The 144,179-nt window shown below is 34.1% G+C and overlaps 1 protein-coding gene and 1 pseudogene across 4 annotated transcripts; one reads left to right on the top strand and one right to left on the bottom strand.

Moving 5' to 3' along the window:
- The first annotated feature begins 46,505 nt into the window (after nt 1–46,505).
- Nucleotides 46,506–128,979, top strand: POT1 (protection of telomeres 1). 3 transcript variants are annotated; one of them, XM_082472305.1, is made up of 20 exons: nt 46,506–46,819; nt 47,595–47,779; nt 49,414–49,486; nt 52,633–52,724; nt 65,190–65,303; nt 66,113–66,160; nt 68,137–68,251; nt 91,923–92,053; nt 95,511–95,801; nt 100,522–100,677; nt 105,375–105,544; nt 106,651–106,739; nt 111,152–111,208; nt 113,052–113,208; nt 114,974–115,179; nt 118,276–118,411; nt 121,790–121,878; nt 123,702–123,793; nt 125,355–125,460; nt 127,039–128,979. In XM_082472305.1, the coding sequence occupies exons 2-20, from the start codon at nt 47,657–47,659 to the stop codon at nt 127,149–127,151; spliced, it is 2,358 nt and encodes a 785-aa protein (XP_082328431.1). In that variant the 5' UTR covers nt 46,506–46,819; nt 47,595–47,656; the 3' UTR covers nt 127,152–128,979. The 3 variants fall into 3 exon arrangements, with proteins under 3 accessions (XP_082328431.1, XP_082328430.1, XP_082328432.1); XM_082472304.1 differs by having other exon boundaries at nt 47,492–47,779; XM_082472306.1 differs by lacking the exon at nt 47,595–47,779 and having other exon boundaries at nt 46,509–46,819.
- An 11,869-nt stretch (nt 128,980–140,848) lies between these two features.
- LOC309665721 (large ribosomal subunit protein uL22 pseudogene) lies at nt 140,849–141,480 on the bottom strand (annotated as a pseudogene). Its single transcript has one exon. The product of its transcript is annotated as a large ribosomal subunit protein uL22 pseudogene (transcript).
- Between the last annotated feature and the right edge of the window lie 2,699 nt (nt 141,481–144,179).

Here is a 144,179-nt window from a genome sequence, read left to right as displayed (position 1 = left end):
GGTGGTACTGAAATTCTCACAGAAATTAGGGAGTCCTTTTCATCTGCAGTGTCTCTCGGGGAGACAAAAATCTGCCGTTTTGCTGATTTTTGCTTCACTCTTTTGTCCAGAGCTAACCTATGGTAGCTTTGATATTTAGCTGGTTGATTTTTTTTTTTTAACATCTTTATTGGAGTATAATTGCTTTACAATGGTGTGTTAGTTTCTGCTTTATAACAAAGTGAATCAGTTATACATATACATATGTCCCCATATCTCTTCCCTCTTGCATCTCCCTCCCTCCCACCCTCCCTATCCCACCCCTCTAGGTGGTCACAAAGCACAGAGCTGATCTCCCTGTGCTATGCGGCTGCTTCCCACTAGATAGATTGTAAAATAGCTATCTATTTTACATTTGGTAGTGTATATATGTCCATGCCACTCTCACTTCGTCCCAGCTTACCCTTCCCCCATGCCTTGTCCTCAAGTCCATTCTCTAGTAGGTCTGTGTCTTTATTCCTGTCTTGCCCCTAGGTTCTCCATGAACTTTTTTTTTTCTTTTTTTAGATTCCACATATATGTGTTAGCATACGGTATTTGTTTTTCTCTTTCTGACTTACTTCACTCTGTGTGACACACTCTATGTCTATCCACCTCACTACAAATAACTCAATTTCGTTTCTTTTTATGGCTGGGTAATATTCCATTGTATATATGTGCCACATCTTCTTTATCCATTCATCTGTTTTGTTTTTTGGTTTTTTTTTTCATTCATCTGTTGATGGACACTTAGGTTGCTTCCATGTCCTGGCTATTGTAAATAGAGCTGCAGTGAATATTTTGGTACATGACTCTTTTTGAATTATGATTTTCTCAGAGTATATGCCCAGTAGTGGGATTGCTGGTTCATATGGTAGTTCTATTTTTAGTTTTTTAAGGAACCTCCATACTGTTCTCCATAGTGGCTGTATCAATTTACATTCCCACCAACAGTGCAAGAGGGTTCCATTTTCTCCACACCTTCTCCAACATTTATTGTTTGTAGATTTTTTTTGATGATGGCCATTCTGACCAGTGTGAGATGATATCTCATTGTAGTTTTGATTTGCATTTCTCTAATGATTAATGATGTTGAGCATTGTTTCATGTGTTTGTTGGCAATCTGTATATCTTCTTTGGGGAAATGTCTATTTAGGTCTTCTGCCCATTTTTGTATTGGGTTGTTTGTTTTTTTGATATTGAGCTGCATGAGCTGCTTGTAAATTTTGGAGATTAATCCTTTGTCAGTTGCTTCATTTGCAAATATTTTCTCCCATTCTGAGGGTTGCCTTTTCATCTTGTTTATGGTTTCCTTTGCTGTGAAAAGCTTTTAAGTTTCATTAGGTCCCATTTGTTTATTTTTGTTTTTGTTTCCATTTCTCTAGGAGGTGGGTCAAAAAGGATCTTGCTGTGATTTATGCCATAGAGTGTTCTGCCTATGTTTTCCTCTAATAGTTTGATAGTGTCTGGTCTTACATTTAGGTATTTAATCCATTTTGAGTTTACGTTTGTATATGGTGTTAAGGAGTGTTCTAATTTCATTCTTTTACATGTAGCTGTCCAGTTTTCCTAGGACCACTTATTGAAGAGGCTGTCTTTTCTGCACTGTATATTCTTGCCTCCTTTATCAAAGATGAGGTGACCATATGGGCGTGGGTTTATCTCTGGGCTTTCTATCCTGTTCCATTGATCTATATTTCTATTTTTGTGCCAGTACCATACTGTCTTGATTACTGTAGCTTTGTAGTATAGTCTGGAGTCAGGGAGCCTGATTCCTCCAGCTCCATTTTTCTTTCTCAAGATTGCTTTCACTATTTGGGGTCTTTTGTGTTTCCATCCAAATTATGAAATTTTTTGTTCTAGTTCTGTGAAAAATGCCAGTGGTAGTTTGATAGGGATTGCATTGAATCTGTAGATTGCTTTGGGTAGTATAGTCATTTTGACAATGTTGATTTTTCCAATCCAAGAACATGGTATATCTCTCCATCTATTTGTGTCATCTTTAATGTCTTTCATCAGTGTCTTATAATTTTCTGCATACAGGTCTTTTGTCTCCTTAGGTAGGTTTATTCCTAGATATTTTATTCTTTTTGATGCAATGGTAAATGGGAGTGTTTTCTTAATTTCACTTTCAGATTTTTCATCATTAGTGTATAGGAATGCAAGAGATTTCTGTGCATTAATTTTGTATTCTGCAGCATTACCAAATTCATTGATTAGCTCTAGTAGTTTTCTTGTAGCATCTTTAGGATTCTCTATGTAAAGTATCATGTCATCTGCAAACAGTCACAGCTTTACTTCTTCTTTTCCGATTTAGATTCCTTTTATTTCTTTTTCTTCTCTGATTGCTGTGGCTAAAACTTCCAAAACTGTGTTGAATAATATTGGTGAGAGTGGGCAAGCTTGTCTTGTTCCTGATCTTAGTGGAAATGGTTTCAGTTTTTCACCATTGAGGACGATGTTAGCTGTAGGTTTGTCATATATGGCCTTTATTATGTTGAGGTAAGTTCCCTCTATGCCTACTTTCTGGAGGGTTTTTATCATAAATGGGTGTTGAATTTTATCAAAAACTTTCTCTGCATCTATTGAGATGATCATATGGTTTTTCTCCTTCAATTTGTTAATATGGTGTATCACATTGATTGATTTGCGTATATTGAAGAATCCTTGCATTCCTGGGGTAAACCCCACTTGATCATGGTGTATGATCCTTTTAATGTGCTGTTGGATTCTGTTTGCTAGTATTTTGTTGAGGATTTTTGCATCTATGTTCATCAGTGATATTGGCCTGTAGTTTTCTTTCTTTGTGACATCCTTGTCTGGTTTTGGTGTCAGGGTGATGGTGGCCTCGTAGAATGAGTTTGGGAGTTTTCCTCCCTCTGCTATATTTTGGAAGAGTTTGAGAAGGATAGGTGTAGCTCTTCTCTAAATGTTTGATAGAATTCGCCTGTGAAGCCATCTGGTCCTGGGCTATTGTTTGTTGGAAGATTTTTAATCACAGTTTCAATTTCAGTGCTTGTGATTGGTCTGTTCATATTTTCTATTCTTCCTGGTTCAGTCTTGGAAGGTTGTGCATTTCTAAGAATTTGACCATTTCTTCCAGGTTACCCATTTTATTGGCATATAGTTACTTGTAGTAATCGCTCATGATCCTTTGTATTTCTGCAGTGTCCGTCGTTACTTCTCCTTTTTCATTTCTAATTCTATTGATTTGAGTCTTCTCCCTTTTTTTCTTGATGAGTCTGGCTAATGGTTTATCAATTTTGTTTATCTTCTCAAAGAACCAGCTTTTAGTTTTACTGATCTTGGCTATCGTTTCCTTCATTTCTTTTTCATTTATTTCTGATCTGATCTTTATGATTTCTCTCCTTCTGCTAACTTTGGGATTTTTTTGCTCTTCTTTCTCTAATTGCTTTAGGTGTAAGGTTAGGTTGTTTATTTGAGATGTTTCTTTTTTCTTAAGGTAGGATTTTATTGCTATAAACTTCCCTCTTAGAACTGCTTTAACTGCATCCCATAGGTTTTGGGTTGTCGTGTTTTCATTGTCATTTGTTTCTAGGTAGTTTTTGATTTCCTCTTTGATTTCTTCAGTGATTTCTTGGTTATTAATTAGTGTATTGTTTAGCCTCTATGTGTTTGTTTTTTTTACAGATTTTTTCCTGTAATTGATATCTAGTCTCATAGCGTTATGGTCAGAAAAGATACTTGATACGATTTCAATTTTCTTAAATTTACCAAGGCTTGATTTGTGACCCAAGATATGATCTATCCTGGAGAATGTTCCATGAGCACTTGAGAAGAAAGTGTATTCTGTTGTTTTTGGATGGAATGTCCTATAAATATCAATTAAGTCCATCCTGTTTAATGTATCATTTAAAGCTTGTGTTTCCTTATTTATTTTCATTTTGGATGATCTGTCCATTGGTGAAAGTGGGGTGTTAAAGTCCCCTACTCTGATTGTGTTACTGTCGATTTCCCCTTTTATGGCTGTTAGTATTTGCCTTATGTATTGAGGTGCTCCTATGTTGGGTGCATAAATATTTACGATTGTTACATCTTCTTCTTGGATTCATCCCTTGATCATTATGTAGTGTCCTTCTTTGGCTCTGATATAAGAATTGCTATTCTAGCTTTTGATTTCCATTTGCATGGAATATCTTTTTCCATCCCCTCATTTTCAGTCTGTATGTGTCCCTAGGTCTGAAGTGGGTCTCTTGTAGACAGCATATATACGGATCTTGTTTTTGTATCCATTCAGCCAGTCTATGTCTTTTGGTTAGAGAATTTAAGCCATTTACATTTAAGGCAATTATCAAAATGTATGTTACTATTACCATGTTCTTAATTGTTTTGGGTTTGTTATTGTAGGTCTTTTCTTTCTCTTATGTTTCTTGCCTAGAAAAGTTCCTTTAGCATTTGTTGTAAAGCTGGTTCGGTAGTGCTGAATTCTCTTAGTTTTTGCTTGTCTGTAAAGGTTTTAATTTCTCCATCAAATCTGAATGAGATCCTTGCTGGGTAGAGTAATCTTGGTTGTAGGTTTTTCCCTTTCATCACTTTAAATATGTCCTGCCACTCCCTTCTGGCTTGCAGAGTTTCTGCTGAAAGATCAGCTGTTAACCTTATGGGGATTCCCTTGTGTGTTATTTGTTGTTTTTCCCTAGATGCTTTTAATATTTTTTCTTTGTATTTAATTTTGATAGTTTGATTAATATGTGTCTTAGCATGTTTCTCCTTGGATTTATCCTGTATGGGACTCTGTGTGCTTCCTGTACTTGATTGACTATTTCCTTTCCTATATTAAGGAAGTTTTCAAGTATAATCTCTTCAAATATTTTCTCAGTACCTTTCTTTTTCTCTTCGTCTTCTGGGACCCTTATAATTCGAATGTTGGTGCATTTAATGTTGTCCCAGAGGTCTCTGAGACTGTCCTCAATTCTTTTCATTCTTTTCTATTTATTCTGCTCTGCAGTAGTTATTTCCACTATTTTATCTTCCAGGTCACTTATCCGTTCTTCTGCCTCAGTTATTCTGCTATTGATCCCTTCTAGAGAATTTTTAATTTCATTTATTGTGTTGTTCATTATTCTTTGTTTGCTCTTTGGTTCTTCTAGGTCCTTGTTAGACGTTTCTTATATTTTCTCCATTCTATTTCCAAGGTTTTGGATCATCTTTACTATCATTATTCTGAACTCTTTTTCAGGTAGACTGCCTATTTCCTCTTCATTTGTTAGGTCTGGTGGGTTTTTACCTTGCTCCTTCATCTGCTGTGTGTTTCTCTGTCTTCTCATTTTGCTTAACTTACTGTGTTTGGGGTCTCCTTTTTGCAAGCTGCAGGTTCGTAGTTCCCGTTGTTTTTGGTGTCTGCCGACAGTGGCTAAGGTTGGTTCAGTGGGTTGTGTAGGCTTCCTGGTTGAGGGGACTAGTGCCTGTGTTTGGGTTGATGAGGCTGGATCTTGTGTTTCTGGTGGGCAGGACTGCTTCTGGTGGTTTGTTTTGGGGTGTCTGTGACCTTATTATGATTTTAGGCAGTAGCCTCTCTGCTAATGGGTGGGGTTGTGTTCCTGTCTTGCTAGTTGTTTGGCGTAGGGTGTCCAGCAGTGTAGCTTGCTGGTCGTTGAGTGGAGCTGGGTCTTGGCGTTGAGATGGAGCTCTCTGGGAGATTTTCGCCGTTTGATATTACATGGAGCTGTGAGGTCTCTGGTGGACAATGTCCTGAACTTGGCTCTCCCACCTCAGAGGCACAGCCCTGATGCCAGGCTAGAGCACCAAGAGCCTGTCATCCACACGGCTCAGAATAAAAGGGAGTAAAAAAGAAAGAATGAAAAAGATAAAATAAAATAAAGTTGTTAGACTAAAAAAATAAAAAATAATTATTAAAAAAATTTTTTTAAGTAATAAAAAAAAAAAGGATAGAAGAGAGCAACCAAACCAAAAAGCAAATCCACCAATGATAACAAGCGCTAAAACCTATGCCAAAAAAAGAGAAAAACAAAAAACAAAAAAAACGGACAGACAGAACCCTAGGACAAATGGTAAAAGCAAAGCTATACAGGCAAAATCACACACAGAAGCATACACATACACACTCACAAAAAGAGAAAAAGGGGAAAATATATATATATATCGTTGCTCCCAAAGGCCATCTCCTCAATTTGGGATGATTCGTTGTCTATTCAGGTATTCCACAGATGCAGGGTACATCAAGTTGATTGTGGAGATTTAATCCACTGCTCCTGAGGCTGCTGGGAGAGATTTCCCTTTCTCTTGTTTGTTCGCACAGCTCCTGGGGTTCAGCTTTGGATTTGGACCCGCCTCTGCGTGTACGTCACCTGAGGGCATCTGTTCTTTGCTCAGACAGGACGGGGTTAAAGGAGCAGCTGCTTCGGGGGCTCTGGCTCACTCAGGCCGCAGGGAGGGAGGGGTACAGAGGAGGCGGGGCGAGCCTGCGGCGTCAGAGGCCAGTGTGATGTTGCACCAGCCTGAGGCGCGCCGTACGTTCTCCCAGGGAAGTTGTCCCTGGATCACGGGACCCTGGCAGTGACGGGCTGCGCAGGCTCCTGGGAGGGGAGGTGTGGAGAGTGCCCTGTGCTCGCACACAGGCTTCTTGGTAGAGGCAGCAGCAGCGTTAGCGTCTCATGCCCATCTCTGGGGTCCGCGCTGATCGCCGCAGCTCGCGCCCGTCTCTGGAGCTCGTTTAAGCGGCTCTCTGAATCCCCTCTCCTCGCGCACCAGGAAACAAAGAGGGAAGAAAAAGTCTCTTGCATCTTCGGCAGCTCCAGACTTTTTCCCGGACTCCCTCCCGGCTAGCTGTGGCGCACTAGCCCCTTCAGGCTGTGTTCACGCCGCCAACCCCAATCCTCTCCCTGCGATCCGACCGAAGCCCCAGCCTCAGCTCCCAGCCCCCGCCCGCCCCGGCGGGTGAGCAGACAAGCCTCTCAGGCTGGTGAGTGCTGCTCGGCGCCGAGCCTCTGTGTGGGAATCTCTCCGCTTTGCCCTCCGCACCCCTGTGGTTGCGCTCTCCTCCATGGCTCCGAAGCTCCCCCCTCCGCCACCTGCCGTCTCCGCCCGCAAAGGGGCTTCCTGGTGTGTGGAAACCTTTCCTCCTTCACAGCTCCCTCCCACTGGTGCAGGCCCCATCCCTATTCTTTTGTCTCTGTTTTTTGTTTTTTCTTTGGCCCTACCCAAGTACGTGGGGAGTTTCTTGCCTTTTGGGAGGTCTGAGGTCTCTGCCAGTGTTCAGTAGGTGTTCTGTAGGAGTTGTTCCACATGTAGATGTATTTCTGATGTATTTGTGGGGAGGAAGGTGATCTCCACGTCTTACTCCTCCACCATCTTGAAGCTCCTGGTTGATATTTTTATTTCTTCATCAAGACCATGAGTATCCATGCCTTAGAGAAAACAATTACTAAATCATTTCTGAAAGATGTTGGCACTCCACTCACCATTTATTTCTCGTGGCCTAGAGGAAGAAAAAGTCATGTGTTTCTTCTTTGAAGATACACTTAGAGGATAATTTATACGTAGTAAATCTGCTACAATTTTGGATTAGTTAATAATGTTAATAACTATGTTTTACTGATGAACTTTCATATGGAATTCAAGGGAAAATAAAGAATTCAAAGATTGCCGCTGTGTTTGTGGCTTGAGGAAGTTTGCAATGTGGGGGAAAGGATTGTGGGAACCAACTCTTTTGTTTTATATATGTAAATTTTCAGATGCCTAAATAGTAGACAAACCATATGATCTGGAGTTCGGGGATGTTCAGGGGTAAAGACACATGTTTGAGGGTCAACTGAATGTAGATGGTATGTAGAGCCATAGAACTGGATGAAATTATCTACGGAGAAAGAATAAGGAGAAAAGAGGAAAAGGGCTAATGTCTGATCCCTGGCGCACACAGATTCTCAGAAATCAGGGATAAGAGAAGGAACCAGAAATGAAAGATGAGAGGAGTGACCATTGAAAAAGTATAGTAGCGGGGAAGTGAAGAAAACAAAGTGGTCCGGGAAAGCAATAATGTTTAATTGTGTCTAATGCTGCTGAGAAATGGAGTAAGATAAAGATAGAAGAGTTACCAAGAGGCTAGCAACATTCAAGGCCTGTTTCACTGGAAAGATCAGATGATAGTCCATCTGGAGTCTATGAAGTGAGAATGGAAAGTGAGACTGTGCAGACAGCAAAGATAGCTTTCTTTCATAAGTCTTGCTGTCAGAAGAAACCAAAAAGTATTGTGAAAAAAAAAATAGGACTTGCAGTCCAGAAAAGAGGCAATTTTGTTTTGGCTTTCATTTTAAGGTTGCAAATTTTTTTTTTTTTTAAAGCTCTTTTATTTATTTATTTATTTATTTTTGGCTGTGTTGGGTCTTCGCCTCTGTGCGAGGGCTTTCTCCAGTTGCGACAAGTGGGGGCCACTCCTCATCGCGGTGCGTGGGCCTCTCACCATCGCGACCTCTCCCGTTGCGGAGCACAGGCTCCAGACGCGCAGGCTCAGCAGCTGTGGCCCACGGGCCCAGCCGCTCCGCAGCATGTGGGATCCCCCCAGACCAGGGCCCAAACCCGTGTCCCCCGCATCGGCAGGCAGACCCTCAACCACTGCGCCACCAGGGAAGCCCAAGGTTGCAAATTTTTTATGCTGATGAAAGCTGATACTTTAAGGATGAGAAATGTCTGCCAGAGGTGGAGGAGTGAAGAGACTTTCTTCTGGGGGAACAATGTGTGCGAAAGCCCAAGGAGACAATAAGCTTAATACTTTTAAGAAGAGATAACTGACTAATTTGCCTAGAGTTTGGTGAGGGAAATAGGAGACAGGAGCTAAGTGTTGGTAAGGGCAATGATGTGCTCTTATAACCTGATTTTTTTATGCCTGATTTCTGAATTGACTCTCGGGGAAATTTACAAATTTGCACACCATTTACAAATAACATATAAAATACTCTTTCCTATAAATTCCATACAGCCAGTTGTTTCTCACAGAATGATTTTGGTGATTTTTGTTGAACTTTTATGTCCATAGCTAACCTATGGTTGCAACTGAACAAGTATAGCTTCATCATTAATATTGGTTGATATTTTTATTTCTATTAACAAGTAAGATGAAAGTGAAACAATGAAGGTCTATATCTGACTCTTACTTGGTCAGTGACATGAGGGACTTCTTTGTTGAATCATATAATAGTTTTTTAAAATTGGAAGAATATTTACTTAATTTTTTTTTTTGATATTTACAATGTAACAGCTACATACATGACACTATTTAAATTTCATCTGTATTATTAACATTTTTCTATCATTTTCTTAAGTTTAGGCAGTCAATAAAACAGTAAGTCAAGTTCTGATTAGTCCTGATTTCTAGCATGTTCCAATTTCTATAGAGTAAATACTCCCAATTTCAAGCTACCAACATTACATCACTAAATACTGAGTTGACAAGAGTGTACACTAGCACTCCATTATATGGTATTTTCCATGATACAGACACAATAGGTGTAAATAACCTCAAGATACAGTAAACTATAGTTAGGAAGTGATGAGTTTTGAGTATTTACTACCGTTGTTTCAAACCTAATGCATTTAATTGTAAGTTTATATAATAATGTCTGTAAGTTTTAAAATAATGTCTGGATTTAACAACCAGCTCACAAAATTCCTGAAAGTTTAGCTCTTACAAGCTGGTTCAAGCCAGCTCTTTCACACCATTGTGTAGGGGCCATATGTTACAGTGTTTCACAGGCCATGTTAAGAATGTTACCAAACTAAACTAAGTGCAAAGGAAAGCCATTGTGTGTTTTAAACATTTAAATGTGGAGTAGTAGGAAGAATTAGACCCACAGGAATATAACTAGTTTATTCAATAAATTCTTGTTGGTTGCTTAATACTTCAACAAAATTGGGGAATTTAGAACCATGGTTTGATGGCAGTTGGGAAGAGTTACATTGGATGTGCCACAAAGGTTGGAACTAAATGATTTTTTAAAATCCCTCCCAATTTAGTTATTCTGTGATTCTCCATGACTACACCAACTGTTGGGAATATGAAAATATAGGGCCCACAGCTGATGCTTCACAAGAGAGATCTTGTATAACTGATGCTTCAAGCCCAGTGGGTTTCAGTAGAAAGCATGCTGATCTCAACTATAACAAGTTGTTTAGCTAGTTCCAAAATCTTCTGATAAATCTGGTACAACTAAAAAATAGGTAATGTGGAAAATAAGATGTTCCCCTTGGTTTTCTAGAACTAAATAAAAAATGTGTGAATGGTGCGTATAATAAAAGGAGAAAATAAAATTTGTTTTTATTGCTATAAAGCTAATGAAAAAAATACTTTAGGGAAAGAAATGACGCCATCATAACATTTACTGGTACATGCCATTCCTAGCAGGAAAATTTAAAATAGGGAGAAGGAAAGATGAAATCACTCTACAGTGAAAAGATAACCTGACCAAATCTGAAATTTTGCTAAATCCTTAGGAAAACCAAAATTAAACTGCAGAATTTAATTTAAAGATGTGATTTAATTTAATTTAAAGATGTGATTTCTACACCTGTGACATCAGCAAACTGTTTGTTTTTCAATGTAGCTCTCAAAAGCGGTTTCACGGGAGCCAAAGTGTCCTTTGGCTTGCGAGCCTAAGTGATAAATTGCTGCGCCAGCGTGATCTCCCACCCTAAGCCATAGAAGCCTTTCATTACACTCTCAGTGATAGCTGGTTAACAAGTCTAGATAATCAAACCAAAAACTACTCTTAGTAAAAGTTTAACGTTTATTGAAAGTGCTGAAAATAACTCGAAAAATGTTCTTTGTAGTGAAATAATATTGTAAATGGTTAACCACAAATAAAACTGTGGGCCTAAGAGGTAGAAATCTTTCTTTTTTAAGTTAGAGAAGCATGATTAATGGTGAACTATCAAGAGAATTGACTGAAAATTTATTTAGCTCTGTTTCAAATTATTATTCTCAAAAGTGATAATTTTCTTGCAGTTAAGATTAAATTATAATCTTGAGAAAGTAGAGTTAAATTAACTTAGCTATTTTTCATAGTTTAGCTATATATTTAAGAACTTCATTTATTGCATCTGTTTCACATTCTTTACTGATCCAGGTATAGAAAGGGCAGAATAATTAAGTTGTTCTTGTTAAAATATTATTATTGGTTAAAAAAAAAAAGCCACTAATAAATATTCATTACTGGGCTTCCCTGGTGGCACAGTGGTTAAGAATCTGCCCACCAATGCAGGGGACACGGGTTCAAGCCCTGGTCTGGGAAGATCCCACGTGCCGCGGAGCAACTAAGCCCGTGAGCCACAACTACTGAGCCTGAGCGTCTGGAGCCTGTGCTCCGCAACGGGAGATGCCGCGACAGTGAGAGGCCCGCGCACCGCGATGAAGAGTGGCCCCTGCTCGCCGCAACTAGAGAAAGCCCTCGCACAGAAATGAAGACCCAACACAGCCAATAAATAAATAAATAAATAAATAAATAAATAAATAAATTTATTTATTTTAAAAAATATTCATTACTATCCATTGACAAGCATGACAGCTAACGTAACCTACTAACTCAAAGGAATAAAAGACCTAACTAGAAGCATAAAAACTAAAAATAGAATGAACTGATTGGCATAAAATGATTTAATACTGAAAAACAATATTCCCAGAACTCCTTTTATGCCTAATCCTGTATCATTAGTTAAAAAAGAATTACCAGCTATTGTGATGTAAGTCATTACCAAAAAAAGTTTGTTGTTACATAGTCTTGAATGTGTGATGCATCACATTATGCCACCCCCATGTAATGTAATATGTAGAATGACTAGTTTTCGCTATAGGCACTTCTTAACCATCCCTTAAATTCTCTTCCATAGTATCTCTTTATTTGATAGCAGAATTAATTCTCATCAATTTTCATTAGAAGGCAGTTCTGTTTTTCAAGTGTCTGATTCAGAGAGGCAATGACTCCATGCACAGGTTCTTAATGAGCATATGGCTATGAATTATCCATATGGATTATAGATAATAGCCAGAGAGGAAGGGAATGATGGGGAGAATGGTAGCAAGTAGTTGCATCCACAGTTTGATTTGAAAGAAGGCCCTTGTCATGAGTGCATGAGTGAGTTGGCAGAGTCATTGTCTAGTTAGTGACTGTTAGAATATTAAGATCCTTAAGGCATAAGGAAATAGTAACTGTATTAAGTTAAGGCTTACAATACAAGCTTACATGAAAGATAAGGATACATACCGCGGACATGATCAATTATGTTTTAAAAAGTGAGAAATTATTAAAATCTGAGTTATACTCTTCCAAATCATTAAGTTGTGCATAATAATAGTAAACACCAAGGATTTTGTTGTACCAACTACATAAGAAATCCGCGCCATGTGAGCACATGGTAAATGTTTAAGAACGGGGAGTCTGATGAGAGAGAGGATAATGAAGTCAACTCAGATGTCTTTCCATACATGAATTATCTTATTTTTTTGTTTGTTTGTTTATATATGTATACTTTATTGAAGTATAGTTGATTTACAAGGTTGTGTTAGTTTCTCATGTACAGCAAATTGATTCAGTTATACATATATATGTATTATTTTTCGTATTTTCTATTATGGTTTATTACAGGATATTGAATATAGTTCCCTGTTCTATACAGTAGGACCTAATTGTTTATTTTACATCCAGCAGTTTGTATCTGCTAATACCAAACTCCTAATTTATCCCTTCCCCACCCCCTTTCCCCTTTGATAACCGTAAGTTTGTTTTCTATATCTGTGGGTCTGTTTCTGTTTTGTAAATGAGTTCATTTGTATCATATTTTAGATTCCACATAGAAGTGATATCATATAGTATTTGTCTTTGTCTGACATACTTCACTTAGTAGGATAATCTCTAGGTCCATCCATGTTGCTGCAAATGGCATTATTTCATTCTTTTGATGGTTGAGTAATATTCCATTATATATATGTACCACATCTTCTTTATCCATTCCTCTGTCGATGGGCATTTAGGTTGCTTCCATGTCTTAACTATTGTAAATAGTGCTGCTATGAACATTGGGGTGCATGTATCTTTTCAAATTAAAATCAGATCTTGTTTTTAAATCCATGGTAGAACCCAGCAAAGTGATCTGCACATAGTAAGGACTCAACAAATATTTGTTGAATTTAATTAGACTTTCAAAAAGACCTGTCTTCATTAAACTTAGCACAGAAAACTACACATATTTGTTTCATTTCAGGAAATCCAGGAGGGTCCAGTCACCCCAAATCATTTTCAGAAGGAAACCAATAATATCTGAAATGCCACTTTAGAAAATCACTTCTTTACTCATCACATCTAGATGAAATATTTAGTGTGTACCAGCCACACTGCTACGTGCTGAGAACACTAGGCCACAGTCTGGTGCAGAGAGTCAGGCATGCAAATAACATCACCTATTTTGTTGTCTTTACTTTTTTTTTTTTTTTAACATCTTTATTGGAGTATAATTGCTTTACAATAGTGTGTTAGTTTCTGCTTTATTACAAAGTGAATCAGCTATACATATACATATACCCCCATATCTCCTTCCTCTTGTGTCTCCCTCCCACCCTCCCTATCCCACCCCTCTAGGTGGTCACAAAGCACCTAGCTGATTTCCCTGTGCTATATGGCTGCTTCCCACTAGCTAGCTATTTTACATTTGGTAGTGTACATATGTTATTACCATTCTCTCACTTCATCCCAGCTTACCCTTCCCCCTCCCCGTGTCCTCAAGTCCATTCTCTACGTCTGCATCTTTATTCCTGTCCTGCCCCTAGGTTCTTCAGAACCATTATTTTTTTTAAGATTCCATATATATGTGTTAGCATACAATATTTGTTTTTCTCTTTCTGACTTACTTCACTCTGTATGACAGACTCTAGGTCCATCCCCCTCACTACAAATAACTCAATTTCATTTCTTTTTATGGCTGAGTAATATTCCATTGTATATATGTGCCACATCTTCTTTATCCATTCATCTGTTGATGGACACTTAGGTTGCTTCCATGTCCTGACTATTGTAAATAGTGCTGCAGTGAACATTGTGGTACATGACTCTTTTTGAAGTATGGTTTTCTCAGGGTATATGCCCAGTAGTGGGATTGCTGGGTCATATGGTAGTTCTATTTTTAGTTTTTTAAGGAACCTCCATACTGTTCTCCATAGTGGCTGTATCAATTTACATTCCCACCAACAGGGCAAGAGGGTTCCCTTTTCTCCACACCCTCTCCAGCATTTATTGTTTGTAGATTTTTTGATGATGGCCATTCTGACTGGTGTGAGGTGATACCTTATTGTAGTTTTGATTTGCATTTCTCTAATGATTAATGATGTTGAGCAATCTTTCATGTGTTTGTTGGCAATCTGTATATCTTCTTTGAGAAATGTCTATTTAGGTCTTCTACCCATTTTTGGATTGGGTTGTTTGTTTTTTTGATATTGAGCTGCATGAGCTGCTTGTACACTTTGGAGATTAATCCTCTGTCAGTTTCTAAATTTGCAAATATTTTCTCCCATTCTGAGGGTTGTCTTTCCTTCTTGGTTATGTTTTCCTTTGCTGTGCAAAAGCTTTTAAGTTTCATTAGGTCCCATTTGTTTCTTTTTGTTTTTATTTCCATTTTTCTAGGAGGTGGGTCAAAAAGGATCTTGCTGTGATTTATGTCGTAGTGTTGTTAGTTGTGCCTATGTTTTCCTCTAAGAGTTTTATAGTGTCTGGCCTTACATTTAGGTCTTCAATCCATTTTGAGTTTATTTTTGTTTATGGTGTTAGGGAGTATTCTAATTTCATTCTTTTACATGTAGCTGTCTATTTTCCCAGCACAACTTATTGAAGAGGCTGTCTTTTCTCCATTGTATATTTTTGCCTCCTTTATCAAAAATAAGGTGACCATATGTGTATGGGTTTATCTCTGCGCTTTCTATCCTGTTCCATTGATCTGTATTACATGAATTATCCTTTTTTTTTTACATGAATTATCTTTTATGAGTAAGTTTTATGCTCTGACCCAGCAATTTCCACTTTGAGAAGCTTTTCCTAAAGAAATAATTAGATGTATATGCCAAGATTTATATGTAATGATTTTCACAGAAGTTAATTAGAACAAAGATATTGTTAGTAACCTAAATATTAAACAAATAGGAAATGGTTAAATCAATCATGATTTATGTATAAAATGAAACACCATGCAGTTATTTTAAATGATGTTGAAGAATAATATTGGAAAACAGGGTACTTTTTTTAATAATGTATTGTTAAATGGTAAATTTGCACAATGGGATTATTTAGCTATGTTTTAAATATATATATATAAATATTTACCTCATCTCATTTATATTTTAAAATTTATATACAACTTATATACATGCATATATAATGAAAAATATATACCTAAAATTAACAACTGTATCTGGGTGGTGATTATTTGTGTCTTTTATTCTTTTATTTTTATTTTTTTCTGTATATTTCCAATTTTCCTTGTGACTGCTTTATTTTTATAATGTTAATATCCATTGAATAATCAGTCCTAGACACTGATAGAACCAAAAAAGGTATTTAGTGAGTACATTGATTCGATTTGATTTGAAAATTAAGGTTCTAAAGGATCCCAAGAGTCATAAATCAAAGTTCTAGCCAATGCTGGAATGAATGCTAGAATGAATGACTCTGGGAATCCATAGGGTCAACTTTAAGTGTTTGTGTAAGCTGCAATCTAAGAATAACCTGGAGTCCTCAAGTAGCTTAAGATACTAGTACACTAGATCAAGCAGGCACTTCTTTGACAAGTTCATTATGAGGTGATCACAGTGATTGCTAATGCCTGAAAATCCATAATTAGAGAATGTGGCCCTTCCTTCACATCCTGAATGACAGAGGGAAAAGCTAAGAGGTGAGTGAGTGGATATGAGAATCCAACCAGCAGATGGCTCTGGTGGTGTTCAGCAGGTGCTCATTTACATATTTTGGCCATAACCTCCCTCGTCTTTCCTCCAGCATGGCAAGATGCTCTGCCTTGAATGCACATTTAGACCAAAAGCTGTGTGATCTAGTGAAATGTACTAAATATAGAGTCTTAGGTTTGACTTGTGATCCTGGCGCTTATGCTAAGTATATGCACAGTCTTAAACATGTCCCTTAAACTTTGGGAGTGACTTTTATCTCAACCAAATTTCCTGCTTTTAATATTCATACAGAGATTGAAGGGAACTAATGGAAAATTGTGCTTGTGAGGGCTTGAGTTTCACCATAAATCACTGATATTTTAAGAGTCCAAATTTGGGGAAGAAACAGAATGGTGCAGTGGGCAAAGCCACAAAAATTGAAGGTCAGGAGATTTTGGTCCTCTCCCTGTCAATAGTCATGGTATGACCTTCAACACATATAATTTCATCCCTCCTCAGTTTATCAATGTGCAAAATGTGGATAAGAAAAATGGGAAAAAGAAGATAGGCGTTAAGCTACACTGTCTTTAAGATCTTATTAAAGTATAAAAGGCTTTGATCATGTTCTATGCAGTGAGTGATCTGGTAGCTTGTTTTTTGAGAAAAGTAAAGTTATTCTGAAATTTTAAATGACTACCATATGTTATTTGGAATATATAACGTCATTGAAATAAAGGGTATGGATAAAAGAACATCACTGAAACAAAATGATATATAATGAGACATAGTATTGAACAAATACTTTGCCAATACATTTTATCTGTGAATAGAAAATAATTGATATATCCCTTAGGTATATGTTATTTTTCTTTTCTAATACTAGTTAAATATTAGAGTTCCTTCTTACATATAATATTTTTCTAAATTATTAGTATCATATTATATACATAAATATCATAATATTATATTAGTATCATACATAGTCTATTATTAGTACCATAAACTTCTGTCATTAGGATCCTTTCAGATAGCAGAAATATTGCCTAATTCAATTCAGTCTTTAGAGTACCAATAAAACTTTTGAAATAGTAGATTTAAATAAATATTAAAATTTAAAGAAACTGTTTAGACTAGTTTAAAACATGCTTTGTGGAAAGTGACTAGCTTTTTTTCTATTCATTGCTATTTATTTAATACCTTCCTAGTATAGTCATGTCATAAGCTGTATATTATAAAATCAAATTAATTATGAAAAAATTCTCCTCGGCAAAGTACTAAAATCTTCTAGACACTTGATAATGTAGTAAAATGTGTTAATATCACATTAAATAAACTAAAGTTTAAAAAAATTAAATGCAAAGTTTTATGCAAAGTTCATTCATTTATTGAACAAGGTTTAATCGAGTGATATGTGTGCAGCACCGCAGTAAGCATTAAAGTCTTTAGATAACATTAAGTAAATATTTGAAAGGAAAATCATTATAATCCCAATTTCTTTGTATTGTTCTTTAGTCTTTGTGATATGCTGATCTTTGTACTTGTAATAGCATCCTCTTATCCCTTGAGAATTTTCAGTTATTTGGAACTTTAGAAAATATAGAAAAATTTCACGTGTAAAGACCAGCTTAAAGAACAGTGTTGGAGAGCTTCCCTGGTGGCGCAGTGGTTGAGAATCTGCCTGACAATGCAGGGGACACGAGTTCGAGCTCTAGTCTGGGAAGATCCCACATGCCGCGGAGCAACGAGGCCCGTGAGCCACAACTACTGAGCCTGCGCGTCTGGAGCCTGTGCTCCGCAACAAGAGAGGCCGCAATAGTGAGAGGCCCGTGCACCGCGATGAAGAGTGGTCCCCGCTCGCCGCAACTAGAGAAAGCCCTTGCACAGAAATGAAGACCCAACACAGCCAAAAATAAACAAATAAATTAATTAAAGAAAAAAAAAAGAACAATATTAGAGATCACAAAGAATCCCACCAGCCTAATTATTTTTATTCTAGGATGGAGAAAAATAAACAGGTTTCAAATACAATACAGGTGAATCATTTTGAGTATGAATTATGACATGTAAAAAGATAATACCTTTCATGTTGAATTTTCATATATTTTAGAGAGATGACATTGAATCATATTCAAAGGTGACAAACCTTTTGCTATAGATTTTTTATTTGCTGATAGAAATGCATTTCAATCCCAGAAAGAAAATGTGATGAGATTCTGAAATCTGAGCAAGTTATCAAGTTTTCAAGTAAGCGTAATACAATACAATGAAAATAATTTCAGGAAAGGAAGTGCTCAAAAATCTTGTGAACAATTCACTTCTTTTGCAGTAGTTGCTTCAAACCCAAAGAAAATCAAGAGCTTCCCTGTTACTGAGCCTGAAATATTTTTTGAAGAACTGAAAAGTGTCTAAACTTTCCTGAAACCCACTCTCCAGACAGAAATTGAATTCGTTTTTGACATTGAGAACGATAGGCCAAAGCTGTCAGAAGTGGAAGCATTTTTAAATAGTGATGTAAAAGTCAGTCATATTACTTCAAGTAAATAGACTTAACATGCTTATGCATAAGTGCATGAAAGAAATCATTTGATTATTACAGAAATGGAAAATGTTTGCCATTAGCTCTCTTAAAAGACTAGGATAGAATTAATGCATAAATAATTACATCAGAGGTTACAAATTACATTCCAGTGGTCACCCACTATTCAGTTAAGAGGACTAAATGGCCACTTCTGAGCACCTTTTACTCTTGTCGGCATTTCATATTTTCTCACTTATTTTTTTTCCTCCTGGTTTTTAAATTAATCCTAACAAGTAGCAAGTTTTAAAACTTCTTTCTCTAATGGAAAAACTTGCAACAGAATTATTTAAAATAATAATAGTAATAATAAAAATTTGCATGGCATCATGTAATTGAAAAACAATTTTACATTGATCATTTAAATTTCAGATATCCCTTTAAAGTCCTTATTGATATATTACAAGCCATTTTGTTTCTTAAAGATAGGTTGCTATGCATGCTAACAACTTGAAGTTGTTTCTGTGATAGTAAGGATTAAGTTGTTCAAATTTGTCACTGAATCTTCCACCTTTCATTCCTATTCAGAGAGTAAAATTGAACAGCTAAATAAGTCTATCAACAAGACAATTAAGATTTAAAATAAATAAATATATACATCTCAAAATTATGTAGGGGTACTTCATGGAAGTAAACATTTTTATAATCATTCTCAAGAACAAAAGAGATAGAGTACCAGAGAGAGAGACTGAGAGAGAGAGAGAGCAGAGGAATCCATTTTTTTTCCCTTTAGAAATAGATTTCATTTTTGTCCCATGGAAACAGAAGAGTAATATGGAACATTTTGCTTTGACAGACCTAACATCTTAAAAAGAAAGGCAAAATGTGACAAGTATTTTAACAAGAGTGAACAAGAACTCTGTTTAATTTGGAGCTACACAGTGAATCACGATGCAAGAACTTACAACTGGAGAAAAGGACAGATAGGGTCAGTGTTTTCTCAATAAATATCTTCTCAAGAGCTTTTAGAAATAATGCTCTCCTCTATAGATTGCATCTTGTACATCAGCATTATCTTCTTAATGTCAGATGGCAAATACCACAAGGGAAGTTTAGGAACTAGACAAGAGAAAATAGAATGAAGAAAAATCTTCTAAAGTCATATGACAAATATATGGGGGAAATAAACCCAAGAAATAGATGCCAAAACTTTAAACTTTCTCTTTGTTGCTTGTTAGATGAGACCATGTTACCTCTCAGGATATGCTGAGTTGAGCAATTCTTATTCACAGCACTAGAAACCAATGGGGAAACACTGATTCTGTTTCAAGCCTGAATGGGTGTGAACCGACAGGTAGTCTGATGAAGGTAGTCATATGATTTCTTTATAAGAAAATGTTTGACAGGCTGTCAAAACTCTTGGAGAAAGAAATAGTGGATAGAGTTGCTCTAAGGAATACTTGTCAATTCAGTTATCTTATTCCTACATCATATTTTGATGCTAGGTGAGTAATCTCTGTGGGTCTCATGCTAAAAATCAGGTTAAAGTAATGTGAGTCAGATTGATTTTGAAGCATTTAGTTAATGTCATCAGAGCAGTGGTGACATTCATGCCAAAATTTTATCACAGGGTAAGCTTGTTTTTAACCAAGGTTTAAAACAAATATTGATAATATACAGATATAATTCTATGGCTTAATCAAATAATCCAATACCAACACTGTAGTTCAGTGGCTTGTAGATCTTCAAAAGTTAGAATCTGAAGGGAAAAGCGGTCCAGGATTAGGGAAAAAAGAGTAATTCTCTGAAAGCAGACTAAAACCTGCAATCTGTCATCTGGGTAATGAAATCAAGAAACAGATGTATAGTAGACATGTTGAGTGGAACATGATTTTTTTTAAACTCAACTGTGTCATCCACTAAAATATTTTTATGACTTGGCATTTCCTTTTTTTTTTCCCTCTGTATAAAGTTTCTGCTTTACTAGTCCACTTTTTTGATGTCTACATTTACTGCCTACCAGCCTTCACTGCTAGTCTCTTTGCCTGAACTCCTCTCTCTCTTCTGACTGCAGAAATCTTACCTAATTTTTAACCCTCAGTTCAAATACTCAAATCCCATATCTTCCAAGAAAACACCCTGATTTCCTAGCAAGAATTATACTTTTTTTACACATATAGATCTTGGGTTGACTCTCTACTTGACTCATCACATTTTTGCCATAAATTATAGTTAATTTTATACATCAGTCTCTTCCCTACATATAGTCCTAAAAGTAAAGGAGCTATATTTGTCACTTTGTATCCCATTTCTATTCGAAAGGTTTGTGGAATTTAAATGAATTAATAAACATATTAGGAAATCAATGTTACACTTAAATATCCTTTATAAAAAAATGAACAAAAATCTCAGAAGGTCTTTGCAGACTTGATTTCCCATTTTATGTAAATGGGGAAAAATATTGTCTGGGGTCTTCTGCCACATTTCTACTTTGCCATTTGAGCACCCAACTATTATTCTAGGGCAGTAACATATCTCTGAAAAATTCTGCTTAGACTTACCTGCATATGTATCTCCTGGTGCTTGACCACAACTTCCTGTGTTCATTCCCAAAAGCACCACACATTTTCTTCTCATCTGGGATTTTAACAGCAGTCTCTTGGCAAAACATCACACTGACTGCACTCTGAATGCTGAACATTAAAGTTGGAGGCATGAGATGTTGACAATAACTATTCTATACTCATATATGTGTGGAGTTTCAGATGCTAGACTAAAATGAGAAATGTTTCTTTGCTGTGCAATAACTGCAGGGTATTCCACGATAACATTCTGAATTTTCCTGTGTGGTGAAAAGGAAAAGGATCTTTGTGTTTACTGATTTAAAAGAAAAGTATTATGTTGGAATTATAGTCTGACATGAACTCAGATCTCACCAGAGACTCTCAGCAGTTAACATCTCCTAACTAAGCCTTGTAATGTTAATATTTTATGAAGACACAGGCTTAAATGATCAATATAAGAACTACCTCTGCCAGAAAATTGTGTCTTTCTGCTCTGGCAATCCCACAGAAGTCAGCTATTTGTTTTTCGATTCTAATACCTATAGGCATTCAGGGAAGAGTTATTCGGGGCTGAAACTCATCTGTGTGAGACAAGAATAAAGGAAGTTGGGAGTGTGGGGAGAAAACAGCCTCAGCTTCAGAATCATTCCTTTCCTTTCTCATTACTCTGGCTCTGTATCTCTGTTTTCAAGTCACATTGCCCTTGCTCCTTCAATTGATGAAGATTTCTGCTTCATCAATGTTTTGACCAACCTATCTCCTACTGCTGCTTCAATTTCTCCAGATCTCTTTGTTGCCAATTACTTACACGAATCTTAGAAATCCTGCTCTGCTTTGTCTCTTTTATCTGCTTACCTGGCGTTGGTTACTTCTCTTACCTGGACATAGTGTATTTGTCTGTGTTTGGCTTCGTTCACTGCAGTTCTTTCGGGGCTTCTCTACCCACTGCCTGAAGGAGGCAATCACGAATAATAGTTTTCACCTTCTCAACTTTTCCCAAATACCAGTTGTCACTCAGCTTGTTAAAAGCATTTAATTTAAAATTTTTATTGTGAGAAATGGATGAGGGAGAAGAATGGTATATCAGTTTTCCAGGGCTGCATAACAAATTACCACAAACTGAGAGACCTCATAAAACAAATTTATTATCTCACAGTTCTGGAGGCTAGGTGTTTCCCTGGTGGTCTCATGGTTAGGATTTGGTGCTTTCACTGCCGTGGCCCAGGTTCAATCCCTGGCCTGGGAATTGAGATCCTGCAAGCCACAAGGTGAGGCCAAAAAAAAAAAAAAAAAAATAGACTTTCAAAACCAAGGTGTCGACAGGAGGTGTTGGTTCCTACTGGAGACTCTGAGGGAGATACTCTGTTCCACGCTTCTCTCCTAGCTTCCGGTGGTTCCTAGAAATCTTTACTTTTCCTTGTCCTGTAGATGCATCACACAGTGTTCTCCCTGTGCTTCTCTGTCTCTATGTCTCCTCTCTTCTTCTGATAAGGACACTATTTATATTGGATTAGGAGGCCACCCTACTCTAGTATGACTGCATCTTAATTAATTAATTATATCTGCAATAACCCTCTATCCAAATAAAGTCACATTATGAGGTATGGGGATTAGGACTTCAACATATCTTTTTGGAGAACAAGATTAAATCCGTAACAAATTTGTTAGCAGAAATTTATGACTATTCAAAACTATTAGAATTTATGAGTTGAGATAAATACACCCATGTTCCTGCAGTTATGGTTTCTCTGCTTTTGTTTTTCATCAAAGAAAACTTCTCGGTCTTAATGTCCTGTGAATATTAATAGAATATAGTTATTTTGTTTATTTTGTTGGCTATAACTACAAATAGTTTCACATTTGTATCATAAACGGGCTTACATCTTATTCAATAAATGTTTACATTTCTATTCACAATAAGATACTGTTTTAGGAGCAACAGGGGTTTATAGAAAACATGTAAGGACAACTCATTCCTTCAGGGAACTTTTAATTTAGAATAAGACTACCTAAATTGTAAGGTACTTATTGTACTAAACTGCTAAAAAAGGTAAAAATGAAACATTATAGATTCCAACAGAGGCAAAACTGATGTCAGCTGAAGGAATGAGGAAAGGCTTCCCAGAAAATATAATTTTAATTTTTTTAATAACTAAGTTTAATATAAACGTAGTTCTTAAAGGATAAGTAAGAAGAAGAGCAGTGAACACTGGATTAGGTGGAAGGTTGTATATTTTGTCTCCCGAAATTCTGAAATTCTATGATTCCATCATCTCACAGATGTGAAAATAGATCGATGATAGACAACATTCCAGGCAGAAGAAAATCAAATTGTGACTAATTAAAGGAGGGCAAGGAGAGTACACCTTGGTGGTGCTGGATTAAGGCTAAGGGAGCAAACTGGGGATGAGATGGGTCATACACACCATGTACCACCCGGTATGGTTTCCAAGAGCAACAGCCCAACCTTCTGCACTTAGGACCAATCTTTGTCAGAAATAGGAGATATATAGGCACTTCCCACCTGCCCAAACAACTAATCACACTTGTTATTAATCCCCCATAACAATCAGAACATATTGGAATGAGACACAGTACATCGTTCAAAGCTAAAACTCTGAAATTTATCTTTAAATGTTATATTTTAGGATGGAATGTTATACTTTTTCTGGCAATAAGATCTAGAGTTTTCCCTATGAATATACTTTTACCCTAATGAATACTGAGATATAGGAAATCTTGTCAACATTTGCGAAAGTTAAACAATAATTCTAAAAATGAAAATCTGCGGCAAATCTAATGTTCTCCATTCATGGTCAACCTGCCTCCCCATCTTAGGTGCCCTGGGTACTCCTCACCTCCCACCCCCTCCATCCTGTCAATCCCATTATCATGGGCTTTGCCTTTATTCCCAAGGAGACACAAAGGACTATAAGTGTAGGCCGGAGATAATATCTTGAAACCGTGCAGACTAGGGCGACTTCTACACTTCCCTTACATTAAACCAGTCCTGGGTGAACATTTATATCAACCAAGGAGAGCCAAGAATTCTCCAAACACAGAGAAAACTTCTCAGTCTTAATGTGTTGTGAATATTAATGGGATTTAGTTGTTTTGTTTATTTTGTTCTCCATAACTACAAATAGTTTCACATTTGTAACATAAATAGGCTTACATCTTATTCAATAAATGTTTACATTTCTATTCATTAACAAACCTCATTCCTCTCTGGACCAAAAAAATTAGCCGTTTTAGGAGTCATGCCTGCTTATCTCTTGGCAAATGTCTTTATCCAGATACACTGAGAGAATTAGGACACATTTGGAAACAAATTCATACCAAATAGTGAAAAATTTGATAATATTTTAAAATATGAATCTCTTTTTACATAGACAGATACCTTAATAATTCTGCCAGCATTTGGAACTAAAATTGCATTCACAAAAATAACTTTATTCATCCTTAAAAACATCTTACACATAATTGCTCAGTACAGAATGTTTCTTCCATGCCTGCTTTTTTCACTTTTAAAAGAATACCGACTTTCAGAATTTAATTGACTACTAAGCTGCCATGTCACAGATAATACAGCCACATGTAATTTTTAAATATCATACAAAGAAATATTCAGGGCAAATATTTATAATGTTACATGCTCAGTGAAAATGTAATAAAAATAATTTGGGGTTTGTATTGAAAAAAATATCATGTGCCCTATACTGTCCACCTTCATTTAGAAAGTCAAAACAAAATATCCCTAAAGATACTTAAAAAGGTATGTAATAAAAACTCATTGTTTATGAAATAGTTCATTAGTAAGGTGAATGTGTTTTTTTTTTTTGCTAGAATTTATCAGCAAACCGGTATTTACATGTCTGTGTATGTGTACAGAATCTTTTATCTGCCAAGGTAAGGATCACTACCCCTTAATGTAGAGCATTCACCATGACAAATTATCGATGAAAACAAACAAGCCATTGTTCACTTTTATGGAAAGGTGTTGGGTGGAAATGAAATTAATTGAATTAAATATGATCTGATAGTTGGATGATCATGCTGAACTAATCAGTGTAACACTAAATGAAAGGAAGGGAGAATTGGGCGCCAAGCCAAGATATCTCATTTTAAACAGACTCTTCTGCTCCCTTTTAAAGCATGTGAAGGAAATGACAATCTCCAAATGAATGTCTCACCCACCCCATAAATGAAACAGTAACAGTGAAGAGGGTATAAAAGTATCACAAGAGTCAGTGAGATTGTAGATCATTTAGCACTTCTATTTAAGTAACCATTTTTTCCCCTCATTTTAGGGACATTTTTTGTAACAGTTAAGAGAGTAATACCTTGACACATAATAATTTTGTAATTATTGTTTTAACCTGCTACAGTCTTTCATCAGAGCAACTGTTATCAATGGAATTTGCTCAGTGTAGCAAGGTAGAGCCCAAGCAGGGTATAGGAGGAAGACAATCATTCTCTTCAGGTCTTGGTTCTAAAGCAGACAATTATGGCAGCAAGAATATAAGCCCTCATGTACTGTGCACTCTTAAGTCCTCATTTTTAGCTGTTGGAACAGATCATAAATGTGTTGGGCAGACTTCACAGAGGGCTGGGCTTAGCAGGAGGAAACACAGATCTACATTGATAGCGCATTCTAGGAGTAAATGTTGCTTAGGCTCACCTTTTCTACAATCCATATAGAGCCAGGAACTGATACCCAAGTTCATAACAGTATTGGTTGGTGCCAAAGGGTTGGTGGGTTTCTAAGAACCCTGGACTTTTATCTGAGGCTGACCCTCTCCTATATTTGTATCCAATGTGGTAGAACTTTAGTTGTTTCATCCCTGTTAATGGTGAAATATTTGGACCTTCTTTTCTTGCTCTGATCTTTTTTTTTTTTTTTTTCCTCTTCTACATCACTTCATCTCTGTCCAGGTCTATTCTTGATTTATTTAGCTCTTCCTGCTCCTATATGTATTATCCTGGAAGTTATATAGAAGATTTGGCTTTCTGGTTTGATATGAATCCCATTACTCTCCAGCTCCCTTTACCTTTGGCCATACCAGGGAATGAATAGGAATCAGAATCAAGGAAAGGTTGCAGGCAGGAAAATGTTATTAAATAAAACATCTGGCAGGGCAATAAACAGGGAAAAAGGATGTGAAGTTAAAAGGGTGAACTATCAGAGACAAATTAAAATGTGGTGGATGTAATATTAGGATTTACTCTTGAAGACAGTTACCAAGAAAAAAGAAAGGGTGTTGGTGACCACTTATGTAAAGTGCCAACTGTGTGTTGCAGAAGTCAGACAGCTTAATAGGAACTGTCTCTTGGAATGCCCTTGTCCACCCCACCCCCATCTGCCTGAGCAACTCCTGGTTGTTCCTCAATTCCTTCCACTTGTTATGTTTGATAACATTTGACACCATCTGTAATTAATGTGTTTTATTTATTTGTGAACATGTTTATTATCTCTCTTTCCTAATAGAGTATATGCTATGTGATATTAGGAGCTTCTCTTTCTCATTTACAATTTATAACCAGCACTAAGCACAGTGCCTGACACAAAACTGACGCTTAATAATTTTGATAAATACATGCATGCTAGCATACATGAATGAATGAATGAATTCAAGAACCAATTCAAGCATCATATCCTTTGTAAAGTTTTTGCTATACACCTTAGTAACTTCTTATAATGATGGCACCTTCTATATACAGTTGTATTGTGTTCTACTTTAATAAATTCATGTGTTCACTTTTGATTCTAACAGAATGAGTCCCTTAAAAGTTGGGTCATGTATTATTTCTCTTTGGAACTCCCACTTAGCATAGAGTTTTGTGAATAGATGAACAGTTTTGAGAAAATATTACTGGGTACCCAGAACCATTTTGACTACATGAGAAAATTTAAATTTAAATTATTTTTAATAATTTTAAATTATTTAATAATTATTTTTAATAATTTTAAGTTATCAAATGTGGAAAATATACTTCTTTATAATTCACATAGCAGAGAGTTTTATATTATTTGCTTATGAAAATGTCATAATTTAATTACATATATTCTCTTTACCTATAAATTCCGTACTCTATTTTAACCACTTCCTTAGCTAAAAAATTAGCTGTCAGTATAGGAAAATACAAGGCTATGAAACATTTCTGAAGTATTCTTTTTAAAAATTGGTAACTGGCTTCATAACTTCTTCACTTTCTTGAGCTTATCAGCTGCTATGATGCCTGAAAATAATTGTGAGTTTCTCTATAATGCTTAATAAAAAGTCCAGGAGTACCAGAGACTTCTTGACAACACATATTAATTTAAAGGAAAAGTCATTTTCCACCATTTTGCAAATTTCCCACTTAATAAAATGCTCAATACTTAGGCAAATTAGAAGGAGATAACGTAGGCTACAAAAGTGTAGACATGTTCTTTTTTTAACAATAGAAATAGAGGACGTTGATTAAGGAAAATTGTTAATATTTTTCTCCATTATGGATATTAATTTTGGTCTTTGCCTAAACATGTACTTAGATAAAAATTTAAATAAAAAGTATGAGATGTATGTGCTTTAGATTATTTAAAAGAAGGCAACCAGTTTTCCTGAGACTGAATTGCTTCCTGGGAAACAGGATTTTCACTGCTAAAATCAGACAAACCAAATGGTTGTTCACCCTAGACTGATATAGCATTATTTTTTCGTTTCTAACTTACATAATATACTTAAAAGAGTTTCTAGAATTTTACAAGAATGCATCTCTAAGGCATTGTTAAAGAAAGGAAGGTAACTCATTTTTGTTTGAAAGGTTGACACTTTTATGTTTTATTTTTATCCCAAGATGGTGATTATTATTTATTTATAATAGTTGTAAGGGTACATGGCACTTACAAACACATAAAAGACAAAGCTCCTGTGAGATTTCCCATCTAACTCAATATACAACACACCATATAAGAGCAAAGGGAGAGGTAGAAAAGCGTTAGAAAAAATCAATACTGGAAGGCTTAATGGGAGAAATGTGTTCTAAACTTTCAAGGAGAGATGTCAAGGAATAAAAGGAAGTTTGTTCAAGTAGGACTAATCTAGTTTCAAATCTTTTAAGAATTATACATGCATAAATAACAGGAAAATGGATTTCTATATCTTTTTTCTCCTTACATCTTCCTAGTGAGTATTTTTAAAATCATTTTCCAGTGACCCTTTTTAACCTCATTTAATGTTTTCGGCCTTAAACTGTTTTCCCTGTGAGTTGTATAGCCACAGCAGCTTCTTGTAGTTAATAATTGTCAGATATATCATTTTTCTTCCCCTTACTTTCAAATTTCCCCTGTCACTGTGTTTTAGACGTGCCTTTTAAATTAACGTATAGCCGGAACTGTGTGATCTAATCATAAAATTTCCATCTTTTAATTGTCAAGTTTTTTACTTTTTCCTGTACTGTTTCTTAGTATTTTATTTCTGCCGCCTTGCTTTGTGATTTTATGTTCTTTCTTCCTTCTTTACTGTTTTAAGTTAGAATGGTCAAGTGTATTTATTCCATTTTTCTCCTCTAAATTATTGGAAGTTATACATTATTTTTCTGTTATTTTATGGGTTTCCCTTAAATTTCTAATATGTTGAGCCTAACCTGACAAAGTCTAAAATTAATCACTATCTTTGTACCACTCACTCATAATATAAGTAACTTATAACCCCCTTTCACATAATTCATGTCTAATAGTTTAGTTATGTTTTATTTTTAAACCATACACAATTAGTCATTATCTTTATAGTAATTTTAATTTAGGTTCACCACAAATTTATCAATATCCATTCCTAACATCCATTTATGAGTCCTGCTCCTACCTTGTGGGTGTAATTTTCTTCTTCCCAAAATAAATCATTGAATGGTAATTTAAGTGATGGAGGGTCTACGGCAATTTAAAAAAAAACTAACAAACAAAAAGTTATCTCTGACTGAAAGTCTCTTCCTCCTCCTGCCCGCGCCCCTAGCAACTCTTGGAAAATTATTTAGCGGGGTATAGAACTCTAGTATGATAGTTATTTTCTCTAAGCAGTTTTGAAGATATTATTCTTCTTTATTTTCTGGACTTTCTCGCTGCAGTCTAAATATTATTTCTGTGTGGTGAATCTGTCCCTCTCCAACTGCCCCCACCATTTCTTTCCTAGTAATCTTATTTTACCTGGTTGTCTTTAAGATTTTTCTTGTTGCCTCTGGTGTCCAGTGATTTCAACTAGATACGATTAGTATAACTTTATTTTTATTTATCCTGGTTGGAAATTATTTTGCTTCTGGACTGTAAGGATTCTTATTTTTCCTCGATCTGGAAAAAACTTTAACCATTATCATTTCAAATATTACTCCTCTCCTATTCTACTTCAATAACTCATATAAATATATATGTTGGATTTTCTCTTCAGTCTTCTCTGTGTCTTAGTCTCTCTTTCATATGTTTAATCTTCATATCTCTCTGGGCTACATTCTGAGAAATTTCACCAGGTAACCAAGTCAACATTCTTATTTAATCTACTTTTCGACCTACTCATTGATTGTTTTTATTTCAAGAATCATAAAATAATTTAATTTCTAGAAGTTTTAAGTGATGATTTTTCAAATCAGCTTGCTCTCTTTTTCATAGTCTTTAATTCTTTTCTTATGGTTTCTATTGGTATACAGTATTAACTATATTAAATATATTTTTATTTTCTGTTTCAAATTATTTCATTATTCTCTTATATATTTTAAATATGTTTCTTATATTTGCTGTATCTCAGGTGGATCATTTCCTTGTGAATTTTTTGATATTTAATTGTGATCTTATCTTCCAAAGCAACTATTTATTTCAAAGGTCTTTTGTGCAGCATAGATTATGGAAATATCTCTTCAGAGTAAATTTTTTTTTAATTTTTAATTAATTAATTAATTTATTTATTTAATTAATTTATTTATGGCTGTGTTGGGTCTTCGTTTCCGTGCGAGGGCTTTCTCCAGTTGCGGCAAGTGGGGGCCACTCTTCATCGCGGTGCGCGGGCCTCTCACTATCGCGGCCTCTCCCGTTGCGGAGCACAGGCTCCAGACGCGCAGGCTCAGTAGTTGCGGCTCACGGGCCTAGCCGCTCCGCGGCATGTGGGATCTTCCCAGACCAGGGCCCGAACCCGTGTCCCCTGCATTGGCAGGCGGATTCTCAACCACTGCGCCACCAGGGAAGCCCGTCTTCAGAGTAATTTTACACTTACTTTTTCCAATGTGTCATAAGTAGCCCCAGGAACAATTTTTTAAACATCTTTATTGATACTATAAAATTTAATAAAGTTTATAATTCAATGGCCTTATTATATTCACAGAGTTCTGCAACTACCACCACAATCTAAGTTTAGAAAATTTTATCATCCCAAAAAGGAAGGGTGTATCTGTTAGAAGTTGCTTCTCAACCCATCCCCTTCCCCAAGAAACCACTAATATACTTTCTATCTCTGTGGATTTGCCTAGTCTAGATTTTAATACAGTATGTAGTCTTTTGGCTTTCTTCATTGAGCATAATGTTTTAAAAGTTCATCTATGTTGTAACATGTATCAATTCTTTACTCCTTTTTATTTCCAAATAATATTCCATAGTATAGATATACTTGTTTATTCTTTCATCATGTTGTTTATTCTTTCATCAGTTGATGGACATTTAGGTGGTTTTTACTTTTTGACTTTTATGAATAGTGCTGTTATGAATATTCATATACAACTTTTTGTATGGAGGTATGTTTGCATTTCTCTTTGAGTATATACCCAGGGGTGGAATTACTACACCATATGGTAGCTCTGTGTTTAGCATTTTAAGGAACTGCCTAACTATTTTCTACATTGTTTGCAGCATTTTACATTCCCACCAGCAGTGTGAGAGTTCTAACTTTTCCACATCCTTATCAACATTTGTTCTTATTGTTTTTATTGTAGCCATTCTACTGAGTGTGAAGTGGTATCTCATTATAATTTTCATTTGCATTTCCTTAATAGCTAATGATGTTGAGCTTCTTTTTATGGGCTTATTGGAATTTTGCATATCTTTTCTGGTGATATGTCTATTCAAATCCTTTCCACACTTTTAAATTGTGTTATTTGTATATTTGTTATTGAGTTACGTGTTTGCATTTCTGGTTACTAGTTTCTTATCATATAAGTTATTTACAAATGTTTTCTCTCATTCAGTGAGTTATCCTTTCACTTTCTTGATGGTATCAGGATTAAATGAGGTAGTCTGAGCAACGGTATTAGTAATTAGAATAAGTTTGTAGCCACTCAAATGAAATTACAATGTTAATCTTATTACTATTCAGTTATACATTGGATTACATGTGTGTATGATTTACCTTGAGAGTTACTTAAATACTTAATATTTCTTATTCCATAGGAAAAAATGCATTCTGAGTTCCAAATAACTAATTTACAAGTGGCTTTTGAAATAAAAAGGAATTGGTGTCTGTCATTCTATATTATACATAAGGCTTTATTTGCTTTAAGGCAAAAGCAGTTAGGCAAATATAAAGGCAGGTTATGTTGTAGTGAAGCATGCAATTTCTAAATGTTTTCCTGCTCTCATTGTGATGATACATTCATGGAAATGCATGATTTGAATAAATGATTTTTAAAATCTCAGAAGAAAGGTTTCAGAGAAATTCTTTAACTATTTTATTGCGAAAATAATTAGCTATGGGAAACTCTCCAACTTCAATTATTAATGCACAGAAATGATGCAACAAACCACAATAATCTTGAGAACATTTAATTCTTGAGACGGACCATTCCGCTTCCATTTCTAATGAAGGGGCAATAAGATAAACACGTATTTCTAATATTTTTATTTTAAAGCTCTGATTTTATTCACACTGATGATAATGTTATTTTAAATGTTTATCTATGAAATACATTTTTAAACTAAAATTTTAAACATTTAAACTTTTTCTTGTCAAAATGTTTTTCTTTCTGGAAAGCTTTTCCTGTTTTCTGTGTTGTCAAATACATTTTGAGAAGCAATAAATCAGTATTTTAACACCAAAACTTATTCTTCCAAATAAATATTGCAATAAAACATTTATTACAAATCAGAGTTTTTCTTACAAAACATGAGTGATTTCACATAGTCCCAAAATATCTTCTAGCCATACAGCTTTGATTACCTTCGTCTTACCTGGTGAGGGAGCTAACATGCTGGATATCTGTATTAAATATCTATGGGGTTTATTCAGGAAAGAAGACAAGCAAAAATCAAGGTATACAATGTGCTTAGTTTGTATGAATTTATAGATATGTCTTACTCCATCAATTAGAACGGGTGCTAAGCCATACATCTCATAACTGTATGTGCCACATTGTATAAACATAATTTTTCTTAGCTTCAACACAAACGTTTTACAGAACGTAAAACTTTGTTTTATATAACATGCTGAAATTATTTTATATATTTTTGAACTTGTGTTTTGGTTGAAAATTGATCCAATTTAAGCATACTTCCAATTTATTAAAATAGATATTTGGTTTTGCCTAATTCTATAGGTTTGATGTTGTAGGATGAAGCTTTAAGCATGCTGTTTCAACAAGATTAACAGCTGATATAGTCTGCCTTAGCTGTGTGAGCTTACTTCATAAAGACTTGTTTTGCTATGTCGCATTTCCCAGAAGAATTGAATCTTTTTCTCATCATTTAATCTTTTAAAATCCTTACAAGTGATGTTTTCATTATTATGTTAATTACCTTCTAAAGAACATTTTTTTTTCCCCCTGTAGAAATAATCTACTCATTTTCACATTTAGGTGAAAGTGTAAGATTTTTGTTTTAAGCATATCTATTTTTGCAGCTCATTCACTTTTTTTTTTTTTTTTTTAAGAAATACACCCAACTTTTTTTTTTTTTATAGCTACTTTATTTATTTATTTATTTATTTATGGCTGTGTTGGGTCTTTGTTTCGTGCGAGGGCTTTCTCTAGTTGCGGCAAGCGGGGCCACTCTTCATTGCCGTGCGGGGTCCGCTCTTCATCGCGGTGCGCGGGCCTTTCACTATCGCGGCCCCTCCCGTTGCGGGGCACAGGCTCCAGACGCGCAGGCTCAGTAGTTGTGGCTCACGGGCCCAGTCGCTCCGTGGCATGTGGGATCCTCCCAGATCAGGGCTCGAACCCGTGTCCCCTGCATTAGGAGGCAGATTCTCAATCACTGCACCACCAGGGAAGCCCTCATTCACTTTTATATTATCCATTATTTAAAAGTTTCTTTTGAATTGTTTGATGTCAAATGACAGTAGTGTCACAAAATAAATATAAGGGTTTTTCATTAAAAATATGTAAGATTCAATAGTCTCTCAATTAGTTATTGATAAATAAAAAATGCCATTCTCCCCAGAATGACAAGAAGAAAAACCTCACTGAATTTATCTCAGAAGTTTTCTGTTAAGGTAAAAGGAAAAAGTATCACTGCCTGCATTCCTTCCATTACAGTGAAAATTTAATTTCTGACCCATCCCCATAGGGATTTTGAAAATGTTGTCAATTTCCTAAACTCCAATAATTAAAAATTAGTCCTAAAAAAATCTTAAGTGTTTGTGATAAATTAGCAGAACTGCAAGAATAATGTCAAGTACAAATACAATGTATAAGTTTTTGTCACTTGCTAAATTTGCTGGGAAGATTCTCATTGGTGTTACAGTTTACCTACCAGTTTTTCTGTTATATGTGTTCACAGAAAGATTTTGAAATCAGTATGAGGTAATGGTTGAACATAAGAATTGAGAGTAAATATGACTCTGTTTTCACTTTAAAATGTCTTCATTCTTCAGATGATTTACTTTAAATTTTATACAAGCTCTGTATATGAACAACAGATTGTGAGGGCATACTCTTCTCAGTGTAGATTTTGCTGTGTTTTCACAATCTAAGATTCCAGTTATCAAGTAATAAAATAGCTAGCCTCTCTGGTTGCAGAGATAGCCTTTATGCTATAAATCAATGCACTAGCTTCTTGTAAACTGCTATGAAGCCAGACAGCCTGGAACAATTTAACAACAAGAGAGATGTGAACTTTCTCTATTTATCTTAATAAAGTGTTAACTTCAAAGTGTTTAAGTGTTTGCAGTTTTATTCCAAAATAAAAATGCTCAGATCCAGTTATGGAAACTTAATTAAATCACTTTTCATTTTTCAGTGTCTTTCTTAGGTTCTGCTATTTAACTACTACTATAAAAAAAGGGTTCTCTAGAACTGATGACAATAACTGGTAAAATAAATTTCTGAGCATAAACACGAAAAGGATTTTACTATACTTCCAAAGATTTTATCAATAATAACAACCTTGAATTTTTCTATCATGTAATAAAACTGCAATATTACTACAGAGTTAGACATCGGCATAGAACAGGAACTGAGCTTGGTTATAAAGCACTGGGACTCGAGTGAGATTTTTCTGGGTTGTAAAGAATAAACAGAAACCTTAATTTTCAAAAGTCAGGAGACCAGAAGGGGGCGCTCTCACACCGAGCCGCAATAGATAGTGAGGCTCAACAAGAACAAGATAGATTCCTCCTCCTTCAGCAAGGACTCAGCCAATGAGAACTGTCTCAAGTCAGCCAGTGAAAAGCCATGGACTCTTTGTTTACCATAGCCCTCCCAACTTCCTTTTCCTCTTCTTCTCTAAGAGTTCTTCTCTCTTGTCATTCCAGGAGGTAATTTTGCAACCCTCCCTCAAAAATGGGAAGACTGGATGCTATCTTTCTTGATGATTGCATTTCAAAGAGATGCCTTCCAGTTTCCTTGAGAGAGACATACCTGGGTCCTAAAGCTGGTAAGGGTCTTATTTAGCTTCTAAAAGATTTACATACTTTTCAAAGAGACAAAGAAAGAACTTACAACTACGGTTTTCTAAAGTAAGTTTTCTAAGAAAAGGGGTGAGGGAAGTCTCTTAAGTCTCTTTATTTTTAATTTATTTTTGCACTTACAGTAGAAGTGAGAAATTGGAAATGGAAAGGGGAAAAGCAAAGAGAAAGTCTCTGCCATGTATCATCAGACTTAAGATACAGAAAATATAATTGGCTAAAGAGAGAAATCAAGGTTATTTGGTTTTTAACTACTTATTAATGAGTAACATCAAGGCAGACAGTTTTCATTACGAAAGAAAATATATATCATAATGTAAAAAATTTTAAATTTTAAGAAATATTTACCATTTATATCTAATGTAAGTTTAGCCTAACAAAATTATGCTTACATATGTGGAAAAAAAAAAAAAAGAAAACTTTCTTTACTTGTGTCCAGGCTCCAGTATTCATTGTTCCAAGAAGGTAACTGGAAGGTAAGCTAAAAAGAATTTCACTGGGAAGATCTGTACAACATTTACACAAACCCATTTCCTGGAACATACTCTGAGAAAAGAAGAATGCATGGGAGAATAAGTATGAGAAACATTTCATTTGCATCCCTGTGTAGGAGGTTCACAAACTACATATTCATATTAAAGTCCCTGTGAAGTCCAGCTTTTGAGGAATCCCTTTAATTTTTTTTTTTTTTTTTTTTGGAAATAACATAGACTATCCAAATTAGAACAATCTAATTTTTTTTTCAGAGCTTGCTATAGCAAAAGAGTCATCTACTATCACTTGTCTGCTGCCTTTACAGATAAACAAAAATTTAAAACAGTACAAAATATTTGAGTCACACTTCTCCTACTCGAGGACTTCCTAGAATTGCTTTATTTCTTTCTCACATTGAAAAATGCTGTAGCAAAGGTTAAAACCAATCTGACAAGTGGCTTAAAATGAGTTGATCTTTTATTTTATTGAATATTTTGGTTTGGTGGCTTGAATGCCATAGAAATCTTTCTGTTGTTTTAAATCCAGGAAATTTACATGAAAATATCATAGTATTAATAAGTCAGAGCCAATTTTAATTAGAATACAATGTCCATCTTCAATTTATTGAATCAAAATTTTTTATCTCAGGAATTTTTCTTGATTTATATTTTTAACTCTATTTTCTGTTCAAATTGTTTTATTCTCCTCTACATGGACCCCAGGTATGTGTATAATAGGTCTATGTTGGCAAACTTCCACATCTATCTCTTTCTAATTGTTTAAATGTTTTTTTCTTTTCTATTACATTTAATTCAATATGCTGAAATTTGTCCTTCTTTTAGGTAGATTTGTTTTCAATTGTGTACATGCTTCAACTGTTGCATCACTTATTGTGGTTTTACTTTTGTCTCCACTTCTTTTGTTGTATTATTATTTCTCCTCTGATTCCTATATTTCTGTCTTGAAATCTTCACACATGGAGGGCTTTAAACAATTAAAATTCTTTTTTTTAATTTACAAAGCTATTTGGTTCTATAGGAAAATACTTCACCAAAGTTTTTATCTACTCCATGTTAAAATATTTTGTAGGCCATCTTAGTTTTCAGCTTTTTATATTCTTTTATGACTTTTTTCCTTACGTGTCCCTTTTACATTTCTGCATACCTTTGATTGTGAGAAGTTCTTTCTGGCCCCAGTGGTTTACAGAATTTAATGTGGGAACAGACCAGAAGATTACTTTAGGCTAACATGATGAAGGGTGTGGTAAACTTCTTTGCTCCAAAAATGGAATATATATATAGGTTTTTTTCCTTCAACTCCAATTCCCTTGCCAATCCATGAGAGCTTAGACAATCAGGAAGGCTTCTTCAGCCCACGCACTTGGTCTTGATGTCTAACGCAAGAGTTAATTTTCCACTGAGTGGTAGCAAGCACTATGGAAACCTGCTACTCTGACAGATTTGCTCATGATCAGAAGTGGTTGCTAATCTTTCCAAACTTTCTCTCTTAATGTAATCATTCTCAACATTTCATCTCCAATGTCCAATGCAGTTGGTATACTTTATTAGTGTGCTTTAAAGTTGGGGGTTATTGGTGCTAATATAATCTAACATAAAATTACTATTCTACTTCTCATTTTCTTTGTTAGAAGTGGGCAGAGATTTTGTTCCTACTCCAGATTAAAAGTGTCTTTGTTGTGCATTTTTTAAGAATAAATCTTTCATTTTTTTTATTTTATCTATAATTATTCATTGATTCATAGTCCATCACTCTAGAACCAATGTGAGCAATTTATACTTCCCTAGAAAATTATCGATTTGTCTATTTCAGTTAGCCTTTGAATTTTATTGGTGTAAGTTTTTACAGAGCATTATTTTATACACATCTAATAATCTACATCTATGCTAGGTATCGTTATAATTTCTGATATTTTTGTAACATCTTGACTCACTCTGAAGATGTTAACTCTATGCCTTTTAAAGTCTTCTGTTTGGTCTCTAAAATATTGAGGTTAATTTCTTCAAAAATTGGGTTTAGTGACTTATGTTAATAAAGCATATTTTCCTCAAACTTTTTGTGATGTTTTTGCTAGTTCCTTATAATTTTGTTTGCTAATTTCTGTTTGCCTGGCTGTGAATGTATGTTCTGATACCAGAGCAGGCCTCAGGAGACCGTGGGAGTAAAGTGCTGGTAAACTCTGCTTGAAATTTCTGTCTAATTATGTCTGGTTTCAGTGATGCAGGCACTGACCCTCGCCACTTTGCTCTGAGGGCAAATGCAGCTGATGCCCAGGGAAGGAGAGGGTTCCATCCAGCTATTCCGCATGCATTCACCCAAATAATCGCTTCTCTGGGGGGCTCCCCAGCTGTTTTAATGTGTTGCTCTGGACTTGAATCATCCTTTGGTAAACATTTCACATCTGCCCCTCAGTCCTCCTCCTAATGTCTTTTGAGCTGTAGTTTGCATGAGCCTCTTTTCTCTGTTTTATACATTTAACTAATTCCTCAAATTACGTGGCTAATTGATAAAAGGTATTCTAGTTTTCCATCACCACTTTATATTTATCATTTTGTAAAATATATATGGCCATTTAAAGGTGACTTGGCTTGGAGAGGGTTCTTATGTTTAGTCAGCCGTCTTCATCCGATGTCCTTGTTCAGCACTTCCTGTGATGACTGATTTGAAGCCCGATTTTTCTCTCTGATCTGGGTTGAACTTTTCTAAGAAAGTTATATAGTATCTGTGTGGATTTATTTCTTCTAGAAATTTGGGGGGTTGTTTGTTTTAGTGATATTTTTGGTGAGGGAATTTGTCACTTGAAGAATGTTTTTTCCTTATGTGTTTAAGAGATGAGTCAGCTTACAAAGCCCATAATGGGAGAAGAATGGCTTGATTATACCTCACACATTAAAACACAGTAATGTGTGGTGCAAAGATCTGAAGAGTATCATTAGATATTTTATTATCTACTGGTCCTAATTGGAAGGGACCCTTTAAAGCTTGTAATTTAGTTTACTTTGGGGGTTTTAGATATTTAATAGTGTCCATGTTTTTCACCTCTGTGGTAGTCATCTCCATAGAATGCAAATATCAGTTCACAGGCATAGTGTGGATGAATCTATGCAAAAATATGGATATTTGCACTCTCACTTAAATGGCTGTTATTTTAATATTTGCTTTCATTAAAAAATGGGGGATATGTCAAAGATAGCTTTGAAAGTCTAATACTAAAACTTGGAGCTATCTGAGAGTAATCAAACTATACAATTATAATTCGAATATGCTGAAACCATCAATCTACAAATATGACTCAGGCTGTAGTGTGTATTTTACTATTTGATTCCGGGGAAAGCTGGAAAATTATGAAGTTTATACAGGCCTGTGGAAATTGCCCCATATACTATTTTTGGGAAGTCTTGCAATTTTAATATTTCATCTTTATATTAATATTTTACATGACTTTTTTTTACAGTCCTCCAGGATTTAAAACAGTGCTAAACTAGGGTAATAGATAGCTGTATTTACCAAAGGGCCTCTAAGAAACCGGAATTAGATTATCAATTTATTACAGGTCCCAGTATGTCCTGAAAAGTGTATTTATTACTGTTTTCTCACAGATTGGTGATTCATCCTCAAAAACAAATAGTTTGGATGACACTTGCTTTGCCTTGAGGCATTTACTGTCTGGACTTTTTCCTTTTGCTCAGTATTCCCTAAGGGGTATTTTACCTCCTAATTCTGTGTCCTGTAAATAGATAGTTTTGAATTAGTCTTCAAAAAGTGAGATAAAGATACCTAGGATATGCCATATATCCTCTCTTTGCCCTTCTGTACCGTCTCACTATTCTTCTTTGACCTGCTCTCTGCCAGGGGAGGCTTGCATGTGTAGACCACATCATTTCTACACCATACCCTCTGGTTTTTGGTTTCTTGGGGACTATGGATCTGTGGTTTGGCTTGAAGCTGACTTCACCACTACACTGAAGGTCACATCTCTATTCAAGGCAGTCTTCTCTACATGACTTTCTCCTTCTAAGATCTAGGAACTGCTCCCTCTCCTTACTGTTGACATAGGTGGTCTATAGCTTTACTAAGACATGTTGACACAGGTGGTCTCAAGTTTCACAAAGCAAAGAGTAATGACACTAGTAAAGAAAAGGAGATAGCGATAGTTTTAATAGTGAGGTTTACATAGTATAGCCAAGCTCAGTTTTTGGCTCATGGAGAGTTAAAAACTTGTACTAATTATTTTGTTGCAAATGAGAAAAAACAAAACAAAACTCATGTCAAAATGTCATAAGCAAAAATGGATTAGCTCTTATTACTGAAAAGTCTAAGAGTAGATGATCAGTTATCAACAGATCTGGAGATCAAACATTGTCATTTGGACTGATAACGTATAGTCACCTATTTGCTTTAAAACTAACACAAGATAGTAAAAGACTAGTGAACAAATGGTTAGGAAAGCACCCTCTGGTAAGGTGACTTTTCAGCAGAGATCTGAAGGAAGAGAGCAAGTTTCATGGATATTTGGAGAAGAGAATTTCAGTGTGTTTAGGATGTTTCAAAACCAGCAGAGGGTCAGTACTTCTTAGCAGAGAGACTGAGGAGAATATTTGAATGTAAAGGTGGAGGTGGTGAGAGGCCAGATTATTTTTTGCTGAGTCTGATGAAAAACCATTGAAAGATATTGCAAGGGGAAGTAACATTTTCTGAATATATTTTTTAAAGAATCACTCTGGGTCCTATGTGGGGAATTGGATGTAAGAGGATAAGAATGATAGTTAGAAGGCTGTTACTTTGTAACAGTGAAAGATAATTGCTTGATGGAGGTGGTGGCAAGTGCCTGGATCCAGGATAGGACATGATCTGAAGACAGAGACAAAGGACTTACAGATTGGTTGTGGAGTGTTAGAAGAAGAATTAAGGTGGTTTAGCCTGAGTAATGAATTGCATGAAGGTGGTGTTGTTCACTGAGTTAGGGAGTATTAAAAAGGAGCAATTTGGAGGTTCATAACATCCTGAGTTCTCTCTTGGGCCTGTTATGGTTTGAAAGTTGGAGATATCTTCTAGACATCTGAATGGAGATATCTAGCATGCATCTGAAAATATAAGTCTGGAATTCATGGGAAATATGAATTTTGGAAATATAGATCTTAGAGGCTGTTTTTTAAAAAATCCTCCCATCTCATCTCAGATTTTGCTAAGTGAAGATTATTAGGGATGTTAGATGTCTTGTACCTATGAATTCCCTTCTGCTTGCCTGAAAGAAACCTTCTTTCAACTTACAGTCATGTAAAACTGAAACAAGCTCATATAACTAGAAATTCAGAGGCATGTGAATTTCAGAGTTAATTGATTCAAGGGCTTAAGACTATCAAGTTTGCAGAATTTTTTTTTTTAATCTGACATTCTGCTCAGTTACCACAGACTGGCTTCATCTTAAATCTGGTTCCTTTCTGGTCATGGAACGGCATCCAGGAGTAATTAGTCTACATGTTTCCTCACTTTGTATCAGGAAGATGGGAGGCTGATTTGTCATATTGTCACTACAGAGAGAGGAAAAAAAATCTCTCCCAGAAGTATCCATCAAATATCTTTTCATCTCTCCTTGGCTTGCATTGGGTCACATGCTCATTCCTGAATCAGTAATTGCGGCAAAGAGGATAGGACTTTTCTGAGGGAGGAATGAATGGTTTGATATAAAGGCTGATGGGCAGAGATTGAAAGAAAAGAATGTTTAATATAAGGAAAAGTTGAGATTTATCAAGATTGATGTTATTAGTATTTGTAAGTTTAATATGAATAGAATTGATTAGCAGATTACTTGGAGTACATAAAAAATTCTTCATGGTCAGATATAAATGACAAGGCAAAAAGAATAAATTTCCTTTTCACCATTTCCTTACATTCTAATAGACTTACAAGACTCTGTTAAACAAATATGCCTCTAGACTTTGGACTTGTTTACACCATCTTAATATGAAAATAATTAGGAATGGCAAAGTATTTGTTTTTCTCCATCTGTTCTATTCCTTTGACTGTGCCAGACTTTGACACTGTACTCTGGGTTGAATATACCCTAATTAAACTGAAGTTTTTCAAATGTGGTTATATGGTAATCATTTGTATTCCACTCTAATCATAGGAAAGATACTTTGGACTAATTTTTTACTATTGAGGACTAGATAAAAGTGGGGCCAACACAAATGATATTTTATTCTCTAATTAATACGGTAGCTATAATCTATCATTGTAGGGAGAAAAGAAAAACTGTCATTTAGCTATAGACAGTCGCATTGTACACAAGTGAAAAATGGATAAGGTACCCTCAATTTTCATCAAGGGGACTCTATGATGTTGAATTTTCCATTTCCTGAAAAAGAAATGTATGAAGGTAATGAATAAATGCAGATTTTATTTAAACTAATAGAAGAAAGATCTGACAAAGGTACAAAATGTCTTTTTGTGTTAAAAATGCATTTTGAACCTAAAGCACATGGTTCTCAATTATTCCAAATAACCATGATGAATTTAAAAAACATGCAACCTCCTAATCAATTTTCCATTATTTAAAACTATTCATTATAAAGGTTTTTAAAATGTGCCTATTTTTGATCACTCAAAAAAGATGGGAACAAAAGAGAAAAATATCAGATTACATACTGCTACCTGCTACCATGCTCTCCAACTTTCAGAACTGGACCAGAGTCTTTCTAAAACAAGTCATCAACACAATTTTTTAGTCTAAGATTAAATAGATATAAAGTTCTATATGTGAGTAGTATTGCAGGATTTTCTAGGACATATCCTCATGGTATAAAGCATAGGGCATTCAGAAAATGGGGACTCTAAACTCAAGGCATAAACCCATTTGTCTACAGTGTGAAGAAGTTGAAAGTTCCCCTTTGACTAATCTATTCTTCATGTCTGTTAATTTCCAGCAGGTCTTTCCCTCTTATTTTTCTTTATCTCTCTTCTGTGTGTGCTGCCTCAATTATCCTTGTATCAATCTGAACATAGACCAAGTTCCTTACTTCCTTACTGTGATCTCAATAACTTTACCTTATTAAAGATTTTTTTTTTTGAATGGGTGAATGAAGGACAGCACAGGCATCAAAAAATGACACCTCTTCAGGGAATCATGCATACCCTCTGGCTTTTTCCTGGTTCCTTCTCAATTTCTCCCTCTTCCCCACCTCTACAGAGAAACTTGAAGAACCAACCATTTTCTTAGGCAACGTGGTTCTTCCCACACATTGGCACCTGGGGATCTTAGGGTTTTTTTGGTTTGTTTGTTTATTTGTTTTGTTTTTTCTATAAACGGTTTTGTCAGAGAATCTTATTCTGAATTAACTCATGTTGATGTTGTGAATGCAGGTTTTTTTCATCTCAATATATATCTTTGGTGTAACTTAACTAAAGATTATCTCTGTTGAGACAGCCTGTCTCAATCAACCCTGTGCCTCTTAGACACTGTGAGTTACTTAGGTGCCTCATGGCATGGTCCAACAGAGGAGAATATCCCACTCTTCTTCATGATAAAATCATGGCCCTTCTTGCTTAGTGCAGCCTTGCTTCACACATGTGTGTCCCTGTAATGTTAACTAGGCTTTTAGGCTGTTATTTTCTGTTTCCAGCCATTCGCTTTTCCCTTAGTGTGTGGTTTGTCCCTTAGTATTCCTCTCAGACAGGGCTTTTCACTGAATTTCGTTTGAAGAAAACTGGAAGTCGTACGTAAATTTTAAAAAATAGTACTAAAATACCTAAGTTATCAGGCAATCTCTTCAATAGACATTGATTTTTTTTCCCCAATTTGTGATACTCAATATTATGTCTAAAAAACATCTCTATTGTTTTCCTAATATGCACTGTGATTACATACCTATTACATATTTAAATTTATACTTGAAATATAAATTTGGTATAAATTTGTTTGAGATATCTTGTTTCAACTATATAAGAATATAAAAATTTGATGCTTTAGAAATAGGATTCTATACATTTATTGAGATGTTCAATAGGATTGGACAGAAATGCTATTGGATTATAAGGAAATGAATGCTAAACAACGTAGCCTAGATATTACTGTTGGGAAATCTCAGGAATAAGTAGAACATGATATTGTCAAGCTGTTGGGATGCAACATGATAACAAATGCTTGCAGGAAGATAGTTGATTGCAATAGGAATGGGTTAATGGCCCCACAATTAATGCAAAGGAAATAAATTTGAAGTGTTGGGTGTCTAGAAAATTCAATTCAAAATTTCAACATTAAAAAGTAAATATTAAGGAGCAGTTTAAAAATGCCAGTGAGAGATAAGAAGTACCAGAAATTTGTAGATTAATTTCTTTCATTTTGGTCAATTACTGAGAATAACAGCACTGAATCCTTATATTTTTTTCTCAATTAAAAAAAAATTCTACTTTTAGTGCTCATTATTTATTAGTGAGAATCTCATTTTAACTTTTCTTAAAAATTGAACATTTTTACATTGTAGATTTTATACCAAAACTTTCTTCTTTGCACGTTTAAAAATTATAATTTGTAATAGCTATTACATTAATTATTAGTCTTGGAGCAGCTTTTTATGCTGCGTCAATGGATGTAGAAAAACAGTAATGGATTGTTGTGGCATTATATGAGTTCAGTAACCTTATCTAGTTGATTCAGTTTCTTTTTTTTCTCCTCTTATTGTCTTAAATTATGCTGTATTTCATGTTCAGTTTTCTTCATTTGTAGGACAAACTAATTGCTAATGTCAGAGAAAGACGTATAGGATCTGGAGCCAGATGCATCCCCAGCTCTGCCACTAATTGGGAGGTTGTGAAGAAGAAACAAGATTGGAAGTTACTTGGATGTGTAGGGAACACCTGGGTTCTAGAGTAATTGAGAACAATCACACAAAAAAAAAGCAGTTATGTACACTTCTGTTAGATATCTGCATCACGGTGGGATATGGACATTTATAGGCTAAATAGGAAAGAAAAAAAAACTTCAAAAGGTTCAGTTGATGGAGGATAAGAGAAAAACTAAGAACATGTGGTAGTGTTACCAAACTCAAATTTGGCTGCTCATTGCTCAAGAATCCAATACTGAGAGGCAAATATTGGGTAAAAGGAAAGATAGCATTATTGAGGAAGCTAGCAGTCCTGTGGAGAAGGTGCTCATGGCCAAAGAACCAACTCCCAACTCCCTAGGTTTTGCTTGGAGATTATACAGGGTAAAGAGGAAAAGGGCTACATGCTGAGGAGAGGGTTTTAGGGCACATGATCAGTACATGGACATTCTTCCAATTGGTTGGTGGTGAGGTAACTGGGCGTCAACATCATCAACCTTCTGGTTCCAACTGGTTTGGGGGTCTACGTGCTTGTGGGCAGCATACAGTTAACATCTTCCACCTGGTGGGCGTTTCACTATCTGCAAGACAGCTCAAAGGATATGGCTCAGAATGTTTTCTATAGCCTTTAAGGAGGAACCAAAGGTCCTTAACTTTGTTTAATGGCTAAACCATCATTATTTTGTCTTATTTGACTATTTTCCTTTGTTTCTGCATTTTCTCATTTCTCTGATTGAATTTATTGTTTGGCTAAAGGTTTTCTACAGACAAGAAGCAGGTGAAGGACATTGGCGGTGGGGGGGGGTGGGGGGGGTCCTGTCCCTGGAAGGCCCCATAGGGTCCTGCTCAGTTACAGTAGCAAAATGAAAATACTTTTTAAAAAGATGAGTAGGAAAGACTAAAAAGTGTCCTTTTGGCTTAGCAACAAAGAGGTCTTCAGTTATCTTGGAAAGGCAATTTCAGTGTTAATAGGGTAGAATTGGGGGTGAAATGGAATGATGGAAGCCAGAGGTGAGGAAAGAGAAAATTTTTTCCAGAACATTCGTTCATTCAACAAATATTTAGCCCCTACAATGTGCCAGAACTGCTCAAGTTTCATGCATACAATAGTAAACAATTCTCCTTGCCCTTAGTAAACTTAGGCTGTGGAAGAATGTGTTTAAATGCCAACGGCGAATGTAAAAAATTAATAAACAGAAACCTCAATTAAATAGAGTTGGGAAACCAGAAGGGGGAGCTCTCACACCCTGCTGACCTCAACAGTTAGAAGAAAGACTTCTTTCCGGGCAAAGACTCAGCCAATGAGAAGCCATGGACTGTTTGTTTACTAAAACCCTCACAACTCCCTTTCCCCCTCTGTATCAGCTTTCTTCTTCCCTTGCCAGTCTGGGTCTTGCATATCTCCCCCTGGCTCAGAGTTGCCATGCTCTGCTGATCCCAAATAAACCCATCTTTGCTGGAGAATTATCCAGTAGTCTCTTTGTTTCAGATCGACACAAAGAATAAGAAGGAAAAGTTGAAAATAGGTTGAGAGAAGATATATAATTTATGACAGAGGTGAAATGAACGTGGCAAGGATCCAGAGCCAAGGTGGAGGGCTTCACTTAGGCAAGAAAAACAGTTTTTATGAGCTGGTAGAGACCAGGGTAGGAACAAGGAGAGGATCTAAGCCTTACTTAGGAAAGTTTTCCTCTAATGGCCAGCTGCTGAGCTCAGACTGTTATCACAACTGGTGGTATATGAATCCAGGGGTGGGAGAGAAAGGGAAGATGGACTAACACCAAGTGCTTCCTGCTGAAAAGAATACTTTCTTTAAATATAGTTAGCTATTTCTTCCTGCAAATATATATGTACAGCAGATATTTTAGTCCAAATAGGCTTGGAAATACTTATGTAATTCTTCATTTCATTATAGTTTTGCACTGAGGTGGTTTCGCTTAAATAGAATGATTGGAGGCATGAATCAGCAATTAGCAGAGGATTCACATTTAACAATGTCTCATTAATTATAGCACAAAATCATAGCCCTAGAAACCAATGAAGCGGTTAATCAAATCTGTCTGAAAAGTAGCATTACTCATTGGTGGAATTATTTCACTGTAAAAGCTGCATTTGAGCGCTTGCTTTTGGGGGGAGAGAAATGGAAGCTAAAATAAGGGCCCTGCCCACAGGAACTTCCAGCCTACCAAACGGAACCTTTAAACCCGCTCTGGTTTTGGAGAGGCTTTTCATTGGTTACAGGATTTAGGAAACACGGAGCATAGCGTTCCCGTCTCCCCCCGCCCCGCACTCCCCTCCCCCACCCCCTCCCCGACATGGCTTGCCCAAAATAGGCGGGGGCGGGGCTAAGGGGAGCGGAGGAAATTCCGGGAGCGGGGGAAGTACAGCCGCCCCACGCTTCCCCAGGTGCCGCACCCTCTATGTGTTCCGTGAAATTTCCAGGGCATTTTAGGCCTGGAAACCGTCTCGCAACTCGTCCTTCCAAGCGCCCAGGAGGAAGGGGCTGATTACTCCCCCTATCGACCGTGTACGCCTGCGTAGGACTGCGTTGCTAGCGTGCGTGTGACGTCACGGGCGCGCCAGTCTGAACGCTTCCTAGTTTCTCTTTAGAGCGCTGGTCAATTTCCACGTACGTTTGGAGTTCGTTGCTTGGGTACAAGGTGAGTCGGGACCTGAACCAGTATTATGAAGAGGCTGATTTAATTTAGATCAAAATTTGGAGGAGTTATTGCAGAGAAACTCTTCGTACTTGTCTTTCTCGTGAGCTTGCTGTGTTGAGCATCTTGCTTGGCGTTTTGTGAGCAGCTGACTTGAGTTAATGCAGGTCCCCGCCCTCTAGACGGTCAACTGGCTTGGAGAAGCTTGGTGGGCACACACTAAAATTAAATATCGACACTAGCTCGTGTCCCAGGCAAGAAGTTTGAGAAAAAAGATTGAATCTGAAATGCACAAGTTAACATCAGTTCAATAGTCGTTTCTTTCGATTGCATAGGGGCTGGAGGGGGGGAGGCAACTGATATATTTTGGAGTAATAAGCTTTTGGTGCACAATTTGCCCACACAATATTACAACTGCCAAAGGGATTAAAAAACAAACCCCAAACTTTTCAACCTCCCTTCCCTTCCCCAATAGTTTATACATTTTAAAGCACAGTACTAAAGGCAATTGCTAGTGCAGTGTTCACAGATCCTAAAACTGGCTTTTAGAAGTAGTTCTTTAAATACAAAACTAAGTAAAAAAGGGTTAAGTTTCAATGCCTTAGGAGGATGCGTGTATTGGTCCCTGTAATAAAATTATAGAATAATCCATCCTTCCTCCCTTTCCCCCAACAGTGATGACTAACTTAAAGGAAAGGAAAAGCAAAACTAAATCAAAGAAGCTTAAAGCAAATTATTGACTACATTTTGGATAAAACGCTGGGCTTTGTGTTTTCAGCAGTAAGCTATCAACTTCCCTAACTGAATTTGCTTTCCACGGCACTGTGAAGCAGATCTGATATGCCACTTGAATTAATAAAAGAAGTCAAAGGAGTGCCTGAAGTTGATCTGCTAAGTAAATTACACAAAGTAGATTTCAGATACCTACAGCCAGGTTGTGATTATAGCAGGAAATATATCGAGGTAAGAATTTTCATAACTCAGAATAGTTGTCTTTTGTTTTCAGCAGTTGGATTGTCTAGTGCCTAGGTGTGGTTTTTCTTTGAATTTCTCTTGCTTGTGGGTGGTAACTGAGCTTCTTGGATCCACAAGTCAATGTTTTTCATCAAATTAGGGATATTATTGGCTAATGTTTCTTGGATTTTTTTTTTTTTTTAGTATATTATTACTCTTTTCTCCTTCTGGATGTCAGTTACATGTATGTTTGTATGTTGGGCTGTTTGATATTGTACTTCTGGTCTCTGAGGTAGTTTGTTTTTCTTCAGCACTATTTTGTTTTTGTTTTGTTTTTTGGCTGAGAGGGATTTTCAGATTGTGGAATTTCTATTCTGTCTTTAAGTTTACTGAACTTTTTTTTTGGTTATATCCAATATTCTTTTATGCATATTTAGTGAATTTTAAATTTTAGTTATTGTATATTTAAGTTTTGGACAAAGTTAAGAATGCTGGGAAGGAGGTAAGGGGCTTACTGATAAAATGGGTCTGAGAGTAAAAGAAGGAGAAATAATGCCACACTTCAGTTTTGCCCTTCTAATCAATATTCTCCATGTAGACATTTATCTTTTATTCCTTTATTTTCCATTTTCCTTATATTTCATATGAAATAGAGTATTACGTATTACAGTTGGTCTTCTCTACTTCATTGAATTTAAGTTCCTAATCAAATGCTTGTTAGTATTTGCAAACTCATTTTGCATTTGGTTGATTTGGATGATGTTTCTTGCATACTTGTATTTATTAATAAAGTGCTGTGATTAGATTCCTTTTCTTTGTGACAAGTCATTAATACTAATTATTACTGAGCTGTATCTAACTTTATCATTCTTCTCTTATTTTGTGTTTGATATAGAAGCATTTAAATGAAATATTTTTTAAATTCTAGCACTTTTATTAGTGTTACTAAAATAAACCCTTTTAGATATAAGTGAAACGTCAGTTTGAATTCTTAAATTCCTTTGTCTAACCTGCACGTGTCTGTAGATATCTCAAGAAACATATTTATGTTTCTTGAATTTTATTAAATACATTTTACTGTGAAATTCATTGTTTTTAGTATACAGTTCTGTGAGTTTTGAGAGATATATAAAAACGTATAACTACAACCATAATCAAGGTATAGAACAGACAATCACCCCCCTAAAAAAAATTTTATAGTCAGCTGCTACCCTAATTTCAGTCTCTGGCAACCACTTTTGACCAGTTTTCTGAGAGTATACAGTATTCTTGCTTTTCAAGAATGCCATGTAAATTGAATCATACAGTATGTAGCCTTTTATTTTTTTAATTGAAATATAGTTGATGTACAATATTATATGTTACAGGTATCAGTAGGTAGCCTTTTGATTCTGGCTTCTTTCACTCAGTACATTTGAGATTCTTCAGGTTGTTGAGTTTATCAATAGTATTACTTTTTATTGGTTGCTAGAATTCCATCACAGTCTGTTTATCCATTCCCCAGTGTAGCAGTACTTGGATTCTTTCCAATATTTTGTAATGATGAATAAAGCAAATTAAAAAATTTATTCTAATTTTTACTTGTATCTTGGTGTTATAATCTCTTTTGGCTTTTCCGTGTAACTGTTTTTCTCTCGTTTCAGGGAAAACTCTCACTTATCTCTTCTTTAACTTATGGTGGAAACAGAAGAGCTGTTTTGAAGATTGGACTACAAGGTATATAAGAAGACCATTTCTGCTTAACTTTTTGCTTGTAATCTAGAAATGGGTAACTTTATATATGTATACATACACACATAAGCACAAAAATCATTTCTAGTATAAAAATCTATGGAATGAAAGGTTATTCTTTTCCTCTCTAAATATTTTTCTCTGAAAGGTTATTCTTTTCCTCTCTAAATATTTTTCTCCGAAGTCTATCCTCTCCCCATTCCCCCATTGCTTCTGTTTTACTTCAGATTCCTTTAACGTCCTATCTAGACTATTACAATAACTAACTCATCCCCCTACTTCTAGTTTCACTAATGTGACCCAAACAACTTAGCAAATTTTAAGAAAATGCTACTTTCAGCATGTTATTTCTTACCCAAGTGTAGTTACATGAGAGATAATTCTTCTTCCTAGTAACCCTTAAATAATCCTGGTAAGAGCTTAGAATACTTGGGGACCGAAGTAAATCTCATCTGAAGTCTGAAATTAGTTGAATGAATGAAGAATGGTCTACAGCAGTGAATGGGAAACAAACTTTGAACCACATTTCTACAACTATTGAAAACCAGATATATATCAGACACTGTTCTAAGTACAGGGAATATAGCAGTGACCAAAACAACGTTCTTGCATTCATGGAGTTTACATTGTAGGGGAATAAATAAATTCAACAAATAATTATATAAAGTAATAATTGATAGAAATGTGGTTTGTAGACAAATAGAGCAGGATAAGGTGGTATGCCTGATGTATTATCCTTTTATATATTCCTAGGTATGATTTGCTAGTATTTTGTTAAGGATTTTTGCATTTAAATTTATGAAAAATATGATAGGAATCTGTCTTTTCCTGTAGTGATTGGTAATTTATGTTTCTAAGGGAATTTATCAGGTCATCTTGGTTGTCAGATATATTGGCATAAAGTCATTCATAATATACTTTTTATATGCTTTTAATGTTGGTGGGATCTGTAATGGTGTCCCATTTCACTGATTTGATAATTTGTGACTATTTTCTCTCTCTCTCTCTCTCTCTCTTACTTTTTTTTCCTGATCATTCTGGCTAGAGATTTATTTTACTGATCTTTAAAATCAGCCTTTCTTTTCATTAATTTTTCTCTATTTTCCAGTTTTCAGTAACATTTCTTCTCTGTTAATCTGCTGTTAACTCCAATCAGTGTACTATTAGCTTCTAATATTATATTTTTCAACTCTGGAAGTTCATCTTGAGTTTTTTCATATCTGCCAGTTCTCCTCACCTATTTTCTTCTACTTCCTTGAACATGTACTTTTAATAACTGTTGCAAAGTCTTCTCTGGCAATCCTATCATCGCTGTCATTTCTGAGTTCTTATCTATTGATTCCCTGCGCCACCCCCCATCCTTATGTGTTTTTCCTTTCTTTATGGTTGGCAGTTTTTTAACTGGATCCTGGACATTTAGAATTTTATATTATCAAATATTGGATTTATTTGTAATCCTTTAAATATTATTTGTCTTTGTTTTGGAATACTATAAATTCTCTTGGAATCAGTTTGATTAGCTTTTTTAGGATGGGTCTAGAGCAGCCTTTATTTGAGGGCTAATTTGCCCTTATCCCTAAGGAAGTGCCCTTCTGACAAGTTTACTATGTGTTTTGTGTATGAGGATTCCACTCTGGCTGGTTGGAACCAGAACAGTTCACAGCCCTCTGTGAGTCTCAGAATTGTTCTGCCTGTTTCTTTCAAGTGGTTCTAATCCCTTTCCTCCCGTGCTTTTGGAGATCAGTACTCAACCAGAGACCAGAAGGCACCCATCTCCAGAGCACTCTTATCTATGCTGCTGTCTTCCTTTCAGCACCATGTCATGCAGATTCTAGCTGCCTTGTTGTCCTCAAATCTGAACTCTTCTGAATTCAGTGAGGCTGTTGGGCTTTCTTTGGATTTTTACATCCATTTTCTGCTGCCTGGAAACTCTTTCCAGGAAGTAAGCTGGAGCTATTGCTTTGTTTTCCCTCTCAAAGAGATCACTTACCTGCACCTACTGTTGTCCAGTGTCTGAAAACTGTTGTTTTATATATTTTTTCTTAGTTTTCTAGTTGCTTTAAGGCCAGACAACAAATCCCGTCCCTGTTACTCTGTCATGGCCAGAAATAGACATTTGATAGGTCATTTAAGATGTTAAAGAAGTAAGTTATGTCTTGATTAAAAACCATTGTATTTTTGTTTTTAAGGAACATTAGTGTTTCAGTTTATGTATATACTTGTTTTGAGGAGTTGGATGAAAGAGGTAAGTGAAAGGCAATAGGCAGATGTAGTTGTTTCATTGCTGGTGATAAAGTAGCAGATTCAAGAGTTTTAAGTTACACTACAAATTTTGGAAAGATATTTCATGTACTTCATAGATGCGTGAAAGTCTGATATGAAGGCAGTTTCTTCGAGTAGTTGAATGTTTGAAAGCTGATGTTAATGAGACCTCCCTCAGATGATATAGTAATTGAATCTTAGCATTTGGACTTGCTTCAGTGGTTCTAGGAGGTGGCCTCTGGAGAATGAAGATTATGGAGATTATTCACCAAAGCCTTGAATATCCAAATGAAATTATTGTAGAATGTTTGTTTCTTCTTTTCCAAGTAATTTTCATTGTCAAAATCACAGATAGCTTGGTTTTTACACACACATGCTCTTTTATTCTTCAATATGTGGGTGCTGGGGGAGAAGAACACACTTCCCTAGATTAAAACTTCATGTTTTAATAATTATAGATTACCAGAAGATCAGTAAAAATGAAGTATTTGGGGAATGATATGTTATACACTATAAAAATTGAATAATTGTATCTTATTCAGTTCTTTTGATCATAACCATGTGAAAATAAATTGAAAGTGGTCATTATATGATGTTAATGTAGTATTTACAGAAACTTGTAAAACGTATTTTAGGTGAAACTAGTTATAATTTTGGCTTTCACGCCTAGTAGCATTCTATACATTATTTTTACGATACTTAAGGTGTTAAGAGTAAACTACAAGTGAATTATAAACATTTTAATTACTCTTCTTCATGATTATATTTTGAAGTAACTATAGTTTTTAGAATTTAGTTGTCATCAATTTTCTTGTCTAGAGCACTTTTATATCTAAAGTGTTTTTCTGTGTGTCTGTGTTTCTCCACAGAACAAGAAAATTCAAATTCGGAGATCAACACCATCAGTGTATTATTTTTTGGAAAATTAGCAAAGGACTGTGCTAAAGTTTTCTATGAAGGGGTAAAGTATTTTTATATTACTTTATCTTTTTTGCAATAGACTTAGAATTATTGATGATGCTGTATTTATCCTATAGGCCATTTTTTAGTGATTCATTATATATTTGTAGATATATGAAAAACTATACTTAAAAAAGCAACATCTTTAAAATTGAACACTCGTAAGAGGTTAGTAAAACTTATCATTGACATAAAAAGGGACAATTTTTCCTCTCACTTAAGTTTAATTTTTAGTATTCAGTAGAATATCTTAACGATATGTACATTTTCTCTTCACTTAATTAAAAAATAATTCTCACTAAAAAATAATGAGCTATAACTCTGTATTTTTATAATATTTTCTATAATTGTTATAAAAATAAATGCCTGCTAAATCCCCAACAAGATAATACCAAACCAAACACAACAGCATATTAAAAGGAGTAAACACCATGACCAAGGGGGATTTATCCCAGAAATGAAGTTTGGTTCAACATAGGAAAATCAATCATTGTAATACATCACAGTAATAGAGCAAAGGGAAAAAACCACAAACGATCGTCTTAATTGATGCAGGAAAGGCATTTGAAAAATTCTACACACTTTCATAATCAAAACACTCAGAAAACTAGGAATAGAAGGGAACTTCTCAACATAGTAAAGATCAATTATGAAAAACCTACTGCTAACATCATACTCAGTGGTGAAAGACTGAAAGCATTCCTCCTAAGGTTAGGAACAGGACAAGGACGCTTGCTTTCACCACTGTTATTCAACGTTGTACTGGAACTTCTAGCCAGAGCAACTAAATAAGAAAGAAATAAAAGACATCTAAGTTGTAAAAGAAGAAGTAAAACTATCTCTCTTCGCAGGTGACATGATCTAATATATAGAAAATCTTAAAGAATCCAAAAGAAAGCTACTAGGGCTAATACATGAATTTAGCAATGTTGCAGGTTACAAGATCAACACACTAAAATCAGTAGCACCATCCAGTAGAACTGTTTGCGATGATGGAAATGTTCTATATCTGTGCTGTCAGTATGGTAGCCACTAGTCATATTTGGCCAATGAGCACTTAAAATATGGCTAGTACAGCTGAGGAACTAAATTTTAAACTTTGTATAATATCATCTTAATTAAATTTAAATAACCACATATGGCTAGTTGATACTGTATTGGACAGCACATCTCCAGAAATTAATCACTGTTTGGTGTATAATCTTACAGATTTTTCTGCATGTGTATTAAAATGATTTAAAATTAACTTTCTGTAAGAATCTCATAACATCTTTGATGTTAATTGGAGATCCTCTAGATATTTGCAAAACCAGTTTTGGCAATTAACCAATATTGAAGCATATAGCTTTAAAACATTGTTGAGTCATTGATAAGTCTCCAAATAAGTTGCTCAGAGTTAGACAGTACTTCTATAATGATGTTGCAGGAATATTAGATATATGGTTTCAATCCTTTTTGATTTATGGTTGTTACTAATAAGTAAATGACATGGGAAAAAACAATGGTTTCTGCAAAACGACACAGTCAGATGAGATTGTCTGTACTCTGTCTCTTTTTTCATTTAGGTTCAGTATACATTTATTAAGGACTGACATTTTGCTTGACTCTGTGCTAGGCTCTGGAGAAACCAAAATGAATAAGACACAGTGCTTGACCTTATGGAGTCCACTATCTGTAGTCTAATGGAAAATCATTTATTGGTGGTAACTATAATAGAACTGGAATAGCAGCCTCAATAAACTGAATCTGCCTGGAGGATTTGGGGAAAAACATCAAAGAGTAGGCACTTAGTTTTTTAGTGGAATATTTTATTTGTTAGTCTTTGAACTTTTTATTATGAAAAATTCCTAACATATATGTAAGTGGTGAGAATTGTATAACGACTGTCCGTATTCCAAATATCTAACTTCAGTTATCAGCATTCAGGCTCTTATTTCATCTGTTTCATCTTTTCATTTTACTGCCACAGATTATTTTGAGGCAAATATCAGGAATTATATAATTTAAACCCTAAAACTTTCAGTATGTAAAAGAGAAGGCATCCTAAAATTATATGTGTATGTGTATATGTATATATACAAATGAATACATACCATAGTACAATTATACTACTGAAATATTAACATCAGCTTTTATAAACCATGAAATATCATCAATGTATTCATGTATATACATATACAATACATTGTATTGTATGTACAATACAATACATATACAATGTATATACATATCTATGTATATCTATGTGTCTTACTATCTATTTGAATAAACACAATTTCATCATTATGCCTAAATAATTTAACAGTAATTCCTCTATATAATCAAATATCAAGTCAGTGTTCCAATTTCCCTGATTATCTCATAAATTATTTTTAAATTTATTTTCTTCTACCAGGAGGAAACTTTAGGTAGGGAGCTCAGTGAGGAGACCTTAACAGTAATTCAGAAGCTATTGTGGATGTATAAAGACCAAAACTAAAGCGATTGTTGAATTGACACAGAATTGATTAGTTGTATATGTGTGTGTGTTTGTAGTTTGGAGAACTGACCTAAGAAAACTGTATGATTTATGTCAGAGAATGTTTTGCCTGTGTTCTCTCCTAGGAGTTTTTTGCTAAGTTTCTGTAAGGAGGTGGTAAATCAGTTAATTTTTTCTTAATTTATAATTTTAACAAAGAAAAGAATTAGTGTAGTGATTTTTTTTCTCAGTGGAAAGCTGTTATTAAATCAGTGGTATATCTTAAAATCTTACTTTACAATTTGAAGAAATCAAATAGTTGCCATGCAATTCATGTCCAAAAATTCCTAGGACAGTTCATTACACTGTTTCTCACAGAATGATAACTAGACTAATTTTTGATGCAATTTTAAAAACTTTGAATGAGATATAGTTTTAATATGGTTGGTATGGCACTGTGAAGTTCTAGAGGCAAGTATACTAAAAAAGTACTATCTGACAGTCTTATCAAGAAAGGGGACTAGGAAATAAAGTATATAAAGCATGTGTACACACACACACACACACACACACACACACACACACACACACACACACACACACACACACAAAATCATACCTGCTTAAGGCCATTTAGGTAGGGTAGGATCCAGTATCTCTCTATAGCTATTTTGATGAGGCACTTTTGTGGGTGGCTCCAGTAAAGGCCTGTTATTGTTCCTTAGTATTATTCTTCTTGCCCTTAAAGGCATGACTTTATTTCAGCTTTGTTAAAATAATTAATATTTATGATGACAGTTCTGAATTATTAAGAATTCAGTGTTTAATAAGTCCCCAAATCATGCCATTTTTTAAGGAAGATATTCTTCAGAAATGATGAGAGTGAGGGAGGGAGAGAGAGGAATGAAAGTGAGAATACTAAGCAGGTGTTTAACAGGGAAAGATTCACTTATTTAGAAAAATAACTTACATATTTTTCCCTTGAACTAGAAAACAATTTCTCTATTACAATACTTTGATGAGATAGGGGAAAATGAAAAAAAATCAGTTTAATGACTAATTTGCATGTGGATGCTAAGTTATAACAGATATTTTCTCTGGCTGCCCATCCTTCAAAACAAAACCAAAAAAAACCCCCAAATCAGTGTATTAACAGCTTTCTCATTCTTCAGGCTGTTAGGTATGCATAGGCAAGTTTTGCGATAGTACATTGAATTAGTAATATTTAGCTTTCATGGGTTATAGAATATTTGAAATATACATGAAATGTGTGTAGTTTCATGTTCTTATTTCAGATGAACTCTTTCCTTTCTGTAAAGAAGTACACTTTTAACAGTTTTAGAGATTTCAAGGACCTGGGCCAGGAAATAATAGCCTACTTCCTTTTCAATTTGCTAAGATCATTAAAGTTGCCTTTCTTTTCTTCGCTCCTGATATATTTTTTAATAAGTACGACATTACACTCTCTGCTTCAGTTTCCTTCAGGGGAGAAAAGTTGATTTTAATGCATGATCAGGAAGAGGCTTTAGCATCCTGTTTTAAGAGTCAACTGGCCATAGAACTGAAGCCTGCTTCATTTTTATGAAAGGGCCTATAGTTTATAGATGAAGATGAGATCCTAGGGTGTTCGGGTCTCCAGTGAGTCCCCAGCAGTGTATAGAATGCCAAAAAAGGTTCTTCAGTCAACTAAAAGTGTATGTAAATGTATTTATGTATTTTTTGTTCCCCTCTGAGGAGGCCATCTGTAACTATTACCTCATTCTCAAAGAGATCCATGAACATATGATCATCAAGAACTGCTTTTTAAAGGCCCAATTTCATGATTCTATCTCAGTATATAGTTGAGTTAATATTGAACTCCAAGAGCAATTAGCTCTCTGCCCACATTACACAGAAATAATAATGATCTGATATTAGAAGTCGGTATCTTACAAAAATCTTCTTGTATTATTTTTAGAAAAGTTTTATGTTCATGAAAGTCAAGTGCTAATATGAATGTAATGCTTTAATCTTCTTAAAGAATTTTTTGAAACATTTTACAAAGACAATACAAAAGAATCTTTGGAGGAAATGTTCTAGATAGAGTTGCTATTAGAGAGGTTTGTGTGTATTATATTTATTATGCATATATTAATTTTTTTTTTTTTTTTACCTTAGTGCATAGGTCTCTGTTTATCTTACGCTTCCTTCCTCCTCATTAGTCCTGGGTGTCTCTGACTGTGTATGTGTGTGTGTGTATGAATGTGTGTGTTTGTTTTTGGAGGGGTTCATAATTAAAGAGCTCTTCTGGCTGGCATGTTTGGATATTTTGAAGTGAAATGATATAAAGAGATCGCAAATTCTAATTTCTAGTGATGTAAGGAGATTGAAGAACTTACTTTTCTGTTTCTTTTTCTGTCCTTTATTTTATATAGTTCAATAGCAAAGGCCATACTTAAGAGGCTGTTAGATTTTGCTTAAGCTTAGGCAACAAAATACATTTGTTTATTTTTCAAACATTTATTAAAGCTAGCTTCTAATGCTTAATCAGGTTTTTGGAATCTTTTACTAAAATATGGTACTAGTCTTTTATATATTATATTACTAATCTTTTATTGAGAATATCATATTACATTTGTATGGAACTTTACAGATTGCAAAGTGCTTCCATATACGTTTATCGTTTGAGCCATTAGTAACCCTCTGTCCTGATGGTCAGTAGTACTGTTATTCTAAAGCTAAGCCTGTAGTAAGTACAGAAACTACTCTGTCTCCACGACTGTATTTTTTTCCTGCCTCAACGACATATTGTGGGCTTGAATTAGGTCTTGCAAATATTTGCCTTAGAAGATTTTGTTCTTCTTGTGTGGCCATGGTTTTAAAAGCCTTCAAGCAGCATGGAAGGGCATAATCAGAAAAGTAAAAGCTGCCCCACTCACTCTGAACCCACTCTCATTACCTACTCCCATTATTAGATAAAACCACTGCTATGTCTTTTTTTTTTTGGTATCCTTCCAGCTTTTATATATGTGTGTATATATGTATACTTACGTATGTATGTATGTATCTTTTTTTTTTTTTTAATTTATTTTATTTATTTATTTATTTTTGGCTGTGTTGGGTCTTCGTTGCTGTGCACGGACTTTCTCTAGTTGCGGCGAGTGGGGGCTACTCTTCATTGCGGTGCGCGGGCTTCTCATTGCAGTGGCTTCTCTCATTCTGGAGCATGGGCTCTAGGCGCGCGGGCTTCAGTAGTTGCGGCACGTGGGCTCAGTAGTTGTGGCTCACGGGCTCTAGGGCACAGGCTCAGTAGTTGTGGCACATGAGCTTAGTTGCTCCACGGCATGTGGGATCTTCCCAGACCAGGGATCGAACCCGTGTCCCCTGCATTGGCAGGCAGATTCTTAACCACTGCGCCACCAGGGAAGCCTGTATGTATCTTTATATACATATAAATATATATGTACATTTTCTACCAAATGACATCATACTATCCATGTTTTGTAAATTGCTTTATTTCACAACGTATCTTGGACATCTTAGAGAAGTGTTTTAAAAATAAATGCATGATATTGAATATTAGGGATCTGTTTGCTTATATTTTAAATACGTTTTTATCTTCATCCTTCCTTAACATTCTTGTATTTATTAAATTCTTACCTGAGAAATAATATAAAAGGTTTATAATATAATGAATTAGCAAAACATGTACATGTATCTATAAAACATGTATGATATATTAGATATTAGTATTTTTCCTAACTGATATGAAAGGTGCCTTCTGCTTTTGAAATATATTTTAAATAGGTATTCATTAAAATAGAATAGAACTATACAACTAATTAGTACTTGTCAGATAATAGGATGTTGGTAATGGTAAGTCAAGGTTTCTCCTTTTAAAATATAATGGTGAGAAGACTGAGGTCACAGTTTAGTTTAAATTCTTTCTGCGTTTAAAATCACGAATGTTGATCATTTGGGAGGTCTAATTAGGCTATTTATTTTAGAGTTTATAGTATTAAGGTTAAAGATTGTTGCAAATCAAAGGTAAAACTTTTTGCATAAAAGAATGAATTTTTATTGTAGAGAGGTGGATGGACCTAGAGACTGTCACACAGAGTGAAGTAAGTCAGACAGAGAAAAACAAATACCGTATGCTAACACATCTATATGGAATCTAAATTTTTTAAAAAATTAATTAATTAAAAAAAATTTTTTTAAGTAAATAAAAAAAAGAAAAATAAAAAAGAAAGAGAAAAAAAAAAAAGGTCAGAAGAACCTAAGGGCAAGACGGGAATAAAGATGCAGACCTACTAGAGAATGGACTTGAGGATACGTGGAGGGGGAAGGATAAGCTGGGACAAAGTGAGAGAGTGTCATTGACATATATACACTACCAAACGTAAAATAGATAGCTAGTGGGAAGCAGCCGCATAGCACAGGGAGATCAGCCTGGTGCTTTGTGACCACCTGGAGGGGTGGGATAGGGAGGGTGGGAGGGAGGGAGATGCAAGAGGGAAGAGATATGGGGACATATGTATATGTATAACTGATTCACTTTGTTATAAAGCAGAAACTAACACACCATTGTAAAGCAATTATACTCTAATAAAGATGTTTAAAAAATTTTTTAAATTAAAAAATAAAAAAAATAAATAAATGTGGACATACACAGGGTAAAAAAAAAAAAAGAATGAATTTTTATAGCTTGATTCTTACACCATTCATCTTTGTCACTTGTTTCCTTAAGATTAGCTCTGTATTTGAATACAACAATCCTAAAATATCTTTGCTTTGCTAGATTAATGGTACATTTTGCGGGAATACAAATGGTCTAATTGAAATTCCCTCCATCTGAGGCATTTTTTTCAGTTTTAACTTTCATTTAAAGAAGTTTTAACATTAATATGTAGATATAAAATAAGAAAGACTTTTCCAAAGTATTTTAAAAGTTTAAAAAAAGGTCTTATCACAAAACTGTCAAAGTTACAGACATTTGTTAATACGTTGTTTCCCCTTCCTGTAAGATTTAGCTCTGAAAGAGGAGGTAGAGTAGTACCTACCATGGAAGTCAGGAGATCTGGGTTCTTGTCTTAGTCTACAACTGATTAGCTGTGTGTGACCTTAAACTGCTCATTTATTCTCTCTGGCCCTTATTTTCTTATCTGAAAGATGAAGGTGTTTGATTACACGATCTCTAAGGTCCTTCACAATTCTAAAATGCTAAGATTCTATAAAGTAAGTTTTGTAGTAGTTGTATAGTTTATGTTAAGATTTAATGAAGGTATATTTTATGTAATGTGTGTGTGTGTGTGTGTGTGTACATTCATATATTTAGGTATTCACTGAGTTGTCTAAACACTTGTTGAATGTTTTTTGTCTTCTATGCTCGATGTCAGAGACATTTTAACTGAATAAGACAGTTATGGACCTTGCCTTCGTGGAATAGTTTTCAATGGAGAAGAGTGGAATTAAACAACTGTTATGTAATTAATTATTTTATCCAGATATGATATGTACTAAGAAGACTGAGTAGCAGAATGAGAAAAATAGCAGAAAGAATGAACATAGGGGTATTGGGAGAGTAGATAAGTAAGAGAAAACAGCATATACAGAGGCCCTGAGTGAGGATCCTGGAATGCTAAGGACTTATGGGAAGGCAGAGTTCCAGAGTGAGTCACACGAAATGCGGCTGGTGAGCTGGGTGGGCGTCAGATCATAAAATGATTTGTAGACCATTTAAAGATTTTGGTTTTTATGCTAATATTACATATATTACTTCCAATTATGTCCTTGGTGTTACATGATCCAATAAGTGCTAATACCCATGAAATACATTTTTTATGTTAAAGAAACATTTTCTGTCAATCACTGCACTATCAATGACATCAGGTCCCTGGTTTTTCCCTGTACCCTTTCACTCTTTAACAGTGTTTTAAGATGTGATAACCTAACAATATTTGCAAGGTCAGTATAGTAAAAATTAATGCCTGTCAGATAAGTTTTTCTTTTTGGATTGTCAACTGTTTCATATTTTCTTTGCCCTTTTGCTGCTCAGTGATGACTTGAGAATTTTTAGTATATTATCCATTAAAAATTAGCAAATTAATACGCTGGTTTTGTGATTTACATTTTTGTTACCTATTGGTTTGCTTCCTATTTCACCACTGATTGTGTTCCTCGTTAGGAGATATTAGCATGTAAAAACCATGGTTGTTTATATGCAAGTAAGTTGTCTGATTTTTTTTTTCCTTTTAATTGTTCATTTTTAAAGAACACTTAAGTTAAAAAGACCCGTACTGATTTCATTCATTTTCTCTGCGATTCTTTTGCGGTAGAAATAGTCCTGTTGGCTACCCTGAAAATTGTTTAATGATGAGGGCTCAATCTATCTAAGGCACTGTGACAAAAGGGAAATGACCGCTTTGCTGATATCTGAGTATGCTGAGTTATTTCAAAGATTTCATTTCAAATGTGTTTTCACTTTTATAACCTTGATGCAAAGATAGCAATTAAAACCTTATCATTTTTAGTAGCAGGGTTATGCTTCTCAAGCTGCTTTTCTAATACTGTTTTCAGCAGACTGAGATAGGCATCTACTCTGACATATCAGAATACTGTAGTCTCACCACTGAACTGTGTAATTCCCATTCTTGTTTGAATGGCTTCAGTATGCTATGCTCTTTTCAGAAACTTAGAACAATGCGTATTAAATCTCATTTTCACCTCAATCTAATGAGTGTTTATACGAACTAAAACAGCCTATTATATATTTATGTTTCTTATCCTCTGTGTATTTGAATTAATTTGAAAGTCATTATGATTAATAAATTCATGGGACATGAATCCTAAGCCATTTATTTTTAGATCTGTATTTCAGTTTCTACCAGTGTTGATTAATTTATTCAACAGATATTTGTTGACCACTGATTATGAACAGAAGCCTCCACAAGTCACTTGTGTGGGATATTCAGATGGATAAGACATTCTTAGTCCCAAGGATCTTACAGAGTTTTAAGGGCAGTAAAAACATTAAGAAAGTTTATGACACACAACATGAAAAATATTGAAATGTGGCATAGAAGAGTTCAGAGGAAGGAAGAATTATTTTTCCTTCTTCCTTCTTTGGGGTACAAGTTAAGCTAAACCTCACAGGGAAGAAGCATTTACAGCCCAGATTTTAAAAGATAGGTACTCAGAAAATGCAAAAAATGTATGAGGAAAAACATTGGGTATATAAGAGAATCTGATTTATTTTGTATTGAATGGAAGTATAGGGAGATAAAGCAGGCAAAGTAAGTTGGGATGAGATCACTGAGGGCCTTCAATGCAATTTATATGTGTAAATTAAATATAAATTCATGTTTATAAATATAAATTGGGGAGGGATAAATTGGGAGTTTGGGATGGATATATACCCACTACTATATATAAAATAGATAACTAATAAGCACCTACTGTATAGCACAGGGAACTCTACTCAATACTCTGTAATGGCATATATGGGGAAAGAATCTAAAAAAGAGTGGATATATGTATATGTATAACTGATTCACTTTGCTGTACACCTGAAACTAACACAACATTGTAAATCAACCATACTCCAATAAAAATTAAAAGTAAAATTACATTAAATTAAATTTAAAAAATAAAACATAAATATAATAAATGGAACATTTATTTTTCTTTTTTTATAGCTTTATTGTGTAGCTTAAAATTTTTTTAAATAACTATATTTTATTTTATCTTATTTGAATTTTTTAGTTTTACTGATTTTTTTATACATCAGGTTCTTATTAGTTATCTATTTTATACATATTAGTGTATATATGTCAATCCCAATCTCCCAATTCATCACACTACCACCACCCTCTGCTGCCACTTTCCCCCCTTGGTGTCCATACGTTTGTTCTCTACATCTGTGTCTCTATTTCTGCCCTGCAAACTGGTTCATCTGTACCATTTTTCTAGGTTCCACATATATGCGTTAATATACGATATTTGTTTTTCTCTTTCTGACTTACTTCACTCTGTAGGACAGTCTCTAGATCCATCCACGCCTCTACAAATGACCCAATTTCCTTTTTATGGCTGAGTAATATTCCATTGTATATATGTACCACATCTTCTTTATCCATTCGTCTGTCGACAGGCATTTAGGTTCTTAAAAAGGCTTTTTGGTTCTTATTTCCGTTTTGTCGATTGTATGCTAGAGGAAAAGTTGTAACTTTTTACTGAGTTGTGTTGCTAATGTTAGAATAGACTTTTGAAAATTTTTTATTATGAATACTGATGTCTTGCTTTTAATGATTTATCCTCTTTATTTAAAAATGTTTTCTCCATCATAAAAGAAATACTTTTATTCTTTAAAAGTTTGGTTTGTACAGAAAAATTGAAAAATATGCATTTCTTCCCCTAACACTTGCATTTAGTGTATATCTTTCCGTATATTTATGTTTAAGACATTTTAAAGTAAAATAGAAAATAACATGAGATAGGTTATTTTTTGTATTTTGAAGAGAATTTAGAACTGACAGACCAATGATTTCCCTACTTCTATTTATTTTCCTGTGTTAGTTTGATTAAACAACTTTACATCTTTGACTAAAATCTTAAGTTTTCATTTAAATCAGAATATACTGTTCAAAGGTAAATTGGAAAAACTGCATATTTTTCAGTTATAAAAGTAATTTATTCCAGAAGCACTCTTGCTCTTTATTTTATTCCCCTTTAAAACTGCCTAAACCATGGTACCAACAGAAAATCTTCAGTGGGAAGGAAAATTTTCTCCCACTTAACTGTGAAGAATTGTGTTTATTTAGCATTAACAGCACAGACACAATTATGTTTGCAGTCTCACCTGAAGAAAATAAAATGCAGAAATTTGCAGAGCTAAAATATCTGGATAGGGCCAGAGATTTTAGAAAGGCAATTTATGATCCTTCCTTCGATTCACAGGTAGTTTATGGAGGGCCTACTTTGTGCCAAGCCCTGTAAATACAAAGCAGAATAAGACATGACCCTTGTCTTCAAGGTGCTTACAGCCTAATTAATGGATCTAAATAGAGAATCCTGGGGGTTGACACCACACTCTTATATGTGCAAAATAAAAATCAGTAATGCAGAAGACTTCCATTTGGTAGAAATTAAGATTATTGAAGGAAGCTGACTAAAGTAAAGCCCAGGAATTTCTGTTTATCTTAAGGTTTTGGTGTTAAAATTAGAGGAGTAAGATAATAATGTGTGTGTGTGTGTGTGTGTGTGTGTGTGTGTGTGTGTGTGTGTGTATGTGTATATAGATAGATAGATAGATAGATAGATAGATAGATAGATAGATATAGATATATACATAAAATACAGCAAGACAGGACTCACTAAGTGTGGATGTTCCAGTATTTGGAAAATAAGAAAAGGGAGATTTAACTAAAGAATGAGAGAGGCAGGAATAAATGGAGATTGGCTTCTTCTTCTTCTTATAAACCTACGTGGAAAGAGAATATCTTTGTTCTTATTAGTGTATAAATGGAAATGTCTTATTTATGTCTCGTACCCTGGATCTTTATGCTCATGTTAGTTTTATAACAATATGGAGTTCTTGCACTAATGACATGTCTTCCTCAATGTAATCTCTCAGAGATTTAGTTTCATTTAATTTCCATTCTTAATACTGTTGGCTCATCACTGTCTCTTCGTTGTGCTTATTCATGCACACTTATTCACATAAATTGAGATAAACATTGATTTTTGAAGCCCTACTAGATAAATAAAAATTTCTAAGTGATTTAGGTAGTGTTTTCCTGGTCCATTAAGAGGAGCGCTGTACTTATCTATGGCTACATTGCTGATACCCTTTTGTAGGAGGTGGTAGTCTCAATCTTATATTCAGAAAGCATTAAACAAGTTTAGGCTAACCAGCTTTTGATTTTATAGAAATGATTCCTGTTTTTACATAGTAATAAAAATAAGAATCTCTGTGGCATTCAGAATTATGGTATTTTGATGATTTTAAAATGATTTTTTTCTATATAGGACACCATTGCAGTGGCCGGATTTGTTATTTTGTCAGCATCTTCATCTACAAGCAGAGATGGTAAACTTTGCTTATTTTTGAAAGCATCTGAGGACTTCAAATCAACTGTTTATGTAAGTGTGCAACTTTTTAGTCTCTAATTATATTGTAGTTTTAATGAGCTAAAGTAATGGAATAGAAGTAGTATTTCTGTGTATCTGCAGATAAACTACCTAGTCTGACTGAATTATTGTAATTAAATATTTTAAGTTTAAAAAATAAAAATCCTTTTCGTGGCTTTATATTTAGAATGATTCCAGGTAGCAGAGAAGGATCCCTTAAAGATAGGTATTTGTTACTGAAATTCTTAAAGCTTCACGGACACTCTAAACCTGATCAATATATTCTTTGCAGTTATACTGTCATCCTCTTTTGATGGTCTGCTTGATTTTATCTTAAATTGATCAGGTGCCCCTTTTTAGGTAAAACTGATTTCCTCCTATTTCATTCTTTATGAAGGTCTTCATCCTCTCCCTCTCACTTCACCACCCCCCGCCCCCTCCCCACACACACACACACACAAACACACACACACTTTTGGAGACTACCTGTTTGGTCAAGGCTGTCAGGTGGAGAAGTAGGGTTGGGTCAAGCTATGTGCCTGCAGACCAACATCTGCCTGTTTTGTTTTGTTTTGTTTTGGTTTTTTGTCTGAACAGGGCATTTTATGGGCCAGGTTGTGGTTCTATGATATTAAAATTAGTGAATTAAACTGAAGCTTAGCTTAGACAACTTTGTACCTGCACTCTTAATTTGTAGGCTATAACTTTATGCCATTCTGTGAACTGGAATATTATAAAGTGTGTAGCTTTACTACAATTAAAGGTCTGTAATCACATTGGACATGTTTGTATACAAATAAGTCCTCTCTTTTTTTTTTCAGGTTTATGTTAAATCCGTAAGAGATTTTTCTACAGAATCAATGTCTTTGGTAAGATGGTATTCATTTTAATTTAGAAATGTACACCCCACACACACATACATATATGTATTTGATCCACTTTATAGACTGATTTTGAAATAGTATCAATACAGTGGGAAAACATAATCTCTACTTTTTTGGTATATAATGATATTACATTTGAGTTATATATTTGCTTAGTAATTAATACCTGGTTCATCTGTTGTTTGGAATATTTGCTGATAATTTGCAGATGTTACGTACACAAGAAAATTAAAATGAAAAAGAAGTTTTATCGTGTGAAGACACTGGGATTTTTACTCCTTTTAAATCTTAGGCAAATTCATTTCTTTTGCTCTTCATCAGCTTATATTTAAACAGATTATTAAGTGCTGAATTGTGATTTGACAAATTATGTAATTTTAAGTAAAGAATTTTATTTTACTCTTGATACATTTTGCTTTTTCTTTTAAATCATATTTTCAATATTTTATAAAATTTTGTCATCTCATAGCAATGGGAAGGTTCCCATTTTTAAAGGTGAGCTACTTGTAGCTGAGTGAAACTGGAAAGAAGGTAATATGTTGATAAAGTTTAGTTATGGCACATGGGCTCCTTAGTTGCACAGGCAGGTTCCTTAGTTGTGGCACATGGGCTCCTTAGTTGCGACCCGTGGGCTCCTTAAAATAAATTTTATGTTCTACCTGTGTTCTTAAACCTTTAGTTTCTATTGGACAGAGTTCAAGGACTTTGCTTCTAGTGACAGTGACTATAGGATACAGGTTTTAAATTCTGAATACTACCATAATAGTATAACTTAAATTTGTTATTTAGGGTAACTGTAACCAATAAAAGTATTGATGTACTTTTTAAAAAATATGAATTAACTCTGATATTAGTGTTTTTCAAAATTGTTATAGATAGGTCAACTTCAAATATTTTATACATCCATGCACTTGTAGTAAGGCAGAAGTAAATGAGAGAGCCTCTGAACTTGGCAAAAATGGTTTTTCAGGAAGCTCAGGTATTCTGAACTATTAGAATATAACCTAGCTGCTCTGCACACATATACTGACTTATTTACATTGAGAGCCAAATTACAATCAAGATGTTGATTGCTGGTTGTGAATTAACAAGTACATTACTTGGAAGACCATAATGGTTAGGGTCATTGAGCTGTGCTGGCCTTCCCATTCATCTCCACATTAGGGAGATATTTGTTAAGATAATATATTGGATCCAGTTAGTCTGTCAGCTGAATACCTATTGTCTCTATTCTGTCCCATATGCTGACCATCGTTTTTCTTTCATTACTTTTTTTTAATATCATGGTTTGATGAGATTTCTAAGCAAGCCCTACCCTTGTGTTTGGCCTGAGGGATCAGCTTCCTTGAAAAAACCAATTCATTTTGATTTGATTTTTAAAATTTTAACTCTTAGTGTGATAGGTAACCTTATTTCCAATTGGGAGTGAAGTGGGTGGGTGATGGGGCCAGATGTCTGAACCCTTTTCAGGATTGTTTGACTAACATCAGACATTCTTGTGAAATCACTTCCCCTTTTCTTTCCAAACTTCTGTACAGTTATTTCAGAAAATCTTTTTTCTTTTATTACCATTTTTAATGTCTTTATATCATTTATAATCAAAATCTGGCTTTATTTAGGCCTTATTAAAACCTTCATAGCAGTATAGGAAAAAAAGTAAATATATGCCACAAGTTTTGAAATGATATTAGTTCAGGTTAAAAACCAGAACAAAAGTCTCTTAAACTGCATTTTTTAGAGTTGTGTACAAATTACACCATTTATAATCAAAGTTATTTATATGAAAAACTAGATGGTTTATATAGCAACCTTTATAAGCTGTGCATTTCCCCTTTTTTCAGGCTACAGCCTCTTTTTAGACACTTAGAAGGAAAAAATGCAGATCAGTTTACTAACTTACAAATTTGATCTTACAAATAAGATCTAAAATCTTAATACTTTTATTCACTGTCTTTCTTTAGGTTCCAGCCACACATTATGTATATACACCCCTGAATCAACTTAAGAGTGGCATGATTGTCAATGTCTATGGTGTTGTGAAGTTCTTTAAGCCTCCATATCTGAGCAAAGGAACTGGTAGGTATTATTAAAATTGGTCAAGATTTTAATGGGCTGGAACTGTTTTATTGGTTCGGGAACACAGCTCCTTCAGTACTCTAAGTCTTAGAAACTTAATTGTGATTTATAATTGTCAAACAATACTGATGCAAATTTTCTGGCCATTTTTATTTATAAAATAAGTATAGTCTATAAGTTCTAGAGAATAAATGAAGAAAAGAATGCTAAGCAGCAACATGACAGCATATGAAAGTATAAAATAGCCTATGAAAGTATAGAATAAGCTAGAAAAGGTAAATATATAGACACGTACAGAATGTGTGATGCTGTAATGATGTTATGTAAATCATTTTAATTCTTGTATAGAAGTTAAAAGGCAAAAGTATAAAAAAGAGCTATGTAAACATATGTTAGTGGTTTCAACATAAAAAGATGTAAATTGTGACATCGGTAACAAAGTATCTGTTGGGGGAGGGGAGTAAAAGTGTAGAGCTTTTGTATATGATAGAAATTTATTTTTTATCAGTTTAAGATAGTTATAACTGTAAGATGTTTTATGTAAATTTTGTGGTAACCAAAAAGAAAATACTTATGGAAGATACACAAAAGAAAATGAGAAAAGAATCAGAGTAGGTCACGACAAAAAAAAAATCAGTGAAACACAAAGGAAGACCATAAGAGAGGAAACAAGGGACAAAAGAGCTACAAGGCAGACAGAAAAGAATTAACAAAATGGCAAGAATAAGTTCTTCCCTATCAGTAGTTACTTTAAATGTAAAAGGATTAAACATCCCAGTCAAAAGACATAGTACTTGGGTTGTTTTTAAAGATAATTAAGGAGATATAACCTAGTCTATATAAAAATGTAAGCTTTTAAACAGACTAACATGTAAAAGAATGAATCAAAAAAACATGGATTTCAGCTTTCTGAGAGTTAATGTAGTTAACAGACAGGCACTTTCACCTTGGTTTAATTTAGTTCAACGAAATTTAACGTTTATTGCTCTGTTTAGTCTAATCTGAAACAACAAAGGCATCATTATTTTATGTATCATTAAGAAAAGCTATGCTTCACTGTCAATTGTAAGATATAACCATATTTTAGAGATGTTAAAAATGTGAAACACTGGTCTTGTTGATGAAATACTGTATCGACTGTATGCCTGCCAGCTGCTGTGGCTCATGCTGGGAACACAAGGATGTTCTCAGTGAGTTAATATTTTTAAAAGATTTAATTTATTAAATTATATATATGCAAATTTTATTGTGGTATGAGCTCTAAGTTTACTCCTTGGTGGGGTGGATGGGGGGAAAAAAGTCTCATTTTCATGTGGTCAGCATTTTTTTTTAGTGTGTGTTTTAAAATTTTATTTTGAGCATTATTTGATTTTTTTTTACATTATGAAATATATCAAACATACAGAAAATAATTAAATGACCCGTATATTATATTTACTGGGCAGATTTTACCATATTTGCTTCAGTTTTTTTAATTTTTATTTATTTATTTATTTTTAACTTTTATTGGAGTGTAGTTGACAGAATATTTTGTTAATGTGTAAAGTCAAGACTTAGTTTATGTGAAAGTGACTATGTGAAGACTATTGAATCTAGAGATGAGAAGTTTGAAATAGGTGGTAGCTAAGTCTGAAGACCGCAAAAGGATGTTTTATTGAAAACCCTGATTTCTGTTGTTTCAGCAGGAGGGGAAGAATTAAACATTAAGGTTGAAGCAGAGAAATTTTGTTTGAATTTCTCAAATATTTTCATTCAACTTTACTTTTTTGCAAAGTCTACTTTCCACACCCCATCATGCCATTCAACATACATATGCATACTTTCACCTTAGTAGTTTCTTCTCATCATCGAATTTTTTTCCCCTGAATTTTACATTGCCCATTCTGTGAATTCCTTGTAGAGGTGTAATCACTGCAGTCCTCTTCCAGTTGCCAGTGTTATCTGGCTGGCTTTAATAGGCCTGCCAAATTTAGGAATAAGCTACAATACTGGTAATAATGTTCATCTAACTTGGTAGAAGATATAACTTTAAAACTTTTTGCACTTGGTATGGTTCAAATGCTTATCATTGAAAGTTTTTAGTAAATTAATCAGCAAATACATTATTTTAAAAAATAACATGAAATGAAAGTATTATAGAGTAAAATGATAGCTGTTTTTAAAACAGCTATGATGACTCAATTTTAGTTTGTTATTAGATAGCATAATCATTTTCTTCTGACAATGTTATTAAATCATGTGTATATAATGAAAGCATTGGGAAACTGTAGTATTTATTGTATATTCTATGCATCCTATATCTCTCAGATATGTTTATAGTTAGATCCAGTCCCTTACTAAAAAAATTCATGAGTAGTAATAAGCCAACTTTTATTATAAAGATAATATGTTTCTCTGTTTCTTCTGAGATACTAAATTAAAATGAATGTCATCAATTTTTTCTGAATATATTCATTGAAACTCTAAAATGTGTTTGAAGACACAGCGAGATGTCGTTACTACTACCAAGATGGTAATATTTTAAAACTATCTGTCTTATAATTTTAGTTACACTTACATTTTTTTTCTGTTGATAGAATTTATCCTTCAACATGCTGCAGGAGAGTCAGACAAATAACACTGATTATCGTGTTCAGGAAAGAATCAACTTCATTAGTATTACCACTGAGAAGTACTAGAATAAATGTACAGGAATAAGCCACAGCTGAGCCTTTTTTGTACTATATAAAGCAACATTATTTCACAAATACAGGGCCACAACCTAAATATTACATCTTGATGTACATAATAGTTATGTGTAGGAAAATTACCTTTATGCAACTCAAATTTAGATAGATGGAAAAAAGTTTATTCTGTTATATATCATTAGCTAGAATTTTTCATTAAAATTCATTTTATAAATGTTAAATTCAATGCAGTAGAAGCAATTTGGTGCAATTTAGCATCCTTACTTCTTGACTAAAATTTTTCTTGAGGACTTTCCTCTCATCCTCTGTAATAATGATTACACATGACCTGTAGCATACTGCTATCTTATTTCTGTAGCAAATGCTTTATTTCCCAAGCTTCATCTGCAGTCTTGGAGGAGTTGTAGCTTTTATTCTTACAGAAGTCTATCAGTCCTGTTTTTAAAAGGACTGTCGATGCTCACATTCTTACTCATTTGTGATAAGATTCATCATGAAAACTGAGAATTTCTCAAGGATTATGGAAACAGCATATATTAAAAGATCATCGTATCATCAAAATTGATTTTGATCATGACTCAGCAGGGATACATAATATGGCCTTTTTCATATAGGAAGACAAGGTTATTGCCACATTCTTGGGATTTTGAGATTTTATAGCAGTTATCTTCTCTGAAAGCCTTACAGTTACTTTTGCTTTGAAGAGCTGGGTAGGTAGAGCTACGTAGGCAGTGTTTTGCCCTGCACAAATAACATTGGGCATTTTTCTTAGATAACACGTATAAAGGAGTTTAATTTTAGCTTTGTCTCAGATTTTAAGAAGTAGCTTAATTTTTTTTTTTAAACTTGAGACACCTTTACTCTGTTCTTATTGTCTGTTCTTGCTAAATAAGGTAAGTAGAGACAGGCCATAAAACATATCCATCCAGACTTGTTAATAGTATGTGGTCCTGCTTGCTTGGTTAATATCATAATGCCTGCTCACTCTGAGCAAATGGGAAGAGTAGAGAGAACCCTGTTTGTGCTTATTCTTCCTAATATTTGAGTCCAGAGACTCAAATGTTCAAATATTTAGCCAGAGTATTCATATCATCAGTTTTTACTGTTCACCTCTTTTTTTATTTTCTTCTCTGTCCAACTTTGAGACCCTAGAGGTCTCAGCCTTTTCGTGTCACATAATGTGGCACATCACCTGTGGCTCCCTAGCTTTCTTTCCTCAGGAATGCTTTATGTTGATAAACTATTTTCACACCTCCTCCCATCAAAAATTCTCAATATTAGAAAAGCAGCTTGGTTAAACTGAACAGTTTTGGATGTTACAGTGTTTCTACAAGCAGACTTCTGCTATTCAGTTTCTTAGAAAAAGGACACCTGTTTTAGCTACTTACTGAGCATTATAATCAAATTACTAAAATTGTATCCAAAACATTGGATTTCTAAGAGCCCCTATCTGTTTACCTTACTTTTAGCTCTTAGGATAGAGTGCTAGGATATAGAGCCCTAGGATTTTTTCTTTTCATGTTCTGTTAAACATTCCAGCTAACTCTGGATTACTAATTTTGGCTGTGTGAAAATACTGTTTTCACTTATGAGAATGACTTGCCATTTATGCATTAATGTTATGTAGCATAATTGTTTGAATATTTTTGTTTTGCCTGAGTAATATTGGTTGCCTATTAATGATTATGTAGTTAGTGTCTTTTAATTTCTTAAAGTATAATAATTAACTCCCACATATTCCACATTAAAATGGTTGAAAAACAATTTATTAATTACTGAATGATTAATGACTCATTGGTACTCCATAAGATCCAGGAGCCTTTCTGATTCATCAAAGGGAGATTAAAACATCTAGTACAACATAAAATTGTATGTAACATTTAATTATATTTTTTATTTTTTAAAATTGATAACACATCTTTAGAATTTTTGACCCTTTTGTAGTCCTACACCTTTCTGAAAATGTGATGACAGTTATAGAGCCTGTCCTAGAAAAATTCACATGCATGCTTAAAGACTTAAATATACAATATCAACGTTCATTCCCTGCTGCCTCTGAGCCTCAGATTGCAAAATCCTGATCTGTGGTATGTTCATACTCACTTATTTGACTATTCAGTTAATATCAAAACTACAACATATATTTTGGTTTAATGTATGGCATTTAAAACAAAATAAATAAATACACAGTTTTGCTTTTCAGTTTGCTCATTTGTTCATTTATTCAACAAACATTTATTGAGCACTTTCTATGTGCCAGTGTTATATTTAATAGACATGAGACATTCAAAGATTTATGTAATTGTTTCCACCCTCAAGAAATTAAAGTCTGTAGTTGAGCAGATAACCATTATAATACAATGATTATAATTATTCATGATTTCACTTTGATTTTAGTCTTTCCCCAATTTGTAAAACTCTATTTGTCCATTTTATTGTTGACTATGTAAGGCAGAATCTTTGTTGTAAAATGTACCATGCTTTTTGAATGTGTATTTTAAAGTTGAATGATGGATTTACCTTTTACATAAGATGCAGGTTGTGGGCAGGCAGAGTTTTCCATTTCCCAAGAGCTAAAAAATGATAATATCTAGTTGAGTGAGGTAAGAATCTTCAAGTGCTTGGCTATCTTGCTTTCAGGAATGGAGGGCATCCAGGGCACAGCTAGTCATCACTTATCTCTTTAAGGATTTGGAAAGGTGAGCTCAGCCTCTCTTCAGCACTGTTTTCCAGCTATTCTGTCTGTGCCAGTAGGAAGTAGGTTTCCACTTGGAGAAAGAAGGTGAAGAAAGATCTTTCTTCCCCTGTCACTGAAACTTTTTATGGCTTGCTTTCTTATATTCAAGAATGACTTCTTTGATGAAGCTTGAGGCTTCTATCTGGCTTCCTATCCATATCCTAAGAATCTGTCTCTCATGACCTTTTCCTCTAAAAAATTATTAGCCTGCTTATTTAGGATGTTACCCTTACGTTTCATGAGTTTTTTAATTTGAATTATTTTCATGAATCATAAAATCAGTACTGTTTTCCCATTTTTTCTTGACACTCGTGTTATATTCTTTTATTCATTAAATTAAAAAATGTGTTTGCTAGCCTTGTGTAGCATTGTACTGTACTTAGTTGTTTTCTATAGACTCATAGATTGTTGTCCATAGATAAAATAACTCTCAGAGAGTTTACAAGTGAGGGAGACCCAAATGTAATCAGCTAGCCAATAGAAGGCACAGTTGTATGCTGTGACTAAAGGAATAAGCAAAGTGCTTTCCGAGTGGGAATGGAGAGATTAATGCTAACAGGAGAAAAGCTTCTAAGAGATGTAGCATTTTAGCTGAACTTTAAAGGGTAAATTGGATTTTGATAGATGAGGAAGAAGAGGCCAACATTCCAGAGTTGGAAAATAGCAACAAAAGTTGTCAGATTTATAATGAAAATGTGAACTAGTGCTGAAGCAGTTGACTTAAATATAGTTTTAAGCAATAGAATGTCAGCAATATATTGATGCATAATTTTATGCTCTTGTAGCAGTCTTTTTTTAGGGATCATTATTAAGGACCTATGATACTTTTGCGGTGTACATTTTGTTTATATTCTTGAAGAATTTTTTTTTTGATTCTATATTTTATGGTTTCCATATGTGGTAAAACTGGCTTGTTCAGATTGTATTGGTTATATATGCAATCAGCTTTATTTCTATGCTATAGCTGTCATGTAGTTGACAATTTGTCTTTGAAAGATTGTGTGTTCAGAATTATTACAAATATATCTTAAGTGGCTATCAGTGGAATGCTTTGTTACATTACTTCTCAGGTCAAATGGATTCTAGTAATATTTAGGTTCACAAAAACTACTTTCGAGTTACAAATTACTTTGATTTCCATCTGCATTGTTAGGATTTTCTTCTACTTCAGTATATTACTTTCCCTCCCATCTTTACATATCATCAATTAAGAAACTCAAAATATATTCTCTTCCTTATTTTTCAGTTTGCTTGTTTGTCCTTTTGCAGTGGTTTCTGGCAGCTTCCTATATATTAATGATAATCTCTTTTTTGTCATTATGTTACAGATGCTTTTCACAGCATTTTAGTTTTGTGCTGGTAGTTTTTGAAATTTAAATGTTTAAAATGCTTGCAGAGTCATAATTTGTTTCTTTGGAAAGGCTTACCTATTAGAAGATCTGAAAAATATTACCCTATATTTCCTTAAAATTATTATTATATATTTTTTAAAACTACATGTATTGCCTGGAATTTTGTTTTTTACATAGTGTGCAATGATCTCACTTTTTGTTGGTAACTGCCTTGTTTCAAAATCATTTATTAAATAATGTCATGTTTAAATCATGTATAATTTCTATACCTCTATATAAGGATCCGTATAAGGAGCAACACCTAACAGAGAGCCTGAGGTGAATTTTCTTCTCCCAGTACGTGACCTGCAATAGGTCTCCTCAAAAACAAGGCAGACTATTTAGATGTTGCCCAATTTTTAATCATTAGGCAGAGTATTTGCTACAATCTCTACATGAATTTTTGAGGATGTTTGGGTTGGTAGGATTCTTTATCCTCAATTCTGATTTACTGTGTAATAATATAGTTTGCTTGTTAATCTCAGTTTTTTTGTTTCTTCATTCATAATTTTAGTATACTTTTAAGCCTTACAGGAATATATTGGGTGCATTTGCCATATACATACAGGTATCAGGATTTTAAAATATTTGAAATCAGATTAGGATTTATATGAAACTCTACCATAAGTTGTGATTTTTTTTTTCCTACAGCTAGAATAAATGGTGTCAGGTTCTTAAAGGGGTGTGTGTGTGTGTGTAATATATCCCTAGTGCATTTTGTAAGATAAATGTTAAACGTACGTATTATTAATAATTTATCAATACTTAATAGAATGAATATAAAATTCATAAAATAACATTTAATTCACTAGAGGAACTAGTCACTTGTCCTAGTGCTTGGATTTTAATGAAGAAGTGTAATGAGTTTTAGCTTATAAAGGAATATGTTAGAAGTTAAAGTAGTTCACCTCTCATTTTAACTTTTATTATTATTACTTTAAATTATTCTCCTTTTTATACATTAATCATAGTATTTTTATTTCTACAAGTGTCAGTTTTCTTTTGGAAGTATAACATGCTGTATATTTGAGATACTTACGTAGCTTTTAAATTTTCCTTTAAATGAAGCTGAAGTATAGTAGACTTAAATAAAATGATGTTATATTAAGTTTATGTTTATAAATTTATTGTGAAATTGTTTGAAAGCTCGAATGCATATAAATGCTAAGCATTGCTATATCTAGTCCAGTATAGTGAAGTTCTGCTGCATATGTTATTAATTGTCCTATTTCCACAATAGAGTTGATCATTGAATAATTGAACCTCTTTCCACTTTTAAACCATATAAGGCTCTAAAGTCATGAAGAAGACTCTCTCTTTCCACTGAGAGACTAATTTCACTCCCATCTCCAGCTAGTGAAATTTTTTAATATAAAATTAAGAATAAAAAGAGTTTAGAGTTATTATAATACCTCTGTTTGTGAACCACAGAGGTTGACTCTTTTGTTCTGTAAAATTTGTATTGCCTGCATTCTTCAGGGGCATGGCCATCTAAAAACATTGCAGCTCTTATTTACTAAATTCTGTGATGTCTTTCATATGATTATCATTTATGCTTTACAAAATACCCTAAGTGTGGTGTTGCATCGCCTCTATTTTATAGATGTGGAAACTTGGAAGTGGCACTGGTCATGCTTTCTCCTGTTCCAAAAGGCTTTTAAACAAGTCACATATTTTGCCAGTTACCAGCTTGCGGTATCATACACTGTTCAGGAATGCCACTTCTTTGTGGGCATTCCTGGCTGTTGCTCATCAATATGAAGCTTGAAGCCCAATTTTATGAGTCTTAGAATCAGCAAAACAAATGTCAGGTGGCTTAGTTGGGGAGTATTCCTAGGATAATAATCTAATTGGTAGCTGTACTAGTAACTTCCTCTTTGAAATTTGAGGAGAGTTTGGTTGTGATTAAGAATAGGTTAGAGTAGTTTTAGTAGTATGTAAGAGGTGAAAGAAAAATGTGAACAAGGAAGATAAATAATATCTATAAATTACATGGCACTTAAACTGTAATACATACATTTAGTGCCTTAAAGCAGCTGTTTCACCAGATACTGATAGTCCCTTTTTTTAAAAACAGCTTTACTGAGATTTAATTCACATCTAATTTACTCATTTAAAGGATACAGTTCAGTAGCTTTAGTATATTCATGGGGTTGTGCATCTACCACCACAGTCAATTGTAGAACATTTTCATGTCCTCCGGAAGAAACTCTGCACCTCTTAGCTCCCAAACTCCCCGTATTCCTCCCAGCCCTAGGCAACGATTAATCTACTTTCTGTCTATAGATTGCTTATTTTAGACTATTCATATTAATGGAATCATAATATCTGATAGTTTGTGACTCGTTTCTTTCACTTAGCATGTTCTCAAGGTTCATCCATGTTGTGGTATGTATCAGTACTTCATTTCTCTTTGTTACTGAAAAGTATCCCATTGCATGGATGGACCACATTTTATTTATCCATTCGTCACTTGATGGACATTTAGGTTCTTTCTGTTTTTTGGTGTTACAAATAATGCTGCTATGTACATTCATATATATGTTTTTGTGTGGACATATGTTTTCATTTCTCTTAGATATATACCTAGGAGTGGAATTGACAGTCTTTTTGAGTATTTTTTTTCTTGTAGGCAGTTTTTCTTATCAGAAATAATTGTTGAGTTGCTTTGAATATCATGATCTTTTATCTTCTATACTAAGTTCATCTTGAAATTTCTTAAATTGGTCATGTAAATATTACTGCATTTGATGCTGGGCTGTTCACATACTGGAACCATTACTTTGAAAAATTGAGTTCTTGAAAGATTAAGTATTAAATAAAGATATTGTAGTGTACTTTAGTTTCTTTTCCTGTTTCAGAGTATTATGCTATTAGTCCTTTATTTCCAGTATCCTTTTTGTATGTCCACCATTAATCTAGTTTAAGAGTTGGATTTTTTCTTAAGGCACTGGATAGTGTACATTTTAGGCTTTGCAGGACAGGTAGTCTCTGTCACAACTACTCAGTTGTGCCTTGTAGCATGGAAACAGCCATAGACAATGTGTAAATGAATGTGTAGCAATAAAACTTGATTTTACAGAAGTCAGCTGGCCCACAGGCCATAGTTTGCTGACCTCTGATCTCATTCATGGTTATAGTTTTTGTCAAATTTTAAGAAGGATTCAGACGGTATAGCACATGTGTTTATATTTGTTCCCAAGTTACAATTAAAATGACGATTTAAAAAGATATAATTTTTAATAGCAAATCAAATGGATGAGGAGATCATAGTTAACAAAAGATATCAGCAAGACTTCATATGCTGACATTTGTATGATTGATGCTAACTGATTCAACCACGAAGAGTAAATTTCATTTTTATGGCAATGAGCAAGCAACACCATACAAAAAGATCTCCATTCTGTTTGCAGTCAGTCCTCATTCCCATCCCCAGTCCTAGGCAACCGTTAATTTGCTTTCTATCTCTGTACCTTTCTGGACACTTCATATAGATAGGCTCACTTTGCTTCTGGTTTCTTTCACTTAGCATAATGATTTTGAGGTTCCATGTTGTAGCATGTATCAATAGTTTATTCCTTTTTATTAATGAATATCAATATACTTTTATAGTTATTTTAAAAATTAATCTTATTGTTTTGTCTCCCTTATTTTAAACACAATCTCTGTGAAGATAAAGACCATTGCTAGTCTTAGCTGAAATCCTTACACCTAGGTATGCCATCTATGACCTATGGTTGCTCAATACATAGAGGAAAACTCCGCCAGGTGTAATTTCAGAATAACATTTACGAACTCATAAATATATCTACCTACCTATCTCATCTGTGTGTGCATGTATATATATCTATGTATTAGAACCTATATCTCTATCATACTATTTACGCTTCTCTTTCCTGCCTCCCATGATCTTTTTCAATATTATAAAAACGTGAGTGGAAATTATGTTAACCTCACACCAGCATAATAAAGAGAGTGCTGTTATATGTGTATTGTATAGCAAGTATCCTTGTAAACAAGTATGAGTGTAGCATACAGTGTTGCCTTAGTTCAGTGATTTGCCTTCATGGCTTTTACTTTAGTATTTCAATAATAAACTTTTATACAAATGGAAAATTGTTGGTGAAGTACTGATTGGTTTAAAAACAACAACACTCTACAACATAAGCTTAAGAGAAATTTTTAGTTGTTTTACCATAGATAACTTATTCTACTTCTCTTGCTTAATTTGTTTATCTGAAAATGGAGATGATGATGGTCATGGTCTCATGGAATTTGCTGTAACAATTGAAGTAACATATGCAACTGTGCCTGTAATGTGGTAAGAGCCAGTTGCAGTAGCTATTAATAGATATGTGAATTCTTTGTAAGGTAAATATTATTTTAATTTTCAAATCTTGAATTGCATATGTAGAAAACATAGTTAGAAAATCAATGGCAGATTGCCTCAGTGAACAACAGCACTTGTTGTAATAATATATAATATAACAAAATAGAATTTCAATTTACTTTCAATAAATAAATGCCAAATTACCTCAAAAAAAGAAATAAATAAAAACAACAGCGCCCTAGTAGATAAAAAGGTGATGAAGCAACTTTCATGGAGGAATTTTTTTGTGGATTATATAATTATATAAGCAAGCATGCATGCATGCTTCTTTGATTAAAGACATTACTTAGATGAACTACCAGCTTTCCCTTATAATAAGACTCCAAGGCAATTTACACTTAATCATACTGAGGAAATTAGGTGAATTGCTGAAGATCGCAGAATGTAGGGCTTAAGTTATCATTTGTTACCTTTTCTACATTTACATCAAGTTAAATGAAGTATTACCTAAGTGTTAAAGTAGTTAAATACTCTGTCAACAGTTTAAACATGAAGTCTTACTGAAGCTTTAAAGTCAAGCTTTAAAGTCAATTCTTTATCAAAGTTTAAATATGTATTTTTAGAGGTTGTTATTTAGATAAACTAAGAAAGAATACTGATTTATTAAATGTCTCTCTACTCTCCCTACCTTCCCTGCTGATACAGGCTATCAAGAAAGTAGACTTAAATTACCTCTTAGTTTTGTAACTTTATTATTAAAATATTAATTTGTAAGTTGACTCTAACTTCACAAGGTGATTTTTCTTTCATTTGGGAATGAGTAAAAAATGAGGCACGGGGAAAATAAATATTTTTATCATTTTATGTAGTCATTATTGAAGGATTATTTACTTACTTGGTGAAACACTTTACGTCTCTGGAGCAGTTAAATAAAACTTATTCTAGCATTTTGCCTTGTTAGTATTTGTTAAAATGAGTAGCTTGGTTTCTAGTTATGTCATGAATCTAATGGTAATTTGTGAAATTCCCTGAAAGCTGAAAGCTATTTAATATTTCATTTATATTACTTCTTTATTGTTCTTGAGAGCAAATTATTGGACAGATTTTTTAAAATGCCACTTGTTTCTTGAATCTGAATTTTTGTTTCCTTCTTTTATAACTATATACATATCTAAACCCAAAAATATGTATATAAAATTTTATTTTGAAACTCCTCATTATTTTATAGATAACCTTAGGAGACTCTGAGAATTTCCTCATGTTTAGTTATGCTATTCTAGAGAGCTTGCCTTGTAGTAGGTAGATGATATTTTGAAGAATATTGCTACAGTAAGTCTGTCTGGGCCTGCAGCTCAGTAATTGAATTGATTGTGTGTGTGGGCATGCCTGTAAAGAAAATACTTAAAGTTAGATTTAATATACTAAGAAGTAAACTTCAAGTGAGGTAATTTTAAATTCTGTTTTTACAATCCTTGATGTTAAGAAAGTAGTTTTTTATTTGATAGTTCTCTAACTATATACACATCTGCGTATCTGTACATATATTTACATATAAGCATTTTTTAACAACTCAGAAATATCCATAGATAATGTGGTAACACTAAATGTCTTTACTAAGAGTAGTGACATATTTCAAGAATGCTGTTTTAAGTGTTTGTAATTTGGTATGGGGAGAACAAAATATGAGTAGGAAAAATAATTCCAGATTATAACAGTAGTCCAAAATTAAGCTGCGGAAATAGAGCAATAAAACAAATCTGAGAAATAATGTACATACAGGGGGATTTTATAATTTTTCAGTTTATCTTTTCAGTGTTCAGTATTTGTGAGTGCAATTTATGTACCCTTTCCCTTAGTCACTGCACCAGATGTTTATAAAATACACTGCTGTAATTACTTGAATAAGGCAAAACATTTTAATTTATTGATGCGGAGTCCTAAGCTTTGTCGTGAATACTTTTGAAATGCCTTTTGGAAGAGTTAACATAACACAGAATTACAATAGGTAGGGATATATTAATGTTACCCCACCTTCCCATCTCCCCTTCCCTGAATGAAAACACACAAAAAATTCTCTTTGGTTAAAAAATGAAAAGAATTAAGAAAAAAAGTAGGAGTTTGAAATAGAGAAACCAGTGAAAAGTAGCTTATGCATTGAAGTATTTCTTATAATTATTTTATACTTTTAATTCTTTACTTCTAGGAATTTGAAATATTTTGCTTTATTTGGAAAACAGTATCAGGACTTCATAGGATTTGTGTATATGCTTGGATGTTATTACTAGTTGAAAAACAGTGAGTTTGATTTTTAGAGTGGAATGATAAACTGAATACATATTCTCTGCTTTGCAGAAATGTCATGATAAGAAAGCTCGTATTTTATGCTAAATATTTGAAAGATTTATTGTCATTTATATGTATTATATAAGTTAGATTTAAGCAAAAGATTAATGGGAACATGTAACAGCAATAGAATAAGAACTTAGAAATACAAATGAATTTCTATCAACACTAGAAATAGTTTTGATCATTTAATCATAAACAGAATATATACACCCCAATCTGTACCACCACCTTAGCAGCTATCCATCAGTTTTTAGCCGAATCATCAGGCTTCTGATTTCCAGTATACATGATACTTTTGAAAAACTGGTATCATCACACACAATTACCTTATATAACTGAAAAGAAGATTCATGTAGAGTTATAGATAGGAGAACACGCCAAGTTGAGAAAAGAACAAAGATCAAAACTAGGGTTTATTGATTTATTTATTATCCTTCATAGAACTGTCAGTTGGTTTGGTATCAGGAAGCATCAAAATGGGATTTTACTCTTATGATTATTTTTTTCTCTCTCTCTTGTAAGTAATAACAAAGAGGGAGATAAAAAGGCAAGAAAGAGAAAGTCTAGAACAGTGGATTGCCAGGAGATAGGGTAGATAATGGGGAGGAAGGAACTGCTGAAGAGAATGTCCCAAGACAACAGTGAACTGTAGTCCTGAAGAGCTGTCTGCCTCTTCATCAAGTGAGGCTGTAAGTTCTCTAGTTTCCTCAGTAATACTTCGTTTAAAATAACGTGGAGATCTAATCTACATAAGCTTTTAGCAAAGCATTTTCAGTGGGAGAAATACCAATTCTGCGAAACATTCCATGAAAAAGTGGGAAATTTTGCATACTGTATCTGGCTCTTGAGATTCACGGTGCATTATTAGCATGTTATCACCTCTGAAAAGTTTTAATAGAGGAATCTGTAATTTTACTTGGAATTACTTGAACGTGGAACCCTTTTTAATGTACTCTGATTCTTGTTTGCTGAAACTATTGTTCCATAGAATCAAGCTTAGAGATTATCGGCCTAGGTTAAGGTTGATAGAGCTTCACTTTCAAGCAATTCATTATCCATATTTTTTTTTTTTTACCTTTGTTTATTTATTGTGAACTGGGAAGGGGTAGGACCAATTCTTACTTCTTTGCTATTTTGTTTATGGTAGAATTACAAGGGACTATGTCTCTGTAGTGATCTATATAAAATGTAGTACTTTATGAATTTTCACTTTCAGAAAGTATAATATTGTTGATACCCTAAATCAGTGCTTCTTAAGCTTTTTATATTCCTAAAAATTATCAGGATCTCAAGGAGCTTATATTTTTATGGATCACAGTTATAGATATTTAAACATACTGGAAATTAAAAGTGAAAAACTAACATTAAATAATTCATTTAAACCAAAAATAGTCTATTGTAAACATAAGTAACATTTTTAATGAAAAATATATTTTCCAAAAATATGGAGTGTGGTATTGTTTCACATTTTTGATGACATTTTTATCTTTAAAAAATAATAAAAGTAGCAGGGTTCTCTCATCTCTTCAGCAGTCTGTTACGACATGTTATTTCAGTTGAGATACATAAAAATTTCTGGCTTCACACAGCTATGTAGTTGGAAAAGGGAAGAGGACTTTTATAAAAGTCTTCAGGTAATTTTGGATATTCTTTGATAACCTTCTTAAAGGTTGGTTACAATGAGGAATCTGAAACCATAGCAATGAACTTTCATATTCTATTGAATTAAAATCCATTGATCCATCTTGCAGTTTGAATGGATCTTTTAAATCATCCATGATTTGTAGTGCATAGGTCATTTGAAAAAAAACATTTCCTGAGGTATGCAACTCTTCTATATGTTGACCCATTTCATTGTACAGTATCATACAATACCAAAATATAACAGTTATTTCTGTCACCAGTCAATTTTATCAGAAAAGTCTTTGACGCAAGAGGGAGGAGATATGGGGATGTATGTATATGTATAGCTGATTCACTTTGTTATACAGCAGAAACTAACACACCATTGTAAAGCAACTATACTCCAATAAAGATGTTAAAAATAAGATTAAATTAAATTGTAAAAAGTCTTTGAATATTGAGAAGCCATCAATATCATGGTAGAAGATGGAACTTTTCCAATATTGTAATTTTAACCTAAAAACTTCGGTTTTATCATTGGCAAAAAATGCCAGTTTTCTTTGAACTGAAAGATTAATTCCATTCGTTTTTGTAAAAACATCTGACAAATACCAGAGCTTGAATAACTAAAATTTTTCTGTCAGTCATCCTTTTAAATAAAAATGCTGTTCCATGAGAAGAATGTGGCTAGTGTAACTCATAAACAATCACACAAGTGCTTTTCCTTAAGATGACCATCATACTTTGGTAAGCAGTTGAAATATTTTGCTTCCCATTTCACCACGTAAAATATTAAAAAGACATGTACTCAAGGATCAAATATAAGAAATTTTTAATGCTTCATCAAGAATGGCCTTATTATTTAGTAAAACTGTTGTGGTTTTTGTTTTAATGTTAGTGTGTGTTGGTGAAGGATACAGTGACCCCTACTACAGTTTGAGGCTACTGCCTTGATTCGTGCCAAGACACCAGCAGTTTTATTCACCATTGCTTCTATACCATCAGTCCAAAGGTCAACACAATTGAAAAGGCAAATAACATCTTAATATTACTATGAAAATAGGTTTGAATTTATGGACCCCATAAAAATATCTTGGAGCCCCCCAGTGGTTTGCAGACCAAACTTTGAGAACTGTTACCCTACAGGAACTTGAACATTTCTTCAAGCTGACACAGTGAACTTCTTTATCCTAATTTTTAAGGGAGGTATTAGATCTTCTTGGCCCTTGATTACCATTTTGATCCATTAAAGTTGTTCTATATTATCTTCAACATTGTGATTTTTGAATAAGTGGTTAGTGCTATATTCCACCTTATAGCTTTTTCAGAAACTCTTTGTGTTCCAAATGAAATTTCTCTTGAGGACCAGATGCTCTTGTTAACTACAAGATATTTCTCTGTGGAAGGTTGATAGCACCATATCTAAAAACAACTAATTGAGATTCCAGTGGAAATTAAAATTGGAATTCCTTTGCAGTCCCTTACATCTATACTTTTGATTTTATGTTCTGACTGTGATCCGTTTGGCACTGTATCTTGGCAAAGTATCTTCATGTACTTCGTTAAGACAGATTCTAAGATCATGTCTGTGTTCATTAGAAAAGAATGTTATGATTAATTATCAGTAATAGAAATACTGCTGTTGCTACTGCTGCTGCTACTACCACCACTGGCCACCTCTTATACATGGCATTTAACCATGTTCTAGGTGCTATTTTAAATACTTTACATGTAGTTACTTATTTAATTTTAACAATCATATGAGGTGAATACTATTATTTTCCCCATTTTTTAGAGAAGGAATTTGAGGCATAAAGAGGCTAAATGATTTTCAGTGTCTGCAGTAGGCTTCAGAGGGAGAATTTTTGCAAGTACTGTATATTTGCTATAGGTAATGACATGCATTAATTTAGTAAAGATGGTTGATCAGCTACTGTGTGTTATAGATGCTGTGAACTGTGAAGACGTAATACTAAATCTGGAAGCCTACCTTTCTGTGTTTTCTGATTAAAGAGTGTCTACTTTCCTTCTGGCATTCTTCGGAAATCTTCTATATACAATCACTGTTCTGAAAATTATTTACTATGTACACATATATCTTTGTTACACAGTAAATATATGTAATTTATTTCATGACACATTGGGTGTTTTCCTACAGCTAAGTTATTATTTAAATTAGAAACTTTCTTAAGCAACTTCTTATCTAATTTGACAATGCACAAACGTTCTACACTCCATCTGTAAAACGCTGTTACTGATGCTTCTGTCATCCTAAGCTTTCACAGCTAGGAATTGGTGACTGGGAATTGCCTAGCCCTGATGCGCCTGCTCATTTCCGCTCCCGCTAGTGGAACTGTGTTCTCCAAAGAATTGCATTCTTACAATTTTGTTCCCAAATCTCTTTGTACTCCTTTAACTGGTTATTCTCATCAAGTAATTTCATTAAATCTTATATAACCAAATGAATATGAATGTGAAAAGACTTTTTTTGGAAAACTTAAGTTGAATGCTTTGTAAAGATAATAAACCAGTGGTGGGATGGATTTGGCTATGGACCATAGTTTGCCAACTCACGATTTATAATACTGTGCTCTCTCCTTTGTCCTCTTACACTCACAATTCAGTTAACTCCTCTTTAAGTAGCCTTAAACATACATCTTCTTTTATTGCTTTTGTCTTTCCACTAGGATTTAACTCTTGTTCAGATACCTCAGGAGATACTCTTTTTTGTCTCCTTTTCTTCTTTTATTCTTTCAGTTTATGAGTCAAAAAATAATTATTACAAAGAATGTACAAATGCATATAAGCCTCATAAGAATGAATTATTGTAGAATCTTTCTATGATGTTTGTGGGGTTTCTGTGATGACTCTGGAGTAAATTATAGGTAAAGTTTCATTATAATGATATGTTATTCTTCAGTAATGAACTCTCCTTTAGTATGTTTCAAGATAAATGCATGAAATAGTAAATAATACAGAGTTAAGATACAGTATAATTTTACCTACTTAGGAAAACTCTCAACCCTCCATCACAGTTTTAAGCGTAATATTTTACTTTCTTTGGGATTGTTGTTGATGTTTTAAAACGCATGCAACATGGAGACAGTGTGGTGTTCTGGTTAAATGAAGAAACAGGAGTCAGATATGCTGAGTTATATGTGACCTATAAGACATTCACACTTGGATACCTTGCCTAGAATTTTTAAGAAACTAAGTTCTCTCATTTGTAAACTGTTAAATACAACTATCTAAGAATTCAGGGAGATAATGCATATAAAATGCTTAGCACACTACCTGACATATAGTAAGCCCTCAGTAATTGCTGACTGCTAAATAATGTAATTTCCGCCTAGTTATAGGCCTGGGAATAAGATATCTTGCTAACATAAGTACTGTATTTTTGTTTTGTTTTCTGTCTTGAGAAGTAAAGTGGATTATTCCATTTCTATAAATTCATTTAGAATATTGACATTTTGCACATTATTAATCATTATTTGATAACCCCAAACTGTATTTAGGACTGTAAATATCTTTTACCAAAATATATTCTTTAACATTAAACATAATTTCAGACTCTGATTAAACTTCAGTCATGGTATGAAATTTAATTTAAGGTCTCTTGTGTTTTGAACTGCAAGGTTGGGTGTGAAATTTATAAAACCTTTTGTTTTCACCACTTTTCTAAAATATGAATGCTTATTGTACTGCTCACCAAGGATCCAGGGCCGTCTTAAGGCTGTCTGTTTATCCAGTGCCAAGCTTAAATGTCAGTTTCCAGTTATTCTAGAAAATGTCATGTGGATCATTAATTCTGCCTTTACTGTGATGAGTCATTACATGTACAGAGAGTATAAACTCTATATACCAGCAAATGTTGGCATATAAAATAACACACAAGCTGAGATTATAGCATTAGTTTTTAAGGATGTAAATCAATAAAAGGAAAATGTAAACTTCATAGGAGAAGGTGCCATGCCTTGTTCATTTAATATTCTTCCTGAATAGTAGCTATATCTAGCACTAGGTAGACACTCAAAAAATTTTAGTTTAACTTATGTAAAAAAATTTTTTTAATTGGATTGGAAAATAGTAAAGCAGAGACTAAGTAGGGTTCCTTGCTGCTAAAATACAAAATTCTAACCAGCACTGAGATATTTGGCATTCTAGGGTGGTGGAGGGAATTCCTACGGAGATTTAAGTTCTAGAGAGGTATATTCAAACTATGCAAGCTTGGTCATTCACCTATAGTTAGTATCTATGGTGATTCTGCTGTTGCATAACATTCACTCCACTGCCACCACTGTTAAGATCCTTACTGAATTGTCTTATTTGCCTACAAATTCTCAGTATTTTGTCACTCTATATATATATGCAGTATAGATGTTTTTTGCTTTCACGGAACTCTTGCTCTATGGAAAGATTCTCTTTTTTCTTTCTTTGTTAATAAAATCTTATTTTATAAAAGGATTTGAGCACCAGGTGAGTCTCTTTGGCTTGCACTTGGGAAAAGTCATTGGTAGTACTTCCGATGAAAGAGAAAGAAAGGAACAGAGACTTAACATATGATAGTTCAGGTATGCAGTGCACAAGTGTGCACCGTCTAAGGAGATGCCATTTTCATCCACATGGAGTCACTTAGATGAAAGCACACCTGTGTAGATTACAGGCCAAGTCCTATTGCAGCTGGGGAGTGCCCTCCTCTGCATAAATCTACACCAGCACATAGAGCCATCCCTTTGACCCAGTCAGAATTCTGAGCATGCACATACACACCCTGGCACACACGTCTGTTGTGTTGCTCTCTGGACAATCCCCTGCGGTCACTTCCCTCTCTCAGCAGTCCCTGGCCACCCTAACTCGGAACCTGACACAGACACTTCAAGGGGAGTGGGAAGGAGGAAGGGCCTCGAGAAGGAATGTGTGCATTGCAGGTGGCACATGTGTCCCTGTTTCTGAGGGTTTGTATAAAAAGGCCAGAATGTATGTGCCAAGGCTGCTACTCTCTTGGGCTCAGTAAAGTTCCTCTGTAAAGCTGTCTAAGTTGTACAGCATTTCTATTTGAGAAAGAGGAGTCTTTTTCTAAATCTGCACAAAGATACTGCAAAAGCTAATGGCGACCCTATATTAGACCCTCTAGACAGTGGGCCTACACAGTGTTTCTCAAAGTGTCATCTGGAGTCCTTTGCAATCTATCAAGTCATCTTTGGGAAGGCTGGCATTTTCCAGGAAAAACGAAACCATGAGACAGTTTTCAATATTTTGAAATTTAGGTTAAGCCTGATTTTTTTTTTTTTTAACTAAAGCCCCAGGTTTTGTTTGTTTGTTTGTTTGTTTTTCCCAGTTATTCCATTCTTTTTTTTTTTTTAATATAGATTTATTTACTTATTTTTGACTGTGTTGGGTCTTCACTGCTGCGTGCGGGCTTCCTCCAGTTGTGGCAAGCGGGGGCTACTCTTCCTTGCGGTGTGTAGGCCTCTCATTGCGGTGGCCTCTCTCATTTTGGAGCTTGAGCTCTAGGTGCGCCGGCTTCAATAGCTGTGGCACGTGGGCTCAGTAGTTGTGTCTCGCGGGCTCTAGAGCGCAGGCTCAGTATTTGTGGTGCACGGGTTTAGTTGCTCTGCGACATGTGCGATCTTCCTGGACCAGGGCTCAAACCTGTGTCCCCTTCATTGGCAGGCGGATTCTTAACCACTGCGCCACCAGGGAAGTCCCTCTATTCTTCAATGTCATGTACATGCTACAAAGACTGGTCTCTGTCAGTTCATCCTGGTTAACATTTAAATTCAGCTATTGTTATTTATGCCTGCTAAATTTGCAGCTTTCTTGGTGTATCATAACCCCAGTTTACAAAAGTGTCTCACTGTGAAGCATTTAAAGTGAAAGGAGTAATCTAGAATCACTGCAGCTTAAAATAACACTATAAGTAGTAAATCGTTCTCTGGTATAAATATGAAATGTGAGTTTGTGTATTCTATTACAAATAAATCTGTGATACGTGATCTTGCAGAAGCTGCCAGGAAACAAAAATGTAAAGACACCAAGTTTGATCATGTGTACCTGAATTGAGTTTCATTAGATTAGTGATCTCTTTGCACTTGTGTTTAGTCTGTCATGAAATTGTATGAAACTTAAAACCTTCAGAGCATTTGTGTTTTATTCAAAGTACATTCATCGTTATCCATAGTGTCTAACGCGCTGCTACCTGTCTTTGCGTTCAACTTCTGGTCCATCTACTAATGAGTAAAGGACTTCTTCGGTCAATCTTCTTCTCTGTGACTATTGGCAAAAAAATTTCAGTTCTGAGTTCTTAACTGAATTCTTAAAGCTGAAGAAGAAACTTCAAAGATAGTTTTCAAACTTGGTTTATATCTTCTTGAAAGGTGTTATAACACATTGAGCAGTGGCGCAGTGCAGTAGGGATGATTAATTTCACTCTTGCATCACTTCCTCTAGGCAAGTTTCTCGTTTTCCCATTTTAAAAATTAATTTAGTCTTTTTAAAGCGTAGATAGGAATAATGATGAAATAATTTATAGGATAATGAAATAGCAAAATATTTTGAGATAAAGGAAAATAGACGACTAAGATTCTGTAATGTATCTTAGATTTATAAAAGGGTACAATAGAGCCATATGATCATCACAAGAAGAATGTGTTTTATTCTATTAAAAAATCAGTAAAATTTATCTTTAATCTTTGGAAGACTGCTAAGAAAGAAAAAAAAAAAAAGTCCTGAAATAACACTCCTTACAAATAGTTAAAACTACTGAAAATGGAAACTCCAAAACTAAAATTGGGTCCAGTAGATCCTGTATATCAAGAGACGAAGATGTAGTATCTTTTTACTCTTTCTGAAGATGCTTATTAAGGTTTTGTTTTTAAAGTTTTTTATGTTCTCTGAATTGATTATTGTCCCCTCCTCACAGAATCAGGTTTCTCTTTCTCCTCTTGCCCTCCATTCCTCTCCCCTCTCCTTTCCTCTCTCCCCACTTCCCCCATTCCTTCCCCCTTTCTCGCCACTCCTCCTCTCTTCTCCTCCACCTCCTCCCCTCCCCAGTGTCCTTCCTTCTATCCATTGTTGTTCTGTGTCTGGTAATGGTTTACTGTTTACAGATTTACAAATGTAGGTATGGTTTATTTTAGGTTGTAGACATTTGTTTCCTTTGCTTTGTGTATAATGAGTTTGTTTTTTCAACTTGATCTCTTTTTTTGAATGGGAAATCTGACAGTCTGACAGAGACAAATAGTACTTACATAGGGCACATTGATTGGAAGTGTCGGTCTAAGGTGGGTGGGAAGAGAGCCTTCTGACTGTAGACCCCCTAATGTGATAATGCAGATGGATTTATTCTGGGTGCTAACACCCTCATTAGAAGCCTTACCACTTCCAGGTCTCTCAGTGAAACTTCCTTGGAAAGCAGCCTGTGTTCCAGGAAGGGGTTGGTGTTAAAGACTGAGATACCCTACCTGCCTACCTGAAGTTATTTTCAAGGGGAGTGAGGGTTAGGATGGGTGCTCGTTGAAACAGTTGTTCTATGTGTAAACTTTTCACGAGCCCTGATTTTGGCTCTATTTTTCACTGTCACCCTTAATCCCAACGGCTCCCATCTTTGCTGTAGCTACTTTAGAGTATCTTCTGGATGCATCCTCCTCTGTCCATTTGATCCCTTAACCATTTACTTTCCCAACTTCCTGAAATATGTTGATATCTTCTCTCCCTCTCCTTCACTCCTGTCCTCTCCTCTCCTCTCCTCTCCCTTCACTGTTCTGGGTTTATCCTTTTCTATGTCTATACTGTCTCAAGTATATTACTGAGAAGGAAGGAAGTCAACACATAACTCTCAGTGTGCAATTTTCTGAAACATGTATATTAAAAGGTAGCATCTATTACAGTTTTTGCTGCCACCAGTGATTGAAGTTACTTGTTTTCACGGCAACCCAACTATCATTAAATTTTTTTTTTTCTGCCAGCTTAAATTATATAAAATTGCTCTCGTTCTAATGTGTAACCTTTTATAGATAACTAGCAAATCATCATTTTCCCTTTTGAGTTGTTCTTATATAGTTTTCTATGAGTTGTTTGTTCATTTGCCTTTCATATTTACTGTAAAATCTGGGTTTTATAAACAGTTTTCATAGTATCTTTATACAGTATATTGACTCTTCATCACATTTGCTGCAAATATCTTCTAGTTTTTTGTTTTCACTCTAAATTTAATTGTGTTTATTTTAGAAATTATATTATTTGAGTATGTTTATCTGCTTCATGGTTTCTAAACTTTGAGGTAATAAAGTTATTACACCTCCAGACAATTTATATTAAGTACGGTTTTTATTTTTGTTTCATTAAACTTTCTAAAATGAATTTTTAAGGAACACTTTTGCAAAATAATTTGGCAGTGCATTTTGAGAGACAAGAAAATTTCTTTATGTTTTGATCCTGTTCTTAGAAGACTTAATTAAAGGGAAGAATAATGTTTGGTGTTTTGAACTCAGTATTATTTTGTCAAATGCTTTGAAATACGAAAAGTCAGGTAAAATATTTTTGTGTTTTCCAGATTATTGCTCAGTTGTAACAATTGTGGACCAGACGCATGTAAAGTTAACCTGCCTGTTCTTTAGTGGAAATTATGAAGCCCTTCCAATGATTTATAAAAATGGAGATATTGTTCGCTTTCACAGGCTGAAGGTATAATTCATACTGTTTAGAACTTATATTTGTTTGAAGAGAACACTGTAGTGTTCACTAAAACTAGTTACACTAATTATGTGGTTGCTTTGTTAGAACATGATGTCAGGCATTTCAAGAGACAAGAAGAAATGTAAATAGTATCAGACTTCAAATGATTTATATTAGGAAACCTCTTCATTTGAACAAACTACCTGACCTCCTTCCACAGAAATGTGTTAGCTGCCGCGATTCGGACTAGTTGCATTCCGTAAGAAAACATTTAATAAAAAGGTAGAGCTATTAGATAGTATGTGATTTTTTAAAAATCAGCTTTTTAACGCTTTAATATTTTCAGTCTTTTAGGTTTTAAACATTTCAGTCCCTTCATAGTTTGCTTTTGTTACATGGGTTTCCACGCAACCCCTTCACTATCTTGGTTGTCTTTTCTTCTAATGCTTCAGTTTACCTGTGGTCCTCATGGTCACTGATGCTCATAGATGAGCGCAATACTCCAGATGTCTTCTAGTCTTAAGATATGGTGGGAAATAACTCTCTTGCTCTATTAATGCCTTTTCCTTGAGAATAGAAGAATAGTGGAGAACATTTGCTTAAAGATAAAGAGAACTAGAAATATTACTATTGTAGCACTATATTACAGGCTTATCCAGACTTCAAAAAAATAGCTTATTTCTCACACACTGCTGTTTCCTATAGAACAGTTGACCCTGAACAGCACAGTTCTGAACTGCTCGGGTCCACTGACGTGCAGATTCTTTTCAGTAGTAAACACTGCAGTACTACAGGATCCCACGGTTAGTTGAATCCATGGATGCTGAACTGAGGATAGAGGGCCGACTGTAAGTTATAAGGGGATTTTCAACTGCACGGATGGTCGGTGCCCCTAACCCCCGTGTTCAGGGACCAACTGTATTTGTAATTCTTGCTATTGTTTAATTGAAGTAAAATATACATCTCTCTTTTCACAGTATTAGCATGCTCATGTTACTAACACTCTAGAAACGTCCTTTGTACCCCTACCTGGGGTTGTCATTCACATTTCCCCCACCCCCAAGAGTAAATAATCTCATAACTTCTAACAACATATATAGTTTCATATATATTTGTTCTTTATATAAAGGAAAAACACTATAGTTTTTTTTTGGTTTTTTTTTGTTTTTTTTTCGTTTCTGGCCTATGCTTGTGTGAGTCAACTGTACTATTGCATATAGTTTTACTTTGTTCATTTTCACTGCTAAATGGTATTCCATTGTTTGAATACACCAGAAATTATATATTTATTCTGTTGGTCATTTAGTTAGTTTTCAGTTTGAGGCTACTATGCTGCTATAAACAGTCTAGTACATATCTTTTACTGAATATATATAATTATATGTAATATAATGTATACATTTATATGTAATTATGTAATTATAATATATATTACATATTATATATTGTATAATGCATAGATATATATGCATTTCAGTTGATTGTATACCAAGGAGTGCGGTTCGTGAGTTCAAGATCGTGCATATATTAGCCTTTAGTTTTCCAAAGTGTTTTTTACCAACTTACACTCCCATTAGAGATATAAGAGAATTCCAGTTGTTCCACATTTTCACCAGCACTTGGTGTTTTCCATTTTTTTGAATTTTAACCATTCTGTTGCATATGTATTAGTATCTTATTGTGGTTTTAACTTGAATTTCCCTGAAAATTTATGAAATTGAGAACCTTTTAAAATTTGTATGTCTTCTGAAGTAAAAAGTGTTCATTTGAGCCTTTTGCTCATTATAGAATTTTTAACTTCTTTTTTAAATTATTTCTGAAAGTTCTTTATATATTTAGGCTACAGATCTTTTATCAGGTATATGGATTGTGAATATCTTTTCCCACTCTACGGATTGCCTGTTTACCCTCTTAGTGATGTCTTTTGATGAACAAAAGTTCTTTATGTTAATATAGTCTACTTTATTAACTTTTGTTTTATGGTCAGTACTTTTTAATTTCCTGTTTAAGAACTCTTTGTCTACTCACTTCATGAAGATGGCTTCTAAGTTTTCCTCGAGGTCATTTATTATTTTCCTGTTTCATATTTAGATCTGTAATTTTCTTTTCCTATAATGTCTTTGACAAATTTTGAAATTAAAGTTTTGCTGCCTCATGAAAATAGGAAATGTGCCCTCCTTTTCAGTTCTAGAGTTTGTGCAAGATTACTGTTGTTTTTTTTTTCGTACTTAAATGCTTGGAATAATGCACTGGTAAAGCTATCTGAGCCTGGTGATTCCTTTATTAATAGATTTTATTAATGAATTAACATTTCTTTAAGAGGAATGAGATCATTCCGATTTTTTATTTTTCTATCAACTTTGATATATATAATTTTTAGAAAAGTTTATTTCATCCAAATTGTCAAATTTATTGATAATGCTACTTATCTATTAGATGCTTATAGAATTTGTAATGATAAATCCTTTTTTGCAGTCTTGATATTATAATTTGTGTTTCTTCTCTTTTTTTCCAGATCATTCATTCTAGGTTTATCATTTTTGTTAATCTCTTCAGAGAACCAGTTTTTAGCTTTGATTTTCTCTATTGTATGTTTCTATTTCTCCTACCTTGATTATGTTTTCTTTCTACTTTCCTTGGATTTGAAGTAATATTCTTTGTGCAGCTTCTTGAGATAGAAGCCTACATTTCTGATTTTTAACCTTTCTTCTTTTATAAAATATTCACTTATTTCTATAAATTTTTCTCTGTGTATTGAATACTACTTTAGTTATATCCAACAAGTTTTAGCACATCACAACTTAAGTATCCTTCAGTTCAATATATTTTCTAATTTCCAATAAATACATAAATACATTTATTAATATCAGACAGTATTACAGGAGACTAAAGGAGGTATTTCATAAGTTCAAAAGGGTTGCTTTATGAAGAAGATATAACAGTCATAAATGCATGTGCATGTAATAACTGAGCCTTGAAATTCAGAAAGCCAATGTTTTTAAGGCATATCTCAGCTCTCTCAGTCAGACTGATGAGCCCTTAGCCTCAGCTGCATTTTACTCACTTCAAACTCTTATATTTTAAGTGTTCTAGTTTTCCCTATAATATTCATAAGTAACTGTTACTTATTATCCTTTTTCCTCTTATAAATTATACCTTAATAAAAAACTAATAGATGTTTTGTTAGTAAAACTGCAAGCCTGATAGTATTAGGGAGGCTGCCACCTAGCTCTTTAAAAAATAAAAATAATTTTGCATAGTGTTTTACAGTTTACATGGTGCTTGTGGATTTTGATATAGCCCAGTAGATTTTATAATTTCATATGCTAATTAAATGAAATATTTAAAGAATTATGTCCTCTATTAACTATGCTGGCAAGATTTTATAATCTCACAAGTGTTTCCAGTTCCTAGGTTCTGCATCAGTAACCTGTTTTGTTTGTTTTCTACTTTGCCACTTTCTTAGATCCAAGTATATAAAAAGGAAACTCAAGGTATCACCAGCTCTGGCTTTGCGTCTTTGACATTTGAGGGAACTTTGGGAGCTCCTATCATACCTCGTACTTCAAGCAAGTGTTTTAACTTCACCGCTGAGGACCACAAAATGGTAGAAGCCTTACGTGTTTGGGCATCTACTCATATTTCACCTTCTTCAACGTTAGTGAAATTGTGTGACGTCCAGCCAATGCAGTATTTTGACCTGACTTGTCAGCTCTTGGGCAAAGCAGAAGTGGATGGAGCATCATTTCTTCTAAAGGTAGATATTTTTAAATACTTGAAATTGTGTTGTAAGTTACCATGACCTATAAGCCTGTAAAGAGCTTATATTTCAGCATTCCGATGGAATAAGTATGCATACTGTGTATTAAGAACTTAAAATCTAACCATTTTTAATGAGCCTGTAATTTCTATGCAACTTTACTCTTGAACTTCTCTTCTTTATCCTATACTTCTAGAGAAAAATAGTATTACCAGATCTACATTTTAAGTATAGTATTGTTTATGTTGTGTTTATATATTTCTTATTAGTACTAACAAAATGAGTTGTTTTCTATTGCTATTTTTAAGTTGCAGTTCTAAAAATGCATATTTCTGTTTCCCTATCAAGATGTAGCCTTCCTTCTCACTCATTTGCCTTCTTCTTGGCCCATTGATGTTGGGTTCTCTTCCCACGTTATTTCACTGTCTGCTTCATAGGTAGATCATGGATGGTTTTGAAGTGTTTATTTTTCTTGTTATATTTTATTTTGTTCTTAAATCTGCAGAAAAAAAACGTGACATAAGACCCATCTAATCTTTGTTTACACCTATCCCAATTTATTCATGAAGAGCTTCTGGAGAGGACAGTTGTCTGATACCATCCTCACCTACCTAGTCTAGGCAGGATGCATTTAAACAAACACTGCTTCAGCCCTGCTTCTCTGGTTCTTTCTTTAACTTCTGACTCTTTGGAACGATGGAACAGGATATGGAGTACAGTGGCCCTTGGACAAATATTGGGGTTTAGCATTATTATCAGTTATACCTTGCCCATATTAAAGAACAGTGAAGATAGAAGTTATTGAATAAAATACAAAGTTTTTGAAGTTGAAAATAGCACATATTTATATACACATGAAATACTCTGAAAAAGTAAATGCATGCTATAAAAAAACATAAATAAGTAAAGTATGACAAAATTGAAGCTAGGGCAACATAAAATCATCCAAACAAAATGAGAAAATCTTAGGTCAGCCAGTCATACTTTATGCCCAGAGTGACATATTTAACAAATGAGTGTTTGCTAATCACTGAACACTTCCAATGACAAAAAATCGGCTGTGCAGAGAAGTATTCTCCACCTTTTGGCTGCTGTATTGAGCGTAAATTCTTAAATTCTGAGATAAAACCTGCCACCTTTTAGCTGACGTAGCTGAATCTACATTTTCCTTCTAAAGCAAGAAAACATGCCTGCATCCCATTTTTATAGATAGCCTTTTCGGATAAGTAAAAACAGCTTTCATGTAGATATTATTTTAAAATACAGCATTCGGAAGTGAATGTAAGAAATTACATTAGTAAGACTGTCTTGAGGACAATTTAAAAGAAATCTCAAAAGTCTCTCTATGCTCTTTGTCTCAACAACTCTATTTTCATAAATTTATTTTATAGTAATAATTTAAAATGTGGAAAAATGCCTTTAAAGGAATATTTATCCTTATATTTCTTGCAGTAACAAAAATCAGAAAAAACATACTAGCAATGGAGAATTTTGTGAATTATTTATGTGTTGTGGAATACTCTGTGACTAAAATGACATTGTAGACATATACTTATTGATATAGAAATTCACAATATTCTCTTTAGTGATTAATGTACTTTCATTTATATACTAAAAATGTATTATATGCATAGCAAAAAATATATTGAGAGGACTACATAGCAATATTTTGCTCATTTTATCTATGGGAAGTCAAATTTTAAGTGATTTTTTTTTTCTGAAATTGATTTTCCTATCCCAAACTAGGAATAATTTTTTTAAATTTTGTTTTGAAAACAAAAGGAGCCAGACCTTACTCCAAATGAGTTCGGGTCAGCATGGAATAGCGTAATTATTTCCTGTCTCAACTGAGATATGACGCTAATATTGGTCTCTTTATTAGTAACTACAATACATTCATTTTAATTATTCTAGTAGATATGATTCCCCCAAATACTGTTGTTTCTAAAAGAAGTTAATTTTAATTATAGGTTATTAAAACTATAATGTTAATAAGAAGAGATTAAAGGCTATGGTTGGAGATAGACTCAAAGATAAAATTTAGAGCCTTTAATGTCTTCATGAACAAAGAAAGAAAAAAAAGCATAGCATATCAGAATAATCTTTCAAGTCAAGAAATTGAAAAAGTAACAAACAGAATTATAGAAAGTACGAGGTAGTATTTTAATAAGGTATTTAATTTTTGGATAGGTAATTTTAACATTGCCTAGAAATTTAAAAGATATTTTTAAGTGATATATAGTAAAAAATTTCTCTCCTTGACTTCCTCTCTTGTCCCCATTCTACTATAATAATAAAAATAACATTAACATTTCAAATTGTCAAAGAAGGATTGTTAAATGGTGATTGTTATCTATTTGGAAAAAAGAATTCGATCTGTATAAAATATGCAGATACCTAACAGATTGAGTTTTGATACAAGATTACAAAAGTTCCAGAATTTCAACACAAGGTCTGACTTATACTCTACTCTCTCAGCCCCTCCTTCAGAAGACTCATGGATTGGTCTGTAAAACCATTTTAAAGTCTCAAAAACACATATACAAAATGAAAGAACAAATTCCAAGTGAAGAAAAATGCGACATAATGTTACTACTCCCAAAGTGATTGTCCTGGTTCTTTGAATAATTTAGGAAACAGAGTGAGTGACACAAACTCATGATTGTTTATTTACAACTTAGCACTGTCACCAACATTATTCAGTACTTTCTCTGTAATCTGACACTGGCAGACACCTGTATAGATATGCGGTGTTTTCCAAACAACCCAGTCAAAAAATAAGCGGAAGACCTAAATAGACATTTCTCCAAAGAAGACTTACAGATAGCCAACAGGCACATGAAAAGATGCTCAACATCACTAATTATTAAAGAAATGCAAATTAAAACTACAGTGAGGTACTGCCTCAAACTGGTCAGAATGGCCATCATTAAAAAGTCTACAAATAACAAGTGCTGGAGAGGGTGTGGAGAAAAGGGAACCCTCCTACATTGTTGGTAAGAATGTAAATTGGTGCAACCCCTATGGAGAACAGTATGGAGGTTATTTAAAAAACTGAAAATAGAGTTCACATGATTCAGCAATCCTATTCCTGGGCATATATCTGGAAAAGACAAAAACTCTAATTTGAAAAGATACATCCAATTTTCATAGCAGCACTATTTACAGTAGCCTTGACATGGAAGCCACCTAAATGTCTATTAACGGATAAAGAATATGTGGTGTATATATACAATGGAATATTACTCAGCCATAAAACAGAATGAAATAATGCCATTTGCAGCAACATGGATGGACCTAGAAATTATAGTAATAAGTGAAGTAAGTCAGAGAAAGGCAAACATCATATGATATCACTTATATGTGGAATCTAAGCAAATGATACAAATGAACTTATTTACAAAACAGAAATAGATTCACAGACATAGAAAACAAATTTATGGTTACCAAAAGGGAAAGGATGGGGGGGGAAGGATAAATTAGGAGTTTGGGATTAACAGATACACACGACTGTATATAAAATAGATAAGCAACAAGGACCTATGTAAAGCACAGGGAACTATATTCAATATCTTATAATAACCTATAATGGAAAATAATCTGAAAAAGATAAATGTGTGTGTGTCTGTGTATGTGTATAACTGAATCACTTTGCTGTACACCTGAAACTAGCACAACATTGTAAATCAACTATACTTCAATTAAAAAAAAAAATAACAGTTAAAAAAAAAAAAAAGGAAATGTGGTGTTTTCTATTTAAGTAGACTGTTCACTCTTACCCAGCCGAAGTTCTGACATGCAGAGGCATTCTCACCTCTCTCCAAATGTCTTTTGTCCCTCCCTGTTATAGCATAGCATAGCCTCAAGCTCGTCTCTTCCAGCCCTAGCACAGCACAGGCTAGCTCAGGTCTTCAGGACGGGATAGTGCATACTCATCCTGGGCCCCTGTTCCCATCCTTACCTCAAGGTGACTTAAATAGCAATCCAACCTACCTTTCCCTTTCCATCACCCATGATTGTCATTCATTTGTGTTCATAACATCTAACATAAACAAAATATTCATATCTGTACTTTCAAAGGCCTTTTCCAAATCAGAACAAAGTGGAAAAATCGGCAGAGGTCAGATTAGTTCTCTAAAAGCTAGGAATTTATACTTAAGAAAATTAGCAGAGATACTTGTAAAGGTTTATATACAAGATGGTAATTACTAAATTATTTAAAATAGCAAAAATTTTGAAACAAGTCAAATGGCCAAAAAAGGGATTGGTTTAATAAATTTGTTTGCATCTATAACGTAAAGTAATGTGAAGCCATTGAAAATCCTATTTTAGAAGAATATTTAAATTGCCTGAAAAACTGCCCAGCAATAAATTAAGAAATGAAAAGCAGAATAGAATGCCAGTTTGGTAAAAAGAAAAAAAGACATATATATTATAAATACATAGAAGAAAAAAAAGATAAGTAAATTCAACAGTATATTAATAGTTTTTCTAAGCTCATAGCTGTTTGAATTTTTTTCCTTACATTTTATTCATTACCTATACATATGTAGTCCTTTTACAATCAGGAAAGAATATACATCATATTCAAAGTTTAACAGATATTTGGGGGAATATATTTAATTACTTTTAAGCTATGTCACCAGCAAATAAAACTCTTCTAGCCTCCACAATTTTACAAAAAGATCATTAAACTTTTGTTCTACTTCTTGTGCAGGTATGGGATGGCACCAAGACCCCATTCCCATCTTGGAGAGTCTTAATACAAGACCTTGTTCTTGAAGGTGATTTAAGTCACATCCACCGGGTGCAGAATCTGACAATAGACATTTTAGTCTATGACAACCATGTTCAAGTGGCCAAATCTTTAAAGGTGATGTTGTGTAGCAAGCATGTTTGCTCTTTTGTGTTTTTATAAATTTTAGGGTAAATCACATGTTAGATGATATTTGAGGTCTAGAAACTAACTACAAATTAAATTTTTTCTTTAATTTGTAAAATGTGTATTTAAATTATTAGAAGATATATTAAATTATAATGGCTTGAACAGCTTTTTTAAAGTTAAAGAATGTTTCCTGAATATCTTAAAGCTGTGCCCAATTTCACTATGGAAATAAAGAAAAATTTTTTTCTGCAATAAAATTTGCCTTAAAATAACAAAGGATGTATAAAATATTTGTAAACTTAAATGATAAGCTCTTTTACTTGGTTTGATAAAATCCAGTCTTTAACTTTTTACTCATTAGTCTAAGAAATTGTTAATCCACCTCTAAAATATATTGATAAATTGTCTGTGTGTACCATACAGTTTATTAGAATTTGCTCACTGTTTTTGAGATGCGGTTTTCTAGGTAAAATAACGCTGCTTAGTTTTGGCACTTCTTGCTTATTAATAACATTTTAAGGAATATTTTTCTTCATTTTACCGTGTCTTCTATTTGCAAGTAACCTTTCTTGCAAAGAATGCTGTCATTGATAATAATGATAATAATAGTAACATTTGTTAAGCACTTCATATGTATTTAGCACTGTCCTGTGCAATAGGTACTGTCATCATTTCTGTTTTACAAATGAGAAAACTGAGGCACTCAGAGGCCCAAGATTTCGCAACTACTTGGGTAAAGCCTGTATTTGAATGTACGTCTGTTTCCAGAGCTAATCTTCTTAAGCAGTATAAAGAAATTAATTTCTTTATTGCAAATAGCTTCCATCCTACATTTAGGGAGTTATATAACCTACTTATAGGAAGAAAATAGGGAAAGTGAATTGTAATTTCTTTAGATCTGAATTTTAGTGCCCGGTTTATTTTTTGCAAATAAATGTTCTTGGAGAAGGAAATATTTCCCCTTTTATACTGTGTTACAAAGAAGCCCACCCAACTCAATAAGTTAGGTTAAAGTCCAGGTCAAGGAAGGTGATAACTACTCTTTTGTCCTTTATGAGTGTGTTCATACCTTTCATATCAGAAAATTGACTGTTGACGATATATTTTTGATGCTTTTACTTGATTTTATCTGCATTGATTAGCTTATTTCAAAAATAAATTTAATGATAAAGCCAATTCTAAAGTCTTTTTAAAATACAGATAGAGTTCTTTTACGAATGAAAAAGATTTACATTTTAGATTTGACTTTCACTGTTTAATTCCCTTCTCTTTCCCTATGCTGTGTCTATAGGTCTTTTGTTCCTCTCTCTTGTCCTGATTTCCTTGTCCCAAGTCCTGAACAGCACCTGCCACAGTGCTTTCCATGTAGTAAGGGTGAAGTAAATAACATCTGCTGGTGAATGCATGAATCAATGAGCGCTGTGAATTTTTTTCAGATTTTTTTTCATTTCCTTTGTCTGCTTTATCTCACCCACTAGAGGGTGCTATGAGCACACATAATTCAGAAAATGAAGGGCAATTAATTTTTCTCTAAAGATATCATGACATTTACCTACAATGTAACAGAAAAATGAAAAGGATTTTCTCTATGTGTAAGTAATATAACTGTAGGCTTTTATTTAATGTACATTGACATCACATTTTATTTGTTCTGAGGCAACCTCTATACTAACCATTTCGTATTTTTTTAAGAAGTGCCCAGAGTCAAATGATATTGATATCAATTAATTCTTGTCAACACTTGACGATAACTGCTTAAAATTGCATATTTATATTGAAATGCGTGGAATACATGTATTTTTGTTGAATAGGAACAGGAAAAAAATGTGATTTTTATTTTATGTAATAAAGAGGATAGTTAAGGCAATTATAAAGTATAATATAATTGAACTCTATATACGATACATTTTACAGCTAAAGTTGCCCTTAACGTTTTTCCTAAACCTTGCTTTTTAAGTAAGTTATCTCCTTCCCTAAACAGTTTACACACACACACACACACGCACACACACACACACACACTCTTCAAACCTTTTGTCTACAAACAAAAGCAGTGTATTTTCAATCCCCAGACTTATTCTGACACAATTTAAAAATTATTATAAAACACACGTAGTTCTAATTATGTTTGGCATTCAATGACCCAAGAACTATAGTTTGGTTATTTTCAGACATATACAGGTCATTAAAAATATTAAACCTAAAGGGAAATTTTTGAAAGTTTATAAGGAATATTTAAATTATTTCTAAAGGAATAAACATTTCTTTTTTTTTTTTTAAACATTTCTTAATAGCCAGTTTGCTTTGCTTTATTTTTACTGTTTCTGTATTAAAAAGGGCTTTTACAACATTTTTAGAGGTATGTTTTATAATTTTTTGGTTATTACTAACAAGACGATTTGTTTGTTGTATATTTGTCTATTATAACAGAGCATCTGGCACATTTTGTAATATATTTAGCAAGCTTAAAAAAAAATACAATGCTGCCTCCAGAAGGGATTTCTGGAAATAACAGTTTGTCATTTTTATAGACTATATATATAAAATTCTCTCTTGGTCTTTAAAATATAATTTTGTTTTATTATGAAATACAATAGTAAAGAAGATAGTATAACAAACATCTACGTGCCTGTCGTCCAAACTTAACATTTCTAAATGTTTTGAACACTTATTTCAGGTACTTTTAATTTTAAGAAATGAAATTTCTACATGTGGAACCTTCTTTGTACCTCTGCTTATTCTAATTTTTTGCTCCCCAATATCCTCTTTTTATTTATCCTAACATGTACGTGTGCACACCCATGTTTATTAGGGTTTTATATACTTTTGTCTGAAAAATGCATATGGTTATGTATCATTCTATAATTTGCATTTTTCCTTTGACATTATATTTGTAAGATTTATCCGTGTTCATATATGTGTCTGCATTAATACCAGCCTGTCTTAATTATCATACCTTTATTTTTAAATATTTCATAGGTTAAGCCCTCGCTCCCAGTTCAGTCTTCAAAACTAACTTGACTGTTCACTTTCAGATCAGTTTTTACAATTCCTTGAAAGGCACTGGAGATTTAGATAGAAATTGCATTGATTTTAAAGAATAATTAATTAGGAAATTATCTTTATAATGTTGAAACTTTTCATTTATGATTATGGTATCTTTCGCCTTGTGTCTGGCCTTCTTTAAGTCCTTTGTAGATTATATACATTTACTGCACTAATATATTATGTATATTAAAAAGAATTACAGACTAATAAATGTTCAAAAAGAATGACATAAAAGTAAATAGAAATAGACATATTTCCTTCCATCATCTTACTTTGGAGACCATGAGGAAAATCAGTTTTGTCATCTTGTGTGTGTGTGTGTGTGTGTGTGTGTGTGTGTGTGTTTTCCTTCTCTGACTCTATTTACCCTGCTCCCCTGCTGTTCTGTCAGTGGAAGAAGTTAGAGAAGAAAAGACTAAGTGCCTTACCTCCTTATAAAACCTGTGATTAGATGGGAAAAAGATCCTTGAGAATGAAGGAGTAGCTCTGGGAGTGTGGATTTTTTCCCCTTATTTTTCCCCCCATTTCTCTCCTCCATCACATACAGAGGGTGATGAGGAGAAATACAATGATCTGAAACAGCAATAAGCAGAGGTGGGAGGTTGGTTTACTACCTTCTCTTTCTTTATATTCCCCCATGTATAGCTTTTCTGTTACACAGAATCTCACCACTGTTAATCTTGACCTTGTAGGAAAAAAAGAGGATGGTAGTCCCACAGTCAGCAGTCAGGATTGCTGCTTTATACAAATGAATTAAATTTCCTAGTTGGTAACTAGCTCCTTTTGCTTATAACTCTTTCTTCATAAAAATAAATGTGATTTAGGTAATATAGCTTCTTCCTTTGAGTAGGTGTCAGTTTCTTTAATAAACATTCTGCATCTGTCTCTTTTTAAGTCTTCTACATTAAAAGAATATCAAATACTCTGTAATTAAGGATATTTTTAAGACTAAGTTTAGCAAAACATCTAAAATTAACTATAGGACATTTGGTTCAAAACTATAATTGGTTTAAGTCTATATCTGAACTCATAGAAGGTGTTTCACATTATGGTGTACAGACAAAAGTATTTACAGAAGTTTTCTTTCCATAGAACTTGTGGAATAGAGGGAGTTTATTATTTTGATAGAGTAGCACATTTAAACATACTTTCTAGTATTCTCATAATGAGAGTGTTTTAGTGATCATATTTAATTAAATCTTACCTTAAATTAGTTAAAGCAGGTTATTTTCAGAAACCTTAACCAAATAGGTTTCTTAATCAAATAGAGGGCTTGGATTTGATTTAGGTAATAGGTTTCTTAGCTACCATATCTTACCAATGCTAAGACTCAATCTTATTTAACGTTTTAATATCTCTAAAATGGAAATATGCCTTTACATTTGAAAAATACATACATATCTATACATGCATATGTATGTATACAAACACATACACACACACACGTTTTGGTTTTGATACAGTGTCCTTGGGGCTGATATTGAGTACACATTAGTAGAACATACCAGTTTCCTTTCTGATGAGTCAACATCCCATCCCCGGTTATTGGTCTGTGCCCCATGTTAGTTGTTAAATATTGTATCAGAAATTGTTTTGATTTTTCTCCATTTTCTAAATAATAAATCATCTACTTTTAGGTTGGAAGCTTTCTTAGAATTTATAGCCTCCATACCAAACTTCAGTCAGTCAATTCAGAGAACCTGGCAACATTTTTAGCCCTAGAGTTTCATCTCCATGGAGGCACCAGTTATGGTCGGGGAATCAGAGTGTTGCCAGAAAGTAACTCTGATGTGGATCAACTGAAAAAGTAAGCATATTATAAACCTATTTAGAAATTGTAAATAAGGTATAATTAAGCTGATTTCTAGGATAATATTGTTCTGAGGTGGAAAGGGGGGCTCTAAGAGGTCTCTTGTAATTGATCCGCAGAACCTTCCTTGCCATCATTCATTTTTTTAAATAGATGAACCAAATGAAACAAATCAAGTGATTGTAGGTTCAAATAGCTACATAGTAGCAGAGCTGGGTTTATAGTCTAGGTTTTCCAGTCGTTACTTATGCTGTTAACCTCTACTCTTTGCACTCATGTTCTACCATTTGCCACCTTCTCCAAGTACAGAAACAAACTGTGGAAACTGGAGCTTAGCTAAAGTTTGGAAAACTTGATATATATATGTCTAGGGTGCCAAACACACTTGATCAATCATGGAAAAAATACTGCCTTTTTAAAGTGCGTATAACCGAGAAAATAGGTAACGGAAATATTTCAGGGTATCATATTTTTAAAACTTTTAGGTGTGCCCAGAAAGTGAATAGTACCTTAAATCCTGCTACACTTGCAGCTCCCTTTTCCTTGAAGTATTCCTGTTAGTGATGTGCGCAGAAACTCTTTGACCCGTATTCTAGGGAAATAAAAATTCTTCTACATATTTTCAGAGAGTTATAGAAAATATCCTTTTCAGTAAATTGAAATGACATAGCTATTTTCCAAGTTTTAATATATTAATCAATATGACTTTATCATCAATGAAATTAGCTATTTTAATAACCTTCCATCAGTTTCCCTACTTTATTTCTCATATTGCAATATATAGCCACATAGTATTTCACTACTTGAGTCTAGAGTGAGATTGTTCTGACTTACAATGTCATCCATTAAATACCCAGCTTATTTGCAGTATTTCATCATCCCACTGTTCTACTTGTGTCTTTCTAGACTTAGGTTTTTAAAATTTGAGGGTCTCTTGGAATCCCCCGATAATCTTAAAAAACTATAGTCCTACTGAAGAATGCATACACACACAGAATTTTTTATACAATTTCAGTGAGCTCTTGGTTTCTTTGGGTAGAGCTAAACTGACCATTGTTTGACTTTGTTTTATGCAATTAAAAATTATATTCTTTCAATTACAGGGTTTTAGAATCTGTAGACTTGCCAGCCAATCAGTGTTTAGATGGTATATGTCAATCAGAACATGAGGACAGCTTTTCAAATATTTCAAGTAAGGACAGTTTTTTTTAATTTATTAAACTACAGTTGATTTACAATATTGTGCTCGTCTCAGGTGTACAGTGTCAGATTCTTTTCTGTTATAGGTTATTAACAAGATATTGAATATAGTTTCGTGTGCTTTAGAGTAAATCCTTGTTGTTTACCTATTTTATATATAGTGGTGTTTATTTATTAATCCCATGCTCCTAATGAGTAAGGATAATTTTTAATGTTGCCAGTTTAGTTTCTGCTAAGTAAAATGACTTTATCAACATAAATTCTCTTTTTTAATATCTTCCTATCTCTATTTTTTTTTTTTTTTTGGTTAAATCCATATTTATTGTAAAGAAACATGCTAAATCTTTATCAGTGTCCTGTGCAAAGGTAAACATTACTCCTCCCTTACCTGTATAGTTACATTTTCAAATTGGGGTGGTAAGGATTACTTGATTTGTGATATATGTAGTGTTGATGTGTATATATATGTATTTATTATAAATCTGTATTTATTTTCTACTAAACTATTTTGCTCATCAGTTTCTAAAAGGAACAAAGGTTGTTTTTGCTGCTTTATTTCAAATAGCCCAAGTATTTTTTGATCATACATATCTTAGAGTTCCCAGTTTTATTGAGTTAAGTACCTAATTACAAAATGTTAACAAACAATTGGTTGTTTATTTATATTATTGCCTGCCTGAATAGCTGACTATTCAAATCTAAATTTTAAAACACTCAATCTGTAAGATTTTTTTCTTTACCATTTTGTCTCAGTATTTGCTTATACATTCTGACACCTAGAATCTATATCATGTTTCTATCCCCTATTTTTTTTTTTTTACAACCTAACTCCTTCCCTTCTATGATCTATTTTATGAGTATTTACTCTCTTTCTGTATCAGTAATGATAAGCATTAAAATTAACATGTGTGGCTTGATGGGCACTTAGTCAGTGCCTACAGCCATTATTATTTTATCCTAACAGCACTCCTATGAGGTTGATATTATTCTTCCCTTTTATAGAAAGGAAACTGAGGCTTTGAGTGATGGGAGTCATATAATTTGTCCAGGGTCACTTAGCTATAACTGATGACAAAGTCAGTCAGATTCAAATGCTGGCTATTTGATTTTTTTTGTACATGTTTATTTCTTCATTTTCTCTGCCTTAGAATTCTTCATATTTCCTAGCACATTGGTGATAGCATTTTAGCCTAATCTGTGATTATTTGAACTGCCATTAGGAGGCCAGTTTACTTCAATTGACAATCATTTGGAGACAGTATTAATCTGTAATTATACTTTTTGAAATCTCTTTTCTCCTTTTAAAAGGTATTTCTAACTGTTTTTAAATTACAAAAGTAGTACACGTGACAGTATCAAGCTACGTAGCCTTCCCATGCCTTTATGCCCACTCGCTTCCCATGCCTTTATGCCCACTCGTTTAGTGTGATTTCTTCAACATCTTCATGTTTATATGAATATATATACTTCTACATAAACAGATAGGAGTTTTCCCTCTGTTTAAAATTTTTACAAAAATGGGACCATACTAGACTAGCTGCTTTATTTAACAATGTATCATAGACCTCTTTCTGGGGTAATTCATGTAGCTCAAACTCATTCTTTTAATAGTTACATTATATTTTATATGAGTCTAACATTATTAATTCAGCCATTTTCCATTTGATAGACATTCAGGTTGTTTCCAGTTTCTTACTCTTACAAATACTTCTTTAATAAACACCCTTGAACAATTGTACTTTCAGGCTTATTGTTTCTCTAAAATAAACTCCTAAAGGTGGAGTTGAAGGATCTAAGAGTAAGCACATCTGTTATTTTCGTAGATGATGCCAGATTATATACCAAAATGTCATAGGATTCATATACAAATAACAGTGTGGGAGAATGTCCTTTCCTCACACTCTCAGTGGTATTGGCCGTTGACAGTATAAGTAATTTTTTGACAGTTTGGTAGGTATAAGGTGATATCTTATTTATTTTCCCCGAGTACATGGAAACTTAAAAATCTTATTATATATTTATTGGCCCTTTTTACTCCTTCTTTGAATTGTCTGCTCTTACCCTATACCTGATTTTCTGTCGGGTTCTTTATTTTTTTCTTATCAGTTTTGTGGGAGATTGTTGTATATATTTTGCAATATTTTCTCTATTTTCTTATTATTTCACTTCATGCAGAATGGTAGATATTAAGTAATCAGATTCTTTGAAATTATACTTTGCCAGCTTAAGGTTCTCTTGCCATGGATTCTTATGCCATTTATTAGTGATGTTGAGGAAGATGCACAAGTAATGCATATGTTTGTATATGATGCCACATACAATAAATTATAAAAATACAACATACTATTATATATAATAGAATGTAGTAAGCTAAAGTAGTTGCAAAATATGGATACTTTTCTAAGTCTTAAATTCTTCATTTTGGAAAGCATTATTAAAACTTATTGCTATGGAAATTGAGTTATTTGTAGTGAGGTGGATGGACCTAGAGTCTGTCATACAGAGTGAAATAAGTCAGAAAGAGAAAAACAAATACCATATGCTAACACATATATATGGAATCTAAAAAAAAAAAAAAAATGATTCTGAAGAACCTAGGGGCAGGACAGGAATAAAGACGCAGACGTAGAGAATGGACTTGAGGACACGGGGAGGGGGAAGGGTAAGCTGGGACGAAGTGAGAGAGTGGCCTGGACTTAATATATACTACCAAATGTAAAATAGCTAGCTAGTGGGAAGCAGCCGCATAGCACAGGGAGATCAGCTAGGTGCTTTGTGACCACCTAGAGGGGTGGGATAGGGAGGGTGGGAGGGAGACGCAAGAGGGAAGAGATATGGGGATATATGTATATGTATAGCTGATTCAGTTTGTTATAAAGCAGAAACTAACACACCATTGTAAAGCAACTGTACTCCAATAAAGATGTTTAAAAAAAAAAGACATTGCTATGATCACTACTTTTGCTTTTTTTGTTAAAGTAAAATCATATTTTATGGTATTCATCAAGTCATCCTATTAAGTTTGGTAAATTTATTATTTTATCCACCTATCCCTTCATTCCCTTCACAATGTATTTTTTCAACATAAGAAAAATTTTCGAACATACAGAAAAGTTGAAACAATTGTACAGTCAACACTCATATACCCACCATCTGATTCTCCAGTTAACATGTTATTCTCTTTGCTGTGTCATTTATCTCTTTTTTAGTGCATCGATCCAGTTTATTTTTTGATGCATTTCAAAGTAATTTGCAGGCATAAGTACATCTCCTAAACACTTCAATGAATGAACATCATTATCTAGAGTTAAATATTTGTTTAGAATTCTCTTGTATGTTTGAGGTAAATTATATTCAATGAAATGGGCAACCTAGGTGTATCATTTCATGAGTTTTGGCTAACACATAAACTGCATAACCTAAGTCCCTCTTAAAATCAAGACCATTACCTTTTTGCAGAAAGCTCCCTCGTGCTCTTTCCCAGTCGATCCTCACCCCCAACCCCACCCCAGAAGTCCTGATTTTTTCCACCATAGATTAATTGTGCCTGTTCTAGAACTTCAGATAAATGCAATAACATGTTATGTACTCTTGTACATACTATTTGTTTTTGAGATTCATCCATGTTGCATGTATCAGTGGTTTATTCCTTTTTAATGCTTAGTATTATAGTATGACATAGACATTTTTGAAAATATGAATTTCCAGTTGCAGCACCATGTTTTTTTTTTAAAGATGGCTTTGGTGTCTTTGTCAAAAATCAAATGAGTATAAATGTGGATTTACTTCTGAGCTTTGTGTTCAGTACTTAGTAGTGTGGTGTGAAGTAAGCATTTTTTTTCCTCATACTAATTTCCAGTTGTTGCAGAACCATTTTTTGAAAAGAGTTTTGCTTTCCATTTGGATTGCTTTGCTGCCTTTATCAAAAATCAAATGACCATGTAAATGTGGGTTTATTTCTGGACTTTCTATTTAATTCTGATAATATTATTTGTCATTCTTTATGTCAGTACCATATTCTTTTGTTTACTATAGCTTTATAGTAAATCTTGAAGTTATATAGTATAAGTCCTCCAATTTTGTTCTTTTTCAAGATTATATTCTAGATTCTAGATTCTTTGCCATTTCCACTTAAGTGATAGAATCTGCTTGTCTCTTTCTGTAACAAAGCCTATGCAATTTTGATTAGGATTTTATTGAATCTACAGATCTATTGGGAAGAATATCAGTTCCTAACAATATTGAACCTTCCAATCTATGAACAAATGACATGAATCCATAAACAAATTTCACCATTTGTTTAGATTTTCTTCAGTTTCTCTCAGTAATGTTTTATAGTCAATGCCACATTGAGCTTTTAATGGATTTTAAAAATGTAATTCTTCTTTCCTTTTTTCCTAATAGGCTCTGGATCAGTATCACTATATGAGGTAGAAAGATGTCAACAACTATCGGCTACAGGTAAGACCATTTTTATTTTTGTAATATGGGCACAATAGTGAGTATTATGAAGTCTGTCCTTATACTTATCTATCCACGAGGGCAAAAACATATCCGTGTTAATTTTAATCAATTCACACTATGTATTTAGTGGTGTGTCCATAAAGGAGTTCCTTAAAATATGCCCCAAAACTTTAATGTTAGCAATGATAGTTAATCTATCAGATACCCACCTTCTGATACTTCAGCTAAGATTTTTAAAAAATTAACTATTTCTAAGCACAAGTCTATTAAATAAAATTCTGTAATATACTATTATAAAGATACGAGTTTCTCATTATTGGAGAAAGGATGTATAATTATGAAATGGGCTAGAAGAAAGAAGCTGTGGTATTGTATTAGAATTGGAGGTGTCAGTATGTACTCATGGTTTTAGAGACAGATACAGAAATAGATATATATGTGTTTGTATATATGTATTCACTCACATATACATTCAGACACATGCAGGTGCACGTGTATAAGTATAGGTATGAACATGTGTGCATATGTGCCCGAGCTCTGTTGATGAAAGGGCATAAAAACAAGGACACCCAGTAGCAATGAGTACACCTAGTGTACAGATCTTAGTTTATAAATAATATTCCCAATCAGGGCTTCTTGGAGAAATAGCAGATTCCAGGGTTGGGATAGGAGAATTATAAGGTGATTCTGGAACATCCTGTTGTGCAAGAAAGTAGAGAATTTCTCAGGTTAATGGTGGCAGATGTCAAATCTCATACAATTTGAGTATCAAAATAAAAATTACTAGTGATGGCATAGAACTGATTGAATAAAGTAGGAATCTGTTAGTCCATATGGATAGTAAATAAATGAACAAAACAAATAAATAAATAAATGAGGTTGAATGGAAAGCTGTTATTTAAAATAGAATGGCAGCTGATAAATGTAAAAGGAATAATGAAGTTAGGGAAAAAATCACCATTTTTCAATCATGATAGTAATTATTTAGTTGCTAATCGTCAATGGATCTTAAACTAGCAGGATCCTAAATGTTTAATGAAATTGGGATATTTATATTTTATCAAATACTTTCTTATTAGTTATAAAGGGGGAAATAATAAGTTTATAGTGGAAAATCCTGCTGAACACCACCTTAATCAGCTGAGCAAAGTTAATATACCCAGGAATGAAAACACTGATATCATGTGCCTTTTGCTGTCATGCAATTAGAAGGCCACAATATCATTTACACAGTAGTATTCCTACCAAAAATGCGTAATTGGTATCTGATCATGAGAAAAACCAGACACACCCAAATAAATGGCCTCTACTCCTCAAATATATTAGCGTCCTGAAAGACAAAGAAGAGCTGAGGAACCATTCTCTACATTGAAGGACTCCAAGGAGACAGGAAAAATAAATGCTACACATGGTTCAGGATTGGGTCCTAGACCTGAAAATAAAATGCTAAATAAGAGCATTATGGGGATAGTTGGAGAAATTTGAATAATGTCTGTTGATTCAGTGATAATCAATGTTTAATGTTCTGATGTTGAAAATTACATTGTAACATGTTAATGAAATTGCTTGTTCTTGTGAAATACATACTGAAGTACTTAGGGATAAAGGGGCAAAATGTCTGGAAGTTACTATCACGTATCTGCAAGGTTTATGTATATATGGAGAGATGGAGATAATGACAGATGGAGATGATGATAAATGTGACAAAATGTTACCAAAATTGACAATTAAAACAACTTAGTTGGATTTGATTGTGTATGTTTGTTTCAGGGGGATTCATGTCATGAATATACTTATATCCTTGCAGATTTCTCTAACTTAATTCAAAAATTCTTTATAGTACTTACGGATTATCAGTATTTGGAGAAAACCCCACTGTGTGCTATTTTGAAACAAAAAGCTCCTCAACAATATCGTATCCGAGCAAAATTGAGGTCATATAAGCCCAGAAGACTCTTTCAGTCTGTTAAACTTTATTGTCTTAAGTGTCATTCACTGTAAGTATTTTCCATAACAAAACCAAAGTTTTCATTTCATGAAATTTGTGTATATATGTTTTCTTATGTGTCAGTTTAAGTCCTGACAATGAGTAAATTGTGATTTTAATGTATTGTATTTTGAAAGAATGGTAATCTTTTTAAGAGAAAACACTAATTCTTAGAAAATAAATCCTTTTGATGTTTCTTAGTAATAATAATTAAAAGTAGCTGCTGTTTTCAGATCTGAAATTCAATTTAGTAGCTCTGATAAATGCAAACAAATAATAACTGTGAAAAGCTGTATAGCACAGGGAGCGCAGCTGGGTTCTCTGTGATGGCCTAGTTGGGTGGGCCGGGGCCGAGGGGAGGTCCAGGTGGGAGGGGATGTGTGTATGGGTGTGGCTGATTCACTTCGCTGTGCGGCAGAAACTAACACAACTTTGTAAAGCAAGTATACTCCAATAAATAAATAAATAAACAAATATAATAATAAAAAAAAGAAGAAAATATTTGGGGGGACTTTCTCACTTGTCACAAAAAAAATCTTGAAAGTAAACCATTATTAGCTAAAATCCTTAAATAGAAAAGATTTCTGGTTAGTTGAAATTCCTAATTAAGTGTTAAGAGAAAGCCTTGTTGGAAATATTCCTGTCCTGCTTAATAACTACCATATAGTGAACATAATTTGAACTTTTGTTGGTAATTAAGGATTTCTCATTTCCTCAAAAGCTTTATGCTAACCATCAATTATTTTATAAATAAGTAAATAAATTTATAAGACATTAGAATGAGTATGTACTTACTAACTCAAGACATATTCTGAAAATTATTTTTAATCCCTCTTCCTCTTTTTTATGCAATTTGACTATCTTCCCTCTATATATGTAATATGAACATGTATATACATCTCCATTGTATTTATGTGTGTGTACATTGTGTGTGTGTTGTGTACACGAATGTACATATATTTTCCCCTCCACAATCTAAATATAATACTGTTTGTGGAGATATTTGATCATCAGATCTCCTTATATAAAACAGGGGACCGTCTTCTACCCATTTGGGCTTGAAATGGTAGTTGGAATTAAAATATAAGTACAGATTTTGGATAGTTCTTGAAGTATTATCAAATTATAGTTTGTAAAATTCTGTAAAAATCATATAGCTTTGCCAAACAAAACCACCCTCTATGATAATTTTTTAAACAAATAGGGAAATCATCTTAGAAATGTTAAGAGGTTTTACCTAAATTTACACAGCTGATTGGTGACAGAACCAAGACAAGGAAACAGACCTTTTGATTCTAGATTATGTGATTTCTACTGTATCATATTTTACCATATGACTTTTGAAAATTATATTCTAGATTAAAAGGAATCAAAGGGAATATTGGTTTGTAAAGTAGGTACCCTATGAAAGTGATATTACTTAAGTGGTAAGTGGATATTTAGCTGGAGTGAAGACGGGGCTCCTGCTGGGAAGTTTAGCATTCCTTACAGAGGAGAACAGTTTGGTGCTAGAAATAATGGTGTCACAAAACCAGGCAAGGAAATTGCTGGTGGTTAATGTAATTATGATATGGATCTAATTAGCCATAAAATGTCATCAAATATCTTTCTATTGAATGAGTCATGTAATCTGCAGAGTGAATTATCTCCATGTTTTAAAATAAGTAGCTGGTTCATAAGCATATAAACAATTTTTTTATTGGATAGTTTGTTAAATTTGAATTTCCAAGCTTATACCAATTGTTTTTGTATTATTTCGTTGTCAATGATTTTAGGCAAGAAGTTCCACATGAGGGTGATTTGGATATAATTTTGCAAGAGGGTGCAACCAAAACCCCAGATAGCAAACTGCAAAATACATCATTATATGATTCAAAAATCTGGACCACTAAAGATCAAGGAGAACGAAAAGTAGCTGTTCATTTTGTGAAAAATAATGGTATTCTCCCACTTTCAAATGACTGTCTAATTTTGATAGAAGGTATGATATTTAAGTTGCTGTTCTATTAGACTACAGCTTTTGTTTATGTGTTTCTCTGATTGATTATTGTTAAATATATTTTAGGGGCAACCTGGGACATATAAAGTCAAAATATTGTTAATTTAAACTTCAAATAATGTAATATATATGGCAACTAGATTCAAATATATACATATACACATATATGTATAAATTTATCTGCATGACATTTTGAAATTACACATTAAACTCAAGTGTTTGCATTTGTCCATCTTGTTGGATTCCTACATGTCATCTTAATGAGACCCAAGGTGATTGCTGAGCTGAATAATAATCAAGAAGCTGCTTGTTATGTATAATTGCTGTTATCTTGGCCTCTGGATGTCACTCTTGTTTCAAAAAATAGAATGAAAGTCATCTATTGATAGCTAAATCAAGTAAAGATAACCTGACATATTATACTTTTGTCTTATTTTTATCTAATATTTATCTAATAATCCATAATAAAAGGGGATCATCATCTTTAATATGCATTAGAGAAATCTTTCATTTTGTGAATGAACTGATCTTTATTACAATGGCTTATGATCATTTTTATTCCTGGCATTTTTCTGTCTATAAAACTAACACATAATCGTTTTAGAAAATAATGTATATATGCGAATACACATGTATATAAACATTGATATTATTTTTATGAACATCACTTGTTTTAATACATTTATAGCATACCAGAAACTATTTTAATTAATTTTATCATCACAACAATCCTGTGAAGTTGGTACTATTATAAGCTGTTTTTTATACATGAGAAAAAACTGAACCACAGAGGAGATAAATGTCTTTCCTAGTACAGGTAGTGGGCGGTGAAACTGAACTGCTTCCAGTTTTTTACATAGCAACTCTGTGATGAACTTTATCTCCCCCCTGAAGTGTAATTGGGCACAAGGAATTAAGTGAATGTTGCCCAATTACTTTCTAGTAAAGTTATCATAATGTGCACATGCTTTAGCAGCATGTGAGATTATCTGTTCACCTACCCTCCTCATAATATACTAGAGCTTTAAAAAATTTGTCCATTTTGATGAGTGAAATGTGACATCTTATTCCATTAGCAGTATTTTAATCTGTACCAGGAGATAGATGTAAAAACAGAAGGACACAGACACACACACACATACATATGGAGTAAATCTATTTATATGGCCTAAAAATAAAATAAAGCTGTGATCCTATCAGGCTTTATTAGAACTGTCCTTGTTGGGCCAACTAAGAGGATGTCAAGTATGCCTTCGGGTCCTTCTGTGCTTTGCTGCCTCCCACAGAATTCTATGCTGAAGCCAAGTTGGCCTTGAAGGTCCAAAGGAAGCTTGAATAAAGAAGTCCCCTTAGTTCCTGATCCTATCTTTAATTACCAGTCAACCTTCAAACTTTCAGCCTCACCTCCTATCGCAATTGCCATCCCACACTCTAGCCATATTGAACTGGTGATAATTCCTAAACCTAGTATATTCCTCTGTGCCTCTTTGCCATTCCATTACTGTTCTGAGAAATTCTGCTCTAATACGTCTTCAGAAGTAAACTCAATAATTCCCTTTATTCAGCAATTCATATAAAATATTTAACGAGCACCTACATGCATCAAGCACTTTTCTGATTTATCAGGCAGATTTGAGTGGTTCTTATTGCAAACTGTATGAACTTCTAGTAGAGCACTTCTTATATTTGTGTTTTATCTGTCTGTTTATAGATTTGTTTCTTTATTAGAATGTAAGTTCCCTAAGGTCAGAATACACGTTCTTTTAATCTACGTATCTTCAGCACCTAGAGTAGAAAACCTGGCATGTAACTGGCTCTCAGTAAATATTTATTGAATATATAAGTACATCCAAAGTAGTAACAGTTTGCCTTACAGAGCCTTTTAATAAAGTCAAATGAAAGTGTATGTGAAAGCACTTTAAAAGGGTTTCATCAAAATGTAAGCTATTTTTATTTTATCATATTTCTGAGTATTATAACTCTAAGCATAGGCTAAGATCTAACTGTAGGATGACATGGCAAACCTGTGGTTTCCAGCTATCACAGAGCTGAGGGAAGAGGTATGGGAGCTGGGCAAGTTAAAACGCCATGAAACTTGCTGTTCTTATAAGATTTATCCACTTTTTTTGAATAAACGCTCCTTGGATTGTTGCAAGCCTTTGGTTAATTTCTAGAGTTCTGAAAAAGTTGAATTTGACAATTTTTGCCAAAGTTGTTTTTGCTATTATGGAGAAGTGTATTTTTGGACGTTCTTACTCTGCTATGCCAGAAATGCTTCCCCCTCACAATTGAATTTTAACATTACAAATTTTACACAAATTTTAGGAAATACTCAGAAGTATTTTTATAAATCATATTCTCTTTCCCTGGAGAGGAAGAATTATCAATCTAAGTGAAAAGTACACCAGAAACGGTACCGGTAGGTTTGAGTAATCAGAGAGAATGCTGCCTTTTAATAATGGTGCACCGTTGAGCATACTCTTTCTTCTCAGCCAGCATGATGGTTTTAATACCCACCCTGTCGTAGCATTAGGGTAAGTGTGATGGTTTTCATAGGAAAAATGAATAAACACTCTACAGGAATTCCTATTACATAAACTGTTTGCATCTATATTTAAATTCAGTGTTAAACTGAAAAGATTTATTTCAAACTCAAGACTAAATTTGCCTAGACATTAGTAGTAAATAGCAAATTTAATAATGGGAATCCTGTCATATTTTGACTCTCAACTTTGTTCTCTTTAGATCATTTGAACCGAAGTATTCCTGGCATAAAGAGCAATTTGTATAAATTTTAAAAGACGGTTCATATTTCACAAACCTTATATTTTGCTCAAATCTCAGCATTTTTGCTCAGTGGTTTCTTTAATCAATGAATAGGATCCTAAGCTTACAAATTATTATTTTTAACAATAAATGTATAAGTGCATTAAATCTCTTAAATTCATGGTATTTGTTGTCCTTTTCTGTCAATCCCTTTAGTCCTTTACTGTTGCTCATGTGTTACTTAATAAGTACCCCAGTTTGCTTACTTTATATTTGTACTACTTGAAGGGTTTACTTGTTCTGTTTTAATAGGAGGTACGCTTAATGAAATCTGCAAGCTCTCAAACAAGTTTCATAGTGTAATTCCTGTGAGATCTGGCCACGAAGACCTGGAAGTCCTCGACCTTTCAGCACCATTCCTTATACAAGGAAAAATACATCACTATGGGTATGTTTTCAATAATGGGAATTCTGGGAATTTTTAATTTTATTTATTATTTTATTCCACTTGTTACTATATATTCAGTGGATACTTATTTAGTACCAATTTATAGGTACTAGATTTTTTGGTATATATCTATTCTTCGGACACCGTATATATTGAGTGCCTACAGTATGCTAGGTTTAAGGCTGTCCCAAAGGCTAATATTCATTTGCTTTCTTTCATAACAATTTAGGTATTAGTTACAGAGAAAGTTCAGAGCTGTATCCTAGCAAAAGTTAAGTGATTGAATTCCAGAATTTCTGTGCCACAAAGTTATAAATGAGTTGCCACTGAGAAACTGGAAGATATCAGAATACAGTAGGAGCTAGAAACAGATGTCTAGGTTTGGAAGGAGGCAATATAGATAGAATCTCTGTTTCCACTTGATCAAACAGTCACCCTGGAAGTGCTCTGCTTTGAGAAACCTTGGATTATAGAATATTTTCTGCTTTATTGGAAAATACCAAATTGTTTTTCTAATGATTGTAACATTTTATGGTCCAATCAGCAGTGTGTAAAAATTTGTTTACCCCGGGTTCTCTTCCACGGTTAGCTCTTGGTATTAGTCTACCTTGTAATTTTGTTAGACTGATGAGCATCAAATAGTATCTATGTTGTTTTTGTTTGCATTTCCTAGATGACTAGGGAGTTTAAACAAGTCTCATGTTTATTGGCTATTTAGGTTTTCTCTTCTGTGAATTCCATATTCACATTTTTCTATTCAATTACTGGTCTCTGTTTTGGTTCTTGTGTGTGTGTTTAGGTGATTGTAAAAATTCTTTCTGTATGAGAGATACTAAACATTTGTCAGTTATGTGCATTTCATCAAACTTCTAGTCTGTCCTGTACTTTTTAACTCTATGCTTCCTTTTGTTTTACAGATTTTTCAAATATTAATATAGTCATATTTACCAAAATGTTTGACAAGGCAAAGTTTTTGTAAAACTTTACTTAGATTTCTGGATCTGATGCTTTTTTAATGGAACAGAAACTAATGCTTCAGTTTCTTACTAGTTACACATCTTTTAAGGATTTGTTTCTTCTTGAATCTATCTTATTAATGAAAGTTTTCTAGAGAAGTATTTCATTTATCTTTTAAATTTAAATTTATTGAGATAAAATAATTCATAGTACTTTCTGATGATTTTTAAATCTCCTCTTCATCTGTTCTTGAATCCACTTCATATTATTTACTCCTTTTTTTCCCTTGGACTTTTTTGCCAAAGCAACTAGCTTTTGTTTTTGTTGATGCTCTCTATTTTTTTATTATTGTTCTTAACTTTATTTTCTTCCTTTACTTTCTATAGGTTTCCTTGGTATTTCTTTTTTGTAATGTTTTTAATTGAATGCTTACCTCACTTAATTCATTATTTTTTAATATGTTTTAAAATATTTGTATTTAAGTCTGTAATATACCTCCTGAGAAAATAGACATAGCTTTAACCAAAGATTTGATACGTAGTGTTTTTCTTGTCACTTCTAAATGTTTCGCAATTCCTATTATGATTTCTTTGGCCCATGAATTATTTCACTGTGTATTTTAAATTTTTCCACACACTCATTTTAGGTGCTATGCTTTTGTTTGTATTTTAGTTAGATTACTTTTTAACCAAGTAGCGTGATGCATTTCATAATGATTCTTTGAGATTTGTTTAGTTTTGCTTTATCCTAGAATGTGTTTGTTCATAATTTGTACATATTACATAGATTTTAAAAAGAAGGTGTATTCTTTAACAGTTGTGTTTAGTGTTTAATAGTGTTTAGTTATGTCCATTAGACAAGCTTGTAATCGTATCCAAAACTTATCTTTCCTTTGTAATTTTATCTGTCTAATCACTTCTTAGAGACTGTGCTAAACGTCCTCTGTGATTGTAGGTTTGTGACCTATTATTCTGTCAATGTGTGCTTTATCTGTTTTGAGTCCTTTTTGCTTGCTCATTCAGGTTCAGTATTTCATCTTCTGGTGAATTCATTGTACTGTATATCCTTATGTAATGACTTCATCTTTAATCGTGATTTTTTGCTGTAAGGTTTATTTTTTTCTTGTTTTCTTATTACTATATCAGAGTTTTTTTGGTTGGTAATTGCATGGTGTATCTTATTCTCATCCCGTTGCTTTTATGTTTCTTTGTTGTTATATTTTAGTAGGTCTCATAAATAAATACTTATCAGTATATTTTAGTTGTTTTTTAATAGATGAGTTTAAAATATGTTAATTACTGAAACATTTAGGTTTTATTTCTATACTGTATTTCTTGTTGTTTTCCACTTATATTATTGTTGTTTCTCTTCCCACCCTTTTTTTTGTTATTACTTTATTTTTTTTTTCCAGTCTTCTATTGGATTAATTTATAAAAATGTTCTCATTTTTCTCCTTTTTCCTCTTTTATTACTTCGGAAGTAATGAATTCTCTAATTTATGCTTATTACTCTTAATTTTTAATTTGTACACTTAATTTTTAATTTGTATACTTGCTTTATCAATGTCTGAAGTTTAATATCACAGCCGTTTTTTTTTTTTTTTAAGAAACTAATACTCGTCATTCAATTACCTTTTTCTGTTAAAGAAAAAACTTTTATGTATTTAAAGAGTGGAAGGGGATAACATTTAATATAGTTACCCTCTGTTTTCCCCCAGATTGCAAATGAAAAGGAATCTGCATGAACCTTTTGAATGTTGATTTTTATATTTTTATCCAAGCATATTTTCTCATCAACATCTCCTAAACATTAATACATATAGTAAAAAGTAAATTGCTTGTACTTAAAATGTTTGTATGTAAGTAAAGCAAAATACCTATACTAGATAATAGGCAATTTTAGTGTATTATGTAATTTTAGATTGATTTGTATACAAAGGATAACTGTAGTACTAGGCATCATAAACTGTGATCCTCTAAATATGTGCTAGTACTGACTTCCTTAGAATAATTTTCTCCTGTTGCTATATTTATAAAATTAAGACCTTGGCTATTCCATATTGTTCACAGAGCTATAAAATGAAAGAGTCCTTAGAGTTTGTCTCTTCAGACTTTTTGTTTTACCAGATAAGGAAATTAGCCAAATTAATTAACAATCTGCACCTGAAACCTCTCTCATTGTCAACTTAGAGTTGTTTATTCTGAACTGTACTATCTTTTTAGATTGCTTCTATTGTAAGAAGCTTATTTTTTTTAATAATTCTGTTTGTAATATGCACATTACAATACAGGAAGTGCAGTGCTCTTTTGTTTAATAATATACTTTTTAAACTGCATGCTTGAATGGCAAAAATGTTATAATAATTAAATGAGTTGTAATAATTACTTATAATAAATCATTTTTTTCTTTTATTAATTTCAGATGTAAACAGTGTTCTAGTTTGAGACCAATACAGAATCTAAATTCCCTGGTTGATAAAACATCATGGATTCCTTCCTCTGTGGCAGAAGGTTAGCTAAGTTTCTGTGTCCTGTCATTGTAACTGTCTTTGTATAAGGTGATCTCACTGAGAATATTTCAATATTTGTGGATATTGTAAAACCAGAGCAAAGGCTGAACTGAAGTTTAATTGTCCTTAAGCAAAACCATTCATAGTGGTCATAATAAAAGTATAAATGTTTAAAATAATTGAAAACTTACTCTTAAGCATCTGCCAATGTTTTTCAATTATTACATTTTAATTTTCAATAATTTAGTAATCGTAAATACAACTTGTGAAAAATCTCTCCAGTTTATAGTATCTTGGGATTGAAAAGAGTTGTAGAGATAGCTATTACAACTTTTTACCCAATACAAGTCTTTAGCTGGAACAACAAGAATCTTTTTATATCACGTTATTAACTGTGGTTATCCAGCCTTGGCTTAAAACTCTTCAGTGACTGGGGACTCGTTACATTGCAAGGTAACATATCTTACTTTTTAGGTGCAGTACTTAACAGTGAGGCAAAATCTGCTTACCTATAATTTTAACATGGGCCACATTCTGTGTACTAGAATTAAAGTACATCTGTTCCCTCTTCTATAAAATCAACAAACTGTACATTTGAAGATAATCTGTCAAGTCTTCATTGAGTCTTTATTGCTCCAAGCAGGTACCCTCACTTCCTTTGGTACTTTCCCATATTCCTTACTATTTTATTTCTCCTCCTCAGTAAAGATTCCATTTTACCAGTGCTCTTCTCAAAGTTCGGTACTCAAAGCTAGAAATAGAGCTGCAGGTGTTGGCCAATTCAGAATATGAAGAAAACCTTTATTTACCTAAGATTGGATACTGCTCCTACTTGCCTGAAAATTTTATTGTGTAGATATTTATTTGTATACTTGGTTTTGTTTTCTTTCTCTTTTAATCCAGCTATATAATACTGCTAACTCATATTTTGTTTGTGGTCCCGTGAAATTCCAGGTTACTTTTGCATGACCTTCTTACTATGTGTTTCAAGCTTGGTCTCCTCATCCTGTACTAAATATAGTTTTTTGTTTGCTTGTATGGTCCCTCGGGGAAGGTTTTATGTTCATCCTTCTTGGTTTTAGCTCACCGTTTATGCCTATCGAGAACTTCTGAATCTTAAATATCAATTCCTCAGTATTAGCAATTTCTCTCATGTCTGTATGCCCTAATTTATTTGTTTTACTTGCTCCCTTTATTGCTGAATATGGATTCCACGAATGGAAGACGATATTCCATTATATAAGCATATCGAATGTCTTCCATTTCCAGATACAAAGTAAGATGTTCATTTTAACCTATAAATTTTCATATGATTTAGCATCTCTTTAATTTCTTCCTTTTTCCTCATCTTACCAAATTATGAAATCTCAGATTCTCACATCATTCAACCAGATGATATCTCTTAAAAAATAATCGATCCCTATGCTTAAAATACAAAGGAGAGAGACATGTTAAAAAATCCTAACTATTGAACTGTATGCTGTTTCTGAATTGCCTTTCATGAATTGGTTTTTATGTTTTTTATGTTTTCTATCAGGATCAACTCATTTTAAAGATAATGCTGTATTAATATTTAATTTACAAAAGAGACTATTGCTCGTGAGTCATTATCCCTATACAGGTGTAGTGTAATGTTCCAAAATTACCCTTCTAAAATGAGCTTAATATATTGGTATTAGAGAACAAAAAGGGATAATTTTTTTAATCTCTTGAGTTATTTTAGTAAACAAGACTAACAGGTATCTAATATCATAAAACAATTTTTTCTTTACTTTGATTAAGGCATAGGAGATTCATATGGTTTCAACTTTTTTCCTTCATTAGTACTGGGTATTGTACCTCTCCAACATGTGTTTGTGATGACATTTACTCTTGACGATGGAACAGGAGTATTGGAAGCTTACCTCATGGATTCTGTAAGTAACAGAGGTAGTGAAGATACTTCTAATTAAAAACTAGTACTTTTTAAAATTTTAATATATTTATTCATGCCTACTTTGTTACTGAGAAGATTTAAGGCAACTCGGAAGAATAAATAAAAGACAAGCGCATAAATCTTAAATTGTCTATGTATTTCTCTCTCTTTTGATTTGACACTGTAAATCTTAATATGTGAATAATGAAAAATTGAGGAAGTTCTGCTCCAGGAGCCAAAGGCAGAGGTATGATCACACCCTCAGGCATTATCTATTAGCATTTCACTGGGCTTTTTAAGCCTCCACATTTCATATTAGAGAGAATGAGATTACTTTGATAGGGAGATAGTTGTTATGTGTGAAGCTAGGTAGCTGTCCACAAGACCACCTTCATTTCTGATAGTGCCAAGTTTGGAGGTTCCCAAGACCACCCTTACTTCTGACACCAGTTGAAAGTTCAGAGGTCCCCAAGAGCACCCTTAGTTTTGATAATTCACTAGAAAGACTCACAGAACTTATTGAAAGCTAATATGCTCACTGTTAACAATTTATTACAGCTAAAGGATATCGGTTAAAATCCTCAAGGGAAGAGGTACATAGGGCAGAGTCCAGGAAAGTTTCTAACATGGAGCTTCCGTTTGTTCTCTTCCCATGGAGTAGTGGACAGTGTTACTTTCCTGGAAATGATATGTAACAGTACACGTGAGGTATTGCCAACCAGGGAAGTGCAACTGAGCCTTAGTGTCCAGAGTTTTTTTTGGAGCTTCATCAAGTAGTCATGGTTGGCTGCCCATGTGACTGATCTCAATCGTCAGCCCCTCCAGTGGTCAAGTTAAAACCACATGCTCCAAACTCCCCACCCTAAATCACAATGTTAGAGTGACCCAGGGTCTCCAGGCAAAAAAGAACACTCCTATGAGGCATGACATTCCAGGGGCTTAGAGATTACCTCTCAGAAACCGAGGGCAAAGGCCAATGAGGTTAAATTTTTTACTACACACATTGGGAAAAATCTGGGGTAAGGTTGAGGACAGTTTTTCTCCTGCCTAAATAAATTATTTATCCATTTATTAAATAAGTATTTAATGAGCACTTACTGTATGCCAAGTGCTACTCTTTGTGATGGGGATATAGCAATGAGTGAAACAAGCAAACTCCTTTCTCTCCTGGAACTTATAAATAGGAGAGGAGAAAAAAAAATTAAACAAATAAATATATACTATATATTAAACTCTTTTAAACTTAATACTTAGACATTGTAGGTGCTCAATACATATGCTATCAACAGAATAGTAAGCCTCACTGTATTCTAATCATTATTCTTATCATTAAGTCAGAGTGGTTTAACTTGATTTTATATATATGTATCATAACTGTTTTTAGATTAAAGTAGTAAATCAGATTTTAGAGTTTAGACTAGCACTCTAGTTTATGAATTCTACGATATAGTGTGAAATAGTCTAGATTATTTTAATTAGATAATATTCAAATAATTTTGTATTAATTATAACTTCTGAAGAAGATAAAGATCATTTCCTTGTTTCTTCATATTTTGCTTAAGGAAAAATTTTTCCAGATTCCAGCATCAGAAGTCCTAATGAATGATGGCCTTCAGCAAAGTATGGATATGATCATGGATATGTTTTGTCCTCCAGGAGTAAAAATTGGTAGGCAGTAATATTTAACAATCCATTCATTCTTTTTCTTGAAATAATACCTAGCATATGGCTAAGCTATGGACTTTTAGAGGTATTAAAAACTTTGAAATCTGAATCCAAATAAATTACTAAGTAGTGATTGATTATACTGTATGATCTACCTATTGAAGAAGATAGTGGCAGGGATAAAATAGGTATGAATCATAATTCCTGTAATGAAAAAAGTTTTTAAAAATATTTTGAAATATTGATATAACAAGGGGGAGGCAGTTTTGATCACAAGCACATTTGATATGATGCTTATGCATACAAACAGTTGAAATTAAACCAACAGGGATGAAATTTTGACAAGAAACATTTCCTACAACAAACTCATTTAGCCTGTTTAATTCAATTGAATTAAATTGAATTTAATTGAATTGTCTATTCAATATTAACTAGTTTCAGATTTTACAAGTTTTTATTTTACTAAATATTTTTGTCAGCCTTAGTTGTTTTCTGTGTAACATTTGATTCATCAACCAGTCTTCAGGTCAAATTGTATTGATTACACCTACTGCCACTGATTTTTCCTTTTGTGGCCATTATTTCTCTTTGCATTGAAACTTGCAGATCTAAGTCATTTTAAGACAATTTGACTTCTAACAGTTTTTCATCAGTAACAAATTTTACCACCTGCAGATCTAGCTGTTGTCAGTTTAACGTTTATAGGTTATTTTAAGTCAGGTTTTATTTTCCCCTGGTCAGTCTTTGCATTCTATAACAATTCCAAAAAGATAGTTTTTGTACATCCATAACTAAGTCTAACTTACATACTTTTATTTGATGTCACCTTTTATTTTTGTTGGCTGCTTGGATTCTTTTGGATAAATTTCTGCAAATAAAACTGCCATATCAAAAAGCATAGGCCTGATAGGCTTTTGATACCTACTGCCAGATTGCTTTTCAAGAGCATTTTACCTGTTTGTGGTTCTACCAGCAGTGTAGGAGAGTGCCTGTCTTGCTTGACCCTTGCCAGTAGTGAGGACTATATTAAATGTCTTTCAAATTCAAACTTCAAGAAATATTAACAAACTGTTCTAGAAGTTATAAACAGATTTACTGTGGTCATGACCAAAGCTTGGGAAATGGTATCTACGGCTGCCAACATTGCTTGGACACAATACCTGGTACCTGACGGGAATTTCAACTAGACAGATGTAGGGGTGAGCTGGTTTCTTTGCAGTCAACCAAGAAAAACAAAACAGGGGAGATCAGTAAGTGATCAGCAGAAAAAAAAGGAATAAAAGTTGGGAATGACATAGATTACTACCTTTGCTATCAAATATTTTGAAAAACCCCACATTTAATGACCTTCCTGTTGTTGGGAAAAATTCTAATTAGTCAGAATTGCTACAAAACAATAACATGAATCCAGTGTGTATTTGGAAGAGCAGATAATGGTAAATGTGGTGAGTGTATTTATTTACTTTTCAAGCTAAATTAAATATGCTAATCTTAGTAGCTAAGCATTATGCTTAGATACATATTTCAGAGTTATTTGTTTAGTTTTAATGGTTAAATAGCATTTCTTTTTTTGATTTGTAGATGCATATCCATGGTTGGAATGCTTCATCAAGTCGTATAATGTCACAAGTGGAGCGGAGCAGCAAATTTGCTATCAGATTTTTGACACCACAGTTGCAGAAGATCTTATCTAATTTTGACATTCAACTTAGCATATGTAAAATGCTATAATTTTGGAAAACATTACTATTTTCTATGAGATTGCTATAAAAGACATAAGAGATTTTAGCTCTGTAGTTTATTTTCCATTTTAACCAGTATTTAAAAATTTTTTGACAAATAGGCATGTGTTATCTTAATACCCTCTTATAAGTTAAAAATGTTCCTGTTGCTCAAAATATTCAGTATGATGGCTGTGAGGGATATAAAAGAGAGACATCGAATAAATAAGGACTGTGTTTTCATTTACTCTTTACTCTCCTCCTTTCAGAGAAGCTGTTTTGTTACCCTACCCTAAAAATCACTCTCCCTATTGGTTTTTCCATGTATCAGCCACTGATTTCTCTGCCATCCATCATGCCTGCTTGAGCTTCTTTTTCTGTCCTGATTTTTATATCAGCAATTTGGATGACTTTAGCATGTATATGGGATTAGGAAATGTCCTTACCTTAAATCTTCCACTCTTACTGAGTGCAAGGATTTGATCTGTTTTGTTTTTATGCAAAGGGATCTGCTTGAACAAGTACTCCTTGAAGAAATGCTTGTCTGAGTGAGCTACAGTGTGCTTGAAAAGAGTGATTTGCTTTAAGTGGAAGTAGCAGAATTGCTTTCTTTGGGTGCTGATTTTGACTAATTGAGGATAAATCCATTTTTTCAGACCTGAAATATGTGCTTTGATTGCTTGTTTCTCTACATGATATTAGAAGTTATTCCATTCCTACTCAACCTAATCAAGTGGTCAGATCTGCAATGTTAGCGACTTACGTATGTTACCCTTTTTGTTAGGGTCTTATGTAAAATATACTTATATTTCAGGTTGAACATTGAATGAGAAATTAACTCAGTATGATAGTCTGCTTTTTACCTGATGATATTTGTCAAATTTAAAGTCATGAAATTCAGTTTTATACAAATGCTTCTGTATATTTGTATATATGTAAAGATTTATGTATGTTATTTGCTGAAGGCTGAGAGATACAGATCTGCCTAGTTCAATATTAGTGAAGAATAAATAAATGTACACATTTCAGCTGTTTCATTTATTTGCCCTATGTTGAGCTGAGGCATGATTTGGGGTGAAGTATCAAAGCAAGTGTGTCAATATAGCAGATATTTAGGACTGTCTACACACCAAGTACCATACTAAGTAAGCACTTAACGTGTATTTTAGTTTCAAAACAACCCATCTTCCTGATAAGAAAACTGAGGTTTCACTGATAAGCTGACTTGACTAAATGCATACAATTATTAAATGCCGGTCAGCACTTGAATCCAAGTAGTCTCTGCTCAGGGGCTGCATTGTTAGCCACTGCAGAACTCTGGAGCAAAAGCTGGTATGGGGTTTTCTGCAAGTGAGCTCTCCCTTAAATATCTGAAGTAACATTGCAGATAGAACCAAAAGGCTTTTCACACCTTATTGGCCAAAAGGATTGAACATCTGATTTCCTCTGCTCATAATAACTCTAAATTCGAATTCCTGAGTATATTAGCACATCTCGAGACCTAACTACCCATCTGCCCCATCGCCGAATTATCAGCTTGTTCGAGACAATGGAAGAGACCGATGCTGCTGTTTTGGAGATGTACACTCTTGGTTCAAAACATATTCAAGGAAAAATTTTTAAGAAATGTTTTAAGAAATTTTTGGTATTGGTGGTATGCTAGGGACACAAAAGTGAGAGAGGCGTTTTCTCCTCCTTCGGGAAGCACCCAGTCTAGGAGAGTAAGGGTCAGAGGTGCAGGGAGTGCCTCACGTGTCAGCCTGTGCTGTCTGCCAGTTAGTAAAGTAAAACTATGAATTTTCATGATTTCTCTTTACCTTTTGTTTTGTTTAGTAAACCCCTACATTGTCATCATTTTTGTTTTTTTTAACTTTTCAGTTTTGAACAAGAAGAGTTTGTCAACCCCTAGTGTTTATCCAGCGGTGATGTATGTGCCTGACCCTAATCGGGAACCCAAGTGTAAGGGGAGTTCCATTTCTGGAGCAACAACTAGGTGATAGTTCATCGTGCCCAAATTTGAGCCCTGTCGCCTTTGTAGTCCGTGTGACTATTGGTAGAATCTTCCTGTCAGATTTTAAATTACATAAATTTAAGAACGTAGTATGCGTACAGCCTCTTCCTCAGTCTCCAGTCTCTGCGGCATCCATTGTTTCAGACACTACTGGATTCTCTTGAGGCCTCCACGCTGTTCTGTATGAGGAAGAGAGTGCATGTCTCAGAAAATCTGAGGCAGTCGATTCCTCTTTATCTAGATGTGATAATGAAAAGTGCTCTGCTCACAGGCTCTTTCTGTGGCCACCTCATACCGCTTTATTTGAGGGAACTATACCTGCTGAGAAGGAGTGCATCATTCCCCATTTCGTTTTACCCTGGTCATGTTGCACATTGGGTGTTGTTTCTAAATAAATAGAGAAAGGCTGGTGTTGGTGGAACAGAAGGAGCTGAATACATCTTTGACTACCTGGGAAAGCAGTCTCCACACAATACTGGCTGCCCGGTTTTCAAATCTGTAGATCCTGTACCCAAGCTACTTGCACACACAGGAATGGGCCAAAATCTTTCTCCTGCCTGTGCCCCAGCTGACTGCTCTTTTGTTTCCGAAGTCAACACATGCATTTGTCACTAATTGTGACTCTCAATCCAGCCAATCTCTTCTATACTCTATGGAAGCTTTCATTGGTATCTGGGGGAAATGCTACATTCTTCTGATTATTTTCAGTATTTTGAATTTTGACCATGCATTTCATCAAGTTTTGTTTTTATCTAGAATTTTTTTTTTAATGAAAGTGATATGTACTTGTAAGAATTTGAAACAGCATAAAGTATGTAAGATTGAACTAATTCGTGCTTTAACTAGTACCCCAGAGGAAACCACTTTTAACAACTTGGTGTATAATTTTCCAGACTGTTTTCCCAGAGAACATGTAAGTATGTGTATATATACATTTTTTTTAAATAGCATTATGCTATGAATATATTTTGCAACTTGCCTCTGTCACTTTGTAGAGTGGATTTTGTTTTTTTATGTCAGTACACATAGAGAAACTTGTTTGTAATCATTCAGCATAAGTCACTTTTTAGTGGGGAATTCTCCGATCATTTCACTTTCTATTTTTGTAGTGGTTTGGGGTCTAAGTGTTCTTCTTATGCCAATTTTGGAATTTTATATTTTTATAGAATGTATTCTGTTGTTGACTTTATTACCTTATAGTTATTCATAATATTATTTTTATTACCCAGTTTGTATTTTATCTGGTGTATTTTCCCTTTAAATAAACCTGGAGCCCCTGGGACCTGGTTTCACTATATCTCCTGGAGTTTTTCAAGTGATCGGAATTTTGAAAGTCTGTCCAGACTTCCTAATACAGGTTAGGACGCTGCCATGACATAGCTGTCTTGAAATATTCTTTTATGCTTTAAAGAACTCATTGTGAAAAGAATTACGTTAATATAAAAAAGGAGAACGCCTCCTGTAGTGCTTTTCATTAGGAAATTCAGGTTCTATGAATGATATGGTGAGTCACACTCAAGTTCTAGAACATCATTTTAGGTGAAATAAAAAAATTTCTTCCTCTGTTGGTCCCTCAGTGTCTCTGGATAGTGACAAAGCCTCCCACCCACTCTAGAAAGAGGGGGAACTAGACAGCTCGTAAAATCTGGGCAGAGTGATCTTTCTTGTTTTCCCTCGGGTACTTGGAAATAGTATCGAAACTCAGCAGCGCGCTCAGGTATGTGAGCTCATATCTTTTGGCAGTCAGGAAATGAATCAGTAGCCCTGTGTATTATTTTTCCCTGCAGTATTGTGATTTAAGCTGTTAGAAAGTTTGAGATCACTTAGGGTTTCAAAGTGATGATCATCTTACATGGAGATTAATGGCCCTTCCATTCAGGACTGCATTTGATGGGTAGAGAACTATTAGGCATCAATTACAATGATAAGGATAATGCATCAATGTGCTGAAGCCCCCTCAGATGTGCTGATTGATGAAACATGGATAGTTCAGAGACTCCTCTGCTATTTTTAGACCATAACAACATCCTGATGAATGTCTATTTTTTTCCCCTTGAAATCTAGGCCACAAAGTCGCATTCGTATTCATGTGTGTGTGTGTGGGCGCGCGCGCGTTTGTTCTCTGCTTTGAGTTCACTTTGCAGGGCACTATGTTGGAATTTACTTTGACAACCTCGTCCACAACTGCCAAAGAAAGACATTTTCAACTTGTGTGAAAGTTTCTTTTATTTCGTCTATTCACAATACTTTGAAGATATGGAGCATGTGTTTATTGAAAGCCTTATCTCTATTAATAAAATGTTCCATCAAATATTGTTGCAGTTTCTAAACAGGTACCTTTTCATATACAACCCTGAAGCCCTGGTATATACCTTTTTTTTTCTCCTGTACCTTCAGAATGATTTTTCCCTTCTGTGAAATATGAACTCCCAGATAAAAGCCAATTTGTCTTTACATATAACTCTATTCCTCAGCAGATTTTTGTCCTCCATTAGAGGGCAAAGTCCTTCTAGAATTTCTCTTGCCAAGTTTAGCTACCTCATAAATGATTTTCTGTCCCAAGCTGCTGTTAGAGTTCATAGGAATGGTAACATTTAAAAATCACAATTGTTGGAGTCAGATGAAAATATTGCTTGTGATAGATAGGCATGGTTCTGGTTTTATTGGGTTGTATAGGAAGTCCTATGTGCTTACTCCCCATTAGATGGGGTTCTCGAATGATAAACTTGCCCTTAAATTTTGGAATCATTAACAAATATTTCTGCACAATGATCAAAGCTTAAATGGAGGTTAAGATAAAGAATACAGAGTACAGAATAGGCACTTAAAAGTCAGCTCATACATTCATTTATAATTCATACTGTGTCTATCCAAAAAGAGTTGGATGTGGTTTATAATAAAAGACAGGCATGGGACACAACCTGTAGAATTAGGGCAAGAAGACAGGAGCTAAATAAGGAGAAGAGCGTTAATTCAAAATTCCTAACCTATGGGCTACTGCAGGTTTTGAACAATACTTCTACATGAAGATGCAACAGGTTACATAGTTCTTATTAAATAACAAGAATGATGTTATTAGATACAAACCTTTTATTAGTCTCAATTTTAAGACAAGGTGGATTTTTTAAAATGTGAAACAACAATTTTTGAATTAATAGTACTTGAAACTTGATCCAAAATGGTGAGAGGTAAGCTCTGCAAATGGAAGAAATAAAGCAGGGGAATTTCCCACTGGCTATCCACCTTTTGGCTCTTATATGAGGCACTTTTTTTTTTTTGGTTTTGTTATTAATGATTAAAGTGTTTCAAATACCTATGCATATTCAAGAATTATTAGAAGCATTAATGAATTACCACAGGAGAAAAAAAATCAATTCCCTTCAGATGCAAATATCACTGAGAAAATTAGCTCTTTTTACCTTTTTCTTTTCTAGTTGCAGGTAATGAAATAAAAAGAGATGTCTGTATTCAATGTTTCATGTCAGGAAGAATATGGGTTTTAATGAATCTCAGTCCTTAGGAAGATAATATGCTCCAGTATTTCACCTTCAGTGTTCCAGGGAAGGTATTGCTTTAGTCATAAGTAAAACAAGTTTCACACTGGTGCCCAACTGGGAATTTGCTGGGAGAGTATTTTATCTACACCAGATTTACTAAGCACTAACTGCCCAAACGTTAGATCTAGTCATCTTGATTCCTCTCTTTCATTAACAGCCCACAACCAGTCCATTTGAAAAATCATCATAGATCGCTCTTTAAAGTTCATCCAGAATTTGACTACTACTTAGCACCTCCTCTGCTACCATGCTGGCCATGCAACCATCTTCTGCCTTGACTACAGCCGTATCTCCCCAACTGGCCTTTCTGCTTCCACAATTTCTGCACATGGAATATTCTCCATACAGCAGCCAGACTGATTGATTAAAACGTAAGGCCAATACCATCATTTTCCAGTGTTCTCTAATGTCACACAGTGAGCTTACCATGGCCTTCACCGCCCAATGCGATCCATTTCCTTACTCCCTCTCTGACATCTTTTACTATTACATTTTTCCTCCCACTCCTCTCCACTGGTCCCCTTGTTTGCGTACCAGGCAGTCTCTCCCTTCATGGACTTTGTAACTTGATGTTGTTACTTTAGTCTGGACATTGTTGAACTCTTCCAGGTTCCTTGTTTCCCACCTCCCCCCGATCCTCTGCAACATATAAGGTTAGGCCTTCCTAACCTTATGGGAAGGCCTCCCCTGATCATGTAAAGACCACTCTACCCCATCATGCTTCATTCCCCACCCCTGACTTAATTTTCTCTATTGCACTTATCCATCTGACATTGTTTTACTAGTTCATACTGTTTCACTTTCCTAAAAAAAATGAGCTCCCTAGAAACAGGGAGTTTGATTTGTTCACTGCTATTTACCCAGTGCCTAGAAGTTCCTGGCATATAATAGTTGCTTAGTAATATTCCTAGAACCAACAAAATATTTGAGACTCAAAATCTGACAATACTAGAATTTATTAGCACCTAAAGTGATACTAGCATTTAAAGGGATTTCTGGCACGCAGAAATTTGCATTTAAAAATGAAACCTAGGGACCTTCAAGATGGCAGAGGAGTAAGATGTGGAGATCAACTTTACTAGTATGAACGGAGGCAGAAGAACGGATAAGTGACCTGGAAGATAAAATAGTGGAAATAACTGCCACAGAGCAGAATAAAGTAAGAAGAATGAAAAGAATTGAGGACAGTCTCAGAGACCTCTGGGACAACATTAAACGCACCAACATTCGAATTATAGGGGTCCCAGAAGAAGAAGAGAAAAAGAAAGGGACTGAGAAAATATTTGAAGAGATGTTAAAATAAATAAATAAATTAAAACCCAGGTAACTTTGATGCAGATTGAACAAAGATTCTATGGGTCTGAAGCTCAGTAATTTGCATTTTTAGCAATCTCCCCAGGTGATACCTTTCAGGTAAAAGGTTCAGAACCATTATTTTAGAAATTATTTAGAGTATGAAGTCTGTAACTGCTTGCTTCATTTAATTTACCTGCCTGGTCTTGCAAGCATTTGAGTTGAAGCACCTTGAACTAGAATCTGAACCAGTCTGTGGTTCTTAGCCTTGGCTTCATATTATAATCACCTGGGAGGGAGCTTTAGCAGCATTGGATCCTTGGGCTCTTGCTCTGGACTGCATGGATTCAACCCCTGTCTACACCCCCAAACTAGTTGTTTGACCTTAGGCAGATTGGTTAGCCTCTCATGAAAACTGAGAATAGTAATAGTGCCCACCTCAGAAAACCATGCAGAAGTGGAAGGGTGGGGCAGAGTGGATTAAATGAAATAATATATGTAAAACACTTAGAATTTGGCACATAGGAAATCCTCATAAAGGATTAGATATGATTACTAAGCTTTGGTGACAAAAACCAATCCTTATTGCTATTCTCTTAGAAACAAGATTTGAAATTTATTTATCCTTTTACTTTGGATTCCTTAACATCCAAGCAAGCTCTGCTGCTGTGGTGCCAAAGGGAAACAGCTACACACTTGGGGTCACTCCAGACCCAGTCTAGTGAAGCTATTACAAAAATGGGAATGTAATGGAGTGAATATCATTGGACCAATTGACCAAAGAATCCTCTCCTAAGAGGATTATCTTGGATAGTTTTATTATTTCAAGTCCCATTTTCTCAATATCTCATTTTTATTGTGAAAAATACATAGAAACAAAGAAACGTAAGATAAACAACAGTCACTATGGGTCTGTAGGGTTGATTTTTATTTTTAAGTAGAGGGATAGCTTGACTAAGTGACAAGAGGAGGAATCTGAACGTCCAAGTGTGCAATCACTGAGAAAGTTGAAAATATTTTTTCTGATTAAAATCCGCAACTCTGAAACAATGGTGGAAAAGGAAGAAACAATCGTATGTAAATTTTACGGAGAATTTTTTTGCATTGTAGTCAGTTCACAGAAGTCTCTTCAGTTTCTGCATTTGAGTCACTTAAAACTAAAATACAAATAAAGCTATGGATTTCCCAATGCTTATATCATTCAGAAGTAGTTATATTTAATAAGTCATTCACTAGCCATTAGTTGTTCAGAGAGTCATCAAGGAAATTTTTTCTTAATATTGGATAGGATCTAATTTTGGAATGAGCTTATATGACTCCACATACCTGTCTCTTCTTCATGTAATAGTGATTTGAACAAAGAATAATGATGTAATACACTACTAATGTTGTGTCCCTATGGTTTTATTAAATCTAAATGCAAATCAAAATGCATTTTTTATACCAGTGTATTTGGTGAGATATTTTAAATGCTTATTTTATGGTTCCACAGACTAAAACTGACACCTATTTGAAAGCATTGAATTTTCAGTATTGAATGTGCAAATTACTTTCTACTCTAAGATCACAAAAAGAGCATGTGATACATATCATAATTTATCTACCTCAGAAAATAAGGTTTGGTTCTTATAGAGAGGACACACATTAGGTACTTAAAATTTACTGAAACCTGGCTTCCATGTATCCCTCAGTCTTTCTGACACAACACTTGCTTATTGTAAGATAGTGATAAAACCAGTCTTTCAGAACAAGACCATACCTGCAGGATCACGGCAGAGGGGGTTAAACCCCATGGCACAATTCAGTTACTTCCCTTATAAGGGAAGCCAACACTGCAAATATTCACAACATGATTTCCCTAGATCCACTCTAAATAGATCAATGTTCTTTTGGAAAGTTAAAATCCACTTCATACTTGCCTTAATCATTGGCTCTTTACCAGAAATTCCTCTCTGCCAAAAGAATACCTAGTGAGAGGTTGAACCTCTCTTGCAAGAGCTTCAGTTTTTGGTTCAAGGCCTTAGACCTTCATAAAATGCAAATAAGTCTAGAAAGAAGGTAACATTTTGTTGTTATGAATATTTAAAATCAGTATAAAATCTGGGACTTCCCTGGCAGTCCAGTGGTTAAGACTCCGCGCTTCCACTGCAGGGGGCACGGGTTCGATCCCTGGTTGGGGAACTAAGATCCTTCATGCCGCACGACGCGGCCAAAAAAAAAAACTAGTATAAAATCTTCAGTGATGTTTTATTGGAAATAGAGGACTGTGCAGGGTTCCCAGGTACAGGAGTAAGAAGCCCACATCTGGGGAGGGCCCCTCACAGACTGCAGTGGGGTGGCACCAGCCTCTAAGAAGTTTGGAAGAAGAGGCAGAACTAGAAGATGAAGTTGCTTACCCTGCATCTCACCTTCTGGAAATCAGCAAACTGGATATCCAGTCCCTGCCTTCACACTAATTCACTTAATCCTGAGTCAGGCACTTAACTTCTCCGGACTCTCATCTATAGACCATTTGTTTCCAAGTTTTCACCACTGATTAGTTTGAAATGGTTATACCTGTAAAATTTCACCTATTAAATAAGAATTTGTTTCTCGTTTTTATTTATTGAAAACAACAGTAAATAAGTGGTTTTGGTCTGATTAATATAATTAGTGCTGTCTAACTAAATTCATATAATCCTAAGCAAAAGCAAGGAATCAGTGCAGATTTCTCATGAGTAACTGTCCAACTTTTTAAGCTTTTTGAAAAGTTGAAAATGGTTTAAGAACCCAACTTTCTACCCATTGCTCCTTTAAAGTCCTCTAATAGTTCAGAAATCCAGATGGTAAATCAGTGAACCAGGATGATCTTTAAAATCCCTCCCATTTTAAGTCCACATTTCTTGGATTTAATGGATCTTGGTTTCAGTTTTGCCAGAGACACTTCTGTCGTATTCAGCTATTGTTAGCTGCCCTGAAATAGGGCTTCGCTCTATCCAGTAACAAATGCCTTACACTATCTAACTAAAAGGCTTAATTTAATGAGCATTTTCAGTGGAAAGAGGGAAGGAAACAATAGAGGACTGCTTTACAGGCTGCCTTTCAGGCATCATTTAAGAACAAACAAACCCAAAAGCAGCCTAACGAAAAAGAAAATAGAACCCCAAAATACTATCACCAGTTCAGATTCATCACTGACCTTTATTCATTTCACAATTCCTTTCCTGTTGGGTTTCTTTCCTCTTCCAAGATGAGAATTCCTCTTTGGCATCTGAAAGATCTTTCTTGGAGAACTGTAGATTATCTGTGTTCATTTCAGTGTTTTAAGAAAAAGGAAAATTAATTACTGAGATCCTTCTTCATCTGAATGGAGTTTTTTTACTATTAATTTAAATCTGTAACAAGTTGAACACTAGTGTTCTGGCAAACCAAAATGGAATCATTAATATTCTTTAAATTCCTGGCAGTTCATTTCGGAAATAGGTGATATTTTAAATGGAAATTTACAGACTTAAAGAAATAATAATGCACATTCAAATAACCCTTTACAAATTATAATGCATGTCCATGGAGTATAGACAGTAATATTGATTTGCCCTGGATTCTCTTATGTCCCCCCTCCCCCTTGGAGTAATAATTGATTTGATCTTCTCTATTTGTAGAGAGAACTCACAAATACGTTTCCATGTATGTGGTATGAATTAAATAGATAAAGGGATAAATATGATTTTACAACGTTTATTTAGTGTCTACCTCTCTCCAGGTTATTCTACTTTTATGAACTATGAAAAATTGAGCATGACAATAACGTCCCAAAAATACTATTTAGGAAAAGTGGGAACAACCATAATGTCCCAGAATACTAATTAGATAAATTATAAGTCATACCCCCAAATTGTAATATAATGCAGCCCTCAAATATCATGTTTCAGAAGAATATTTAAGAACCTTCTTATATTTACTGTTACAGGTAAAAAGAAAGGCATATACTAACAATCTGACCCCATTTCAGTATGTGTGTCTGTGCATTTATTCAATGAGCACATTTCATGAGCCTTTACTTTGTTCAGAGCACTGTGATGAGAACTGGCAATACAGCTCTCAACAAAACAGTCCCTTCCCTCAAAACCATACACATGCCAACAATTACAGGTAGAACCAACCAGAATGCTAACAGTTTGGGATTTTTTTGAACCTGTCTACACTTTTCAGAATCCATGAAGATCATGTATTGACTCATATTTGGAATAAAGCATAAACTCATTTTTGTAACTTTATAATCATTTTATGCTTAGATGAGGAGAAATTCCAGCAGAAATTAAGCAGTCTCATTACATCATAGCAGTTATAATAGTCTTCACATGTTGCTACTCTCTAGAATAAGAAGGAAAACTAATAAAAAGAGCATACTGGACTTCCCCGGTGGCACAGTTGTTAAGAATCTGCCTGCAAATGCAGGGGACACGGGTTCAAACCCTGGTCCGGGAAGATCCCACATGCCGCGGAGCAACTAAACCCGTGCACCACAACTACTGAGCCTGCGCTCTAGAGCCTGCGAGCCACCACTACTGAGCCCACGTGCCACAACTACTGAAGCCTGTGCTCTAGAGCCTGCGTGCCACAGCTACTGAGACCACGTGCCACAACTACGGAAGCCCACGCACCTAGAGCCCATGCTCTGCAACAAGAGAAGCCACTGCAATGAGAAGTCCGCGCACCGCAACAGAGTAGCCCCCACTCGCCGCAACTAGAGAAAGCCCAAGTACAGCAACGAAGACCCAACGCAGCCAAAAAAAAAAAAAAGAAGAAGATCATACTATTTTCTGGTATTTTCATTTTGCAGCTAAGAGAGGCTTTCTTTAAAAATTGTCATGTCTCCAGGGAGAATGATACAAAAAAGGAAGAACAGTACTATATTATTAATGCTTTGGCTATTCAAAATTTGTATAAAATCACTTAATTTAACATCTTCTCAATAAAGTAGAACACCACATATGGTCTGTCATTTTTAATTCTGATAAAAAATCTCATTTAATGATCTCACTAGTTTATCAATTTATAATTATTATTGGAAAAACTTTTTTGATTCCACTAGGTTTCTAGATGTAATGCATAATTCAAAAAAAGCCTTGCTGATTTTAAGTTAACATCATGTAAAATAAGTCTTCTACATTTTGCATAAGCTTCACATGAAGCAGAATTCATTATTTCTTATGTCCTTGATGAGAAGGTTAATTTTTGTTAGGACTTTGTAGATGAATATACGTTCAAATTAATTTTAAAAGATTTGACAGGAGCTTTTTAAGTTGTGAATTAGGCCATGATTTCAATGATTAAATTTTGCTACACCCTTAAATAGATACCAAAATCACGGGACAGAGAAAATAACAGTAAACTTTAAATAACCAAGGAAATTCACATTTCTGCTGGCAGTAGACCATTTAAGCCTTATTCATAAAATTAAGGTAATTAATACATTTCATTGTCTTCACTTGAGTGATTTTGAATTTGATAGGCAGAAAATAATCCATTTGACACATCTTTTCTGCAGTACTCAAAATTTTCTATTTCACCCACTTTGAGCAAATACGGTTTGTGTCCTTTGGATTTGCTTATTCCTTCATCAGAAATTCATTTGCAACTGCTTTCCAAAAGGAGAAGGGGATGAATTGGGGGCTTGTGAATTCTAAAGAAACTTATTGCACATGTTACAAATACCTGCTTTCAACTTCAACAGCCTAAAATGTTGACTTTGTATCAGAAACGTAACATTCCAATCTTGAATATGAGGGAGAATGTCAGAATACTAACTTGTTTTCCTATGTAGCCACTATCCATATCTCTTTAAAGATCTTTTGATCTCAAATCTGAGTAAAAATATAAGAAGTTCTATGAGATCAATCTTGCATTAAATCCAAACCAAATTGTCCTTATTCTTGTCCTGTCTTATCCTGATAGAACAAATAAGCTAAAAAAATTGTGTCTATTGGAAAGCCAATATCTGTCTAAAAGTTAAAAACCATGAATGAATTTAGACGGGTTTAGAAACTTTTTGTTTCTTCATAAAAGCTTTGTCAGGCAATGAATTTTACTGGATAGTTTACCTGGCGCATTTATGTGCATCTTTTGTCCATTCATTTAACATATATGCATGAATCTGCCATGTAACAATAATAATTCATAATCCACTGTGATTATCAAGAACAAATTGAATAACTCTGTGTACATGAGATTCTGAACAAGAATGGAAATATCCAGTGAGCCAGGAATGTTCTTGTAACTGAGAAAAGTCAGCCAGACTCAAATGTCTTGGTGGTTTGGGGATAAATTTAGCATGTGATCTACCACGAACAACTGCTTCCTTGGACTACATTTTTTTTTCAAGTTCAGGTATAAATATATTTGCCATCTTCTGAAGTACTACCTGTCTTCTGTAGTGAACTTTTATAAGAACTAAAGAAGAAGCTTTTGTGAAGTTTACCAGGGTATTTGCCTTTTATAAAATTATTGCAAAGCATTTTCATTAAAGTCAGCAGAAAACTCAAGAGCTTAGAAATCTTCATTTTCTGATCTCAAATGCAAATACATTTGGCCTTTAAATTTTCTCCATAATTTGATTTAAATCAAAATAACAAAGATTATTCACAATTTTGTCCTAAATACCAGTACAAAACAAACCAGCAAAATAAATATTTTATAGATGTGTACCATTATATAAGGAAAAAATTTTGTTGAGAAAATTCGTTTGTTTGAAATAGATTTTATTTCAAATAAGCAGAGACAGAGATAGCCTAATACAGTTTGATAGCTGTCCATAGGCTCTTCAATCATTCTTTTTTTTTTTTTTACTTTTATTTGCATTTATTTTTTGCAGCATTTATTCCCGGGCCATAAGTTTTTGTTTCTTCAATTTCTTCTGGGATATCTTTTTCTTCTGGGCAACCTCCTCTTCTGGTTTAGGAACAATCTGTTCTTTTTCAGTAAGGATCATCTCAATGTGGCAGGGAGAGCTCATGTATGGGTTGATCCGACCGTGAGCTCTGTATGTCCTGCGCCGCATCTTGGGGGCTTTGTTCACCTGGATATGCTCAATGACCAGAGAATCTACATCTAAGCCCTTAAGTTCAGCATTACTCTCTGCATTTTTGAGCAGGTGCAGTAAAAATTCAGCACTCTTTTTGGGCCACCGACCCTGCGTCCAGCCCCACTGTTCGGCCTGGGCACACCTACCAACTCCACCATTGTAACGACGGAACGGCACACACTGCTTCTTTAAAGTGACATCCTTCAGATACTTGGTGGCTTTTCGGATATGCATACCCTTAATGGCCTGGGCTGTTTCACGAGTGTTCTTAAAGTGAACACGAAGATTTGAACCTCTCGACTTGCATGATTTTGTGGGGTTTTCTGGGTCAAGTTAATAGCAAACCATTTTGAGAGGTCACCTCAGGCCGCTGACCGGAAAAGGACAATCATTCTTTTTTAAATCTAGTTTTATTAAGATGTAATTGACATATAACATTGTGTAAGTTTAAGGCGTACCATGTGTTGATTTGATACACTTATATATTGCAAAATGATTACTACTATAGTGTTAGCTAAAACCTCTGCCACATCAAATAATTACTCTTTATATATTTCTCACCATGCTTAACGATTGGTGAGACTTCTCTTCACTCCCTTAATATATTTATTTTGGAGCTCTGGTTATTTCCATTATACATTCTCTTCTTTGATTACCTTTTCTTAGAAATGAGAGAGTATGTGATTAAAATGAATCAGGTTAAAATTCTGTGTGAGAAACTGCATTTGTATCATCTTTTCCAATACTTATTCATTGTTTAGGTGTGAAAGTCCTCAGGTCTTTGTACTTGAAGTGGGTATCTGTAACAGAGGGAAACATTAATAAAGAAATCAGTTGAGAACATGTGCAATTGTTTGTCTTGTTTTCTCATATTTATTACAAAAGAGAGAAAGATGCATGCATGTGATACAAGGGAGTGGTCTCAACTCTTTTCTTATTACCTCACAAATACAAAAAAATGTCACTAATACTCTACAGGCAATAGAGACTGAAATTTATGGATGTTTTCAGGTGCCAAAATGATTTTGAAATGTCAGATACTAGTAATACTATATCTTCCTCGTGCTTTCCCTTCTTTAGGGATATGTGTTGGGGTAGAGAGTTATAGAGGAGTGGAGAGAGAAATGTAAGTATCAGAGTTCTTTTATTTTTTTAATAATTAGTTTTATTGTTACAAAGCAATGAAGACTTTCAATAAGAGTGTAAAGGTTAAAGCCACTGCTAAGTGTCTTAATGTTTTGTGGGGTTTTTTCCCATCAATACTGTTTATGGCAAACACTACTGGCTGGCTGACCCAATAGCCATCCATTTCAGCTAGTGATGACCATGTAATACATTTGTGGGTCAGAGCTATATAAGTAGAAGCTTGTTATGTGAGGGGTTTGCTTTCCTGATAAAAAGAGGTACATTGATCTGGCACCGCATTCTAACCTTTATGCCTTTTGTTCCTTCTTTTCCTGTCTGGAATGCAGACCTGATACCCAGATACACAGCATCACTTTACAATCAGGTGGCAGTAAGTATGAGTACATAAGCCTTGCCACTGAAGACGGTGGGGTATGACGTTAAAAAAGAGCCAGAGTCCCCGCATAGCATCTTTGAGAAACTGAACTAACTTCCCATCTCAAGACTTACTGTTCTGTATGAAAAACGAATCCCTGTTTGCTTAAACTTCTCTTTCGGTTCTCTGTTATTTGAAGCTGCATCCACCCATTCCTAATCAATTTACACTTTTAGACTTTTCATTTATCTGCCATTAATTGAATGCTTATACTGTGCCAGGCACAGGGCTAAGTATTTACATATGTTAATTTAATTCACAGGACAGCCATAAGGAAAGTAACACTGTATTACAGATGACATACTGGCATACAGGGTGGATGGATCCCTGTGTGACTGGAATGGTTTCATCAAATAGAGAAACTGAAGCAGAGAAATGTTAAGCAACATTGCATAGCTAGTAAGTGGCCATACTAGAATTCAAACAATGTCAGTCATATTACAAAATTTTACAACTTTATAATTTTCAAGACCTAAAGAAGCTCATTTTAACTTGTATTTGATTTATGGTGAGGCTGAAATTCTTTTCAAATGCATTTGTCATATACTGTGCCCACTTTTCTATCAGGACATTTCTATTTTTAAAAATAACACTGAACTTCATCCATGTTTCCTATTTGTCATTTGTCACTTTCACTTTGCTTAGGGGTTTTATTTTATTTATTTTGTCATGCAAAATAATGTATTATGAAGTTAAATTTATTAAAAATCACTTATTCTTTCTGGTTTTTATATAATACGTAGAAAATTTTTAGGCCTCTAAGAACAACATATTTATTCCATAATTTTATTCAAGTAATTTTATAGTCTAATTATTTCTTTTTAAATCTACCTAGGATTTATTTTGGTGTAAGACATGAGGTAAACTACAACTTCCTCAGCTTATTAGAATGTTACCTCTAGCATGTGAGAAAAACAGAAACAAAAATCAAGACCCTGTGTATTTTGTCTATAACCGAACTTTCCATTCTTTTCTATTGGTCTCTTATGACAATGAATATCTTTTTCATAAACATAGTCAACATCATAAATAATAGAGAATTATAGGAAGCACTTCTGTTATATTTAGGAAAAGTAAAAGTATGCATAATGATTCTATATCTTCTTAAAGTTCTGGAGATCATGGCCAATGTATTAACTTACAAAGCAGAACCAGTAGTATAAATACGGGAAAAGAAAACACAAAATTTAAATATTTGCAAAAATCTTTATGACATTAGAAAATCCAAGTGCTGAGAAACTAAATATCAGAACTAATCACAACAACTCAGCAAACTGGTGGAACAAAGTTTAATTATTCCCAAATCATGAGTTTCCTTAAATATCAGTGAGAGCAGATAATGTTTTGAGATGATCATTTGTTTTTTCTATGTTTTTCCTTTATCTTTTCTCTCCCCCATCCAAAATTTAAGTAAGTCTCAGTTCTGCATTTCATTTATTCAGAAACATTGACTGAGCAGGAAGCAAAAATGGCTTGTAATATGTTCTGGCTTCTCTTTGTCCAAGACTTTGGAGTA

Source organism: Balaenoptera physalus, assembly GCF_965194825.1.
Source record: "Balaenoptera physalus genome assembly, chromosome: 8".
NCBI lineage: Eukaryota > Metazoa > Chordata > Mammalia > Artiodactyla > Balaenopteridae > Balaenoptera > Balaenoptera physalus.
Note: the sequence above shows the minus strand (reverse complement) of the source record. Positions and strands in the feature narration are given on the sequence as shown.

Excerpts from the sequence above, each read along its gene's own strand:
- POT1 (XM_082472305.1), top strand. The coding sequence starts at position 47,657 with ATGCCACTTGAATTAATAAAAGAAGTCAAAGGAGTGCCTGAAGTTGAT. Across the intron at positions 95,802-100,521 it reads GAGCATCATTTCTTCTAAAG|GTATGGGATGGCACCAAGAC; the intron begins GTAGATATTTTT and ends CTTCTTGTGCAG. Across the intron at positions 118,412-121,789 it reads GGAAAAATACATCACTATGG|ATGTAAACAGTGTTCTAGTT; the intron begins GTATGTTTTCAA and ends TATTAATTTCAG.